Raw genomic sequence first — 121,514 nt, forward strand, 5'->3', positions numbered from 1 at the left:
CAATTTCATGCATTCCTTGTTCAGTGGAGTGGACTTGTACTTGAATAACAAACTAGTCAGTAGCAGCATGGATACTTACCCTTATCGTGCCTACCTGGAAAATCTCTTGACGTACGGAATAGACGCCAAGAACACTCATCTCAATGCCTGTGTGGTATGGGAAGCTGACGAAGTTAACGAGTTTGAAACATTCGAAACTACTACAACTGATAAAAATAAAAAATGCAATGAGGGATTTGTAGAACGAAGAGACAAAATCAAAGACGAACAGATTTAAGAACTGATGGATCGTTTGCATTTGGACATGTGGTTGCAAGAGAAATATTTGCTGAATAAGTGGATGTCCGCCTGAGACTGAATCGTAGCAGTACCGCTTTCCATTTAATGGCTGATGCTGACGATTACAAAACCAAAATCCAAGAAGCCAGACTATACGTACGCCGCGTGGAAGTGTTACCTAAAGTGCTAAACGACATCAGTCAGACGTTGAGCAGAACGACCGCAAAGTATCCGATACGACGCGTGGAAGTGAAAACCTTCACTATTCCCAAGGGGCAAAGATCCATGATCGAAGATCATCTCTTCCAAGGACAGTTACCCAAACGTTTGATCGTTGGTATGGTCGAGAATGTAGCCTTCAACGGAGCTATCACTAAAAATCCTTTCTACTTTCAACACTTTGGCGTGTCCAAGATCGAAGTCAGTCGCGATGGCAAGACCTTGTATACCCGACCTTTTGAACCTGACTTTGAGAAGAAGAATTACTTGAGATCGTACTTGTCCCTGTACGAAGACACCGGACAGTTAGGAACCAACACCAGTCACGGCACAACGTACGATGATTATGCAGAAGGCTATGCTTTGTGGGATTTTGATTTCACTCCAGACCAAGGCAGCGACGAGGGACATTTCCACCCTATAAAGTCCGGCCACATTCGTGTGGAAATTCAGTTTGCAAAACGAGACCCTGATGTAACGTTGAACGTCATCCTGTATGCAGAATTTGATAATACGATAGAAATCAACAGTTTGAGAGAAGTCATTCTAGATTATTAGAAGCCATGGAAGACTGTTATCCCTCTTTACCTAGTGGAGAAACTTTGGAGATGGAATGTGAGGAGACCGTGGAAGGAGAATCCCAAGACAAAGACGATGAAGTTATGATGAAGTCAAGATGGCCAGAACAAGAAGCGCATTTAGTCTCCTGTTTTGCCAAACACTTGGTCGAAAAAATGACGGAATTGATCAAGAAAGATTGCTATGGATGTCAAAACGATCATCCCAGTCAAATTCAACACGATAAATGCCTGATGCTGAGTCAAGAAGAAAAATTTGACGAGTATCTGGACGAAGCTTGGAGTCTCAACACAGACGAAGTCGTGTTGCATCAGTGGTGTAAAGACTTGCGTGAACATTCTTGCCCACCATTAACCATGCAAGAGATCGTTCGTATCGAAGCTCTCCTGAATCAGAGTGGGGAGACGAAACGAAGAAACGGTTATTTGTCAGACATTTTCAAGCAAAAAGTCAGGATCGAATTGATGACATATTATTACTGTGAAAGAAGAAGAAAACAAAACATGGATACCTGGGAACTTTATTATCTTTTGAACGACAGTTCGTACATGGCTTCTTGGAATCCTGTCGTCTGTGCTAAAGATGAACTCCCTCATCGCAAACCTCAAGACCATCTAGCTTATGTGATCAACACGGACGACAGTCATCTCCCAGGAACCCACTGGGTAGCCGTTTACTTTCCTCAAGAAGGATGTGTGGAATATTTCGATTCGTACGGATTGCCCCCTTTGGAAGACGATATCATCGACTTTATGAGAAGAAATGCTCAGGCCACCCGATTAAATAATGTGAAATTAGAAGGCACAGATTCCTTGGTGTGTGGACAATATTGTGTGTATTTTCTGCATCATCGCAGCCTGGGCTATTCCTTAGAACATTTAGTGACTCATTTTGATCCTTGTTCATCTTCTAGAAATGATGTGAAAGTAGATCGATGGTTTTGTGACCATTATGCTTATCTTTTGTCTCAAGCTAGGAAACGTAGTGTCCATCAATGGCCTAATGACTTCCAACAGTGGAAATCACAATTTCATTCACAACGTTGTCAGCCCTGTTTAAAGTAGAGTGTTAATTGAAAAAAAAAATGTTTGAGATTTGAAAAAAATATTTGATGTTATATTGTTGGATTATTGTTAAAAATGTCATAGTTGTTTGTTAGTGTTAAGTGAGTTTGAATTAAAAAATGTTGTGTTTTGAAAAAAATGCCTTTATCTTTTGTTTGGCTATAGGAATCTTGATTCATGCTCTTTGACTTCTCACTATCCCTCTCATTACACTCATTGAACGTTGCGGCTCGAAAACCGTGGAGGGATGTTTTCCTTCACGTCCGCGCTTTGACTTTAAAGCTGGGGGTAGCCTCCAGTCTAACCATCCATTGTCGACTCATCCTCCTACGAAGATGTGCTCCAAACTAGCTAAGCTAAACGAAGCCTACGTGAATTTGCATAGGGTCAAACACAGTCTGATACCAAAGCCAGAAGAGATAGAGAATGTGAGAATGTTAAAAGTCACTGAAGACCTGATAGAAGAGCTCTTCAGAGAAGAAGTGAACAGGGAGAAAGAAGAATGGACAGAGAAGTACAGACTTCAGAAACAGCAGAGAGAGCAGCAACAGCAGCAGCAGCAGCAGCAACCTGAACCTGACAGAGGCTTTGTCGATTGTCGTATCGACACCAAAGAATTCTTCTTCTCTTTCCGAAGAAGCAGACCTATCGCCAGAAAGTCTATCGTCAGAGGACATCGCATTCTTAGAAACTAAATGATTGCCATAGCAAACAAAAAAAAAAAAAAACAACAGCCCTTTTCAGGGCTACCCAATACGCTAGAAAAGAAATAACAATCCATTTGCCAATGTGTGTATGTAGAGTAGTGTGAATATAAACACTGACTCTTTTGTGGTGTGAGTGTATGTGTTTGTGTATATGATTGTAAGCACTCACGTACGTTTCTGTGGATAGTAGATTATGATCATGTTTTTTTTTTGCTGTTTGACGTGAGTGGAGAGTAGATTTGGGATTTGATTTGATTGCTTTGCGTATGTGGATAGTATATTGAAGTGATTAATGAAAATTTTTAAATTAGTAATGGGTAATATAAAAAAGTGAGTGAGTGTTTCTTTTAGGTCCGCGCGTTTGTTTGGCCATGATCTAGGTAAGATCAATTTTGTTTTAGGGGATGTTTTCCTTCACGTCCGCGCTTTTAGTATAAATTGAAACTCGCTCGGCAGTCTAGCTACCCTTGTTGATTGATCAACACTTGAGAATGAGCAGAAGGCTAGCAAAACTGTTGGAACTTCATGTGCACCTGGAATATGCCAGGCACATACTAAATGAACTGGCCGCGGAAGCCATTGTAGAAGAGGGAAGGATGAAAGAGGAGGAGAGAAGAAACAAAGAGGGGGAGAGAAGAAAAAAAGAAGAGGAGGAAAAGGAGAGAGGAATGGCTGTACCAGAAGCACAAAAAATGAGACTGGGGAAGAAGATGTGTGTGTGATGCCAGGCCTGGAAGGTGCCATCATTAACCAGGTGCCATGGAGTTAAAAAAAACAGCCCTTTTCAGGGCTACCCAAATGCCAATGTGTGTAGGTAGAGTAGTGTGAATATAAACACTGACTCTTTTTTTCCTTGTGTGGGTGTGTGTGTGTGTGTGTTTGTTTGTAAGCGCTCACGTACGTTTGTGTGGATAGTAGATTTGAGGTTTATTTATTGCTGCTTCACGTATTTGAATAGTAGATCATACGAAATGAGAAAAGTAGGGGATGTTTTCCTTCACGTCCGCGCGTTTTAAGTGATAATCGAGGTAATATCAATTTTATGTTTTGGGGGATGTTTTCCATCACGTCCGCGCTTTCACTATAAGAACCCACAGTATTCGTCGATCAAACCATTCTACAAAGAATAAAAAGAAGATGGCTTCAAACCAACTTGATAAAATGAAAACATTGCAAGACGTCCTGGACAGTTTGGGTATGATGGAGCAAATGTTAGTTAGGTTAAACGAGGATCACTATTCTTATAGTCCCCATCGAGTGAAGATGGAGATCAACAATTTAAGAAAAGTAAAGGAAATGGTCAGTGATCTGATGAAAGAAATAAAGGAGGAGAAGGAGGATGAAGAGGAAAGGATAAGGATGAGAGTATGGAACGAAAAAATTGAAAAGGAAGAAGAAAATGAGAAGAGGAAGAAAGAAGAGGAGGAGAAGAAGAAAGAAGAGAAAAAGAAGGAAGAAAAAAAAGAAAAGAAGAGAAAGAGTGTAGGACAGAAAATAAGAAGCTGGTGGAGAAATATAAGAAATTAAAAGAAAAAGAAACCCAAAGGCCCTTTTCAGGGCCACCCACATTTCTCGAAAAGAGATAAACTTTCAATTGCCTACCCCATTTTTTTTTTTTTTTTTTGTTTAAAAAAAATAGAGACCCCTCCCTGTTTCAATTTTCGTATGTTCCCTTTCCATAGACCCATCAGGTCGGGACCCTATTAAAATAGGGTCCCGACCCTGTTCCATTTTCAATTCCCCTTGAGGCTAGAGTGACCCAAGACTTTTTCCCCATGTTCAATTCCCTTGAGGCTAGAGTGACCCAAGACTTTTTCCCATGTTAAATTCCCCTTGAGGCGAGATTGTCCCACGATTGTTTCCCATGTTAAATTTCCGTTGAGGCTAGATTGTCCCAGGGGGGTCCTGTAATGCTAATTCCCATTGAGGCTAGGGTATCCCTATTCACTACTTACGCTGATGACACCCAAATATACAAGTCTAGCCACCCAACTGAAGTTGATGCTACCATCCAAGGTGTAGAGAGGTGCATTTCAGATGTAAAATCATGGATGACATGTAACAAGCTGCAGATGAATAATGATAAAACTGAGCCCATTCTGATCACAATGCAGAGACTTTCTCATTCACATCCTTTACCTCAAACAATAAATATCAGCAACGCCAACATTAAATTCATACGATCAGTACGAAACCTAGGTGTTACTCAGGACAGTACTTTCACATTGCACCAACATGTCATGAGCATATGCAAGGCTGCAAATCTTGAGCTGAGACGCATCACCTCAATTCGCAAATATCTTTCAGTTGATGCCACTAAAACACGTGTGTTTTCATTCGTACTTTCAGGACTGGACTATTGTAACTCAGTTATGTCTGGTTTATCTCAATAGCTATTCCAGAAACTTCAAAACGTTCAAAACACAGCTGCTCGGATCATACTTAGAGCATCACGATCACAGCACACCTTCCCGCTGCTCTGTACCCTACACTGGCTACCCATTCGATCCAGAATCAAACAAAAAATTTGTTCTCTGTGCTACGTTTCACTGTCGGACTCTAGTCCAACATACCTATCCGACCTCACTCATGTGTACACACCAGCAAGATACTTACGCTCCTCTTCTGACAATCATATACTCATTATTCCCACTATGAAAACAAAGTCATATGGACAGCGTTCTTTTACATACCAGGGCCCAGCAACTTGGAATGAATTGCCCACTGAACTTAGACACAAAGACACAGTGTTCACATTCAAGAGGGCTCTCAAAACTCACTTATTTGGACTGCAAGAACAAACTTAAAGACCTAATAATGTTTCCTACCTCAAACATTCTCAGCATGTTTTCTATTTTTTAATGTTTTTATAATTTCATGTTGTTTATTTTTGTAATAATATTATTATATGGGTTTTTTTTATCTTATAGGTGTTGTCTAATGTTGTAAAGCGCTTAGAGCTTCTAAAGATTAGGGGCTATACAAAGTCCTCATTATTATTATTATTATTATTATTATTATTATATATATATATATATATATATATATATATATATATATATATATATATATATATATAGAGAGAGAGAGAGAGAGAGAGAGAGAGAGAGAGAGAGAGAGACACGTATGACGACCCAGTAATGAATTCTCTTCTATCTTCACAATCATTCCGGATTCCTATGAAAGAAATCAATGTGTATTTACGCCATGCGCTTCAAACAAGACACAAGCACCGAATACAAACAAATATCCCTACCTCAGTTGACAAAATATGTAAATAATATAATATCCCATGAATTGGTTAAGAATTAGGCAGGGTCCATTTAACGAAACTTATAAATGCTGTCTTTTCCTAGAAATCGGCTAATTACTCGGTTTGAGAATATCTTCCCAACAACACCACCCCCCCCCCCCCGAATTTTTTTTATAAATAGTAATAACAATAATACCTAGGTTTATTGCAATATATGCCGAAATTAAGTTATTTCTGAGTTGGCGACATTATCGAACTAACGGGAGGCGGGGGGAGGGTGCGATTGCCTCGGGCGCCAAAAGTCATGGGGCGCCAAAGACACGGGCGTCAGATGTCTTGGGGCACCACAATCTCTTTGGGTCTTCATAGTCGCCCCGGGTGTAATTTACCCTTAGTAAGTCACTACTTGGCGAAGAAATAGTTTGACTCCTATACAGTGATTACATATTGTGCATCGTACACAAATGTTTTTGGTTTCTGTTTCATTTATTTATATTTTGAAGAACCTATATTGCCTTCTCGTCTTACATTCTTACAGAAAATTTAAACAAAATAAATAAATAAATAAATAAATAAATTGTAGCATGCAACCTGGTCTAGATCTTACAATGGACTCTCTTATACTAACTTAACTTCTAGATTTTCTCAGATTTTTCTATCCTCCCTATAACTGTTCCTGACAGTGACATATTACAATCTTTTGTAAGATCACAAGGTCATTAACCTTACATCTGAAGCCTATAACAGTATCACTGCCAGGAGAACACGCACCAGCCAGCCTCTGTCCTTATCAGATCGTCTCTCCATTTTACGGCACCATTATACAAACACACTGACCTAGTGTGACCTCTATCACTTAACAGGCTAGCTTTGGGAACTATTTACAAAGTCAGCAAAGATGCCTTTCTACAAAATATTAAAAGACCACTGTTCCCATTTGAACTGAGATTAAATACCTTAGGTAAGGAAAATTTAGGTACGTCTTTGTAGGGTTCGATTTGGTAATAGTGTCTTAAACTTTGTTGATGTAAGCACTATTCCAGATAATCAGTCATGTTGATGACGTAGTCTTTGTGTGCAACTCCGAAATTTGTTTCAGTTGACTAGAACGTAATTCAAGTTTGACGGTCAGTTTAATGAGACAATCGCACAATGATGTTTTATTAGTTCTCGTTCATTTATTGACTTACGGCGTGGAGCAAATACGCTGACATGTGACTTTCCGTTACAGATACAAGTGTGACATATCGTAATCATGCACGTACGAGCGTCGTTTTGAAAATGAACATTAATTGTCTCAATTGGATCTGACATTACAAACAACACATGAATACCACACGTGGCCTTTAACCAGGTAGAGCAAGGAAAATCCTATACTTCGCTATTGCTGAATACTAATTCACCATGGATAATGCCAAACGGAAACGTTCTAACAAATATTCAGGCTTATTGTCGACACAAGAGAAAAAGACAAAATGCAGATCGTGTGAGGTGTGTCAAAAGAGAGTCAGTGATTACAAGAACCATAAGACTGTTCACCTTAGAGAGTCGCACGAGTGTGAAATTTGTAGCAAAACATTTCTAAATAGGAGATATTTATTAAAACACAACAGAAGATCGCACTTGGGCCGAACAGTTACTTGTGAAATCTGTGAGAAAACACTCGTTGTGGAGTCGTACACCAATCACATGAGGATTCATTCTGGGGAGAAACCATACAAATGTGACACGTGTGGTAACTCATTCATAACACACAGTCACATGAAGACGCATATAATATCAGTACATATGGATGAACGAGCATATACGTGTGGAACATGTGAAAAGGCATTTCGAAATTCCCGTATTCTGCAAATGCATATAGCTAGTAAGCACAGCACAGAAAAAACATACAAATGTGTCAAGTGTGGCAAAATGTTTGCTAGCCAAGCACTTCTTCGTACACACATATATTTACATAAAAAACATTACCAGTGTGATGTTTGTGGCAAACAGTTTTGCTCCAAGTCTGGTCTTAACAATCATAGACAAACACATATAAAGGCATACAAATGTGACATTTGTGGTAGAGCATTCGCAGACAGTTCCAAGTTGAAAATTCATGTAATGTCACACACTGGTGAAAACCCATTTCAATGTAATGCATGTGGAAAATCTTTTCGCTCAATTACAAATTTACACATTCATGAGAGGGTTCATACAGGGGATAAACCATACAAATGTGAAGTCTGTGGGAAGGCATTCAGCCGTAAAGATAATCTCCGCTACAAACACATGAAACTACATACAGGGGAAAAACCATATGTTTGTCAAGTTTGTTTTAAATGTTTCAATCGAAGTGAAAATTTAAAAACACATATGAAAATCCATGATAACAAAGACAAAAATGTTTAAACACCAATATTGTATTCTCTATAGTTATGTTTAGGAGCATCTTTAGAAATAAAAACATTTTTTGTATTGTCCTGACATAAGTTTTGACTGATCTACGGTCGTTTTGGAAGCTTGTATCATCAACAAATGTTTGATCCAAAATGAGTTTCACTAGTCTGTGTATCTTATATGCACACACACAAACACACACACATTTACATACATACATACATACATATATGTGTGTGTATATATATATATATATATATAGCAGTGCTTCCAAACTCGCCCAATATTTTCTTTGAGAGACTGGTTTTGACAGAATGATGCAGCATATTTGACATACGGATCAAATGATGTTGAGATCTTTAGATCCTTTTTCAAGGTGGTCAAGACAAAAAAATAAGTTATAAACACAGCAACTTAATAAAATCAGGTCTTCACTGTCCTATGTGAAGATCTAACAATGACCACTTAAGGATCATTTACTAGTAACCAATGTTATTACCATAATCGCTAATTTTATCAGCCAATTAGATGATGTCTTATATCTTTAGATCTGGGAAACTGGCTGAAGAACATCAAAGTGTGCCGAAAGATTTGATTCACTCTCAGATTTCTTCAGCCTGCATTTTCATTGACTAATTCAAAGGTCACCAGAATATGCCCCCTAAGCAGATGCTGTCCGATATTCCCTAACGACAGTGGATATTTGATTTTAATCTGACTACAAACACAGAAACATTAACAAAATATATTTTCAAAGATGGGTAAACCAACATGGCACTACAATGGGCACAGAGATGGCCCCCATCTATGAGTATACATTTATTGGCAAGCTGGAAGACGGACATCCCCAGCACTGTACATTTTATTCTGGTGGCTATGTTTCAGTGATGACATTGAAATACATTGGTTCCACAGAGAAGAAAGCCTAATGGTATTATTAATGAAGCAAATTAATTAATGATTTATTTCTGGATCCAAATTTTATGATTTTGCCAACCCTGATTTTAAGAAGATTGACTGATCTTATCTTATTGTTTTATTTCTTTATAAGTAGAAACTGTGCAGTTTTTTTTTTTTTTTTTTTTTTGTTAAGACAAACACTGAGATAGACAGGGAGGGACATAATGATTATCTAGACTTTTATTTTGTGAGGAGGAGTCTGAAGTTTCTGAAGTCATGTTGGAGGTATATTTTTAAATAACTCTTTTTAAATATCTGACCAGTTATATACTATCTATCCAACACCCACACTATACAATCATTACCATTGTTTGAGTTATCAAAGTCCATTATTTTTATTTTTGCCCTCCAACATGCCTTTTTGTTTTACCAAGTTACATACTATTCAATATCCCACATATATTACACAACAGGCCATTTGTAGTAACCATGTTATATGCTATTCAATAACCCATATATGTTACATAACAGGCCATTTGTAGTAACCATGTTATATGCTATTCAATAACCCACATATATTACACAACAGGCCATTTGTAGTAACCATGTTATATGCTATTCAATAACCCACATATATTACACAACAGGCCATTTGTAGTAACCATGTTATATGCTATTCAGTACCCCACATATATTACACAACAGGCCATTTGTAGTAACCGTGTTATATGCTATTCAATACCCCACATATATTACACAGCAGGCCATTTGTAGTACCCAATAACCACCCATACACTGGTTCGTCACACTGGCTTGGATGAAAATGAATGGGCACAAAGTAGAGTAAATGTCTACACCAAATCTACATTTCGTACGTTCCTTTATAAATGAACTGAAATTTATATGACCCTAGCAGAACCGCTCCGGTTGCCTAGTGGTTAGAGCGTCCGCCTCGGATGCGGGAGGCCTTGGGTTAGATCTTTGGTCGAGTCATACCAAAGACCCTCAAAAAAGGTACTAAAAGCTGCCTCGCTCAGCATTAAGATGTTAGTGTTAGCACTGGTTGGCTTGGTGTCAGGATAATATGACTTGGTGGGACATCATGCTATATGTCGGCGACATGATTTCCCAATGCTAGGCATCACTATAAACTGCCACACTGCAGACATCGTAGCGATATGACTGAACAATTGTTAAGCTACATTAAAAATCCAAATCACACACACACACACACACACACACACACACACCATGGTAAGGTTACCATCATTTATTTTAAACCAATATACCGTCCCTGCCACTCTTATACCCCCTATTACACCACCAGCACATACCATATTGAATGACAATCGCCCAGTCATCTGCTGGCCACACATGATATGGTATAATAAAAGGGGTATACCATTAAATTTAAATCGTTTAATGCCAAACCACATTTTCTATGCCCATACGACTGCCCTATAATCCTCATATAAACAAAGATAATCTCCTGTCCCAGTCGAACTTTCTATTTTAAATGAACTAACATTTTTACAATCTTTATATACCTGACAATCCTGAACACTCACGTACATGAAATTTGGCTTGACGTGCCCAATTATTTGCTATCCAGCATCCATGTCATACCATCTACACTCCGTTTAAAATGACCATCCTCTACTCATCTAGAATCCAGTACCCAGTTGTCTCCTATTGAACACTCACACTTTACCATTAACAAAACATTTAGGGTCACCATCACCTAATTATTTTCCATCTGGCACCAATGTATATACTATGCAACACCTGCAATATGCCATCAACACGCCGTTTCGAGTGACCAGCTGCCAGTAATCTCCTATCCAACACCCATTTATCTACTATAAATATACACCAGCGACCTTTATCAATACTATCAATGTATCGTTCTTACTATGAGCGCTGTATACTTTTGCGAAATGTTCACTGATCAAGCCACAAATCCAAAGACCATAAGGATGCTAAGGATTTTGAGATGATCTAATATAGACAAAGTTTGTTTGCAAATGTATTTGGACATAGCAGGTTACAATGGAAATTAATTTACATTGAAAGTCATCACTGAGACTTAATTGCAATACATATTAGGCAAAACAATATATATATATATATATATATATATATATATATATATATTCAGCTCAGATGAACCTCATGTTTTGTTGGCCATGCTAGAAGAAAAAATACTCCGTCAGAACAACATAATTACTCAACGTTACCATATAGATGCTAGATTAGAGATTAATTTATCTAAAAAAATGGCACATGATTTGCCCTTAACATCATTTTGTTTGTTTAGAAGTGTAATCATTTAAAAATCTTTACGATGATTGATTATCCAATGGATGGCGTGAACGTTTTGACGGTATGTAGAGCGTATAACATACGTTTAATCTATATTTTAAGGATTTTCTGATTTTCACCTCTAACTTTGAATTTTAATAAATTTCGCTTCTTTAAATTTTATTTTCTAACTTATAGTAACTCATATTTACGTGGGTATTTTTTGTTGCAAGAATTTATCTTCCTAAAATTTTGTGCAATTCTTTAATTTCAACGATTTGAACGGTACATTTTAATCTTCACCAAATAGTCTTTACTGAGCTGAAGTGTCGTTAGACGCTTATGCTTACGTTCAGAATTATACATAAGAAGTATCACACAATTTTCCTCATGGATGTGCATTCAATGCATACCAATTTATGGTGACACAATGTAATATACCTTTCAGGAGTGTCTCATTTCAGTCCGCTCTGACTATTTACAATGGAACGAGGGCGTTTGCTAATAATGCTATAACAGTATGTGTATTTCGAAGTGGAATCCATTGAAACGCTTGATGATGATTGAATGTCCATGGATGGCGTGGACATTTTGACGGTTTGGTGAGTGCATTACAGTCTTTGAACTTATTTTACATATTGCTTTTATGCTATTGCACCCCACCCCACCCCCCGCGTATCATATGCAGTTCGTGTTTCTTGCGTCCCGCCAATCCGGCTGGCACGTTTAAATTGTATTTACTACAAAGATTTAATGTATATATCTATGTACGTAACAATGTATCATCAAGCGACATCTACACATGCAACGTGAATATTGTGACTTCATGGTTGCAACTGCAGCTGTCCAGTACTGTTTGGAATCTCACCATCCTACACCCTAAGCCAGATTTCAACAATCTTCTTTTAGAGTAATCAGAGCCAGTCAGAGAATGGAAACCATATAAGCAATTACACCAGTTAATACATTATCGTCCTTAGTGCGCTAAATCGTTTACACGAAACTTTCTTGGTACTAACTTGCTTCTGTTTGTACGTTGTCATGGTGAATTTACCTTCTGCTGCATATCTTATGAGAGCAGATGTTTGGCATCGAGAGAGAGAAAGAGAGAGAGTAGATAGAGGAGTTTCAAAGGAAATTTCAGTATATGTCTAAAGTATGTATGATCAAACTTAAAATTTAAACATTGGATTTAGTATATTTATTTTTAGATCACATGTTTTGCATGTTTTAACTTCGCAGCATGTTGTTCCATAAATATTTGTTATCACCCAACATCTGCGCTAATTCCTCCTTGTAGGGCTTAAAATATTCATTTAGCAAAACACGAGTTTCATTTAAAATATTTCCCGATATGCTTTTCTTCCATGTGACATAATAATGACCCTCTTGAGAGATCTGATACAGATCTTTCGTCGGCATCGCGTCTGAAAAATAAAAAGGAAGTATTTTTAACTTCTGAGTCAGGTGTATTGCAAAAATGTTTACAATGGAGGTAATATTGCTGAATACATAATACGGTCATATAAAATGTCATATCTGGCTTTTTGAGATATTTTTTGCATGTCTTTATGTATGTATGTATGTATGTATGTATGTATGTGTGTGTGTGTGTGTATGTATGTATGTATGAATGTGTATGTATGTATGTATGTATGTATGTATGAATGTGTATGTATGTATGTATGTATGTTTGTATGTATGTATGTATTTTCACTTCTACACATATTGCATTTGGATAATCAAACTGATGTTAATCCGAGATCTTGCACAATCACAACAGAGAATGAAATTGAAAAAATAAAAGAGAAATACTGAGTCAATTAAGGCATTATTGAATTGAAACATCTCAGTACATGCATTCATATAAATATGTATATATGCAAGCATGAGTGCGTGCTTGCGTATGTGTATGTATGTATTCATATATATGTATTCATATGTGTGTAATTATTCATGACTGGCTGATTTTATCCCCTCTTAAAATAGAAATGGCATACATTTTCTCATTATCAGGACAATAAGTAATCCTGTATTAGACAACATAAAAACATGGATACAATTGGCATGAATTAATGTTGACCTGACTTTGAGATGATATGGGATTTTATTTTATTGTGTGTGTGACTTTAGTATTTCGTTATTCAGGAGTTAGTTACTTCGTTGATATAAAACTATATTATCAACTTACTAATTTGCTTTTTAATTTTTGAATCTACGGAAGCTGGAAATTATGTAATTGACATTGTAAGCAACCAACTTTGTGTGTATGTATATATGTATGATATATATATATATATATATATATATATATATATATATACACATGTGTATAAATGCAAATAGTTCAATATGCGCCAATCTCAATAGTTAGGTAGGCTGGCAGGTAGTTAGAATTTGTAGCCAACCCTATAAATATATAAGTAATAAGTAAAGCGGATAGATTTTATGAGAAAAAGTGCTTTGTAAGTTTTAGTTAACTTTCGTTGCTGCAAAAATACATTTCGAGTAATTGATGATGTCAGACATTGAAGGTTTGCTATTAATATTAATTCTTGATAATTACGTATTTCAAAGCAAATGATGATTCTGTGTGCCTCCTTTACATTATAGATGCTATGAACATGTGCTTTCACACTGTACTAGCTTAGGATGGAAAAGTATGAACGTACTTAGACACATATGATTAGAAGTAGAAACATAACTAGAAATAGACACATTTAATCAGAAAGAGACAGTTATATCTAGAAATAGGCACATGTAATTATATATATATATATATATATATATATATATATATATATATATATATATATATATATATATATATATTACTACAAGGTTCTTTTTGCGAGTGTATCTCGGCATGTTTTGAATGAAAAAGATAACTGTACCTTTTCAGCGTATGCCTGAGAAGTGCTTCTAACAAGAAACCCGGTTAACATCGGAATGAAAACTCACGGGAACCTAACTTGATATTGTGAATCATAGAAGCGACAAAGCTCCGTTAACGTATTGTTTATGCCTGTATTATTACCACTGGAGATAGTGAGAGTGTCAGACCAAATAAAGGTCGTGATTCTCAACCTTTTCGAGTACGAAGACCCCTTCTAACTTCATGCTAGTAGTTGTTATTTTAGGCTCCGTTAACTGACAAAAATTATTATGAACCCCAAAACCGTTGTAAATGAACTCAGATTGTATTTAGGACAACTAGTATATATATTTCAAAAACAGTACTGTATGCGAGAGACATATTTCTAGTGAGTCTATTCTCGGACCCTTTAGAATAACCTCGTGGCCCCTAAGGTGTGGACTAAAAATATTATTTGTGCTTGCATTATGAGGGTTGCAAATAATAATAAACAGGGGAATTAAATCGTATTGAGAAATACCTTTCATTACCAGCAAGCTAGGATGGCAGGCGATAAAACATTAGGGAACTTTTCTTACCTAGCCTTAAAAATCGAAATATTTGTACCAATGTACCCAAAATATCTCCCTCGAAATCTTCCGTTCTTGTGATAAACATCTGTTTCCTTGGAAACGCTTTCAACCATTCTTTTAAATGCAAGGAATAAAAACTACCCGATATTGGCGTCTGCAAAGAGGGACTAAATGATAAAATATTGTTATACAATATCGTTGATGCAAACATTAAAGAACATGTAAGCAATACAAATATTTGTAAGGTTAAATCGCCCTGTCATTATTAATGATGACTATGATTATTATTATTATTATTATTATTATTGAAACATATTTTAACTCATCTATATGATTCTAAAACTCAATTTGTTATCTAATATAAAATAATTGTATGTTTGAAACCAAAAATTAGTACGACAAGGTGAATATGGTACGAAACGATTTAATAAACTATAATCAATAGTCATTACATGCGATGTGTAAAGTAACAAAAATAACAAATCCCAGATATGATTACCATTCTTTATGCATATGCCAATGTTAAGATATCGGTGTAGTAAAATTTTTATTTTTATATCCCTTTGCAACGCATTTTCTGAAATAGCCCAACACATGTATGTTTAAATGGACAACTGTTAAGGTTGTCAAGTATGTGGATTGCATCGTACTCGGCTGTGTATTTTTCATTGTGTTGTATTGTGTTCCCTTGTCTTTTCTTGTCGTATCTTGTCTTATATTGCATTGGTCTATGCTCTACTATCTAAATCATATCATATCATTTTCTATAATATGTATGTATGTATGTATGTATGTATGCATGCATGTATTGTATGCATGTATGTATGTTTTGAAAACGTATATGGATGTAATATAAACGATGTAAATACCCGAAGAGATCCTAGTACGGACGGTGTATAAAGACATGCTCGCATCGTTCTGTTCCGTGTGCAATTGCTGAGGAGATCCAAAGACAACAAAACGTCCTTATGAAATTCGTCTGCAGTCGACCCAAAGGACGCGTGTAGGTAGTTGCTGAAAAGCCTGTAAATAAATAAAAATAAATAAATAAATAACAAATAAATAAATAAATAAACAAATAAAATATCGCTGTCAAACAGCATGCAATTTAAATGGTGTCACGTTACTCATAGATTTGTTAATTTATTTTTGTTTCTTATGTTTCAGTGTTTAGGACCGGTCTGGTGGCCTAATGATTAGGGCATCCACCTGGAACTTCGGACGTCGTGGCCTTGAAACCTGGTCGAGTCATACCAAATACTTATAAAAATGGTACTAACAAATGCATCGCTTGGCGCTCAACATTAAGAGATGTTAGGACTGGTAGGCATGGCGTAAGGATTATCTGACTGGGTGGCACATCATGTTATATGTCTGCAGCATGATGCTCCGGTGCTAGACGTCAGTTTAAGCTGCCATTTGTTATTTTTTTTTTTATAAAGCCGTATTAACATAAATCGAAATCCAAATCCATCATATTTTATTCATGCATGAGTGGCACGGGTACATCGAATGGCAAAGCTACATTCCACACAATGGCTGATTCTGCATAGGTCAAATATCACTAAGCGAGATACGTAACGTAGAGCACACTTATACATATGGAAATATCGAAAAGCATATCGGTACTTACAAGTGTTTAATTTGCATAGTACAAAATATATTTGTACAAGTCACTATCAAACGGACAATGCGGCAGTCGACATTTCTATAAATGCCATATTCACTTAGTTCTGAAGGATTTTTCTTTTCTAAATTTAGATCATAAATATTATCAGCTGGAGCAACATCAACAATATGCCAAAACAATCGTTAAAGTACCGGAATACAAGAGCAATTGACAAATGCCTGCAAATTTACAGTATATCTACATGAATACTCAAAATCTAATTCAAAGATTATGCGTCAGTGAAAGATGGTATAAAATAACACTGTCTGGAATGCGCATTAGATCTAATACACGACACGTATAGTGTGGAAACACTTTAAAGACATGCATGAACATGTCCAGGGTTACAATTTCATGTGATAACGGCACTAACATGTCTAACATGAATAATGTCAAACACCTTAAAAATATAATAAATGATAATAACAAGAGTATATTAGATCAACCTCTCAACTGGATCACGAAGAAGAAGGATGAGATTTAAATTGGGATTCACGTGTCGAATCACATGCGCGTCAGTGTAGACTGGTTCGTCAGCATTTGGATCATTTTGTGGAATATCGCGCCAGCTGGCTTGATCCCAGAAGTCCATGGGGTCACCATGACCTGAAGAAAAAAAATGTATGCAATAAACGAAAGGCACATTCATCTAACAGAAACGATTATGTTATTTCGAGAAAAATACTAAAAGATTTTATCCTGAACTGGCGGAATAAGCAGTCTAACATAAATAAGAGATACGTTGGGTATGGATGTAAAATCATCGAATTGGTAATATTCTTGGAATTTGATACGGAAACATAGACTCCACAGCCTATTAAAAAAGACTAACGTTATATATATATATATATATATATATATATATATATATATATATATATATATATATATATATATATATACATAGAAAGACAGAAATGTTAGTATAGTATGTACGCTGTATCAATGATATACCACGATATGTATAAATATTTCATTAAAAGCAAACGAGGATTGCCGAGATAACTTTAAACGAAATACTTATACATCTCGTGGTGTATCATTAATACAGCGTACATACTATAAAAATAGTTGATTTATATCACATACAAAATAAACGTTTTCTGCCCATTGAACGGGGTTACGATTGACTACAGACAAATGTGCATTGACAGTGTGAATGAACTCCTCACATCCATGCCGAGTGCGTCCGTTACAAAATGTTGTTCTGTACCTTTTGTATCTGTTCGCAATCACCTTGATATATTGATAAGTTGATTGTTTTCATTTTTGAGTTTCTATTCTTATTCATATGGATTAAGTCAACATAAGAAACACCTGTGATTTAAACATGAAAGATGGTTTAAATGAAGAAGGTAGTTTACCTCAACCTTGTATAATAAAACTACAAATACTGAACTCTCAACTTTTCATGTACGTGAGCATGTAAATAAGTGTGGTTTAGAAATTAAGCGAAATGACAAACCAACAGGAGGTAATTAAAATATTCAATATACTTACAACTGATCTAAGTCAAAATTCTGCCTTAATTGACATTACTATAGACCATAAAATGGCATCTCTCTCTCTCTGGTTGGTTTGATTTAACTGTTACCGTCGTCGTATGACACAAGCAAAAATTTGCTGCTCTCGACGTCTCTGGTTGGTTTGATTTAACTGTTACCGTCGTCGTATGACACAAGCAAAAATTTGCTGCTCTCGACGTTTCATGGAGTTTCGGCGGTATTTTCCTACGGTGGTCAAGAGAGAGAGAGAGAGAGAGGGCTTTAGAACATTTCCATAGTTATGATGGCACATTACACTGACCATAGTTATGATGGTACATTGCGCTAACCATATTTATGATTTCACGTCATGCTGGCCATTGTTATGATGGCACTTTATGCTGACTATAATTATGATGGAACATTGTAATGATCAGAGCTGATACATTGTAAAGTTATGTGCATACTATGTAAGGGCAATGATTGATTGATTGATTGCTATGGCTCATTACCCTGGTATAGATTACACTGCGATTCAATTAACATGATTTGACAAGACACACACAAATGCGGACTATCCGATCTGGGCAAGAGTCTATTGTTAAACCGTTGGTCCGGTCACCAGCAAGCAGACATGGCCCCACTGCAGCAAATAGGCGTAGTCCCCACTCCGGTAGACAGACCTGGTCTTCACTCCACCAAGCAGACATAGCTCCCACTCCAACAAACCGACTTGGCCTCCACTCTAGCAAAAGACCTGGCCTCCATTCCATCAAGCAGGCATGACCCCAACTACAGCAGGCAGATCATTCACGGTTCTCTTTTTACAAAGGTAAATGCGATATGAGACAGAAAGAGTACATGACTCACCAGTAACAAGCGGATGGTAATCTCCGGTATCGTTTTTGTATACTATATTTGTCTGAATCGTCTTAGCATCGAATAGGTCCAAAAATGTGGATAACATCATAGCGTTTCCAGGCTGATCCCTATGAAACTCTGCTATAAATAATAGAAAGAAAAAATAAAACAAACTCGAAAGGACATTAATACTGCTACATAAATATTAATTTACTACGTTGTATACATCTAGGAAACAAGCATATACAATTTAAACAAGTTTTTGCAACGATCCTTATCGACGATACACATTTATGATACACACTATTTCGTAGGAAGATGAAAATAAAACTGTCAAGTTGAATGAGTTTCAAGTATTTTGATTTGCACAGTTGACAGTAATGTCAACCAGATTTATAGCAAGGGATTATACTCATATACAGGAACCATTTTCCCAAATAATTGCCAGTTTGTTTTGGCTGCACATGCATACGCTTCGATAAAGAATATTTTAAATAAACTCCTAAAATCTTGAATGTGCTGATGAACAAATACCTTTCATGTACTACAAGGATGAAATCCAGAATGTATGTGAATGAGTAATCAATAATCCCAAAGTAATGTTTTAGTCCAAAAGGCAACGCGAATCAACAGACTGATATTAAAATAGTAATTAATACATTGGTTTACCTCAACCTTGTATAATAAACTTAAAATAAACAAATTTACCAGAATGTGGGTAAAATATTATCCCTCATAACATTCTAAGTTTATAACTAAGGGTAGACCTTGAATTCAGATATCAGTAACCAGTATATTTATAACTTACAAACATGACAAAAACATGATAATAGCCAGGTAGGCTATGTCTCTATACTCAATTACGGAAAATGGCCAATCACACATTACAAATTCTATCTATCTATCTAGCTATGTATGCATGTATGTGTGTGTGTGTGTGTGTGACATTTACCATTTCCATGGCGCCTCCATGTCCAGAACCATGTTTCTTTATTGAATATTCCATTATTTGGTACAATCTGGGGATGCTTTAGCATTCGTTTGAATAAATCAGATGTACCACTTTTGCACACACCGAAGATTTCAAAGTATGGTAGACATCTCAAGGTAGAATTATTCTCGTAATAACAAGGATTTCGGTAATTCTTCAGAAATGTCTTTCTCTCCTACAAAACATTAATGCCAAAAGTTTCAAGTGGGAATACCTTCCAAGGAATGTGATGTATGTATTATGCGTCGTAGTTTTTATTTGATTCGAACTAAAGGCTAATGGAGATGAACAATTTAGACATACAGCTTATTAGAGACATACACATTTCCATATTAGTGCTGTTAAATAAAAGTAACATTATTGGAACAATTGCATAGTATATGCGACAAATAAGAAAACAGACCAAGGAAGACGTAATGATAAGCAAACTATAAATGGATACTACACAACCCACTGGTGCAGAAGCCATTAATGTTATTCAGTACGAAAAAGTGCTTAGGAAATCGGTTTATTTCTATGTAATAACACCTCATTATACATTGTAAACTTTCATTCGTCAAAAAGATTATATATTTACTTATTTTGAAGCTAGTATCATTGGCTAGTTCGTGTATACTAATATAACAAACTGGAATAGAATAATTCCGACTAAATACTTTGAAAATTGCCACTTAGCATTAAAATGTATGTCCTTGCACACTAATCTTGCAAGTCTCTGAGATACATACCATATTTGTATTATTTTTCCTAAATTTTTTACTTCTTTAATTTTTCAACGTGTAAGCATTTATCAATCTGTTCTAGTGATTGTTTCTTTCATCTATCTATCTACATATCTATCTATCTATCTATCTATCTGTCCGTCCGTCCGTCCATCCATCAATCAACCCGTCCGTCCGTTCGTCTGTCTGCCTGTCTGATTTTTCTTGCCACTATAGGTTCCTTTCCTATTAAACATTTTCATTGATAATATGTTCCTTACTAAACAAAAATTATTTTTCATCCATCTTTGCTATAAATACTTCTTTGTCTGGATAATTTGTTTATAAGTTATTTATAATTGGACGAGAACCTATCAAGATAAATTGTAAATCCTGGTATATATTTAATATAATTGCAGTTTGAACTGATATATATATATATATATATATATATATATATATATATATATATATATATATATATATATATATATATATATATGACCAATCTGTTGTTTTGTTGTTTAGGTAAGTGATGATATCTTACATTGTAGCTAATTGCATTTTATTGCTCGTTTTTCTCCTTTACTCAACACTTTTTAAATACGAAAAATATGTTGATAGGCATGTAGACTTATATTATTTACTATTCCATTACTGTTCACTATTCCACTTCTGTTTACTATTCCATTAGATGTGTTTCTTGGTCCATTCTCGTCATAAAAAGTTCCTGCCATTAAATGCAAATGCTGGAAACTGTCATTTCAGACTTCTGTCCCTCAGTAAACTACTGGCATTAAGTTTTTGTTGTTGTTGTTGTTGTTGTGGGGTTTAACGCAATTTTTCAGCACACGACGGGCTATATATGGCGGCCAGTATAATTGGTGGAGGAAGAACCCGGGAAGAACCACCGACCCATGAAAAGCTAATGGCAAGCTTTCTCAAATATGTCCATATTGGCCGAATCCTATACACGGCCACTCGGCCACTCGGGGCCCCATGAAGTGTTTGTGAATCTGTTGAATGTAGAGCTAAAGTCATAATGGTATATGGTTTTGTGTTGTTATAGTACATGGTGTACTGTTGTTTTGTGTTGTTATCATACATTGTATACTGTTATTTTGTGTTGTTATCGTACATGGTGTACTGTTGTTTTGTGTTGTTATCATGCATGGTGTACTATTGTTTTGTGTTGCTATCGTACATGGTGTACTGTTGTTTTCTGTTGTTATCGTACATGGTGTTGTTTTGTGTTGTTATCATACATTGTGTACTGTTATTTTGTGTTGTTATTGTACATGGTTTACTGTTGTTTCGATATTTTTTCATTTCGGTCATATGTCAAATTACTTTAAAATTTTAAATCTGCACAGTTGGAACTATCTCTACGTAATTTGAAGAACTTTTCTCAATACTTAGTCTGTTTATTTTAATTAGGCTGCTAAAAGCATATATTCAATGCGTGTCTTATTCTATTTATGATAAGATGGCGAAAATACACGGTCGAAGACGGTTGTATCGAAACTAATATAAAAGAACTCATACATACTAATATTCCAATCACATGACATATAATATTTCTCTATGTTTTTGAAAGGCAGGAGAATTGTATTTAAATTTTAATGAACATTTTTCAATTAATTTTCTAGCTAGCATTTGAGTGAACCATATATAAAACCAATTTTGAAAACATAACGAATCTGGAATTCCGTTTATATACAACAAAAATCTATTTTAGGAACCTTATATGTGTATACATGTAACAGTTTCATTACATGTATACAAGATAACAAGTGAACGCCATATAATTAATCTTCAACAAAATACATCGAATTTTCAAATAATATAGTCAAAAGTTTTAAGTTTTTATTAAAATAAATGATAGGAAAAACAGGATTTCAATATTTACATTTCATTTACCTGGGTGGATTTAAAAGACGATGTCAATTATTTGACGCGGAATTAATATTATTTAAGTGTGTTGATCAGCTATTAACGCTTCAAGGTGAAATGTCAGGTAACAGATATTAATTTAAATTATTTTATCCCATTAGAGTAATATAGATGATTTTAGTTTTCCCCGTTTTTATGATTCGTAAATCCTCATTGAGCGTTTTACCTAAAGTAGCGTGATTTGTTCATCGCATGATTCGGGTTGAATAACTAATGATTACTAATGTATATTACTGTATGTTTCCGATAACATTGACCTTATAGTTTCGCGTTTTACCACTGTTCACGTTGATATTTTCTGAAGCAGAATTTCTACGTCTATTCATATGGATCTTTCATGAACAAAAAGCAAGCCTCTAGTTGGATCGGATCATCCTTTCCATCGTATCGAGTTTCAGAATTCAGGACTATAAACTTAGTTATTGGGGTTTAAAATCATCCTGACCGTCAACGAAAAAAATATTATTTGTGAAAAAAATTTTGAAGTTGTCTTAGAGACCAATATGTAGTATCATTTAAAACTCTTTGATTGTATTACTTACACATTGTATGAAATTAATCTAAATAATTACATGATATAAAAATGTAGTATTCACTTAATCGATTTTACACAGGTATGGGTCACTGTAAGGTCGTTCACGTTTGTTATGCCTGTTAGTAAGCGGCTATCCTATGCCGCAACCAAAATATACTGGCAAATTCCAACTTTTCTATAGACATACAGTTCTTACACCACACCCCAACACAAATGTAATACAATAATTTAAAACGGGGTGGGTAGGACAGAAGAAAGTCGCACTAGGAATTAAACTTATGTCGTGTTGTTGATTTGTGACGTCTAGTATGAACGCAGTTCCTGTATAGGCCATATACACTTTCATTTCATTTTCTTTCTCTAAACCATTCTTTTCAGCGGAATTTTTTGCCTCCTTATGAAAATCATAAACCATGCATTGATGATATCGGTTGATTAACATTTATACCTTTACAACGTGGCCTGCGCAACCCTAGCGGTGTCCTTGATAAATGTAGATTAATGTGCAATACCAAGAAACTTAAGCAGTCCTTTCTGCTGCATAAATCAACCAAAATTGTATTGCAACACTGACGAGTAATCATCTACAAAAAAGTAAATTGTCACCTTTGACACATGGCTTACTCAAATTCACACCTTAGAGTGCATTAATGCACGCTTGAGCAAGGTTTGCATTGTAGGTGGTTTATTACAATATATCGTCACATACACTTAATGATTTTGTATAACATCAACAATTAGACAGAAACAAATAACATACTAAACAAGACAACCTTTTTTCATGCATATTGTATGCTTATCCATGATTGTAAATTGTACGTTATGATAATGGTTATTTAGTTTTTTATTTCCTGCAGGTTATTATTGTTTTGATTATAAGTATATAATATTCTAGAAGCAAACATGTTTACAATTGGCTATCAATTTTCTATGGGAATTACCTACATCTATTTCAAGTGAAAATGTGTATATATAGGGACTTTGTAATCAAATCATTCCTGTTTTGGCCAGACTGTGAAAATACATTTTTTAATTGGACTCAGTAGTTGTGTTCAAAATATTTATTATTTATTTAAATTATTCATTTGAATTGGATAGACACACTATTGAATTATTTTAAACTTATGAATTCTGGATTGCTTTATTCTGCTACACTAAGACATTCATGAATATTCATTGGTTTTTCGTTTTTCAGTTAACGCCATTTTTCAACAAAAAATAAGTCTGTATATCTAAAAGAGGAAGGACCTGGGAAAGCGCCGGTAAAATCACCGACTCACGTAAAGCAACTGACAATCTCTCTCTCTCTCTCTCTCTCTCTCTCTCTCTCTCTCTCACACACACACTAAAGGCCATCCATCTTCACAACATAATTATCGGAAATAAGTCGGAACACTCTATCAACTTGGACTTCATATGTGAAATTTAGGATTCTTTCTAATTTAATTCAAATGCATGTCAGTGTGTCTTGAATTTTAACTTTGTGACTTCGAAAAAGATATACTTTCTTAACTTTGCTAAAATTGTTGGTTTCGCTTTCTTCCTTTTCTATTTTGAAACTGATAGTAGTATCCGTGCTTTTTGTGGAGTAGGAAGAAGGGCGGTGATGATTTCGGGTGTGCAACCTGTGTTACATATGTATGTATGTATGTATGTATGTATGTATGTATGTATGTTTGTATTTTTGTATGTATGAAGCGTATACATACATTTACGTAAGTAGGTATGCACATATGTATATATGCAGACAAGCAGGCAATTTGGTGTGTGTGTGTGTGTGTGTGTCCTTCTTACCAGGCACAATAAATCCTCTGCTAATGTTTTACGACGAGGCTTGGTACAATTAATGTTGTTCTCCCATTCCATGACTTCTAGGACATTCTCAGTGGTTGACAAAAGAAAACCAATTTCGATTCCTCCTGAATCAAGATGTGTTTTGTTGTACACCAATGTATTAACTTGTCTACTTATATCCCCAAGGACGGGGCGCGTTCTGTTCGACAAGTTAAAAGGGATTAAAGTCACATCCCCACTTAGGTCGCGTGACCACTTCAATGTTATAAAAATAATTACAACAGTTAACAAAGAAACAGAGACAAAATTGCAGACTGAGTTCTTCAAGACGTTCATCTGAAATTGAAAATTAATAATAATAATAATAATAATAATAATAACAACAATAGAGACTAACACAATCTTTCTATTCCGAAAAATTTAACAATGCAATTAAAATCTTGTACTTTACTGATAACTTTGTTTTAGTTTGAGAATATCGACGAAAATGATATAATTCAAAATTGATCCGTTTAGTATAAAGTAAAAAGTAATAAACGAATTCAACTGTTCTCTATTTTGTTCTGTTTATACTTTATATTACGCTCACGTCACAATACAATAGGCATACCTTTCAAAATGTCAGTTTTATTTAGAGATCGATTCCACGTCACGAAACCTTGTTTCTTTCCCTTCCATTTCGATAAGTTATTGATTTCTACTGAGCAAACATCCGAATATGGTGAGAGAGAAAAAAAAAAACGTTTTGTACAAGTCATATGCTTAGCCTTTCTGATTAGGATGCACTCTGTTTTACACGTATTTGTCCTCACCTAATAAACTTCATTAAACTGAAGAGTCTCGATTCCTCAACATTAATTATCAACGGTCTTTCTTTTAGATGACGACACGTTGTATGCCTTATTCACCCTTGTGCAAAGCCTCGGTTCTGCCAAGATTTCAGACTGAGACCTAACCTTGCATTAGTGACCACTATTTAAAAAATAGTTGCAGTGTCACTGAAAAAGCATAATAATGCCTCATAACCCACTCTGTATTGGCAATAAGTATCATCAAATACAAGACTACACAATGTGCAGACGATTGTGTGCCTGACAACGATACACACGGTAATACTTTTCACTCCTCGAGACATCTTTCACGCAATTAATATGTCAGACACATTGTCGCAATTAACGGAACGAATCTTCGATTGCATTTAAGAATGGTATATCTATTGCGTCACCTGTACTTAAACACCCACCCTTCCCACACATTCCCTGCGTATCTCCGATGCATTCATGTCAATGTTTTTTTTTTTGATTGACTAATTTCACCCCACCCCATCTTTTCATTTTACGCCATGTCTCGAATCCTAAGGACTCTCCCACAATTTTAATGATTGATCGTAGTGTTTTATGTCCTTCAGATATGCAGGTTATTTAACATATTACATCCGTTCCTGCTTCGATTAAATCTTTTGGGGTAATCTATAGTAGATTTCAAATCCTTTTGAGATCGCTCGGGTGGCCTAGTGTTTAGAGCGTCCGCCTCGAATGCAGGACCGGTCTCGTGTTCGAACCCCGGCCGAACCATACCAGAGACATATAAAATGATACCAGCAGCAGACGTGTTCGGCACTCAGCATTTCGAGGTTACTGTTTTAACTGGTCGGTCTGGTGTCAGGATATGACTAGGTGGGACATGATGTTACATGTCTGGGGCATGATGCCTCAGTTCCTGACAATTCTATAAACTGCCACACTGTAGACATCGTAGCGATATGACTGAAAAATCATGCACACACACACACACACACACACACACACACAACTTCTTTTGAGATCTCTAGCTCTAGTCATCATTTCAGCTTCACTATAGAGAGACTTTTCTCTCAAAGTATAAGTTAATTTACAAAGAAGAACAATATCTTCCGTCAGTGAAACGTCACCGTACTGGGCCGCCATGTTTTCACTTGTCTGTCCGAAGCTGAGAGGATATCCTATTTTTAGATTTAAGAGAGCGATCGATGACGCCACACTAACGCCAATGCTACACATATTTATCAGAGGCAGAGCTATATTTTGACTTTTGCACATCACATTAATTGGATTGATGATGACGTAGTGTATACTATATTTAGAGTGCTATGAAGACACGTGTCGGTAATACTTTTGGCTGAGTGAAGGCTTAGATCGTATTATACAATTCTTTCCTAATAGCTGCTCCTCAGTTTAAAAAAAAAAAAAAAACAACAAATTTTGTTTGCTCTGGTTATTGAAGTTACGACGGAATAAGACATATATATATATATATATATATATATATATATATATATATATATATATCTTCCCATTTGTCAATCCATATGCTGTGTTTTGATAAATTAGTAGCACATTCATATTGGAAAACTATGAATTCTTATATAAGCTTTAACTGAATGAGATGTGAGTTCCATAATCAATAACTGTATAGCCGTAAACTCGATATAAACCACCTAACAATAAGACATGGTGATTAGGTACACTTCTAGCATTGAAGACACAACGAAACGATCAATTTTAGCTTACAATATTTGTACTCAGAAGTTACAAACATACGAAGGTAAAAAAAAATATTTTCATTAGTAATCCATTATGAACCTCTCCACGAAGTAAATCAAATACATGTCGCGTGTACTTTAACTTTCGTCTAGAAGATATATTAGTCTCTTTTTCTTGAAGTGAATCATTAGTTACCGCCTCAGTCCATTATTTAACTGAAGAGAGTTACTGTTAATAGCTCCTTTCTTTTACGTGACAAATATTACAAGACAGAAACGTAAAGATTACGTGTCGTCGGGTTGTATGCGTTGTGTACTTTCACAGTTAAATGTCCTAATTATTAATATACTAAGAATGGAGTGTCGTTCTATTTTTAATACACTGTAAAAGATATTGTTTTCATGCGAATACAACACTCGTCCTTCACTATGGCAAACAACCTAAGTCTAAAAATCTTGTGGTACATATCCCATGGTATTTGGGAACTTTAGCCTCATTTCCAAATTTTTAATGTCATGCCAAGTGTTATAAGAATATGCACTCATCATAAGTTTGAATTCATTCTGCGCATGCATGAAAGATTTATGTTTAAAATGTCACAACAAAGGAAAACATTACCCATTACCAATGCTAGACAGATCGCTATTTTTATAGTTTGTCAGTTTTGTACAGTTTAGCAAACAGTGGTCTTTATCCCTCAGAATTAGACTGAAATGACCCATTCTGCACAGCTAACATTTGTACTTGTGTGTGTTATGAGAGAGAGAGAGAGAGAGAGAGAGAGAGAGAGAGAGAGAATAGTCGATCAAAGAAAGCATATCATGGCAATCAGAAAAGCAAACAAAGCTATTTTTTTTATACACATTGAAATTCAAAATTGTTTGGGGGAGGAGCTTAACGCCTCAATGTCGCCGTCACGTGTAAAACGTTGTATATGCAACACCATCTGAATAATATTAAATCTTGAAAGATGTTGGTCCAAAACATGATTGGGTTTCATTAAAACCAATTTAATATCGACTTTTTTTTAATACAATATTAGCCATGTAATTTTTGCCTCGAGCTTAGATATCGTGCCATTGTCCAAATTTGTACGAACTAATACGATGTTAATCGTCAACGTCCGTGGTTCAATCGATTTCAGTAGAAACCTGGTACGCAATATTTGATGATGTCAACTTTGTAAACATAAGAAGGTGACTTCAAGCAATGTCGGATTATCTTCATCTCTCATCCCAAGTTGCACATTTCAGCGCCCCAGCATCCAAAGTTCGCCCTTCATTTTGTATTCCAGCGCACCAGCTGATTACCAATACCGAGTCTTATTTTGATTTACTGTGCGTTTTCGCTTCCCAGATCCACATTAAAAGCGAACCAGTCTATATTTATTCCCCCTCGAATCAATATGTGAATCATATGCGACAGTTATTGTTATTAGATTAGTTACTAAACGAATTTGTTAAATGTGTCACATCAGTACTTTCTGAGTGTTCCCATTAAAGATCGGAATTACGAGCGACTTTGTTCACCGAATTAAGGGGTGACATCTCAATTCTCGACTGGATATTGAAAAGTTGTTTAAAAAGAAATTTTTGATTATTTCAAAGAAAGGTTTATGTCAAATATATTCATTTCCAAACGTTAGTTAGATTGGTCGAATCGTGAAATTTATTATAAACAACATTATTTTGGCTTTTAGATTTCATCAATGATAATAAGTTCTCAAACTTGATACATAAATGGCAGCAACTTCTCCGATTTCTTGCACATACGGTAAAATTGAAGTAGCAAAGCCTATACAACAACTAATTATAGTGAAAAAAATATTAATGACGACGACAATGGTAGTTTGAGTAATTTCATCACTGAGTTCGAATCGAAAATAAAGCTTAGCTGAAATATTTACAAACCACTCAAGAATTTGATAGACAAGTAATTTATATGTTTTAAAGTGATGAAAGCAAGCTGAATGACTTTTTTATTTTCACAACCTTTCGTTTGCATGTTTTGCAGACATGTTTTATTCATTCACACTTGCATGTTCTATTACATAGAATGCATATTTTATATAGCGCTGAGTGATGCAGCATTATTTCATATGACCTTTTTGGAACTGTTTCCATGAACGTTCGAATAATATGTCTAATGCCCACATACAAATACTGAGCGCATTTGTCAGCCAGTAATGTCTGTCTAATGCCCACTTAACAAGACGGATCACATTGAACAGCCAGTACAGCCAGCAAACGCTGAACAGTTATTACGGGGCGTAAGATGGATATCTTAAAGCTGCACTACATGCACACTAAATCTCTTTCTATCTACATACAACGCTCATGGGCGACAAGAGGGAAGGGCAATGCCGGATATATCCTAGTGGCCAGGATAAATTGTATAAAAGAAAATGTTTGTTTAAATAAGAACTAGGACAGGAACGGGTGTTTCGTACCCCAGGGCCCGTGATCACTCTCTACTGCCCTGCAAACGCCCGCCCACACCCAACTCCACGCTCATCTCTCAATATATGTTTGAGTGCCAAGGACTACTTATTTGGAGTGACATTTTTATGTGTGTGATATAATGAATTTGTAAACCTTGTCATTGTGCTTAGAGAAATATCTATTATCGCATATACACGCACAAAACTCATTCACCTTAAGGAAGTTGAAATGTAAATTTGTTCGATGAATTATTTCCAGGCTCATTGTAACAGAGTTTTTCATTTGTAACGTTTAAAACATAAATAAACAGCCTCTCTTAAATTTAAACACCACCTTTAGCTCGATCGTTTTAAATTCTCGAGGTGTAGTTTTGTTTAAAAAAAGAAAAACTAGTTTCATTTGATTGAGTGTGTTATGTGACGTCAATAATAGCGAACATAATTACAAATTATTACAATTTAATTATGGAAACCGAACGAATTAATTATGCATTATCAGCTATCTAATTTGCTTTAAATAGAAAAGGGAATCTCTCAGTACTGGCTGCCTTTTCCGGGTCAACAAAAATGCTGTCAGTGGTTATTTTGCCAACGAGATATGTAGGGGACATAACTCCTGTATGAATGTGCTGTATATCACAATAGCTTCTCAGACTTGGACTGTATATATGCATAAAGAATTACAGACCCTTGGAAAATGTAATTCTTCTAATTTCATTTATTCGTTGCAAAAATGTTAAATGCAGGTACAACCCAGTTACTGCTAAGAGAGAAAATAATTTTCAAAAGTGATAAATTGATCAAGTGCATCTGTGAAGTATGAAATACAATTTCAGATTTCTAAAGAATTGTACGTGAGGTGCCTTCAGCGGTTTCGCGCAGAATCAGTGAGGAGCAACTATCTACCCATGGCTGATATATGTTTAAATAATAACAAATAACAGAGTATGTTTCTTACTCTCATCATTACAAAAGAAGATTAAAAAAGCAAAACACTAGGTAATAAAGAAAATGTGAGATAGGGGAAATATTTTTCTGAATATAGTTATTTCAAAGGAATATAACGTTTTGGTTTTCTAGTTTGATCCTGGAAGACGCGTTTTAAATGCCATTTATATGTGCCACGGTTTCCATTTAATTACGCATGCGCCTTGACTTTGAAAGATTTCCAACATGGGCGGGTTTTCTCTTTGGAAAAAGGCATGAGAGCTAATTAGGAAATATTTACATCGTCTAAGATTATTGACCACGTATTGTGAATGAATATGTCTGACTAAATCCGATTGATTGAATGCTTTACTTTAGGGACCTTTTGAAAAAAGGTGAACAACTATAATCAAGCAGATAATAATGTTAACGTAGATACATTAAATAGCGAAGACAGCTATTCCATCATCAAGTAACCCGAATTAGTTAGAATAGGTAACAATATATTTATCAGTTATGCTGTTTACATTGTTGGTTATGATTTAAATATTTACTGTTTAATCTCAGTTTAATAGATGACTTGGAGCGTTTTATAAATATATAACTAGAATTGCGTTTCTTCATCTTTGGCATTATTTAAACTATTAGTATTTTATAATTTACGTCAAAAGTGCGTACGTAAATGTGTTGGTTTCGGGACCAACTGACAGTAAAGTATCAACACCAATGATGCAGTTTAAAGCGTAAGGATTTTGTCAATTTGGCGTTTCCATGGCAATGTTCATCCTGTTTCAGCAACAGTTTGATATTTTGTTTCCTTTAACCTAAAATAATTGTCAAAAGTCTTTGTAGATAGACATGGGCAGATTTTAAACAACCAGTTCATTACACAGATTTAAACACCTCATTAATAGGACAACATATAAAAAGCAGAGGTAAACATTTTACTATACGTTTTATGCAATTCAGACCTAAATAAATAAATAAATACACGCTACCTATTGATACTGAGCTTGTTGAAGTTATGCTGCAGTGATAAATCTCTATATCGCCTCTCTCTAAGATGTGATATATATCACAGTTTGGCTTTGTATCTATACCGCCTCTCTAGAAGATGTGATATCTATCACAGTTTGGCTTTGTGTCGATATTGATAATGCTACAATTACTAATATATAACATTGCGTCTTTGTTGCAATGGTCATGATCCTTAAAATCAGCTATATCTATCACAACTGAGCTTTGTGTGATCACTTATGATGTTTAAAAACCTGCCATCTCTATCATACTTATTCTTTGTTATATTATTTATGATGTTACAAACTGCTAGATCTATCACAATTTAGCGGTGTGCTATTATTGATGATGTTAAAAATGTATCTATACTGATATTAATATGACATGCCATGGTCTGGAAACTCAAGTGGGTTGGTTGTGATTTAGAAATTTACAAGTGCTTGAGATATGTTTTTGTTTCATCTCAATTTTAAGAGTTTTTGCTTAACAACTTCCTCGTAACAGTGCTATTGGTTGTATTTATACATTTACAAGTGTTTTAGAGATATCCTAGTATTAGGATGCATGGATGGTCTGAAGCAGTTTTAACTGTTTTATATTGTAGAACTGTTCTAACCTATTTTCTTGTCTTGCAAAGTAAAAATCAGTTAGGCAGCTTTTACATAAATTTCAAAACTGAAATTGACAAGCCCCTATATTGACCATTGCATAAAATGAAAGAATTAAAGGATGGAATACTGTTACGAATCCAGCAAGAAGTAAAACCAACCCATTTTGTTAAAGTTAACAATTGATTTAATGATCCAAGTTATCAAAGACAGTGTGAGAGGGACTTACAGTATTATGAAGTGAGTTATATTACAGTCCAAAGGAATTAAATGTAATGTATTAACTTCAGGACCGGAAGTGTACTGGTCCGTCAAGCACAGTCACGTTTTCGAAATGGTGTTGTCCAGAGCACCTTTAAATAATTCACAATTATATTGCAGTCCCAAAAATGAAGACATTATATTTCATTTGAGTAGTCTAAGCATGCTTTCCCTCGCAAACAATATCTAAGTACAGTATAAAGCACGTGTGCAGACTTGATGTTGCAATAGGAACACAGGAAATAATAGTGACTTCAAAATAGAGATGAAATCTGATAACTCAGTTTTCTCCTTGTACATTCGTCCTATTACGTATATATTCCATAACATACCAACACGTGACAGATGATACTACTGATTCTAAATTTTCAAAATACCCGTTAATGTTACCTAACGCATCAAATACAAATTTATTTAATCCTTCAAAGATACCACCTGACCGATCTGCCCAATGGGAAAAAGGCCAAATCTCATAAACATGTTGACTAATAATTATATTATTAGCAACTGTCAAGACGCCCGTTAGAATCTATTGATAGATCGTGAGCAATTTGGCGTCCTTTTGTAGATTTGTGCAGCCCCTATGCATGCATACCACCAACTAAATTAAATCTTTACAAAATATGTATAAATATTTACCAGGTGTTAAAAAGAATATCTATCTATCTATCTATCTATCTATCTATCTATCTATCTATCATAGCTAATCCTGCTGACATGTAGATGTGAAACTTGACCGAATCTAAAGAAATTATTTTAAGTAATTTTATCAATCATTCAATACCTTTTGAACAAAAAAAGTTGTTCAAGGAATTCTTGTCTAGGGCGCATTAGTTTTCAACATAATTTTTGATTGAATCATCTCTAACTTACAGTAGGATTCAACACGTATCCTTTTAAGGAACTTTCTTTAGCAAGCATTAGTCATTAAAGCAACACATATCATGGACTGAAAACAACATCATATACGGAATCTTGTCTAGCATAAAGCAGTTTTCAATACACAAACCCATACTGTATATTGTCAAGCATACATAAGTTTTCGACATATTTTATTTTGTACCGGAAGACTATTAGTTTTCGCACTTAAAGCTTTTCAAACTTGATGCCGAAGAAATAATTTTAATCAGAACATGGTTACAGATTTATAATATAATATAAATCACATGGACCAGCTCCATAAACAGACCCAGAACGTTACTGGAAAGGCACATTACTTAACACTAACCAAAGTACAAGCTACACTAGTATACATAAAACATATTTCGAGTCAACTCGTTTATACATGTATACACACAGTTATAGAGGAATACATACATATAACGAGTATATGTGTGTGTGCGTGCGTACGAGAGAGAGAGAGAGAGAGAGAGAGAGAGAAAGAGAGAGAGAGAGAGATAGAGAGAAAGAGATGTGTGAAATAATATATCCTTTGCAAAAACGAACAAAACCATGAGTTATTCCTCTGTCACTCTTTAACTGTGATGCTGATGTTATGTTGCATAGCTACACAACAATGCCGATACAACTACAATTTTGGACATTTTTAATTACATGTATTTATTATATAAATAAACACTATACCATACAACTCTATTCACTATTCAAATTAAATAGCATAACTTGATCTAAATGAATTTCACGACGTCAGCTGCTGCTTTTCAATAGCATTAAAATGTATTGACGCGTATTTTAAAGTGAACGCAGTTTTCAATTATAAAATAGAGAGTCTTTTTAATACACAGTTTTGTATAATCTATAATTTCGTGCACTCAGATTTACGTTGAAATTTTGTCCGACAGGAAACAACCATTAACCAGGAGCCTTGGTCCGTGAAGTACTTTCCCGTACATAAAAATGCGGCTTTTTCGCGACTGGTTTGTTTTGTGAAAAGGTGTTGTGCAAGGAAGTAGTTTCTCAAAACGTTGCACTCTCACCAGGTTGCATGTCAAACCAAATGGTTCAAGCTAGTTTGTATCGAATATGAAGCAAGTAAGCAGTCTTTTCTGGTAATTACACTTTTTAAATCAGTCACAGTAGGCTGCGGTGACTCGTTATGTGGCTAGTCATGATTTGGGTTGAGTCGTGATGGGGTGGGGATTGGGATAAAATATTCGTTTAAATGTCAGATCTATAAAGAATGTCTTTTTAGCTGTAATTTAAACATGTTTACATATAGTAAATCGTCGACAAATTTATTTTTGACAATTATAGGAAACAAAGAAAAGAACAAAGCTAAACATTAGGTACATTTTCATAACTATTAATGAGTATAGCATGCAATTTGCCCCACTCTGCGGAAACAACGCAGATGAATTGCCAAAGTTGTGCATGCTCCGAAATCTTCGTCTCTTTGAATTGGCTATGGGCGCTAACATCCTTGCATCAAAATTTATATTCCTCTTAAGTCCAGATTTGTGTGTGATCTAAGCAAGGTCTTTATTGCATCATCTAGATATAAAAGCTTTTGCCATGCATTACTGTAAACATGTGTAATTAACATAAGCTTCAACAGTCTGATCTATTGAAAATTAAAACATGTTTTCTACAGCATTTTCCGTTCAAACGTTCTTTATACATATATGTTCACAATCCGTTTCAATGTATCTTAACTTACAGTATTCTCAGAAATTCAACTTTGCATAAAGCTGCCTTGAAACGTTAAAAATTGTTTCAATTGCTAACTTGTAAATTTCTATTCTGTTTAAATCATTAATTCTATATGTTCTCACCCCACTCCGCATCTTCGACTTGTGCAAGTGGTAAAGTCCTTACCTTCTAAAATTCTTATCAAGATGACTTTAAATTCCTGCACGCAGAAGGGGTATTGCCATTAATAACATTTCAATCCTTTCATTCGATGTATGCAGAGCTCGTGCCCCTGATTTGTTACGTTTTTGTTGTTACTGAAGTCACAGTCTGTATACAAGAAAACTAAGGTGTTGGCAACAGGTGTCGAATTGTCTCTTTGCGCTATATTTTAATTATCTTCATCGATTGAAGCATATTTATGTTACAGTAATTTGTGATTTTAATTATAAATAAATATATTCGTTGTTAAAATACAAGGCACATACTATATTCCTAATTAATTTATTTCATTTTACTTAGCTTACGTCACATCCCCGTAATATAAAACATCGTACGAAGACAGCCCGGCTGGAGCGATTCGATTGAAAAGGTGCTAAAATAATGATACTTTCTTTAACATAAATTCACTATTCGCATGGAATTCAATCAAGAAACACACCTTTAAATAATCAGTATTGTTGTAAATACAAAATAGACTTCATTGATTGACGTATATAATTTAAGTTCATATTCTCTAGTCGCAGCATTGAAGCTGAGATATATGTAGCGGGCTTATACAGGAAGTTTGCAACAGAAAAAATGTAGAATGTATTAAGTAAGTAGAATTTAATATATTGCTTTGTGCAACTGTCGAGTTATTGACACATGTTCTCTTCAGTCCGAGTTTTGATTTTCTTTCAAAGTGATAAAAGTATACGTATCAAATTTCTTAATTGCTCTTATCTAAATTGCGAATACAAGGATTTATTCAATTTGATGACCTATTTTATATGAATCATTTGTTCTGTAAATGTATCGTAAAAAAGCGCCATCCGGTGAAATTAATACGGGCGCTTTTCCCGTATTTATTTATGGGAAGGGGTAAATGTGTTCTCAATGACATGGCAAAACAAGGCCAGATATCCAGCACATTCGCTGAGAGAATGTCTCCTTCTGTGAATGTGAAAGTGCAAATGTTCTGGATGACGGGAGTTGTAACAGGAAACGACTCAGCGTATATACTCACCATCTATGTTTATATTACGGATTCATTGTCCTAAAGTTTTTCCTTCGTTTTCTCTTTTCATCCGTTAGTTATCTCTAACTGGAGCGTCCGATAGATGAAATACAAAATATAGAAATGAACATACACTGTTTCATACCTCCAGCAAGCAAGGTGGTTATTCTATATTTACTGACATATTTTATAATCCAACTCAAGCTGCAATATCCCTGATAAGATATTATTGCAAATTTCAACTTTTCCTTTTTATCGTACAATAACTCTAACCCGAGCGTTCGCTCGATGAAATCACAAAAGAAAGACAGGTTTTTGCATGTTAGATACCTCCAGTACAGCAAGATAATCATCGGTCATGTTTCAAGTAACAAAATATTCTATAAACTATAATTGCAAATTTTGAAGGGTGGGTTAAAGAGGTTATATATAACTTGTCAGTAATTGTCAGTAATTGTGATCTTATCCAATATATTACCCACCCGAGTGCTTGAATATAATTTGTTCGGGATGAATCAGCGGGGCGTGGGGTGTATTTACGGGATTGTTTTTTGACATCGCGCATATATCTATTTACCGCATTTGAAAATATAGCAACACATATATTAAAGGAAATAACTTGTCATTACGACATGCTCAAATTAGCGTAAATACATTTTGTTGCATGTAGCGGACAAAATAAATAACATAGGAATGAATGTATGTATGTATGTATGTATGTATCTATGTATGTTAAGTATGTTTGTATGTATGTATGTATGTAGGTATGTATGTATGTGCACACGTGCGTACTTACGTACGTACGTACGTACGTATGTAGGTAGGTAGGTAGGTAGGTAGATATGTATGTATGTATGTATGTATGTATGTATGTATGTATGTATTGTCATGCCGGTACATCTGGTTAACATTTTAAGCATAACAATTTCTTTTAACTTATATTGTCATTCCTCTTAGTTGCATGAAATAGCTCACTTCATGACCAATATATATATATATATATATATATATATATATATATATATATATATATATATATATATATATATATATATATATAACGATGGTGTAGTGAGAAATGCCATGCTGTAAACATGCTTAAGATGACGGTGTTGGCTTTAACATAATGTACATCGCATTAAATTGCCCTCACTTTAGTAAATATTTGGTCTCAAAATATAGATGGTGAGTACTATCTTTAAACTAATGCCTGTTTATATAATTGAGTATTTGCACAACATATTCATGAACATAAATAAGCAAGTACCCACTTAATGGATTATTGAAATTCATCATTACAGGTCACCGGCCACCTATATTGTACAAACGTGTGATATTATTAGTATAACATAAAAATGTTTAATTAGACTTAAAACTCCGCCTTATAAAATTAAAAAAGTATTCGGCAATTTCCGTAAACAATCGGTAGTTTCCGCGTGTCAAAACCGGATATGACGTACATTTATACCTTCTATTCAACCTAGCCATTGAAGTGCTTAATTTCCCCATGTAAATGTCTATGTGATATAGCGTACGCTCGTGATTCTTTTACATCAGATATGCTGCACTGTGTTGCATACGGATGTAACCAAAAGAGTGATGATGGGAGAAAACGTTCTTTCTGTTTCCGAAAAACCATGTTTACCAGAACAAAGTGTATTTAATCTGTGGGATCGAATAGGGGAGGGATGGGAAAGTTGTATCATTTATGCCGGATTATAGTGGATTTGGCCCAAAGACAATTCGGACCAACTCGAAATACAGTTCGGCCAAACTTAACAGTAGTTTTACGCTCTTTTTCTTCAACAAAAAAGTAGATGCTATGTAAGACAGGTTTTAGGAAAGAAAAAAATAAATAAATAAACAAATTATTTTGATATTCTTTGAAAGAAAATACTCATACTTCGTAACGTACATATTTATGAGAGAAGACACAAACTGACATATCTTGCTTATTCTAATTAAAATATTTATATACATTTTTTATGCTAACAAATATATGCATCTGCACAACGACAGTCTCAATTTAAGTCTTCCGGTCAAATTATCAATAATCATTTATAAAACAAAAATATGTAACAGATAATATTCTACATAATACGTATACATTTTGCAAAGGGTAGTGTACATGAGTTATCATAACAAATATTCTTAATTTTAGGCTTCACGTTGTAACACAGCTGCATACAATACATACTAGATTACACATGAGAGAGAGAGAGAGAGAGAGAGAGAGAGAGAATAATGTTGAACATTTTTTCAGTATTTAGTTGCTGCAATATGAAGCTTTTACCAGTTAATTTTATTGTTTGTTTTTATTTTTCAAGTTGTCTTTGTGTTTGCGCGCGTAAATTGAAAGCTTGTCATTAGTTGGTCAATATCGTCAATCATATTTGCTCCATTATTCCGTACAAATTAGAAAGGAAATAATTTTGTATTTAATTTGTGCCCCCCCCCCCACACACACACTCACGGTACAAAATAAATTGATAAACGTACACTTGTTTGAAAATAAAATGAAAGAAATAACCTTTCATTATTATATATTCCTTCTTTTTTCATCATGCGAAAATTATTTTTAAAAAAAATACATATTTACGAACTCCGTATATGTAGCGGATACCGGCTGGCATATGCATCCTTATTGTAGTGTGCATCGCTTATGAGACGAAATTATCACCCAATTGCTTGAAGGCACCTGCCATTTATGCATGATCAGTTACTGATTGGAAACTGACCCAGACTGTATTGTATCCAGGTTAAATATAAGTCGGTATCTCGCAACAGCAAAAAATTATTATTTTAAAAGACATTCAATGTGAGTGCAAATGATAATCTTTTTGCTAGCATGGGTTACAAAAGTTTAATTAAAGAAAGTTATTATTGTGTATAATATTTGAACTGCAAACATCAATTATGATTACATATGGCAAACAAATAGAAGCCCAGGTGATACACACACCGGCATGGAGCAATACACTCATTGTTTAAACTTACCAACAGGATATCAAATACATTGGTTATTTTATTACAATGCAAACCAACCCCGGAAACTTGACTTTGGTATCTTTTTTGTGTGCCGATTTGTTCTTCTGAAGTCGGCCAACAAAAGGAAGTCAAATTTGGTTCCTTTTGGATTCTTTAATTGTGCCAATGTTTTTCATCTTTCTTTTAATATAAAGTCTGCCAACACAGGGAAGCCAGAATTGATTCTTTTTACCTGTATTAGCGGGAATTTTCAAAATAAATTGAAACAATGGAATAGTTTTGAAAGCTAGTGCGTCGTGCACGCATACCGATATAAGGCTGAACAGTAAATTATTTTGCATTAGTTCATATAAAATATTCCCTATCCATAATTTATAGTGTTTTATTTTTCGACAAAAAGAAGCATGTACTTCGTCTTGTAGGGATAAATGTACGTCATTTCCGATTGCGTCCTCTATAGGTGGGAAATCGTAACCAAAGGGAAGTAACAGCGTTGTATACTTCTATTTCGAGTAATTAAATTATTATTTCTTCTTTACACTTGATATTTTTTTGTTCTTTTGGTGCGAGTATAACTATTTTTAATCATGTGATGCAAATCTTATATAAATAGGAAAATGTTGGAGTATGGTCCGTGACCTTTAAGGCAAATACTGTTCATCTGTATGTAATACATAGCTATTATACTGATACAATTTTGTAATAAATATATGCAAAAACACTACAGTTTAAACGAGACACAATAATTAAGCATATTAGATCTCATTTTTAAAGGAAGAATCTTACTAACATGTACAAAATATACATTGAATTCACTTAATTGTTAAAAGCATGAGCCCTGTTTTAATAGATCTTATAATATTTCATGCACATGATGAGTCATATAAAACTGATATAAATGTTTATATCATAAGACATTCATCCATATCATTTATACTTAATATACCAATTACAATGCATTTTTTTTTTTTTTAAAAGAACATTTTCAATGAAAGTACCATTTTCATCAACATAATGATGATAGAAAGGTACAAGCCTGATCAGAAAAATCTGAATGAACACTACTTCATGATCATTAATAGTAGGCAAGTATTATGTTAAAAAAATATTATGCTTGAATCCACCTTTCCCATCTCTAGCATTTCCATTATAACTTTCCATATTTCTATGACACTGAATAGGCATTTACAAAGTAAAGTTTCAACAGTAGTCATGAGTTTGAATACACACATCAAGTTCTGTTATTGTTGTACAGGTAAAAAAAGAACTATGCCACCTAATCAATATGTGATAGCTGAATATAAACAGGAAGCAGCACTCAGTATCTTTTCCTATCTATTTTTAATTAGAAACAAAACAAACTATTACATTTTATTAAATAATACATGTGCATACGCTATTCCTGAAACAGAACAGAACCATCGCGTGTTCAATTACTTTAATGTAGCACAATTATTTTTCAGTTCCGCATACATCTGAATATATACGAACATGGAATATGCAAATTGTGAACATTTACTGATTGATATTTTTGCATATGATATGATATCAAAATTGTTTGACTATACTGTTGCACCCCAGTTACAGATTATACTGTTGCAACCCAGTTACAGGTTATACTGTTGCACCCCAGTTACAGGTTATACTGTTGCACCCCATTTACAGGTTATACTGCTGCACCCCATTTGCAGGCTTGTGAAATTAAACTATACATGACAAAAAGTATGAATCAAAGCTTACAGATAGGCATCCTAAAGACAATTTGTTTCTTTTTTCTTCTTTTTTAACAGGTCATCATCTCTTCTCTTTGCTATACATTTTTCAATGATATTGACTAGTCCAGTCATCCAGTAAAAGGCGGCTCCGGCCTTGAGTTCGTAAGGAACCTCAGCTCACGGGGTAGGGTGGGCAATTCACATAATGCTCCGTTACGGAGATAATTTAGGATATGCCTAAAATAGGCTGGGTCTCTGTCAAAGAAGAATAAACAACAACCTTGTCTTCGTATGGCTTAAAGGTAGAATTTTGATAAGTAATGGCTGCCAATAAGGAGGCTGGATTTGCATTTGTGTTGATCTGCATATCAAGAAACGAGTTCATCCTATATGCAGTATCATCCGCCCATCCTGTGCTTCTTGTAGGTTCTGCAACCTGGTTTGTACCAAGTCACCTTCCTCTAGGAGTTCGCTGACGACACCCCTTAGATAGGCTCCCTCTGGCACCGGGCTACAATCCCAGCACAATAGGAGCACAAGCCAATACAACTTCTGCTTGCTTTACATTCTTTGGTACAGGCCAGCTCATCACAGCCTCTACTTTTGATTGATCGGTTCCAACACTTTCACTGCTCACAACATGAACCAATTAGGTGACTTGTCTTCTAAACAGGTGACATTTCTCAGGACTCAGTTTCAAATGAGCCTGTTGAAGGCGGTTAAGAACTTGACTTAAATTCCAATATGTTCACTAAAGGTCTTTGAAAAGACTATTATATCATCCAGATACACGAAGCATACTTTTCAGGATAAGCCCCTAAAGACCCATTCCATAAGTCTCTCAAATATGGCTGGTGCGTTGCATAAACCAAAACCCATCACTGTAAATTGCCAGAGGTCACTACTAGGAACTGAATATACTGTTTTAGGCTTATCCCTATCTGCAACATTCACCTGCTACTATCCACTTTTGACGCCAAGAGTTTAAGATAGCTTAGCGCCAGAAAAAGCATCCAAAATGTCATCTATTCTGGGATGGCGATATGAATCGTTAATGGTCACATCATTCAGCTTGCGATAGTCCACGCCATTTTGTCTGTAATGGGAATTTTATTAAAACTTCATCGTAGTTGGAATAAGTTTCTTCCCTCTACTTCCAAACCTCTTCTATGACCACCTAACAATGATTCTCATTGTACCAATAAGTATTGTCAGGTAACAACAAACTAGAAAAATGATTTCACATAACTCTCAAATAGAGACGTAGTTGCTTCCAATTATTCCTTGTGAATCGATTTCGTAAGTATAAACCGGCTTATATTTGTTTGTCCATAAAAAATTATATAATGCAGAAATATTAAGCTCAGCAACATTTTTATGATCACTGAATTGTTCTCCTTGGCTTTCAACAATTCTTTTGCAAACGTTGCCTTCGCTTTCTTATATTTCGTGTATGACAACTATTAACGGTCTCTTGGGCGACCATTATATATTCATTTTCAACATATTTTGTTCGTCTCCGTGCGAAACGTTGAAACATTTAATAGTTTCCAATACGGATTAGAGTACGGACAGGACATGTGTTTGAGCAGTAACTTAGAAGCCGCGTCAAATTATGTATATTTTGTCTTGAATAATACCTCCAATATGGACTTTCGTCTCTAATGATGCAATACACAGTTAAGTTTAAAAAGATTGCTGCGAAGTGCTTCCTTATGCAAACTTTTCAGTTCTGATATGATTATATGATCGGTGGCCATCGTTGTACTATGTACAAATGGTCTAACTAGACCTATGTTGTACCGGATAATGGCATTTTCAAAGATGACGTTCTATTGTATTGGCTCTTAGCGCTAAGTCGAACTTACTTTGTTTCAATTGTATATTGCATATCAGAGATTCAAATAAATCATCGGCTGAGAAAAGGTAAATTCAGGTCTAATACACATAGATTGACTATTAAAAGATATCAAATGCCTATCGCACAAAAACATTTCCAGAGCAGCACCTCTATTGTTTGGTGTTAAACTGTTGGATTTGGAGCCGAACAATGAAATTAACTGGATGTTGAAATCCACTGCTAATGTGGCAATGCTCTCGTTATCAAACCTATGAAACTGGTCGTAAAATTCTTATATTGTTTCAGAGTAACATGCAACGTAAGAATTAGCTAAAGGTACATTGAAAAGCGGCTCAGAAAAACAACTGATATTTAAAATTATATTTTACCTCTACCTGAAAAAACTCTCTCTATACTAGCGCTATACACATTATTAACATTTAGCGACATTTTATAGATGATTGCTATCTCCACGAACCCTGTGTGTCTTAGACTTTCTTAAAATTTTACTGTCTGCGCACGAAAACGGTTTAAACTTGTTCTTTATAAAAACCTGAACTTCATTTTCAGCTTACTGCAGACGATAAAAAAACACATTTGACAATACAGTCATATTAGTTCGATATGTTACATGGCCAACAAGAATCAAAAGCAACACCCTTCCCAATTCCTGGTGACATATTTACATAAAACGTATTTATGCTGCCACATGTGTCCCTGGCATTGTTTACAATTTCTCTACTTTCAAAAATAATGAGATCTTATCGTGACAACGAAAACACTTTTTAGAAAAACAAAATAGGCTTGAATGGTTGATCTGAAGTTCAACCCTTCGTGCACACTGGTTTTTGTTCACTCATTCTGTTAAGTATATCCATATATGTCCATTATTGTAGATTCTACATTAATATAATGGTCATTGGTAAGCGATATATTTACATAGCTAACTTTTGTCATGCTTAGAAGTTGTAAATAAGATTTGAAATAGACGTTTGATCTCAGAATGTAATGGAATAATTTGATGGAATTTTCCAATCAGGCATTACTCACATCTAGAGATTTCCAGATCATTATATGGTGTCTTAGGTCAAGTTAAATTAACTTTTTCCTGACAAAAACAATTAGGACGTAAACGGTGGATTGCAATCTGAGTGTCTTCGTTAACTAATCTTCGGAATTCAGAAATCTCAAGCGATCATGACCTGAAACTTTCACATCTACAATCAGAGAAAAAGAGTGAATTATATAAGTCTTTACGTGAAAATGAGCACATGTTTCATGATGTTTCAACAAAACTAAATAAACGCTATCATGACTTGGTATTGCAGATTGTACACCCGTGAAAGAGTAAACTTAGAAGACAAGTTGTCTCAATCAGTAAAATGTATATACTGGAGAGAGCTTTTGTTGATTAAAGTAAAATGATTTGGAATTCTCCGTCAAAGTTTCAGCGTTTAATGAGCATAGTAACATCTGATCTAGATAATAGTAACACGTGCAGTAATCGCATCATAATCTTGATCGATGGGTGGAAAGGTTACTTGGTAACCGTTCGACTCCGTGATGCTTATTTGACAATCAGCTTAGCTAATAGCGAATTTAGCCGTGTTTGTGTGGCATTTGTTAAGATAGATTGTGCGACAAGGTCAAGTTAAACATGTAGAATCTTTTGACAAATTAAAACCCATTATTAAAAGTGCTTTCAGATCCAAGGTATTTTAAAATGTTGATGCAAGGGTTGTAGACCAAGAAAATACAAAATGGTGTGGACCATCAATTATGGAGTTTGTCGAAACAAAGAAACTGAACCATATAATATATTTCACAGACTAGAAGGAAAGCGTGGCTTTAAAACTGGCTTTGCAACATTTTGAAGTGTATCTTATTTCAGCTGCTTCTCAGGTTATTGTGATCAAAACCCCCTTACTGTCATTAAGGAATACAAAATAGGAATTAGAGATTGTTTAGTTGGAGTTCGATGATCAGCCTTTTCGCAACAAGGTGGAATCAAAAATTGCTCACCTTTGTCTCTCCAATTCCGGACCTATAAATATGGACAGTGGACACAATGCCAGTCATCTGGAAGGGTTGTGGTCATTTCTTACTCACCGACGATCTTGGTACCCACACTCGTTCAGAAATTGAGAGGCCAGACATTCAAGCTGTTAGTCTCTTCAATGGAACGAGTCCCAGCTAAACCATTTACCCGATCTAGCAATATATTTGCCCAGAACGATTTCAACCACTCTGAATCGTCTTAAGCTACCAAGAACTCAGGTGTTCTACCTCTGCAATGATTCTAGACAGGATAGCCTTTCGAGAGAAAGAACCGATACCTTCGATTGTGAAGAGTATCTCACCAGGAAGAAGGCCATCCGCTCTGAAAATTTATGGGGAAATATATGGCTGTTTTCAGAACCTGATGCCATAGAAAAAAGAACATCTATTTGACTGTTCCGATCTCTCATCACACCGAAATTTCTTTACTGGCTTTACGAGGTACAACAGTTTGCTCCAATATGCACCATTTAGTACCGTGATAGCTGACATTGAATCACCGTGACAGAAGAGACGCAGATCATGATAATGATTTACCAGACCTACTATCCAACTGTAATTTGGATTTGCTAAAACAGGAGACCCTGTTTCAAAAATGTAATCTGTCCTGGGATTTGATCATCGCTCAAGTGAGAAACATTTGAACGTTTAGAAAGGACCTAGTTGAAATCTTAAATTTAAAATCATGCGACATTGCACTGTAATGATTTAGGTCGTTATCATAATGATTTAACCAAGACTTTAAATAAAAGGTAATGGTAGATAGAGTGAAATTCGTCAACGTTGAAGTAGTCTCTATAAATACAACACTAACAAAGTCTGTAGAAATCAACAAGTCGGTACCTTGTTTAAATGAAGGTCCCGGATAATAAACGAAATAATTAGCTACTCTGGTAGAGCTGGCTCTGCTAACAGACACGGATTCCATTGTTATCATCATCAGCAAGCAGACTTAGGAGACATATGATCGACGATAACCAAGCTCAACTTCATTAACAACCAGTTAATCATTGTTTCCAATCACAACATTATAACTCATGGACACACTGAATTACTGAATACATGTATAGAGGCGGAAAGGTGAGACGTTTATGTACTAGCTGACATTAGGCCCAGTGAAGAAACTTTGGCTGAGAGTTTCTTTGTCAGCATTAGTTCTGTGTCGGTAGTATTCAACGCTAACTGTGGACGATGGGACTGAAGTAACAGCAATAATATGATTATTCTATCGGTTGGAATTGACTGAGTAAATCACGGTCCTGAGAGAGAGAGAGAGAGAGAGAGAGAGAGAGAGAGGGAGAGAGAGCGAGATGCCACGTTGTTCGGTGCCGATTATTAGGTATGGAAGATTCATTTCAGGATCATTATAGGAGCCTGCTCTTTACAAAGTGGCATACTACGAAACTATTTGTTTCATGAACAGACGTTAAAGCGACAGAATAAACTATGCCTTTAATGAATACGAGTGAAGATGAAGCAAATTGGAAAGATAGCGCATAATGTAGTAAATCCAACGCACATTATATAGTGCTGAGGAAACGCTTGCGATCGGCCTTGTCTTACCCTTTTGTGCATTCTCTTAATTTTCTAAGCTCACCGTTTACCCCCGGCATCTGAATAACATGCGTTCCCTCATTTCCCTATTGCGTCTTCTTACATCTTTATTTAGCACTACAACACTGCTAATGTGGCATTACTTCGCACAAAATATCGAGTGTTCCAAAAAGTACTCGCATGGCAAGCAAATATTAGAAAATACGGCTTATAAAGTTTTGATACAAGACAATTTGATATATCAGTAATATTGGTGTATGAAATGTTGTTCCACCCATGGCGCATTAATACGCATATATACATTTTGTTTCAACCTTAGGTTATATTTCCACAGTAGGCTGTCCCTTCTAACATATTAAAATCTGTCGCTTCTATAAAACGCTAAATCTGTGTTGAACTGTCACTGCATCTTTTAAATGCATTAAACATGATTCTGAATAAATACTAAATCCTCTCTGCTTCTCTCCACATTCACAAGAGAGAGAATACGGAGAAGAATGTGGTGTGAGAGAAAAACACTATCTTGCAACAAGTAACCTACAAGAATTTTGGACTTTTTAGTCGCTAGATTCCTTGGGAATTTATAGAGCCTTCTGAGGTGGGATGACGTGAGATCCTAACTCCTTAACGTGGTTTGCTTACTGTCACCAAGGGAATAATCGACCACGGCGTTATAAACCCGGATCGAGTAGGCAATAAAGTAAAATATGAAATTAATGAATAGAGATCGGAGCAGGTCTATTAGAGATCGGAGCAGGTCTATATAATAGAACAACAAGAGGCCCGGCATTTAAAATATAATAATTTAATTAAGTACATAAAAAAAATGAAGTTGAACATGACATTTGAATCTTTCACTTTCTCTTAGAAACAGAGTTACACAATTGATGATAAATTTATTTAACCGTTGTGTTACACCAATAAAACAAATTTCAACATATAATCAGGTGACTGCTCGAACTGAAATTGACGGCATACCAGCATCATTTGGCTGCTTCCGGTCTTTTCCAAATCACTGGTGGTAATAGCTTGGCGTTGCATTATTTCATTTCCATCTCTCTTTCTTTCTTTAGACTCGACTTAGCATCAACCGCCTTGATTTTATACTGCCTTCTGTTTCACTGTCCAGTTCAGGCACGGATATATTTTTCCTTCACAAAAAATCGTACCCAACCTGATTCGCATTCCTAACTGGAACTATGACATAATCAGACCTCTTATATAAACCATTGTACCATTGTATGACTGTCAATTACTAGCTTATTATACTCCTAATGCTAATACCATCGATTCCCGGTTGAAAAGAATTCACAATTTAATTGCATTAACGAATAAATGTACGTCCGACCCTGTCCTAACTGCTTTGCCTGCTAATTAGCGATTCATTTACATACACTTCCAGATATTGTAAACTCAATTCTAAGCATACATGATTCATGTGATTTAAGGCTGTAAATTTATGTTTCTTACAGTTCAGAAGAAATGCATGCAATATTTAGGATACATGATTCCTGTAATATTCAAAACAAATAAATTAATTTCGCAATGCGAGATAGCATGAACGTCCTACACTACATGATTTCTATTACATTCAGGAAATATGAATGTTCAATTGTTTTCTGAACACAAGGACAATTGAAATATGAATTTAAAGCAAGTATATTGAACAAATTATTACAAACTTGCAGTTGAGGCAATACCTTTGTGCCTTTGCCGAGACTAGCTCCCCTTTCTCTGAAGAGCAACTTCAATTTCTTCGACGAATTTGTTAACGACAGAAATTACGTATTAATCTTCTTCGTAGTCCCTCGGACTTTTGGCCTCAACAGAAAAATTTGGTTTGACTAAAACTTCGTTGTATCATTCTTTAACCACACCCTTTGGGCTGAACACCCCCGTTTGTTTAACTTAGCCAAGAAGAATTAACTTTCTCTAACCAACAGTAATGCTTAACACTCCCATGTAAGTCAAAATAATTCTCTCTAGAACACCTTTATTAACAGAGATTCAGGAAAATATCATTTCACGACACCTGTTACAAATGATCCAATATTGCCCAAACGTTTTGGACTGGTTTATCTTTGCTTAGTTATTTTCCGGCTACATGGTCTCACGCTAACATTCTGTCTCATGATTAACAAGCGGACTCTAATTAAGATTCACTTATGCCTCCAAACAAGGGAGATTAACTATTGCAGGCTGCCAAGTTATTGCGAGCCTAGACATTACGTCAATCTTAATTGTTACATGTCACGATGGCCACTACAGAATGTACTGCGAAATTATCTTCAACATTTTGCACTATTACCTTGACCAATATAGAAACACAGGGATGGGCAATTGATAAATGCCTTTAAGGTACGTCCTAACAACCCTTCCTCCAGATCTTTCTCTTTTGCATTGTCTGTCATCATGTTTTACCATAGTCTCTCTTTCCCTCTCTGTCTCTTTGTCGCTGTCTGTCTGTTTGTCTCTCTCTATTTCTCTCTGTGTGTTGACCTTTGTCGAAGGATAAAAGCAAAAATCCGGAGAGTAGCGGATTTTCGCCTTTCATGTGGCAATGCCTCTGTAGGCATGTATGATGGCAAACTATATTCATGCGAAGCAACGGAAGGGAGATCGATGGAAATGGAGTATATAAACAATTATACGGTTATATGATAATGACATAGATGAACGTAAATACATTTAAATGTTTGACATACCACTTGCTTATTTATCTTTGCGTTTAGTGTATATGTCCAACTCTCTTCAATATGCTAGCCAGTATGTGAAAGCAAGCGCGCTTCATCTTCAAGCAGTTAACCATGCTGAAATTCAAATATGTGCATTTGTATGCGATATTCATATATATATATATATATATATATATATATATATATATATATATATATATAGTATGCACGCCTTTTTATATAATATTAATTGCAAACCTTATTTCCTTTCAATGAAAATTTATGCATTTCGTGGTATATCAATGATACAACGTACATGCCATACATATATTTTTGAGCGAAGTCAATCGGGACTGAAATATAAAGATCACTCTTGCTGATCATTATCCGGCTTTAATTAAATGTTCATATCGCTCTACAGAGGGAACCATTTATAAAATATAACATAACAAAACTTTACTCTACCTCATCAAATCCACTGACTTCTTTGCCGCAAGATGAATAAATGATTTAGGCATTCATATTTCAAAAGACGAGAGAAAACAATTCCAAAAGCTCTAGTTATATGCAGCACAGATAATTTGTGCTTAAGTGTGGTAATGCTGTTAAAATGTAGAATATAACAAATCACACGATTAATACACACAAAAAAATCATTATGTGATTTAAAAAAATGAAAATGTTTACAATTGAATGCTGCAATCTCCTTTGGGTCATTTTTGGTATTATTACTTTGTATACATCCACTTTTCTCTAAAAATGCTATTAATCCGGAACTTAATTTCCATGATAGTTAAACACAATGTTCGCATGCAACAGCTTAAATAGCGAAGCTGTTACTGTAGCATGAATTCAACAAGGACCCACGGTCATCAGCGGTCTCTCAAATGAGGCGGGTAGCCATTGATTACATTAAATTGGTCAGATCCTATTGTTTAATTGGATATTGATTTGCACTTAATTTTAGATCTTGACCATTGGATATTCGTTGTTATATAAGTTCGAATCAATGCAATGCATTTTAATATTTATTAACTATTATAAATACAATTTCTTGGAGGATCCAGCTATGTACATCTTTCTCTCTTATGGTATAACGGTACCAATTGCGCAAGTCCAGGTGGGCGGAGCTTAAGGTGTATGGAACATTGTATTCAGAATTAAAGAACAACACTAGCTGTGATTGGTGCATTATGTAAGAGTTGTACTTTCTGTTTGGCTTAAAAAAATGTTGAGCCTCTTGGCAACATGTGAGTTTGTGTTAATTTCTATCTAGATCATATTTTGTATTTTTTATGATTTTTTTAAAATATGGTACACATGGCTGAAAATGTGCTTGTTGTGACTAGATAACTCTTACCCCTGTCTAGTTCCAGTAGAGTTATCTCTCTTAAATGCAATGGAGTACCTGGTTATGTCATTGTCAAATTGACAATCTAGCATTGTTCTATATGACAGTGTGTGACATGCATGCCCAAGTAGGACAGAAAGTATATTTATTTCACAAAACATTAGCATTGAGGTATATGGAAAAACAATTGGTACCGTGATACCTAAAGGAAAGAATAGCCTCACAGTGTATCCATAGAAACGCATACATGTGGGCGGCATTTATGAACTATACTAGTTTGATGTAGGAAAACAAATGTGTACTGAACAGTTTTGGCCAAATATTGAAAGTTCTTTAAGAATAAAATGTATGAAATCTTCAGAAAATAGCACAAGTTGGCTTTGGATGGGGACTTTTGATAACTATAGCTATGATAGATATAGGCTTGTGTTACCTGATGCCTTTATGTATGTGCTGTTACCTCCTAGATTGGAATGCATGCAACAAAATAAGTTATGTAAACATAATATAATTGATTTTGGCCAAATATTGGCTATTTTACCTGCAAAAGATGAAAAATCATGTGTACAAAAACAGCTATCTTGTTCTTGTAAGGCATGCCATAAACCAGGATAGAGAACACTCTAAGTACACTTGTAGATAGATCACTTGTACCATGTGGGATGTTCTGGCATGAGTAATTTTTAGGTAATTTATTAAGGATATGGTATTTCTTCCCACTTTGATTTGAATTGTCCTGCTGTAATTGTCCTTTTTTTTTTACACTTTCCTGCTTTGAAATTGTTCATGTAGTTAGTTCAGTTCTCTTGCATTCCCTTTTGTTGAAGTAGCAGTGAATACCAACAAACAAGAACAGTTTCCTTAAGTCAGCATTTGCCATTGGCACTTGTATAAGCCCAATTATAATCTACTATTGACTTTCAATTAATCCTATTTCTTTGTGTCAAGCTGCTCTTGTGGAATTTCCATGTTTGGTCCAACATTACAGAATGATAACCATTTTAGTCACACAGTGCGTATTCATTCCATTCAAATCCACTGTTCTTGAAACTTTGCATCTCATCGCAAGAATCCAAATTGGCATAAGATGATATCTGCATGGTTATGGAAGGCTGCACTCTACATGCTGGCATTGTAGAAAATATGAACTATGTGATATGAAAGAGCTGCGTCATCTTAGAAATTAAAATTACATGACTCTTGAGGTCTCCACTAAATATAGGAGTCTAAATGTTAGGTTCTCACTTTATCAGTAATGTGTTTTGAGATAATTTAATTGCAATGAAGTTAATATAGGTTGTTGATGAACTCATCTATATTACATGGATACTGTATTAGAGGTTACCACACCTTATGTATATCATTCAGTTATCTCCCTTACACCAGTCATAACATTTTAAGGAAATAAAATCTCACATTTTCAGTAACTGGTTATGAAAATAAAGAGAAGATTTGTGAAGTATTATATTAGCCCTCTATCTTGATGCAAATGTAAGTAGAAGCAATTTAATAATTTCTCACAGTAAAGTTTACAAGTTTGAAAACTGATAAGGTATCTTCTGTTTGGATCTGAGATAAGTTTCTCTCTATCTTATGCCAATTATTATTAAATTCTTATGTAGAAGAAATATACTTTATATGTATCTATATTATCTAAATTATTCACCCTTTCATATTAGATGGAAATGAACACAACTTCACTTGAAATTTGGGTACCTGTAAGGGATGTTATAGCACAGTTGCCATTGGGCTGTCCTTGGACCTGTTGGGCCCTGCCCCATATATTTGTCCAAGGTAAGGTCATCAAACTTTCACTTCTCATTTTCAGCATTGCTGATTTTGCCTCCTTTAATTCCTTTATCATAAGCTACCTCTCCCTTTTAGATAAACACTTTCCTCCTGTTTTTAACTCCATTTGATGTGCTATACTTAGTGTTTATATTTGGCATTTTTCTGTATTTTATTCCCCTAAGTTCACCCCCCAATCCAACATAACCACTTAGAGGCTGTGATTTACTATATTTGGTGACTGATTGGCTTATTGAAACAATTTTGTTCACATTACAAAGGAGGAAAGCTTACTATTTGTGTTACAAAGAGGATGGGTAGGTGGACCTTTTGTGTGAGGACTGGTGGTTAGTGACTTCTTGTATCTGCAGATAGTGTAATGTGGTCAAAGCTTATACTTTATAATAAGATTGGGTCATGTCCACCTGTCTCTGATGTTAAGTTCTGCACCTACCAAACAAATATAAATTCCTTTCTTTTAGGTGAATTGTACATTTTGAAATAGGACAGGTACATACTATTTGGTACATTGACCTTTGACCTAGTTATTACATAATATGACATAATGTGATTTATCCCATATCACCTATGTGAAGTTCAATAAGTGCTGATAGGAATAAGATACAAGTCATAGTTGAAAGAATTCATTTTATTTCAAAAGATGATTTTGATGGTGAAGCAAAAGTATGAAAACAATAGTTCAAACAGCTCAATGACATTTCTATACACATTCATATAAGACATAGGTTAGTACCTCATCAAATTGTTTTTCACAAGTGAGACTAAGTATATTTGTTACTTATACAGTCCCGAACTATTTCACAGATTATTGGAAAAATTAAGGTTTGCTATAGGTATAACGGTACCAATTGCGCAAGTCCAGGTGGGCGGAGCTTAAGGTGTATGGAACATTGTATTCAGAATTAAAGAACAACACTAGCTGTGATTGGTGCATTATGTAAGAGTTGTACTTTCTGTTTGGCTTAAAAAAATGTTGAGCCTCTTGGCAACATGTGAGTTTGTGTTAATTTCTATCTAGATCATATTTTGTATTTTTTATGATTTTTTTAAAATATGGTACACATGGCTGAAAATGTGCTTGTTGTGACTAGATAACTCTTACCCCTGTCTAGTTCCAGTAGAGTTATCTCTCTTAAATGCAATGGAGTACCTGGTTATGTCATTGTCAAATTGACAATCTAGCATTGTTCTATATGACAGTGTGTGACATGCATGCCCAAGTAGGACAGAAAGTATATTTATTTCACAAAACATTAGCATTGAGGTATATGGAAAAACAATTGGTACCGTGATACCTAAAAAGGCGTTGTGGTATACATATCGTTATAAAGAGGAAGCAGTGCATTTGTAATAAATTTAATATAGACATGTTTTTGTGACTGTTATCCCCCGTGCCAGCTATTGTGCTCTTACTTGACATATTTATTCTTGCATTATTTTATTGCTGACGAGTATAAAATAAACTAAACTCGAGACGACGCATCTCTCAAGATAAGACTATTGCGTAATATCTAAGATAAAAAAATATCTCGGTTATATTGTTTTGACGAACAGAGGTCATAGCTCGTGCACATGCTGAGATTTTCGAGTTGCATGAGAATGCCTTTAGTTATGAGCAAGTTAAGTGAATATCTAATACGGATTCAATGGTTGATGATCTTAATTGTTCACGATTTGTTCTTCTGTTTTCTTTACTATCATAAACTAGCCCTAACCGGAGAATACGATTGATGACATTATATAAGAATTACAGAGTCTTGCATGCTTGATTCTTCCAGTACAGCTCGTTAATTCTTTTATATATACAAGCAGGCTTTATAATCCCATTCAAATGTTTGATTAAATATAATCGCAAACTTGAAGATCGGCTCGACGAGATCATTATGCATACCACTTGTCAGTACCTGTGATCTTGCACATAAATTACCAACCGGACTGCTTCAAGATAATTCCTGTGAGATAAAGCTCCCAGAGTAGATTTACAACATTGTCCTTTGACATGAGATATATATCTACCGCATAAGTAAACAAAAGCCAGAAATATATTTTAAATAATACACGTTAAGTTTCTTCTTTTGAAAAATAAGTTTCATTATTTCAAACTGATGGCTGTCAGGTTTTCCTACTACTTAAATATATACGTCACGAGCAATATATAGCTATATAACTTCGAACTGAAACAAGTGCATGTAGGTCGTTTATGAACAGCAATTTGTGATCTCTATCTATATCTGAGATTATATGCAAGGCTTTAGCTCTACTCGGCAACGACAATGACTCTAAACCTTCTTTGGGCTGTGTTTTACTTCTTTACCACACGAGATTCACGGAGACGAAACTTTGGCATCGCTTATAATCCATTATAACAGTCTTAATGTCACGTGAAGTCGTTGGTGATGTTCCGGCCAACTAGCCAAAGAAACGAGTCACAATTAGTTCGATCGCGTCGAGAATGCAAGCCTCTTATCCACCTTCCAGCTCAGATTTCAGTACGATTATGTACCTGATGTACAAAGCATTTGTTTTTCCTTTTAACAACGATCATTTCGACTGACCCAAAATTCACAAGCATTATTCTTTTTTAACCATACCAGTCCATCTGTTTCATTGCCCGTCTCAGTGAGGAAAATGTCATCCAATTTCAACTCATTTATTTTTCTTTTAGACGAAGATGTATATTTTTTACAGCGGTGTTCAGGACATATCAATCTCTGCTGGTTTGTGGACTCTTATTTTCGATATGTACTGAAATGCAGTTCTCATGGAGCTGATAACACAAAAAGCGTTGAATCTGTGTAACACTTAAAGATTAATTTTAATTAGAGTGAATTGTTCTGGCCAGTCTGAATAGACACATTGTCTTTGTAAACATCGACTACATGTTTGTGTTAAAACATTAGCACACAAAAGGAATTACTATTTACCTTTGTTTTATTATTTAGCAGACGGTCAAAGTGATTATTCAAACAATGTGTGCCTAGTAGTTGCATGCCTTTAAAGTAAACAGTCTTGCTCTCAACGAAGATGCCATACACTTGGAATACACTAGGTCCATCACGTAGGTTTTATAAACGTCTGATTGAACTTAGAACGCATATTCCACTATGAATATGCAACTGGCTTACAAGATATTATTTCTATTTTTAACAAAAGCCATTATGACTGGCTCAACTACCTGTAAATATTGAATTTTTAATAAGACCTGTCCATCTCTTTCATTGGCAGTCTCAATGCGGAAAATATCAACCAATTACAAGGCATTTATTATCTTGCTACACGAAGAGCTAATTTCGTCAAAGTGGATTTCAGTGTACAAATCTCTCCTGCTCATGCGGCTGATACCAAAACCAGACTCGAATTTAAGACATTAAAAATAACCATCATAGACTAATTATATTTGAATCATACTGGCCAATCAGCATATGCACCTTATTACCACACATATTCCACGAAGCTGAGGTCCCTTTGGACAACTCAGCAATTAGTATGCGTAGCCATTTGAAAAGCCTCAAGTTGTGTTATTTCAGTATCTGAATAAGGCATGCAAAAGCACGCTCGAGCTAAAATAAATACCAAAGTGAACGTGAATGCATAAAACAGCAAGTAAAGTTACATAACTCGTGGAGTTTCTGTCACAAAGCATTACAAATACATTTGACTTGTCTTTATGATCCTAATGTTGCAAAATTATTAAGAAAATAATACTTGATTAATGTAAAATGCATTCCCAGACATCAAACAGAAAATTACATATTAAATATATTCATTTATACCCACATATTCACACAGACACACAAACACGGATATATATATATATATATATATATATATATATATATATATATATATATATATATATAGCATTCACGTGAATAAAGGAACTAATTTCTTTTGTAAACAAACATTGACGCAGACGCACTTTTGATTTGGAAACAAATCATATTCACTCACGCAGGAGGCTCTTTACGTTGTGGTTGTTTAAATTTGTTTCTGAATGAACTATAACATGTTTCGTGGACTGCAATAAAACCAAGCTGTTCTGGCACATTCTGCGTTGATACAATGTTACGGATTTATGCTAGCTACATTATATAAAAGACCGAAGATTAGGTCATTACAAATATTATACAAGTGACAAGGCATATTCTGTCTTCTTTATCTGGTGATAAGAATGGCAAAATAAAATATACTTACAGTTTTACATCCTGAATTTTCAATAAATGTTTTTTCTTGATTCTGAAACCGAATTACATGAACCATGTCATAGGTTTTCAATCTGGATTACACATTTCGAAATTGTGCTGTTATTTCGACGATAAGTGCAATTGCATCCTCCTACTGCACTCAAAATGAAATAAGCATTAAATTCCATAGCGTCATTTTGATAATTGCAATTGAAAGACCTAATATTTTTCCCACGTTACGATTTCAAACATTCAATGACAGAAACAGAAATACATTTGCAGACGTGAACACGGTTCTCCCGCACCACTTCAATCCGATGTTTTTCATGTATAATTTGCACAGATGAATCAATTCCAAAATCACAAACTTTCGTCGAATCGAAACAAAATACCAAAATATATTCATTCCAGATCAAATGGAAAAGTCATTGCAATGCGCATTCATTTACAATATGACTGCAAATTTCAATTTTAACTAGACACGCCATTTTCTTTCGAAAGTTATGTCAAGCTCGCGACTAAGTTCAGTTTAATCCGGGCGGAGTTATCTGCGCATTAATAATGATGTTATTGTGTAATGACAAATCTGCGCTTGTGTATTTAGTTTGAAATAAGGCATTCATTCATTTACATTGTTTCTTGTAGTGCATTTTGTTTATTATGAAGTGTGTAGAATAATCCTGATAACATTTTGAGAAAGTCTAAAAGGAATGAATAATTCTGAATAATTTTCAAAACCGAAATGTACTTTTGTCACAACATTTACAAACAATACCATTGTCCATATATATATATATATATATATATATGAAATTCATCATTGCAAAAAACTGTAAAATAAATTTATGTATGGCGAATAAAATGGCTGTTTGAGTACGTTCATCGTTGTCTTCAAACGAAAATTAAAATTTTGCTGAAAACTTGACAGGCCACACGTGAATTTAATAAGTAATTAATTTACACTTGCATGTTCAGTTTATGCATAATGCATATTGTGTACAGTGCTGAGTGATCCTAAGATATTGTTGAGGACGTCTTTTCAATTGTTTCCACGAAAGCTGGAATAATATTTCAAATGCTTACAAAGACTGAGCGCATTGTTCAGCCAGTGGAATATGTCTAACGCCCGCATACAAAGAAGGAGCGCATTATTAATTTAGTACATTGAGTATAATGCACACTTACAATTATGGATAGCATTGTTCATTTAGTACGGTATGTCTAATGCACATTTACAAAGACAGATAGCATTGTTCATTTAGTACGGTATGTCTAATGCACATTTACAAAGACAGATAGCATTGTTCATTTAGTACGGTATGTCTAATGCACATTTACAAAGACAGATAGCATTGTTCATTTAGTACGGTATGTCTAATGCACATTTACATAGACAGATCGCATTGTTTATTTAGTACAATATGTCGAATTTCTACTTAAAAATATTGAGTTGATTTGTCAGCAAATACAGTAGGTCTAATGACCGCAAACAAAGAACGAGAAAACTGTTTAGTTATTATGGAGCACATGATGGATATCTAAAATTTGTAGTACATGCACACTTACTCTCTTTCTATCTAACTCCAACCCCCAACTCCCCGACTATTAGTGCAGACTGCTTATTTGGAGCACAGTTCTTGTTTGATAGCCTGAATTTGTACGCATTGTCATCGTGTTTAGATATCATCATAGATATACGCACAAAACACTTTCACCATGATATGCGAATTAGTTTAATTATTTCCATGCTGATTGTAAAAGTGTGGTTCATATGTAGAATTTGTTAAAAATAAACATTCTCTCTCAAATTTAGGACTTTGCAGAATCCCTAACCCCCATCTTAAGGTCATTTTAAGTACATCTGTATTTAAATGAAAACAATAGTTGTTTGGTTTTACCATCAATAAGAACTCTTTTTTCGTATAGAAATTGAAAGGAATAAGATGCATCATCAGCTATACATTTTCTTATAACTATAAAACGGAATCTCCCAGTATTGGTTACGTTGGTCAAGTCAACAAAATGCTATCAGTGGTTCTTTAGCCAAAAATATACGTCGGGGACATCAATCATTTTTATACGTGCTGTATAACCATTAACCTACTAGGCTTGAACAATATACATACAAAAAGAAACACAGAATCTTGGAAAACGTATCATTCTACCAACATTAATTCGTTGTAAAATTGCTAGATGCTGGTACAACCGTCCTACTGCTAAGAGGAGAAGTAGTTTTTAAAAGTTATAAATTGGTATATTGTATCTATGAAGTATGAGATATAATTTAATATCTTTAAAGTATTATGTGAGATGTATTTTCGGCGGTTTGACGTAAATTGAATGAGGAGCAAATATCTACCCATGGTTGATGAAATATATATATGACGGGATATAATAGGGTATGTGTTTTAACTCTCATGATTACAAAAAAAATTTATATAAAAAAAACAGAATAGTAAAAAACGTTTAAGGTAGAGAAAATGATCTGTAATATATTTCTGAATATACTCTTATTTTTAGGGAATTTAATATTTCGGTTTTCTAATTTGATATCATAAAAAGTGTTTAAAATTTCTTTGATCCGTGCAGCTGTTTTCCATCTAATTACGCAAACGCCTTGACGTTAAAAGTCTCCAAACAGGGGTCTACATCCTTTTTGGGAAAAGCTATATGAGCTAAGTAGAAAATATTTACCTCAACCTAAGATTATTGACGACGTTTTGAGGATGAATATTTCGGAACAAATATGATTGATGGAATGTTTTACTCTCGGAATTATTCGTAAAGAATGGACAGTTATAATAAAGCAAGTATAATAAACCCGCCATATTAACCAGTGCAAACGGCCATTTCATGGTCAAATAACCCGACATCATTAAAGTACGAAACAGTTATGCTGTTTAGATTTTTTGTTATGATTGAAATCGTCAACATTTAATCTCAGTTTAACTGATTCCTTGGATTGCTTGTAATCAAGAAGTTATAGACAGCTTTTAATTCACCAACCATTACAGTATATTGTTGAGCATAGGGTAGTTTTCAACTCATAGCTTTCTGTGCCAGTATACTATTACTATTCGCATTTGTAACGTTTAAAAGTTGACTCTATATATGGAATAGTTTAAATCAGAACATGCTTACGAATTTGAAGTAGAATCATATGGACAAGCTTCATAAACAGACCCACAACCTTCATGGCTAGGCCATTACTTAACACTGATTAAAATACATGCTATAAACAGCATACCTAAAATATGATTTCGTGTCAACTCAATATATATATATATATATATATATATATATATAATCTGGCAGTTAAGGAGGAATACATACGAGCATAATATAACTAATATACGTGTGTGTGCGTGTGTACGAGTATGAGAGAGGAATATGTAATATAATATTATATCCTTTGCTATAAAGAACAATGCCAAGTATGATTCATCTTTAACTGTGAGTGTATGCTGCAGTTATTTAGCATGCTTACAAAGTACTGCCAAAATAAATAAACTTTGCAATGTTTCTCATTGCACGTATTTATTATTGAACTAAACGCAATACCATGCAACTATATTCCCTATTTACATTTAATTGTATCGCTTGATTTAAATGAATTTCACCACGTCAGCTGCTGCTTTTTCAATGCCATTAAAATTGATTGACGCGTATTTCAAAGCGCTTTTCAAAGTGAATACATAGGTTTCACTAGCCGCTCTAGATTACACGAATTATTGTTTTCAATTACAAGATACAGTGTCTTTTTAAATATCTAGTTTGTTATAATCTATAATGCCGTGCACTCCGATGTAAGTTGAAATTTTGTCCAAAAGCAAGGAACCATTAACATGGAGCCTTGATCCTTGACGTACTTTCCCGTACATAAAAATGTTACTTTTTCGCGACTTGTTTCTTTTGTTCTAGGGTTTAACGCCATATTTGAGCCAAAAATAGGCTATACATGGCGGCCAGTATAACTGGTGGAGGAATAACCCTGGAAAACCCAGGGAAGAACCACCGACCCACGAGAAGCTATGGGCAGGCTTTCCCACAAACCCACGGTAGCCGAGCCTTGGACTCGAACCCACGCAGACAGAGGTGATATGGCAGTCATCCGGAACGGTGAGCGCTTTATACCACTTGGCCACTCGGGGCCCCCTTGCTTGTTTTGTGAAAAGCTGTTGTGCAAGGAAGTACTTTCGCAAAATGTTACACTCGCTCCTGGCTGCATGTGAAGTCAAAGGGTGCAATGTAGTACGCAGTCTTTTCTTGAAATGGACCTTTTTCTGAGACGATTTGTTTTCTTTATTTTGTAATTACATATATGCATTTGTGAATCAGTGAATTCAAAATAAAATAAAAATAGTTGTTTAATTTGTCACGAATTCTGCGCTTATAACATTAATATTGAGCTGAAAACTCCACCCCAGAGAAAAATCACAAAAAGCAACAAAAAATAAATAAAATAATAATAATAAAAAAGCCTAAACGAAACAAACAAGCAAAGACAAATCAAAACGAAAATAACCGAAACAAATATAATAACAAAATTTTATTTTTAGCACAGCGAAAACATATTTTACATGATGTTAAATCAGTCAAAGAGGCTGGCTTGAGCCATGCTGGGGTGAGTTGTGCTGGGATGAGTCGTGCTGGGGAGTGTCGTGTTATGGTTGGGTTGGAATAAGATATTCATTTATATGTCAGATCGATAAAAAGCTTTACTTTGTAACTGAAACATGTGCACATATTGTATTTTGTCGACAATACAAATATGGACAATCATGGGAAACAAAGAAAAGACAATATATACATTATTATAACCATTAATCAGTACAGCATGCAATTTGCCCCAACTCAGTGACAAAAGCGAAAATGAATTGCTCCAAAATGTTAGTCTCTTAAAATTGGCTATGGTCGCTAACATCCGTGTATCAAAATGTATACTCCTCTTAAGTCCAGAATGTTTCGATCTGAATAAGGGGTTTCTTTCAAAATCTAGATTAAAATGTTGTTGCTATGAATCACTGTAAACATGTATAATTACAATAAACTCCACCACTCTCATCTATAAAAAGTTCAAGCATGTTTTCTATAGTATTTTTCGTGCAAACAGTCTCTTCAAAATGTGTACACAATCCGTTTAAATTTTTCTTAATTTACACTTTTCTCAGAAATTCGATTTTTCCTAAAGCCACTTTGAAAGGTCGTACATTGTATCAATTGCAAGATTGCAAATTTCGATCCTGTTTAAATCAATAATTCTATCTCTTTACCTTATCCTCTTTATCTCCGACGAATGCAAGTGGTAAGGCCCTTACCTTCTAATATTCGTATCAAGATGGCTATAAATTCCTTCAAACGGAGAATAGTGTCATTAGGAACATTTGAATCCTTTTATTCGATGTCTGCATAGCTTGTTCCTCTGATTTGGAAAGTTATTGTTGCTACTGAAGTCACAGTCTGTATAAAATAAATATAACGTGTTGGTAACAGGTTTCAGTTACCTTATTACACTATATTGTAATTATCTTCGTCGATTGGAGCATATTTGTTACAATAAATTATGATTTTATTTATGAGGAAATAAATTCGTTTGGAAAATACAAAGCAAGTACTAGATTCCTATTTAATTTATTTCATTTTACTTAGCTTACTTCACATCCCATTAATATAAAACATCACAAAAGACATCATGGCTAGTGAGAGTCGATTGGAAAAGTCAGAATATAATGTTTTCTTAAACGACTCCCAGGGTATTCAATAAAGAAACACACCTGTAACATTACGGACAAGTTTTCGTCAACGTTTTAATTAGTGTCATGAAACATCTATTAAATCATCCCTTAACTACCCCTCAACACCCCTACGCACACACACTCACACACAGTGATATACGATTATGAAATATATTATATAAATAATAATAATCAATATTGTTGTAAATGCAAAAGATAATTCACGGATAGACTGACATGTATACAGCTTAGGATCATATTCACCAGTCGAAGGATTGCCTATCAGAGAAGTATATAGGTTTTATATACATGACGTTTGCATAACACAAATGAGGTAAAATGTATTCAGTAAGTTGTTCGTAACATATTGCTTTGTTATCAACCGTTAAGGTATTAGTACATGCTGTCGTCACTTCGATTTGTGATTTTCTTTCAACGTGATAAACGTTTAATTTGCATGTTTCTTAACTACTCTTACTTAAATCACATATATAAAGATTTATTCAATTTGATGACTTAGTCTAAATTTTTCATTTCTTCTGCAAATGAAACGTAGCAAAGGTGATTCGAATGAAACTAACAGCCAGTTAGTTTTTTTTTAAAAAGTCCTTTTGTAGATCTACTGCATATAGTAGATGATAGATCGATTTATAAAACGTTCCCTTATCATTTCCCTATATTGATAATGCAGAATAGCTATTGAAATGTCCGTCCGTCAATATATATTTATGCTGAGGTAAAATACTCGCTGCGCAGCGCTTTGTTTTACCGACTTTTTATAGAAGTTTAATATCTCAACGTTCCATGTGTGTCTTTGTCTTCAAATTTCACTGTTAGCTTACTGTCCGAGCGTATACACGATTTAAACTCGGAAATAGATTAAACAACCATGGAATGACCCAACTCGACGGGACGGGAGGAGGGAAATCGCATAGTGAGTCTACAATATAGCTTTCGTCACGGCCGCATAAAACGCGCAACGAATTTTGAGTCATTATTTGAAGTTATTTTATAAGGAATAGAAAAAAGAACGACATGTTTTTCGTGTTAAAGAAATATTTGAATAACAATATAATTGATATGAATAGAGAATTAGAATATGTTGTGGTGGCCTTGACACACATTTTGCACGGAAAATCAGAGGTAGGTAGAACCAGGTATTTTACAGAACTGAAAACCTGGCCATAACACACCTAAGTGTAACCCTTTGAACGGTAGCTCGGGCACAGCTTTCTCCTAATTACACCAAGAAAATGATGCACACATGTGCAAAATCCTGATAATAAATGAATATGGTAACTTCCGAGTCTAATTATTCCAAATGAGACCGAAATAACTGTTTCAAATGGGTATTAACGTTGGATTGATTTCAGCAAAACTGAGGACTTTGACAATGGATTGAGTATGTATATTTATGTCTACAATGTGGTAGAAGACACATACATTTAAAGGTCAAATATTCAACATTCTTGTAACTCATAGCATTGAAAATACTTTAATGACGTCTGTATCAAGAATTTATTAAAACTGATATTTAGAACGTTGCAATGTCCATGCCAAATAACAAGGAAACCTGTATTACATTTAGTAAACATTTCTCGATATATCGATAAACGAAAGAAAGGACATTTTAAAGGAAAATAAAGTTAAGTTGGCACCTACTGGTTTATTGTGCACTCTGTTGTACAATTAGAATTATACTTTAATGATGTGATATGTATTGAAAGAACAATATAATGGGTAACATAACAATAACATTACCAGCTAAAGGTTGTTCAGATTTAACTTGTATAATAGGAACTATTATAATGTCAATGATGCCTTGACGTATGTTAACAATCCAATGTTAGATGATTCATATAATCATTACGCCATGCCGGACAAGCTACTTTTATTATATATTATTGAAGAGTTTCATACTGTTTGTTAAAATCCAGATATTGATGAATTTAGTTATTAAAGCGCACTGGTTTACCTCTGGATGCATCTCTGTGTTGAATTTCGATAGACATTGATATGCTTCAGATGCCACAATATCAGCTGATATTAATAATGGATGTATGTACTTAATCCATTTACAAAGATCTTGAGAGGAAAAGGTCGATAATATGTTGGGTACGTTTGAACAAATGCTAAATCCTTTTTTATGTCCTTACAATTACCTTAGTTGATGGATAATATGTTAGCGCATTCCATTCAATAAAGAAAATATGGTACAATAATGAAGAAACCGAATATTTAGAGACAAAAAATGACAATTATTGTAATGATGATTAAAACTATATTAATAGGCGTATACTATATAGGCGGCTGTCCTAGATACTTAGCGATAATTCCAAATACAACCATCTAAACTTTGTGCCAAATTATGACGAAAGTTTTAGTTTAAAATAGGAAAGCATCCAAACCAGCAGCATCTAAGTTACTCGCCTAATTATGAAACACAACTCGCATTACACTATAGCCGTAAAATTGTATGCATAATTTGGTCTACCATTGACAACAATTTCAAAGTGGCTTAGGTTTGTACGGCGTTCAATGCAGACGTGGTACAATAAGTATTTAGCGATTTAGAGAATAATTTCTTCTAAACTGCCGATAACTGTGAAATCTCAATAAAGCGAATACGGTATAAATAGGTTTTAGAATGTGCAGATGCGTTGAATGGTTTTGATATTAAAAAAACAATTGTCATTTAATACCATATTTATTACATATATTGCTTTTGTTTTAGATATCAAAAATATACCAAATGGTAGAACTTGATATTTGCGTCGGTTTTTCTGTATGGGAATTATCAAAATGGTGACTCCACCAATTTTGGTATAATAAACTGATGAAATGAATACGGAACAGAACGCTACATCGTATGACTGATTTGGCAACAAGACATCAGCATTTATGAGACAAAGGATTGCAAGAAGGATAATATAATTTGTATGCAACAAATGAATATGTAACGTCCAGCCTTATAATAATAATCTGCACATCATACACATTGGACTGTGTAGGTCAAGATCAACGGTATATTGTTTGAACCCTAATTAATGTATACAGAGACCGTGCAAAGGGATTGCGTTCCATGTGCTGAATGGACTCTAAAGTTTGATATGTATTGTGAATATGACTCATTTATGATGACAATTATCACAAAATCAATATGTTCCATCATGATATTGACGCCATCTAAGTAAATAACTCAAGTAATGACGATTAAAACATGACTTCAGCTAATCACTGATGAACTTATCGACAGAAGTAAATACCTTATTTAAAACTATAAAGCTCACTGATTGACTGAAATTATTTACCAGAACAAATATTTTTAATAATACTGCATATGTATAAATTGAAGGCAGGAATATATTGATCTTACAACCATATTTATTTACTCACTCTCTCATGATACGTGTTACTAGATGTAAATCAGGAGATCACAGGCAGAATGTATACAGCTGCCACTAATCAAAGGGCTTTCCGCAAATCGAGCATAACATTTCGATCGTGTTATAAGCGTTGTTTTGAATATATCATGCATGTGATGTAAGCATGTTTTGCCAGTCTGTCAAGAAACCTGGCCACATATTTACATTACAGTTAATGGATTTTGCTTTCGTTGCATACGCCTATATATAGTTACCAAAATAAGCAGCGGAACTCAATGCGTGTTATCAATGCATATTTATGCTCAAGGATATTCTTACACAATGAAATTATAATGACCCATGAAACAAATATTTTCTTAGTAAAAGGAATTATTGGAACGAAGTATGTATAACTTAAAATTGTCAAGGATATAACAAAAATACTTTAACCTTTCGGTTATCCTAAACGTTTTCCCTGGACGCTATACAGGCCCGAAATATATTCCCATGTTCAATTTCCCTTGACGCTTTATAGGCCCGTTATATATTCCCATGTTCAATTCGCCTTGACGCCAGAATGGATATCTTTTTACACTCATGTTCAATTCCTCTTGACGCTATATTCGACATACCCTATTTTAACATTAAAGTCCCCTTGTTGCTAGAGTGGCCCAATCCCTTATCGCTATGTTCCATTCCCCATTCACTCCCTGTAAAATGTCCTCATGTTAAATTCCCCTTGTCGCTATATTCCATATACCCTATTTTAACATTAAAGTCCCCTTGTCGCTATAGTGGCCCAATTCCTTGTCGTTATGTTCCATTCTCCATTCACTCCATGTTAAATTTCCCTATGTTAAATTCGCCTTGTCGCTATATTCCATATACCCTATTTTAACATTAAAGTCCCTTTGACGCTAGAGTGGCCCAATCCATTGTCGCTATGTTATATTCCCCATTCACTCCATGTTAAATTTCCCCATGTTAAATTCCCCTTGTCGCTATATTCCATATACCCTATTTTAACATTAAAATCCCCTTGACGCTAGAGTGGCCCAATCCATTGTCGCTATGTTCCATTCCCCATTCACTCCCTGTTAAACTTCCCCATGTTAAATTCCCCTTGTCGCTATATTCCATATACCCTATTTTAATATCATTAAAGTCCCCTTGTCGCTATAGTGGCCCAATACCTTGTCGCTATGTTCCATTCCCCATTCACTCCATGTTAAATTCCCCTTGTCGCCATATTCCATATACCCTATTTTAACATTAAAGTCCCATTGTCGCTAGAGTGGCTCAATCCCATGTCGCTATGTTCCATTCCCCATTCACTCCATGTTAAATTTCCCCATGTTAAATTCCCCTTCACGCTATATTGGATGTACCCTATTTTAACATTAAAGCCCCTTTGTCGCTATATCGTCCCATTCACTACTTAAGTGGATATGGGTATTTGTTTGCCAGAGGTAGAAGGAGCTGTATTTTAAAGACGCAGGGTATATCCTATAGACCACAGTCTGATGTCTGTTTACGCTTGGATCATTGTTCATATAATCTGTTTATTAGATATATGAGATAAATAATTCTTGAGCTATTCGAAATGCATTTAAAATTACTATCTACATTCCCAGGCCCACACGTTTATTTCGAATAATATAGTAAAACCTACATAGCTATTTTTAACTGTGTACTAGGGGTATAAGAACATTGCTCATGCCTGTAGATTATACACAAATTAAGCACGTAAATCGTTGGAAGACCAATAAACTCCTAATTTAGGGTCGTTGGTAAAACACCAGCCAAGACCAGTCACCTTGGGTGCTTCAGTTTTGTAAATGATCTTAGCTTCCATATAATGTGCATGTGCGCTTGTAGCCAATACTATGTCAAAAGTGGTGAGTATACCAACAGAACACACCTACTCAAGTTTTCACAATATTCATGTGCTTTTTTAATAATAATAAATGCTCTTAATTATATTGCTACTAAAATACCATATCAGTTTGTATCTGATATAATACTGTCCAGTAATTCGTAGAAATATTGATTCCTTATCGAGGGCCTTTACACGATATGAAGATTAGAAATTAGAAAATTAACTAAAAGTTTCAAAGTCAAGTTGTTTTATATGTCTTTTTGGGTTGACTGTCCTTTTAGCAGATGAGATAATAGCTGGAGGGAGAACCCGCGAAAACCCAATTAAGGGCCATCGACCCACGTAAAACTACTGACAAGCGTTTTAAAATATCCACATTGGCTGAGCCCGAGTCTCAAATCCACGTGGGAAGATGTGAGATGACAGCGATCTACAAAAAGGCGACCGACTGAGACACTTGGCCAACCAGGGAACCTTGAATGCCAAGTAAGAGATTTTAAAATGGTGCTAGCAACGTTTTGAACCCACAAATCATACTCATATACACTGCAGATGCCATGACAAAAACTTTTAATTCTACGGAGAAGTTGTGGCAGAAAAATTTGCATCTTAATCATGTTTGTAAGTCGTATATTACTATAAGAAAAACTATTTTTGCAGTCAAATTTGTTTAAAGCCATACAAGCAGGTACGTCAAGATTGAAACAAAATACACTACTGAACCTTTCACTATCCGCACTTTCAAACATGTATCGGTATTCATGGCACTGTTTGTGCACATGTAGGGATATGCATGCGTACGTGAAACATGTCATTAAAGGCCCCTTCACAGTTAATACATTGCACACACAACGTAGGGGTTGTTAGTGCAGTGTAAGTAGATTGTGTCAACAAGCTGTAATTTGAACTTGGGTTGGGGCTATGGCTTTGAGACGATATTTTCTAAATTAATTATATAGATCCTTCAGTGTTTGTCTATTATCTCGTACAACTATATTGCGTGTGATTAGTGCTCATGTTATAATTAAAGTATGTGCCGTGTCTGCTGGTCTTTATTTACTTGCCCCTTTTCTTGCCGGACCTCATTCCCCTTCAACACAGTGGACTCTGAATATTTGTCTTTGGCCATACCTTGTAGACTATTGAGCCACGATAAAATAGTAATATAGGGCATGGTGAGGATTGGCTATAGGGCACAGCAAGCCAGGTTTATGTACGCAACTGAATTTGCCTCCAGTGTCATAACTTGGAAAAAGTTACGTATCGAGCCATATAACCTTGCAAGTATATAGTGGTTATTAAAAGACTAAACAAGTATTGGGAGCTGCGATACCCACCCCGATATTTCATTATCATCAGTTCCATACCTAATAATTATATACTTTGTGGTGTAGGTACAATATGCCAGGGCTAAGTAAATACACATGCCTGCCCAGTTAAGACAAATATGCTTTCGAATGACACTATGGTTTGTACTTTTCTATTGGACACATCGACAACTTCCTGGTGTGTAGTTACCTATACAGGCATTCCTGGTGCGTAAATTGGACTATAATATACGAGATATATTAGAGAAGCACGTATACGTAATGAAGCGGGTGATCAGTACAGCGACTTATGCGCACTATTTTGGAAACTGCTTTTGAGTACCGAAACAGGCTGGCTCTGTTTAGAATGAGCTAGTGCTGCCAATGTTGTTCTTAAACAGCTAAGCACATTTTAGTTTTGAGAAAAGTTATATAAAGGGTAAAATATTCATATTGATGCACAACGCAAAAGAGGAATATTAAAATGTCATCACGGAAAGTGAGTGCAAAATATGCTGTCGATTGTGATTCTGACATTGCAGACAACGACTGTCCTGGAGAAATAGCACCAGCACCGGTCAAGAACGTCTCTGATATTCGCAAAGTTAAAGAATTTATGTTGAAGGATTTAGAAGTCATTGATATTCCCGGTTATGTTGGTGTAGCCTGCTTGCTCAATGGTAGAATTGTAATTGCGGATTATAAAAACGCCAGATGCTGTCTTTGTAGTTCATCCTACCAGCATCTTTCGGACTTCAAATTGTCTTCGAAGCCATGGTCAGTTTGTGCTATGGATGAAAATGCGGTTGCAATTGTACTTCCTGACGAAAATAAAATACAGTTCCTGACAGTTGAGGATTCAATCCAGCCATCAGGGTTCATGAAAACGAAACGGGTATGTGTTGCGGTAGTTGCTCTCAGCAGGAATGAATTTGTTTTCTGCGAAACTGGAACTGAATCAGTCGGAAATATTTACTGGGGAGTCATCGCAAAGGACGGACAAGAGAAATCATGTTTCCATTTCTCTAGTGGTAGTATACATTCACGTACCGTATATCTTGCATTGAATGCGTCTAAAACGCAAGTCTATATTTCGTGTTCTGCAACACAATCTGTGCTCTGTTTTGGATTGAATGGGAAGATAAAGTTTGAATACAAGCTTGAACAGAGTAGCCCGAAAGGGATTCATTTAGACAGTCAGGATAATGTGTATGTAGTGGTACATGAGTCTCACAGCATTCGACTTCTTTCCACAGATGGACACCTCCAGCGAACGTTCAGTTCAAATATTCCATCATTTCCTATTGCACTATCTTTTAAACATTCCAGCAACGAATTCATCCTCACAAACGGTTCAGAGTCAGATCGGAGGATTTGTTATGTATATCAACTGGCTTAACTATTGAATTAAATCAGTAAGTGTCTATTGTGCACTGAATTTATCCTAAAATGCTGTGATTTTTTATGTACATTTCTGAAACTTCACTTCTGCTTGATTTTTGGCACATTCTATATTTGTGTGTTATGTGTATCGATTGCAGATATATTTGCCAATTATTCTTTTCATATAATATCAATTAACACAGGTTTTCTTGTATCATTATGTTGACAGTTTCCAACGATTTGTCTTTTGTATCCTTTTACTTTGCATTTTTGTTTGGCTATGAAACTGGTATATCATAGGTAATATATTTTTGTAATTGCATTCGTTCATTTCATCAAATGGTTCACATATTGAGGCTTTATACGCGGCTCTCCCTTCGTAACCCACACATATTCATCCATTCCACAGGAAGAGTTCTACCCTGACTGGCATAAATGCAGTTCATGTACGTTATTTTGGTTTCTGTGCTTTCATAATTAACATTGATCTAGAGAGAATGAAAAAAGGGTGACATTCTTTTGCCGTTTCTGATGTAAACTATTGAGTTGTGACGTCCACCTGAATAAGTGACCCTTCACCATTATGGACATTGATTACAGTGTTTTGTTTAGGTTATGCATATATATAAATTTTATTCACCTGCATTAAACTGTGGTTGTTGATGAATATCTATGTGTGTGTGTGTGTGTGTGTGTGTTCGTGTGATTTTGGATTTTTAACGTAGCTTTAACAATTGTTTCAGTCATATTGCTACGACGTCTGCAGTGTGGCAGTTTATAATGAGGCCTAACACTGGGGCATCATGTCGCAAACATATAGCATGTTGTCCCACCTAGTCAAAACAACTAATTTTGTAACATTTTTGTTCATTGAGATTTATGCAGTTAGCAAATTAGTTGAAATACAATATTATATTTTTTTGAAAATTTACTACTCGCTTCTGACAGTGCGAAACTAGTATCTAACAAGCCTGAGCGTTTTCGACTATTTAATGAGTCTTTTTCAAAGGCAAATACAAAACAGACAAGACAAAGAGATAAAAGAGAAAAACGTTTATGTTTGCAAACAATTGCACGGCTGTTTCTCTAGGAATTAAATCTTTAACTTTATTATGTATGAGCAAGTTTATTTTAAATTGTTACCGATACTGGAAAATACCTGCATTGACCTAGAACTTGATGAGCTATAGAAAACATGTTATTTTATGTCAATGCATGTAGGCGCAAATTATATCCCGGATATTTCATTGTTATAGCAGTCATTAGAGGCTATTAATCAAACATAGAGAATTATTTAAACAAAAATGTGTCGGCTGCAATAGATAATTTTATTTGTGCATAGTTATCTTTATTTCTAGTCTTCTATGTTTAATCCGCTTGGATTCAATGTTCTAAGGTGGCGTATCCAGTAAGATTCCTTTTCTTTCCTGATTTGGGAACACCAGTTCGGGTTGAGAGCAAAATTTTAATGTTCCTTGTTTTGAAGCTTTGGCAAGCTGCAGTCTATTTCGATAGCAGACGCTGAATTTAATTTTAGATTGTCACTTAATTTCGGTTTAAGATTAGCACTAATATGCACCCAGTTGTGCTCATTGTTCTGAAACGTTATTATGATGCGAAATAAATGTTGTACTTTAAAAAGTCTGTAACTATGTTTAATCCCATTTTTTCTTGTACTGTTTTTCATAGGGTAGTACAGGTATACAGATTAGACAAAAGGCGATCATGTCTCTACTTGGCTGCCTATTAACAAGGGCATAATTAACTATAAGAATAAGGGCGATATATGCTGCGACAAATACCAACAGGTCATGTAATTCATTCACTCCCAGTTTCCATTATTTATGTAGAAAATAGTTAAGAAAAAGGCAATGCTTCTCTTTGCTGGTCGGAATTCGTTTCTACGCATCTCTAGATATTACATTATTGGTTCCACAAATAAACAATAGATGGTCTGCAGTAGACATATTACATTCATCTATTCATCTTGTTGTGGAAGGTTGGAGAGAGAGAGGTAGAAAGAGAAGGAGCAGAATCAGAAAAGACTCGAAAAGGCCTAGATATGGAAGTGCAGGTTTAAATAACAAACACGATGGAAGAGGTAATTCCTACAAGGGGAAAGTAATTTTAAAAGATATATCACTATCATGGCAATAAACTTTGAATCGCCACTATGTTGGGATAATGTTTCTCCCACCGGTGTATTTCAATATCTCACTAAGAAATATGTAATAAAATATAATATTAGCAGTGTCCCTCCTGTGTTTCTTGCACACCCTTTTCCAGACTATGTATTCTGTATTTTGTACCTTCTCACTGTCCGTTCTTGTTCTTTGACATGTATTACGAAAGTTGCATTGGCCTCGCTTGACCAAGAAGATTTATGATCCAAATATTCTAGATGCAATGACATTAACAGCTTCAATATTCATAATATGTATACTTAAGATAAGATTATGTATTGTTCAAAGTCGGTAATGTAAGATAAGACGACACAAAGCAAGATTTATGTATAGTTACATGACTAAAGAATCAATTAAACGTAAGATACAATGAGTTCTTCATCGTTATGACATAAAACGTCAATAAGGACATAACAACACACAATATTTGAATGACAAGCAATCAAATCATGATGTATAAACACAAGTCGACAAAATATCTAGCGCATGACATAAAAAGGCATGTAAACATTTTGAAATGGCAGTAATTAAAGAGAATTTAGAATTTAGCTACAATCAGGTTAGAATGATGTAACTTAATCGAGCTCGCTCACAATAATGATGAAGTAACATGACATTAAAATAAATACAAAGGTACTTAATATGGATCCAATGGAAACCATGATGAAGAACAGATATAATTATTATTTGAAATGTTCAATAATTATAAAGTTGTCTCAGAATTAAACACTACCATGCTTTTCGTCTCTATGATCAACCAATGTGCTGACCTTTCCATATATAGTCAAACACTAATGACATTCTTATAGTCAAACACTATAATGAAATTCTCTTAGTCAAACACTATGGCCATCTTATAGTCAAATACTATAATGAAATTCTTATATGTATGTCCAATGTTTACTTGACATTTCATATGCCCCTTGACCCGCTTCCCGGCTCGGTCACTTCAACCATCCAAACTTTTCATGCACATATACGTTGGCACTTTCCTCTGGCTACAACTAATCGATCCGCACAGTTATCCACACCTAGACACACATACCTAGATAACCACAACTTGTAATCCACGCCTAGTTATCCACACCTAGTTAGCTGAATATGAAAAGAAACAACTTTCCAAATAGTCTGCTTTCTGTGTATATAGATTAAAATATCCGAGCATTTCAAATGGATTAATACTAACACACCTGAAATATTTATTATGTACGACTGTGACGTACAAATGGCATACCAAAAAATACTATAATGAAATTTTTATATGTATGTCCAATGTTTACTTGACATTTCATATGCCTTTTGACTCGCTTCCCGGATCGGTCATTTCAACCATCCAGACCTTTCATGCACATATACGTTGGCACTTTCCTTTCGGTCTTTAATCACTATTGCTTCGGCCTCTGGCTACACCTAGTCAGTCCGCACACAGTTATCCACACCTAGACACTAATACCTAGTTATCCACAACTAGTAGTCCACGCCGAGTTATCCACACCTAGCTATCCGCACCTAGTTAGCTGAATAAGAAAAGAAACAACTTTCCAAATAGTCTGTTTTCTGTGTATCTAGATTAAAATATCTGAGCATTTCAAATGGATTAATACTAACACACCGGAAATATTCCTTATGTACGACTGAGACGTACGAATGGCATACCAAAAAATAGAAATATGATATACTAAAACTCTAATACATACATAATACGTCTTCAATATTAATTATAGTAGCGACACGATAACCTACCAATAGAAGTATTGCATATGTGTTCATATCCCTGTTAATAATCCGAATCGTACCATCTCTCGCTACCAAATTATATAAGCCATACACTCTTGATGAATTAAACTACAAGTACGATAAAACAAGGTAAACGTATAATACAACATTGAACGTGTTTTGCGAAACTGAACATTAATTAAAAAGAACTGATTAAAAAGAATATAATTCACCCAACTCGTTGGCTCAAACTATGTAAGACATAATGGTGATCCCGCCCCGACAGCTCAACACATAAAGAACTTCCCTCTAATGGTTGTGTCAGTCAAGATCCCTAAGTAACATATATAGTCGTGCGCGTTAATATGTATTACGCACGTGCCGCGCAAGCAATGAAGGCGTCACGCGATGCAAAGAAAAAGTATATTTACAAAATACTATGGAACGCAAAATACATCAAATACTGGAATGTATGGTGGTCTAAGCAAGCCATATCAGGTGTTTCGTAGCAAATGATCATAAGGATGAAAAATAAAAGGGCAAGACCTAACGTATGGCGATATGAAGATTTTGCGCTAATTAGACATAGAGGAAGGCTAATAGCGGCGAGCTTGATGGTGCATAATACAAGTCGAGTGAAACAATAAACTTGATGCCTGCGGTGATGGGGTTGATATTATTTGCAGATATTACCTTTAGTCTTAACCATTCCAGACAAACCTAATAATTTAACTGAATTAAGGTTTGATTTGTCCAAAACGTTTTAAGGCATTCCATGGAATGGCAGCTGCATGTGAGATTTTGCCTTATGTTGTTGTTTCAGTTCTTGGGATTAATATATTTGAATGTCTTACACTATACTCAATGTCTTCAAAACATGACATGATCGAAATGTTTATAAGCGTTTTCATTCAAAAATAGTAAAAGTTCCTTATGACACATCCCACAATATGTGTAATTTCAGAGCTGGCATTTTCGCATTAAGTAAGGGTTTCCCATAATTGCTTTTGTAATAATAATGCTCAGACTCAATTCATGTGTTTGCATGTTTTCCATTTAATTACTGTTTATGCTACTTTTCATGTGAATGTATATTGTATGATTGAAATTTGTCCGTGGTAGAAGCAAGAGGTTTTACTAATTCGACTTTTGTCATGTTGTATGATGTTTACAAGAACTTTGAGTTTAAAGTCTGACTTTGTTACGAACTTAGAAAGTTCTAGAAGCGATTTTGTTTAGGAATTGGATGGAACGTTCCATTCAAAACGACTCATATTCAGGGCATTATGTTGTAGCATTGGTAGGTGGCAGTTTGTAAAAAGAAGAAATTACAGGCATAGTCTTCTTTCCAGATATAATACCTGCCTGAAAATCATTTTTAGTTATATTCAGTGATACGTTGAGAAGAATCATTTATTTAAATTATCCATTGAATTTTACAAGGTGTACATTGCTTTTTTGAAGAAAAAAACCCCCACTACTTTGGAATGATAGAGGAGTCGTTCAAAGTCATTTTGGATTATATCGTTTGATACATCATCACATTCAAGAGTGGTGTTATAATTCCTTAGGAATATTCTATATTGCTGGGACTTGTGATAGAACATTAAGAATTATTTGGGATTTATTTCAAAATACTGTGAGTCCCTCTTGAAGTTACTTTTCGTATTCAATGGAAATAAGATGTTTGTTGAATTTTCTTAAACGTACTGGTTTTGCTACTTTGTATTACAAAGAAGTCGTACAACACTAAAGACATGCCTGGTTAAAGGACAGAAGTAAAAATCGAATGGCATATGATTATGCCAAGATTGTTAGTTTGTTGAGTTGGCAATTTGATTCAAGACAGATAGCTGCATTGAATCTTCCATGCAAATATTGTTCACGTACGCATCGAAACGCAATCTGTAGTCAGCGTCAATTCATAGCAGTTTAAATATTTCTTCCTGGATTTGTTACGTACACACCTCATAATACGTATTTTCGTTCTCACGGCCATACCTGGAAACAGTTTGTTGACATTGAAAGAGTCAAGCAGTATCTTATATTCAGTTTCGGGTATGTCCATCAGAATGATAAATTCGGTAGAGGAAAATGAAAACATGGTATAGTCAGCAGAGGTTTAGATAATGTAGTTAACATATTAAAGCGTAAAGGTCCGAGGATTGATCCTTGATTGACCAGATTTAGAATTCACTCCGGCTACGGAAGAGAAGTTGCAACTTAATGTATTGCTTTCGATTTGACATAACTCTTTAGAATACCAGCCGTCTAGTATACCATAAGTCCTTACTTTTACAAATGAGAATATCACGAAAGCGAGTACAATCCCCAGCTAAATTATCAGAATTGCAACTACAGTACATGTTTTCATCAATTGTTTAAGCTACTGTTTAAATGTTCTCTGCTTTCAACACGAATCCGATCTTATCTTGACAATCAGAAGGTTTAATAAAAAAATAGGCCTTAATTGTTGACCTGAAGTTCAAATGTCCACTCACATTGCCTTTGTCAGTTAACTCTTATAGATATATCTATATTTGTAAATGACTGTAGATTGTACTTTAAGATAATGGTTATTGGAAAACATCTTTATATGGCTAACCTTTGTCCGTGCTTAGAAGTTGTGAATAAGACTTTGAAAGAGACTTTTGAGCGCAGGATGTACCAGAATAATTTGATGGATTCTTCCAATCAGGCATAACTACATTATGGGAATTCTAGATCATTATACTGTGTCTTAGATCAAATTAATTTTTTCCTGTCTCCAACACTTAGGACGTAATTGGTGGATTGTAATCTGAGCATAGTGACTCTTCTTTAATTATTCTTCTGTATTCAGAAGTATTAATCGATCATGACCAGAAACATCAACAATCATAGGAAAATAATTAAAACAAGCTTTATGTGAAAATGTTGACCTTTTCCTGATTTTTCAATAAGAATAAATATAATATCTATCATGACGTTAATATTGCAGATTGTACACACGGGAAAGGTCACCATTAGAATACATATTGTCTTAATCAGGAAAATTTGAAAAATTAAATTCATTATATAATGTTGAGAGATTGTATTGAAACGAGTAAAAGGAACTGGGATGTTCCGTTGACGTTCCAGGGCTTAATGAACATGATAACATCTGATCTAGATACTTGTAACGGGTTCATCAACTACGTCATAATCTTGATCGATACGTATACAGATAGCTTGGTAACTGTTCGACTCAGTGATGCTAATTTGAAAATCAATTTAGGAAATAGTGAGTTTTGCGGTGTTTGTGTGGAATTTTGTAAGATACATTTTGTGACAAGTTAAACGTGTAGAATCTTTTGACAAAATAAAGGCCATAAATAAAAGTGCACCAGTTCTTTCAGCTCTAAGTATCAGTCAGTTATTTAAAATGTGTGTTGATACAAGCATTGTAGACCAAGGACGTACAACTGATGTGCTCCATCCATTTTGCGGTTTGTCTGAACAAAGAAACCAGCACCAGATAATTTATTTCAAAGCCTAGAAGGAAATTTTGGCTTTGAAACTGGCTTTGCAACATACTGAAGGTTTTACCTCCTTCTCCGATTTTTGTATTCTGTGGTCAACACCCTCTTACTGTCATTATTTAAATAAAAAATAGGAATCAGAGATTGTTCAGTCGGAGTGTGATGATCGTTCTTTTCTTACGAACGTGGAATAACAAATTTCACACCTTTGTCTCGCCAACAAAGGACCTAGAAAACTGAGCCGTGGACACAATATCAATCAGTGGAGATGGATTGTGGGCCCTGAAGAGTCAGACATGCAAGCTGATCCTCTCCAAATGAAAGAAGTCCTGGCTGAACCATTTACCCGATCTAGCACTAGAAGATTTCACCATGCTGAATCTTCTCAAACAACCAATATGTAAGGTGTTCTGCCTCTGCCAAGATTATCTATCGGTTTAGTTGGTCTAATTTGGGTGAGGAAGTCAAGGTCACAGCTTGGAGAGAGAGAGAGAGAGAGAGAGAGAGAGCAAATCGGCGCCGAACATTAGATGTCATACAATTCATCCGCTAATCATGATGGGAGCCTCCGCTTTACAATTTGGCATAATATAAAAATACTTGCTGCTTGAATAGGTGTTAAAACAACAAAAGAAACTATGCCTATGCAGTTACGAATACTAATTGAAGACGAAGCAAATGTGCATAATGTAGTCAATCAAAAGCACAGTGTGCAGTGCTGTGGGAACGGTTGAGAACGGCGTTCCATGACATTTTGTGTTTTCGTACTTAGTTGCGCTCCCCATTGTCCCTGGGCATCTCCGTAACATGCATTCCCTCACCTCTTTATTGAGTTCTGTCACTTATTTATTCAGCAATATAACACTGCGAATGCGTCATTATTTTGCACAAAAAACAGTGTTCCACGAACCACTGGCATAGCAAGCTGCTATCACATTTATTCTAGTTTATACAACCGCACACACACACACACAAACACACATATATATACAGATATATATATATATATATATATATATATATATATATATATATATATATATATATATATATATATATATATATATATATATATGTATTCTTATGTTACGTGTTTATATATTGTTTCAACAATAGGTTGCATTTCTAAAATAACTAAATCCATTGTTTCTAAAAAATCTCTAAATCTGTGCTGATCTTAATCTGTACAGATACATATCTTAATAATCCCTGTATTCTAAATGCATTACACATGGTGCAGAATATCTCTGCTTCCTGGGGGCTGAGAAGAAAAAAATAACTTACATGGAGCAACCTACACAAAACTGTGACTTTTTAATCGCCAGACGTACACGTTCCTTGAGATTGTATTTAGTATATACAATTTCAATTATACAAAATTGCAATAGCATGTCAAAACTGGCGTGGTACAGTTATTTTTAAGTAGGAATACACATACTATAATCTATTTCATGCTTTGTTTGTTTCTGTTTCTTTCTTCATGTTTTATAAAACCTAGTAAAACTGCTCTTAATATTTATTGATTGGTTTGAAAAGCCACCCCCTCGCAATCTTTCTTTATCACTTTTAGGGTTAGTAAGGCAAGCAGACTAATCGACTGTCAGAGGTGAGATGACGTGAGATCCCCGCCCCTTATGGTGTTTTCGTTATAGTTATCTAGAAATGACCGACCACGTAGTTACTGAATGTATCGAGTTAGCAATACAATAAGAAATTATTGGATGTAACAATAGAGATATGAGCAGAGATATAGAATAGAAGAAATGAACTGGAATATGACATTTGAATCATGCACTTTCTGCTACAAATATAATCATTTGAATCATTCACTCTCTGTTTCAAAATTTCGTTAAATTCAATTTGTTGTTCTGTTACGCAAATACAAACAAATTTTATCATATAATTGAGGGACTAATTGCACTGACATTACTTTCATGTCAGCATCACCTGGTTGCTCCCGGTCTTTTCCAAATCACTGTTGGTGAATGTTCGGCGTATTTCTTTTCTTTCTCTCTATATTTATCTAGTCGTTTCGGTTCATCAATAGTCTTGATTGTAGACAGCCCTATTTTCAACTTTGCCTGACACTTATGGAGCTACATGTCCTTCAATAAATATAATACACAGCGTAAACACGTGTCACGTTTTTCTCTTGTAGGATCGAACAATATTCCCACATCTTTTACGTAGGATATTATATTTGCGTACTTCAACAGCACTAAATTATGGTCAGCTGACTAACTGTAACTATGACATAATTATACCTCTTAGATAAACCATTACACGACGTTATGGCTGTAAATTACTAGCTTAATATGCTAGTAATGCTACAACCATCGATTGTCAGTTGAAAATAATTCACAATCTTATTACATAAACGAATTAATTGATGTCAGTCTTTGTCCTAATTCCTTTCCTATCGTTTAATTGCTACCTAATCACCCCTTAATGTTATTGCCTGACCATAGGGGATTCATTGTAATATAAGGTTTAAACAATAAAAATGATTTTAATTTATTTGATATGCTATTATACAATTTCCCCGAGGATCCCTTTATGTTCAACAACCTCTTTGATAATTCGAAGTTGCATACACATCGTTATAAAGAAGAAGCAGTGCATGTGTACTAATCCTAATATAGCTCAGTTCTTTTTGACCGTTATCCCCCATGCCAGCTAGTGTGCTCTTACTTAGATTGCTAATTTTTGATTTTTTTTTTCATGCTGACGAGCATCATTAGACGACGCATCTCTCAAGATGAGACTATTGCGTAATATCAAAGATAAAGTACAATGTCTGGGTTTACTGTATTGACGAACAGTGTTGATTGTTCTTGAACCAGCTGCAATTAAGGCGACTTGTTTTAAATTTAGGGACTCAATTCCCTTAATTATAAGATTTTTAAGTAAAGATAAATTCATCGTTGTTCACATTTCTTCTCTTTTCTTTATTATCTTCAAGTAGCTCTAACCATAGTATGCCATCAAATAAATCACAAAAGAAGGACAGGGTATTGCATGCTTGATACATCAAGTATAGCAAGGTAATCATTTTATATTTGCGGACAGATTTTATAACAACGCTCAAGTAGTAAAATCTTTGATAAAATATAATCGCAGCTTTAAAGATCGGCTTGAAGAGATTATATTGCATAGCTCTCGTTAGTCCTTGAAAAACTGTTAAAGCTACGTTAAAAATCACCCCACAGAGTACTTGTCATCTTACACATACACTACTAACCGGAGCGTTTGAATATAACGCATGTGAGATAAAGCTCCCTGGGGTAGATTTACTGGATTGTCTACCGCATAGGGTAAACATAATACATAGACTATAAATATTGCAAGTTTAATTTCTTCTTGATTGTGATGTCAGGTGGGTTAACATTTTATATCCTCTTTAGTATATGTTTGTGATACGAATTTTACTTCCTTCTTAAATAGATACTTCATGAGCAATAGTAGTGAATGGGGATACTATACGTACAATGGGAATTAGCATTACAGACCCCCCTGGGTCAATATACGTACAAGGGGAATTTAACATGGCGAAAAATCGTGGGTCAATATACGTACAAGGGGAATTTAACATGGGAATAAATCGTGGGTCAATATACGTACAAGGGGAATTTAACATGGGAATAAATCGTGGGTCAATATACGTACAAGGGGAATTTAACATGGGGAATAGAGTTTGGGCTTGTTTAGGGACAAGGGGAATTGAATATGGGATTATTTTATTCTTTTTTAAATTTTTTTTTAAAAAAAAGGGGTAGGCAATTGAAAAGTCATTCTCTTTTCGAGAAATATGGCTGGCCCTGAAAAGGGCCTTTGGCTTTCCTCTATTTCCTCCATTTACTCATCCAGCCCCTAATTTTTCCCCAAATTCCTTTTTTCTTCTTCTTTTCATTGTCCGGTATCCAGTCCGGGTGACCCATGGCTCGGAACTTCTGTTGGATTTTTATCCAGTTATTGTTCAGTCTCTCATATTCTTCTTTTTTCTTTCTATTCTCTTGTTCTTTTCTATATTTTGCCCACCTGTCCTTAATTTTCTGCACTTCTTCCTCTATTATCTTTTTCATCTTTTCTTCCGCTTTCTTTAGTTGTTCAATGCCCCTTTTCACGAACTTCCACTCTGACCATTTCTCTAGCTCTTCTAAATAGCATCTCACTGCGTTTACCTTGTCCATAGACTCTTTTATAGACCCCACTCTTACATACTCTGGTTGAATCAATCCTCTCAATCTCTTAACTTCTTCCTCTATCATCTCCTCTATCATCTTCCTCGCTAATTGTAGTTCATTGACATAGTCAAGACTTTTTCTCAACCTCCATTCTCTTTCTATCCTTTCAATAGTGTACTCTCCATCCATCATCCAAAAGTAAACATTTCTTAAGTCATTAAAAAACGCCGACACTTCCATCTTGTATCTGTTATTCCGTAGAATGGTTTGAACGACGGATACTGTGGGTTATTATACGAAAAGCGCGGACGTGAAGGAAAACATCCCCCAAAACATAAAAGTGATCTTACCTAGATCATGACCGAACAACGCGCGGACGTGAAGGAAAACATCCCCTACTTTCTCATTTCATATAATAAAACCCTAACTATACTCTTCACATATGCTAATAAATAATAAAGAAACCCATAATCTACCATTCACACAAACTTACATGAGCAGTTACAAACACAAACACAAATACATGCACTCCCACTCTGAAAAAAGAGTTAGTGTTTATATTCACACTACTCTACCTACACACATTGGCAAATTGATCGTTATATCTTTTCTAGAGTATTCGGGTAGCCCTGAAAAGGGCTGTTTTTTTTTGGGGGGGAACTTCATGGACACCTGGTTAATGGTGGCACCTTCCAGGCCTGGCGCCGCATACACATCTTGTCCCCCAGTTACTTTTTACCTTTTGGGGGGAGAGAGCAGAGGCAGGATATGTGGCTTCAGAATCCCAATTTTCGCTCTCTGGGATTCTGAAATTTCTTCTTCTTCTCTCCTTTTCCTCCTCCTCTTCTTTGTTTCTTCTCTCCTCCTCCTCTTCTTTGTATTTTCTCTCCTCCTCTTCTTTATTTCTTCTTTCCTCCTCCTCTCTCATCCTTCCTTCTTCCACAATGGCTTCCGCGGCCAGTTCGTTCAACAGGCGCCTGGCATATTCCAGATGCACATGAAGTTCCAACAGTTTCGCCAGTCTCGTGTTCATTTTTGGTGTTGATCAATCAACAAGGGTAGCTAGACTGCCGAGCGAGTTTCAATTTATACTGAAAGCGCGGACGTGAAGGAAAACATCCCCCTTAAAAACATAAAATTGATCTTACCTAGATCATGACCAAAAACAAAAACGCGCGGACCTAAAAGAAACACTCACTCACTTTTTTATGCTACTCATTACTATTGTAAAAAATTTTTGTTATTAACCACTTCAATAGACTATCCACATACGCAAAAGTAGTCCAATCTAACCTCAAATCTACACCTCAAACACCAAAAAACAAACATCATTTTAATCTACTATCCATACCAACTTATGTGAGCACTTACAAACACAAACACATACCCTCACATTTTTTGAAAAAGAGTTAGTGTTTATATTCACACTACTCTACTTACACACATTGGCAAATCGATCGTTATTTCTTTTCTAGAGTATTGGGGTAGCCCTGAAAAGGGCTGTTTTTTATTTTTTCTTTGCTATGGCAATCTTGTTTTTAGTTTCTAAGAATGCGATGTCCTCTGAGGATAGACTTTCTGGCGATAGGTCTGCTTCTTCGGAAAGAGAAGAAGAACTCTTTGGTGTCAATACGACAATCGACAAAGCCTCTGTCAGGTTCAGGTTGCTGCTGCTGCTGTTGTTGTTGCTGCTGCTGTTGCTGCTGTTGCTGCTGTCTCTGAAGTCTGTACTTCTCTGTCCATTCTTCTTTCTCCCTGTTCACTTCTTCTCTGAAGAGTTCTTCTATCAGGTCTTCAGTGATTTTTAACATTCTCACATTCTCTATTTCTTCTGGCTTCGGTATCAGACTGTGTCTAACCCTATACAAATTCACGTAGGCTTCGTTGAGCTTAGCTAGTTTGGAGCACATCTTCGTAGGAGGATGAGTCGACAATGGATGGTTAGACTGGAAACTGCCCCGGTTCTTAAAGTCAAAGCGCGGACGTGAAGGAAAACATCCCCCACGGTTTTCGAGACGCAACGTTCAATGAGTGTCATGAGAGGGATAGTAAGAAATTAAAGAGCATCAATCCAACATTCTTATAGCTAAACAAAAGACAAAGGCATTTTTTCAAAACACAACATTTTTTATTCAAAAATCACTTAACACTAAAGAACAACTCTAACATTTTTTAACAATAATCCAACACTATAACATCAAACAATTCTTTCAAATTACAAACATTTTTTCCTCAATTGACAATCTACTTTAAACAGGGCTGACAACGTTGTGAATGAAATTGTGATTTCCACTGTTGGAAGTCATTAGGCCATTGATTGACACTACGTTTCCTAGCTTGAGACAAAAGATAAGCATAATGGTCACAAAACCATCGATATACTTTCACATCGTTTCTAGAAGAAGAACGAGGATCAAAATGAGTCACTAAATGTTCTAAGGAATAGCCCAGGCTGCGATGATGCAGAAAATACACGCAGTACTGTCCACACACCAAGGAATCTGTGCCTTCTAATTTCACATTATTGAATCGGGTGGTCTGAGCATTTCTTCTCATAAAGTCAATGATATCGTCTTCCAAAGGGGGCAATCCATACGAATCGAAATATTCCACACATCCTTCTTGAGGAAAGTAAACGGCTACCCAGTGGGTTCCTGGGAGATGACTGTCGTCCGTGTTGATCACATAAGCTTGATGGTCTTGAGGTTTGCGATGAGGGAGTTCATCTTTAGCACAGACGACAGGATTCCAAGAAGCCGTATACGAACTGTGGTTCAAAAGGTAATAAAGTTCCCAGGTATCCATTTGTGTGTTGTTTTTTTCTCTTCTTCACAGGTAATAATACGTTGTCAATTCGATCCTGACTTTTTGCTTGAAAATGTCTGACAAATAACGGTTTCTTCGTTTCGTCTCCTCACTCTGATTCAGGAGAGCTTCGATACGATGGATCTCTTGAGTGGTTAATGGTGGACAAGAATGTTCACGCAAGTCTTTATACCACTGGTGCAACACGTCTTCGTCCGAGATGAGATTCCAAGCTTCGTCCAGATACTCGTCCAATTTTTCTTCTTGACTCAGCATCAGGCATTTATCGTGTTGAATTTGACTGGGATGAGCGTTTTGACATCCATAGCAATTTTTCTTGATCAATTCCGTCATTTTTTCGACCAAGTGTTTGGCAAAACAGGAGACTAAATGCGCTTCTTGTTCTGGCCATCTTGACTTCATCATGATCACTTCTTCTTCTTTTTCCACGGTCTTCTCACATTCCATGTCCAAAGCTTCTCCACTAGGTAAAGAGGGATAACAGTCTTCTATGGCTTCTAGTAATCTAGAATGACTTCTCTCAAACTGTTGATTTCTATCGTATTATCGAATTCTGCATACAGGATGACCTTCACCGTTTCATCAGGGACTCGGTTTGCAAACTGAATTTCCACACGAATCTGGCCGGATTTTATAGGGTGGAAATGTTCCTCGTCGCTGCCTTGGTCTGGAGTGAAATCGAAAGCCCACAAGGCGTAGCCTCCTGCGTAATCTTCGTACGTAATGCCGTGACTGGTGTTGGTTCCTAACTGTCCCGTGGCTTCGTACAGGGACAAGTACGATCTCAAATAATTCTTCTCGTCACCAAAGTTAGGTTCGAAAGGTCGGGTACACAAGGTTTTGCCATCGCGACTGACTTCGATCTTGGACACGCCAAAGTGTTGAAAGTTGAAAGGATTTTTATCGACAGCTCCGTTGAAGGCTTCATTGAAGACCATACCAAGGATCAAACGTTTGGGTAGCTGTCCTTGGAACAGATGATCTTCGATCATAGATCGCTGTCCCCTAGGAATGGTGAAGGTTTTCACTTCCACTCGTCGGATCGGATACTTGGCGGTCGTTCTGCTCAACGTCTGACTGATGTCGTTACCTACTTTAGGTAACACTTCCACACGTCGCACGTAGAGTCTGGCTTCTTGGATGACAGTTTTGTAATCGTTAGCATTAGACAACAGATGGAAAGCGGCACTGCTGCGATTCAGTCTCAGGCGGATATCCACTCCGTTCAGCAAATACTTTTCTTGCAACCACATATCCAAATGTAAACGATCCATCAGTTCTAAACTCCGACTTAGTGCAATTTTCTTTCTTCGTTCTACAAATCCCGATAAATTTTGAGTATCCCCATCAATTGTAGTGCTGTCGAACTTTGCACCTAATGCGTCAGGCTTCCATACCACGCAAGCATCCAGATGAATGTTCTTGGCTTCTTTTCCGTACGTCAAGAGATTTTCCAGGTACGCTCGGTAAGGGTAAGTATCCATGCTGCTGCCGACCAGTTTGTTATTCAAATACAAGTCCACTCCACTGAACAAGGAATGCATGAAATTGTTGACGGGAGCTACTCTGGACGTATTAATGAGAGGGTCATTGTCCGCTTCGGTTACTTTGACTTTCAAGTACAAGTAACTGCTATTCAGATCGATGTAATCTTCGGGCTGTCCTTTGATTTCAAACTCGATGGGAGCTGAATCTGTCAATGAGGAAATGGGATGAAATTCCACCCACTGGGATTCTTGCATGGTCATCATGGTGGGGGGCATGGCAAACATATCCAGTTCCGTCTTGGAACAAGCACATGACTCTCGGTGCATCATTTTTTCTCTTTCTCAATAATCGAAAACGTCTAAGTCTCGAACGGTTCTTCTTTTCTTGGCCTTTCTAGCTTGAAGTCTGGTGAAAGGGTGTTTTCTGCGTCGTCTCTTTCTGCCTTGCCCTTGCTGAATGCCTGACTCGGTAGCGTGCAGGGCATTTATAGGTGTGTCTTGGCGGCCCAAAAAGTCTTTACCCGCTTGCAGCAAGGCATTTTTGCCTGCCCTCATGAAAGCTTCTTTAGGGTTTTGTTTGTCGATGATGACATTTTGGAGAAATTCTTTGCCTTGCGTCAGTGCCGCATCTTTCAAGGCGTGCAATCCGCGTGTCACCATCGGTTTCAACACCGGGGCCACCGAACGAAAGGCCGATTTTAACATATCTCCTAAACCGTGTCCTCGCTGTCGTGCAACCCCTCGATACACTGGATACATGACTTACGAGTCGCTAGAGAACCGTTTTCGAAAATGGAGTTTCACCGTGACTTTTCCTTTGGTGAATGGAATATTTTGTCCCAAATCTCCTTTTATAGCAATGTTGACCGTGTCCAAATACGACTTGCTGACAGGCAAATAATGAGGATGTACAAATTCCCGGTGGACGTGATAAGTGTTTCCACCTTCCTGGTCACTGGTCGTGGTACTATCCACTTTGAAAGGAATGACACGCAGTAACGGTACGGAGGTGTGTCCCACCACGTTGTACTCCACCACATCGGAGTACACAAACATCAAATTCAGTCCTTGGTTCAGTTCTACCGGTTTTCCAAAAGCTCTGTAAAAATCCATATTACTGTTGATCTTGGGGCTCCAATTGTTTGCGACCATTGTTGGATGTCCACCCAAGATTTCAAACAAACTACCATTGAACCTGAAGGACAACGTTTGGGTATCCGGAAATTTCATCAGTAAGCGACGAGCCACTTTATGGTAGTCCAGGGTGATACTTTTACTTTGTTTGTTCAGGGCTTTGCCAAAGGCTAACTCGAACCTGTCCGCAATAGTGTCCACCAAATGTTGACCACTAAAATAAAACCCTGCCGGAATTTTCAAGGTGTGGATACTGAAGGCTGGATTGCTGGCTGGTCTTGTGTCCCCTGAAAACCCGATTTTGTTGATTTATTCCTCCAACTGGGCATTCAGGATTTCCACCTCAAAAAAGTTTTGCTTTTCAGTGACGTTTTTGATTTCTGTAGGGTAAATTATTTCTACTAAAGCCACTTCCCAATGGGCTTCGTGATCTAAGGGCATGGCTTGAGGTAATTTGGCCGTGTAACAGCACAACGTGTTGTGGGGAAACACCTCCATGGAACTGTCACTGGGTAAGGTTAAGTAAAATTGGTTTTGGTAACTCATAATTCCAGAGTTCTGTGGCTCTCCGAGGGGTTACTGGACGTCAGAGGCGTGTCTCCGTCTAAAATGGGGTTCTGATTGTGGTTGGAGTGGTGACTGACACTGGCACTGGACACAAGGTTCCCGTGGTTCCCGATTGAGGAGAATTTCAGGGAGGGATTGGGAAGCAGGTAACCGATGCAACTGCTCAATAAAATGGTCCACAATTGTTTGTCTCCTTGTTGCAAACTCAAATTGGCGATGGCTGCCCCGATGACACAATACACCACGAAGATTTGGCAGAAAAAGACGATTTGCGTTTTATGCACAAGTTCTCCACACCACACCCACAAGGGTTGCTTTGTAAATCTTGCACAGAAGAACTAGGTGAAGGAGGAGTGGTCGACGTAGCTGCGTCTGTGTGAAAAGGCATGATGGTCACTTCTTTTTATAGTCGATGACTTGCGAAGCGTCGATCCAAGAATCAAAACTGGGTGGATATCCTTTCCAACGTACTTTCACTTCTTTGACACGTCGTTTGCCCACTTTATGGGTTCTGCGTTCGAGAATGCTTTCGATGTCGTACACGTCGTCTGCTTTTTTGGTGACACGTTGTAACTCGGGCAAATAAAACGTTCCTTTGAGCACTTCTCCATTCATGTCTTCCAATTTATAGACGGCAGGATGACGGCCATGCACTCGTCCAGTGACGCGAAACAATTCGGTCGTCCAGTTAGGTAAGTAACCTTTGTCAAAAGTGCGTTTGGTTTTGCCAATGCGCACCCAATCTCCTACGGCCAACATTCCACTTTTCTTGGGGACAGCCCTCGTCGGGGACGTACCAAACAGACGCTCAAACACCAGCACTTCGTTGTCGGGAGTCACGTCTTGCGGGGCGCGTCCGATGCTTCCATGGTAAGATTGGTTGTACGCTTGTACCAGGTGCGGTAAGATGTCGATGTACTTCAGAGTGTGGTGATGCGTAAAATATTTCCAGATGCGTTCTTTCAAAGTGCGTTGAAGTGGCAATGGAATGGCTTTGGTTTTCTTTTCTTTTTTCACTTCTGGTTTCTCTTCTTTCTTTTTCACTTCTGTCGAAGGAGGAGTGGACATCATCTTTTTAACCCAAGCTTTCATTTCTTCTCGTTGGGGTGTGGGGGACGGGGTCAACAAGGATGCTGTAATCTTACTCGAAATGGGAGCTGCTGCCGGTGTTTGAAACACTTCTCGCATCTCTTCTTCCTCAGGTCTTCGTGGGGTAGCATCTCTGGTGACCCCTGGTGATGGTAGTAGTGATGGTGGTTGTAGTGATGATGGAGCTGGACTTTTCATCAAGGTCGTAAAATCTTTCAGAGTGGGTAGAGCTGTTTCGTCTAAAGCTTTCTGGTGAAAGAGTTGCAGTCGTTGCAAGAGTTGACCGTACTTTTGCGATTTTTCTGTTTCGGACAAATCTTGGCGATCCATCAAGGACTGCAATTCGTGTTGTAACTGGGACATCTCGCTCAAATTGGGATTGGGAGGTAAATGCGGGGTGCGTTGTTCTTGCCACCGATGGTATTCCATCCATCGTTTGTAAGGTACTAAAGCTAGTTTTCGTCCTTCCATGGGGTTGTCAAGGGTCGATTCTGAGATCTTGGGACTTCCGAGGGCCTTTTTATCTTGCTCCCACCAGTCCTCCCAACATGGTTCCCAAGACTCCTTTCAGTATGGGGCCTAACAAGAGAGGCAAAATGTCTCCACGTTGGACCAACATCTTCTTCTTTTGACGAATGGGAATTTTCTTTTGAACCATTTGGCGAAGAACGTGACGATGTTTGCTTAAGCATTGTTTCTGGTGTTTGGACAAAGGGATCGTGCCTTTCAAGACGTTCAAACAACATTCACACACGGTATTGATGACCTCTTTGGAGGCCGATCGAATGAGTTTTTTTCGCAGAGGTGGAGAAGATTTGGACAGGATAGATAACATGTCCCCATGTTTGACTAAACGTGGTGGTAGTCCTTTCCTTTTCTTTCCTTGGGGTTTTCTGGAGGGTGACATCTTTGAGTCTTCAGGAGTACCAAACAACACTGATACCCCGACTTGGTCACAGGCCTTTTTTTATACTGGAACGCGTCGCCACTGATTGTCTTTACGTCGTATCAGTTTGAGGACAGGCATGACACGTCGTGCAGGGGTACGTAACGGACTAAATCGAGTCAGTTCTTGCTTGGACAAATCCAGTAAACTTTGTAACATGCCCGATCTTTCTTGGACTTTGATTTTGGGAGAAGGTACTTTGTGAGCAGCAGCCACTGCCACTAAATTGGAGGGTCCTGCCACTGGGGAAGTTCTTTTGGGGGTCATCACCGGAGAAGTTCTTGGTGTAATCAACGTCTCCAAGTACTCTTCAGTTCTTGGTGTCATCAACGGAGAAGTGGATGAACGTGAGGATGCCGGAGACGCAGTCACCGCCGTGGCAGATCGTGGTTTGCGAGTGTAAGGTTGCGTCCTGGCCGAAGAAGAAGTGCCTCTCTTGTGACTAGTTTTCTTCTGTGGGCTTTTCTTTTTCTGGGGACTTTTTCTCTGTTTCTTTTTCTGGGGGCTTCTTTTCTTTTTCCGGGGTGGTGGTGTCTGATCAGAGGAGGGTCCCGCCACTGGAGAAGTTTTTCTTCTTCTTGGGGACCTGGTCTTTTTCTTTTTCTTCTTGGGGCTTCGTTGGACTTTTTTCTTGGGGATAACTTTGGGGGCATTAGGATCCCATCTTAAGAGTGAGCGAATGATGACCCCCTCCTAGAGTACCGCTTCCTCCAGGTTTCAAAATGATTTGTTTTTTGCTTTGAGTGTCGATGCGGAGATCGGCCAGTTGGACCAAAGCGACTTTGTTTCTATCGAAAAAGCGTTTGGTTTGATGAGGAATCTGAATGATTCCTTGGAGTATTTGACGTGCCGTCACCGTGAACCATCGTAAGACTTCTTTGAGACTAGCTTCTAAAACACGAGCTCGTATTTGTGGATTTTTTTCTCGACTGATGCCATACAAGGCACGAATCAATTTGACGGGAAGATGCGACTGAAGGGACGTCATGTTGACGTTGTGTGAGACAGACGAAAAAGGGTCTGAGGCTTTTATAGATTTTTTTTATGTGGAGTGAAATGAAGTCGAGGACGGAGACGTGTACAGGACAGGCCCTCCGTCTTGGCACCAGTGGTGAAACAAGTGGGTACGAAATCGCAAATCCTCGGGGGTGGTAGGTTTCAAATCGACGAGTAAATAGGCGTGTGGTGTTTGAGTGGCATCGTCGTACGCCTGAGTCAGCCAAGGCGTTCCTAACTGTTTGGCTAAGACTTGCACTTGCGATTTATCTCGAGGGCTTTTAAACAAGACCACGTAATGCGCATTGAGACTGATGGTGCGATGGGCTTTACTTTGTTGAAACAAATTTTGGGTGATGTAAATGACACTGGCATTACGGTGATGCCCTTTGCGCGTGAACCACAGTTTAATTTCTTCTTCGTCTTCTCCTAACATGTTGTCGAAAATGACCAAATGGGTTTGATGAGAGTCAGAGACGATGCTGTCGTCTTCTTTAGGAATGCCTTCCACAAACACGATGGAATCGCCTTGACTTTCTCGCAAGAGGCTGTACGCCGATTGCCACTCTTTGTAACACCACACGATCCGCTGAGGTGGCCGATCAATCAAATGATGTTTATGTTCGATCAAACGTTTGACGAATTCGGTTTTGCCAGAACAGCTAGGTCCAGCAATGAGCATGTTAAAGGGATGGCGAAGATACAAAGCCTCCCAACTGGCACGATCTAAGTGTTCGTCGATGACTTTGACAGTAGAGGAAGAGGGAGCAGAGACAGCAGAGGTAGCCATAGTGTGAGAAATGTCACTTGTGACACGAAAACAAACAAGACAAGAGTTTATATACTTTTTCAGAACATGTTTATTGAATGTTTTTTTCAAACATGAATACGAAAGACAAAAATACATAAAAGCCAAAGGCATAAGTACAAGGATAAAAGGCACATGATAACCATTAACGTGGAATAAAAACAAGTGTCTGTACAACATGTTTTGGGTAATGTTCTAACCAGTTCTATAGTAGTGGGTAAGGTCACACAAGTGTCCTCCCGAAAGGGTCTTTCAGGCCTGTCCACGACAGTCCTGTCCTGGGTGACGGGTTCTTCTGGCACCGTCACTAACACGGGTTGAAAAGTAACTTTTTTCCTTGAACAACTCTCGTGCATACTGGGCCACTTCTTGGGTCCAAGCCTCAAAACCCCATTCTTTCCAGGCACGGACATCTGTCCAATGGGGATGTAAGTCACAAGCTACACACACATCGTCATACACGTCTTGGGTAGCTAAAAGTTGACGAATCTTTTTTTCCTGTTGAGGTCGAGAAGTATCCAGATGAAAACGCAAGGCTTTGATCAAAAGGAGTTTTTCGTGACCATTTAAGGCCATTGAGGTGGTAAGTACTGATCGTAAAGAGTCCACAAGGAATCGGCTGGTAAACGAAATCCCAGAAAACAAGTCACTAAGACACACACCACTTGTCGTCCCAAATTGAATGGATACAGTTCTTGTAATAATCGATGGTAATGATCCACGGTTTGAATATAGTCAGTGAGTTCCTTCCACGGAATCTGTTCAATGACATGTGACATAAGCCGTGGCATGGCAGCCTGATTGTATAGTCTCTTTGTTTCGGAAGCAATACAGCTCTCGGTAAATCCTTTCTCTCAACTCCTCAGGCAAGCCCAAAATGTTCTCTTGTAAAGTATCCATAAGTATATACACTGTTTTTGGAATCGTTGGGTGGTGGCCAATAGCCTCGTTTAACTTTGTGCCTAATGTAATATCCACTCATAATCAGTCTTCTTGTACTTTGGAACAGAGCATAATTTAAAAACGGTTGAATAACTTTGCGTTTGCGTTTCACTTGTATTTTGATCAGTTCTCGGTAAATGCGTTCTCTCAACTCCACAGGCAAAGCGCGAATGTTCTCTAGCAAAGTATCCATGAATAGGTCATACTAAATCCTCTTTGGTCTGACACAAGAAATGTGCTCTTTGCACAAACATGGTTTTACTTCAGTGTCGAATTTAAATCGTTTAGTCACTAATCTACACATTACAATTCGTTCAGAAGTTTCCTCTTTCACTAAGTTGACATTGTGTTCAAGATGTTGGTAATTCGTTAACTCTTCCTCTGGAATTCGATGCAGTAAGTTTACAATGATGTAGTAGATAGAATCGTCCATAACAAACCAATCCTTTTTAAAACCAGGGGATCGTTGATCAATGTCTGTCCAATGGAACACGTTCAATTGAATCAGACCTTGTATAGCCTTCAGGTACCAGTGGTTCAAACACCGGTGACGTAACGGATGTAATTGTTCTTTACGTTTCACTTGTATTTTCACCAGCTCTCGGTAAATGCGTTCTCTCAACTCCACAGGCAAAGCACGAATGTTCTCTTGTAAAGTATCCATGAACAGATTATGGTAAGAAGTTACTTCAATGTCTTGGTCCCACTAAGGGTAAGTAATGACAATTCGGTGACCATCGAGCATGTTCTACGTAGGCCGAATCTTGCGGTTCCCAGTGGTGAAGTGACACACCGCAACTAAAGCACTTGACTTTATCTCCTTCGCCCAAGTAGAAAAATCCGGCTCTGGCTAATTCTTCCGGGGTCGGTCCTCCCAGATACTTAGGCCATTTTCCTTTGAACGATTGAAGACGATTTTCAAAGTCGCAGTATTCCGACAAACGCACAGGAAACGAATATTCGTCTTTCACAGGTTCGTTTCGATGAGGGTTGAGTGACATGGGCAGGAGTTTGCTCAGGGCTGGATGACATCCGTAGGGAGGTAGACGTGAAGCTGAACATTCCCCTTTGAAACGAAACCCAGTAAAATGTCCAAGAGGACGAGCGGTATCACTTTCGCATCCCTCAGGTTTGACACGCACAGCATCCCTTTCCATGATAGGGGTAGTGACACTAAAGTTCCCATGATGCTTTACGGCATCGCTAAAGTCACAACGTACAGCATCGTACCCATCGCAAGGCTCACAATCGCATTCCACTTCAGAAGCCTCACACTTGAATTGTGCCTTTGTAAACAACATGTTTTGTGTTTCTCTGAAAGTATTCATCTTGTTCGCTCAGTCTTGGTAGTCACAATGAACTATCGATCTTGACCATAGCCCCCTTTTTATACTAGTCGCAATGCAGTCTCCAGCTTGTACATCTTTCCTTTTTTACGTTTTCTATGTCCTGTTTTGGAAGGTACCGTCTCTAAGGTACCGTCAACATTGTACCGTAGTGTGATGGGTGGAGAGGCCATAGAAAGGTAAGGGCAGTGCGGAGACCATCGAGTATGTTCCAGAATAGCTGAATCTTTATAGATACATAGATCCATTCGTAACTTCAGTCCGCAAGCGAAACACTCTACCTCGTATCCCAATCCTGACTCAGGTCCCAAGTAGACAAATCCTGTTCTAGCTAAAACATGCGAAGAAGGTAATCCTTCCCTATCCGTAGGCCATTTCTGAAACGTGTCCAATCGACGGGCACAATCACAATAGTCAGGTAAGAAGACTGGAAAATGGTAGGGTTTGAACTTGGAGTTCTCATCGGGTTTCTCACTCGATTCTTGCTGTGGCGAAGTCATCCTTCTAGCAGGTGACTATATTCTTACAACCAATGTTTTATACCAACGTGTCCATACGGTAAGGTGAAATGATTGGGAAGTCGCACTCGCTTCTGGTACACGATTTGATAGACTTTATCCAAGGGCCGACTGACGATGTGGTGAGTGGGTAAACGTACAATCTTGTTCGGTTGATAGGTGGTCACTTTAAAGTTTCCATCCTCTCCGGATTGCAAGGTTTCTTTCAATACCCCAAAGTTGACCACTCGACTGGTACGATAATTCAGAGTCAGTCCTTTCACTTTGCACGTCGTGTGCACTTCTCCTTGTTTGTCCCGGTATTCGTAGCCGTAATTTTTGGGACCGCCACTGACGAAACTTAGAATCTTGTCGTCGGGATGCTCGTCTGTCCAGGCTCCTAAACGGTCTCCTTCGATGTTAGGGTGCTGTTGACTCGGGTGATGGATGTAAATGCAACTGTCCGTGTCAAAGTACAGGACGCGTTCTCCTAACAGTTCTAAAGCTTCGTACAATTTTAAGCGAGCATGAGCTGTCACTTAAGCTGCAATGATGACATTTCCAAAAGGGTCGTCTTGTACAAAGTCTAGATCTTCTTCGTAATTGACCAAGATCAAATTCTCTCGAACGACGTCCACGTGTTTCATGTATTTGGTTTTGTCGTGAATCATCTGGAAGTAGCGGGATGGTTCTGTCAAATATTCCGTCTTGGGAAACACGGTCGTTGTGCCATTTTACCCCACAAGCAATTTAACATCACTTTGGCAAACGATCGCCTGCCTTCGTTTTTCTCGATGTGGTCTAAAGAAATGCCTTCTTGTTCATAGTATTTCTCTTTGAATTGTATTTGGTCTTCGGGAGTGTGACACCAGGAAGGATAGCCGCTGCCTTCTTGTTTCAGTTTCAAAAAGGCATCCACGTAGTCTGCGAAAATGCCTTTCTGCGTGGGGTCACCCTTGTGGTATTGTTGTGTCTTGGGAAAGTGGCAAATTTCGTACACTTCTAACAGTTGGTATCCCATGTCCAGAGCTTTGAACAATTCTACGCTGACCCAGGTTCCCGTCAAGGCACGTTCTTCCTGGGTGTGCTGACAAGGTTGGTCTTGGTTGCACGTTTCGGCACAAGTACGGCACAATGGAAACATCAGTTTGCCTTGACAATGGTGAGGTAAGACGGGATGGTATAGGTTCGTGGGAGGCAAACCTTTACACTTGATCAAGCCTTCGTATTGTCGAATGTTTTTCAGGTCGATGTGTTCCGTCAGCAATTGCGGCTGCCCTACAGGAAAGCGACAATATTTGCACACGTAGGGATACAGCGAACACACGTCCAAGTATTTGATTTCTTCTCCTTTCTCTTCGTCGACTTGGTACAGCAAACAGGTGGCATTGGTCCTTCCTCCGTACAAACTATCCCTCGGGTTCAGGGGGTCCATGAACTGGTAACTTTCCACGAGGCGTTTAAACTCGGGATCGGTTTTCATACGGTGATCGTACTCGTGTTCCCACATTTCCACCACTTGGTATCCTTGCTGTTCTAACTTTAGGCGTCGCTGACATGTGTCCTGGTACAAGTGTTCCATGGTTCGTTGTAAAAACTGATTTTTAGTGCCACTGTCAGGGTAACAGACGGGGCATCCGTGAAATAAGCAACCGTTAAACTCGTACACGATCTTGGGGTTTTCTAAGGTGGCGCTCACCAGATAATAAGTACTTTTGAGAGAGTGACGTATGTAAGGTGAAGTAGTTCGCATTTAAAACATGCACAGTGGAGAGAATGTTTGCATACCTCTATGCTACATTAATGTAATGTGGATGATATTTCTTTTGGATATTGTACTTTTGGAAATTTTACATGATTTAAGCACACTGCTAACTAAAATGACTGCTTCCTTGTGTTAAAAAATCAGTCTGAATTAGTCTAAAGTACACTATACATAGCAGCTATTAAAATAGGGAAAATGAATTTTGCCAGACTAGACAATACCAGCTTCTGAAAGTGCAATGAATGAATTACCAAATATATAACATGTAAAAAAAGTTATCGGCTCTTTTTTGTACAAATGACCTCTGAAGTTCAGGAAGTGAAAATGACCAAGTAGAGCTAGCACTTTTTTGAAAGGTGCACATTTGAAGTAAGGCCAAGCTGTATACTCTATAACCCATAGTACACCCATCAATCATACACCAAAATAAAGGGAATTAAAGGTTCTTTGCATTATACCTAAGATATACAAGGTCTTTTTTAAATAGCCAGTATAACCAGTGAGGAAAGCCGGGGACATTCTTTTTCTTTAAATTCCTAACCCTATGCAAAATGCGAAACTGTATAGCGCCACCTAAGTCACAGCGATCGACCGAATACATTCCGATGGTCTTTTCGCCCCCTCCGTTGCGGGCATGCTGAATCCACTTGTCTTCCTTGTCGCACAAGTAATGTAACCAACGTAGGGCTTTGACCGAGTATTGACGTTTGACAAAGTGGGTCGTTTGAGGGCTGATGACAGCCACGGTGTTTTCAGGCATGAATCGTTGTCGATACACTAAGGAACACGCTTTGGCAATGGTGCAAGCTTCTTTCAAAGGATCGACCCCTCCGTGTTCCATGAACAGTTCTCGAAATTTTCCACAGCAACGCCGTAAAATGTCCACGTCGGAACGACAATGCTTTAGCATTTCTTCTTGAAAGTCGAAAGGGTCCGAGGCGTGAGCCTGGTACCAAGCGTACAAAGCTTCTCGTTGTTCGGTACGGATGTTGTCGGGGTCGTAATAGTGAGCCTCGGGTAAATGGGGTAGAACGGCGTGTTGATTGGCTTCTGTATTGAAAAAGTGAGGAAAGTACCCTTTAGCCATTTCTGTCATTCCAAACGTTTTAGGCATTCGACTCAAAGGCATTTCCAAGTAACTCATCGAATCTTTAAACTGCACTTGTCCCACTTGCATGAAAATGATTTTGGCTCCGTTCAAAGTCACTTTAGGACGCTCGGTGCCTTGTTCCGTATAGTACCTCAAAAGAAACTGTCCATCGTATCCGGAGAAATTGTGAGCCATCACCGTGGCATAACGATGACAATCTCCGTAACGTTCGATGTCCTCTTGGCTCCACGTCTTGTCGATGGGGTCTAAGACCCATTGGGCAAAATCGGCTAACGTGTTCGGTCCCCGAAAGATTTTTTCACGCCCTCCAGGAATCTTGCTGCAGTGAGGGCAATGACTGAAGATAGGTTCTTGAATGCACTTCTCGCACGCTCGATGAGCCACGCAGAAATTAGGAATGTGAATACCGGTCTCTTGCATGCATTCGAAATCGAAAAAGATGAAATTGCCTTTCTTCTTGTGACCGTCCTCTTTCTCTGGTGGGGGTTGGTATTTTTGCACGTAGCATTGGTGTTCCAAGTCCACGATGTGGTGACAAATGTGACATTTTTTCTTTCCTGAACATACGTGTGCCTTGGTACTATTGGTACGTAGGCCTTGTCCACAGGTAGGGCACAATCTCAGCAGTTGACAAGCACATTTCTGCTGTGAACCTTGTGTTTTCAAATGTTGTTGGTAACAGGTAGGGCTGACAAACGTGCGCAGACAAGTTGAACAAGGCACTGGTTCTTCGCTCAGACAGGGTGGAGAGGCCAAACATCCTGGACATGTCATTCCACAATGCTTGTGTTGCTCTCGATTGTTATAACCATAATCACATTTCTCACAATAATAACCGTATCCCAGGAATCCGGTGATGGTGGTAATGGTATCGAAATGGTCATCGTGATAATAAACATGAATGTATTTTCCGTCCTTAAAATCTTGGCCTCGAAACAACAGAGGCCCACGCACTTCTTGAGGGTGCACTTTCAAGGTGTAGCGTGGAGCTAGGACATCTTGCAATTTTTGCATTTCAGGAATGCCACAGGGTGTGTCTTTGGACAGGCCAGCTTGTTGCAACAGGAGTTCTGCTTCGTTTCGTTGTTTGGCTCGATAGGAACGTTGAATAGTGTTCCAGGTTCTTTTCCATTCTACCGTGTCGTTCTTGTTGGCATAGGTTCGTCCCGCCACGATGGCACGGGCTAAACACATCTTTTTACGTCCGGTCCCTTGAGGAGGAGAGACGTGGGTCATGTCCAATGTGGTTTTTCCATCGGTGATGTCAAACTGGTTATTAGATTGTTGCACGTGTTGAATCTTGTCCATGACTTTGGAAGATGTCAATTCTGCAGGGCTGCTAAACTCGATCCAAACAGGGGATTTCAAACCGTCGTGTTGTATGGAAAGTCTCAAGCGATCGTCTTCTTTGGGTTGACATTGTCGCTTGAGTGCAGTGAGCAGAGAATCCCACACCCCAGTGATAAACACTTCTGCTTTCTCTAACGGCACTTCAGCCTTGAAATCTTTAAACTTCACCGTGTATTTGTAAGCCGTGGTTCTAAATTTTCTAGAGAAGCTCTTTTCCGTCTCTCGAATGGAATAGCATTTTTCAGGGTTGACTAAGGGTGGTGAACTTGGTTTAGAGGTTTCAAATTCTGGTTCACTCATGTCCTCTTCAAAATCACTGGCATGAATTTGTGCCAAGATTTCAGCCCTGGTACGAGGCGATAGATCACGTTTCTGCCTCTTACTTTCTTCTTCTTCTTCTTTCTTCTCGAATGAATAGGATCGTTTCATCTTGAGTGCAAAACGTCAAATGACTCAAGTTTAAACACCATAGACTAATTTATAGTCATGGCAGACCAGCGTATATAAAAGGGTGTGTGTCTTGTCGTTTCACTATTCATTTCACTCTCAAGCCGAGCACAACGATGGAAGAGACTAACCAAATCGAACGTTGCGTCAGAGCTTTGCGAGGGGTCATTAGAAAATTCTCTTCAGACCAGCCTACGGACTACTCTCCTTCCTTGCGAGATAAAAGTCAAGATACTTGCTATATCTGTCAGAAGAAAGGGCATTGGTCTTCAGAGTGTCCAGACCGTCAAAAAAGAACAAAAACAGGGACTAAAAAAGACAAAAGTCAAGATACCTGTTATTATTGTAAAGAAAAAGGACATTGGTCTCCAGATTGCCCAAAAAAGAAACAAGAGGAGTCAGAAGAAAAGAGGAATTCTTCAGAAGAAGAGAGGGATTCTTCGGAAGAAGAGAGGGATTTTTCAGAGGAAGAAAGCAGACAGGTGAAGAAAAAGAAACAGGAGAAGAAAAGAAGAAGGGAAGAAAGTGAGGAGGAAGAAGAGGAAAAGAGTGTGACGGTGAAGAAATTTAAAAAACAGAGAGACTAAACAAGGAGAAAGAAGAAGTCAATGAACTTTTTTTAAAGTGTTGTGAATTGGATTGTAACAATGCATAAAATAATAAATTAATGATACAAGGTAAGTGTCTTTGAGTTATGATTTTAAAATAAGAAGCTACACTCACGCACTCATACACAGACACGTACTATAAGGGTAAAATGGGTGGGTTTCTTTTTTTGAGTTATTGGCAAATTGAAAGGCTATCTCTTTTCGAGAAATGTGGCTGGCCCTGAAAAGGGCCTTTTTTCTTTATGGTGTAGGGGTGAGTTTAAGCAATCAACTTTAACTGCCTTAAGCCTTTGCCACGGCCAAGGCCTACTTCTGGACTGCGTAATGTTGATGATGATGATGATTGGGTTGAAATCACTAAGGGTGGTACGGTAGGCTTAGTCACAGGGTTAACGTGTTTAGCTCGGGAAGGTCGTATTCTCTTCGGTCGTGATAAAGAAGTCTGATACATTTGTTTCAGACTTCTTAACTCCGCTAAAATGTCCAACAGTACCGTGACCGTTTGATTTTCACCCTCTTGTTTCTTTGCTGCTGCTTCTTCTTGCTGTTGTTTTTTTCTTACCTCTTCTTCTTGTTGCTGTTGTTGTAGGAGAAAAGCTTGTTCCGCTTCCTTTTGTCGTTGTATAAATTTCTCCAATTCTTCTTTCTGTCTCTGTCTAAAATTCTCCACTTACGGTAATGAAGAAGGTAACGAAGGTTCCGGAACAAATTCTTGCGAGGAGAGAAAATCCACAAAATGCCAATTCACCTCTTCTGAAAGTAAGTCCGGGTTCCCTTGGGCGGTCTCCCCTGCTGGTGCACCCCAATGGATCGTTTTCTGAGTTTCCGTCATGTTGAATCACTGTCGCATAGATTGACTGCACACAAGCGCTAGCGAATCTATATAGACCACGTGACGTCACAGATTGCTGTCTTCGGATTGGATGCGGGCTGACTGAATTTTGTAACGCGTGTTCGGATTGGTGAATGAACTCAATCCGTTTCAATCCTTCCTCTACCTATAAATAAGCGCAGTTCACTGCATTGATTCACCTGTTCTCGTCGCTTCAAGATGTGGACCGATGTACAATCTTCTACGCTTGTGTCTTCCATGATGTTCCGGACGGACATACCCATGTATGTCCGATCCAAGTGGACCGTTGTCCACAGGACGGACACCAGCCTGTGGATACGTAGGATTTACGTGGAGAGGCAAGGATGCCTCAAAAGAGTCCCGATTTACGGGCCAACAGTGAAACGCAGCCTAAGGACAAGAAGAAGACCAATGCGGTGCCCTTTATGTTAATGGATACATTAACATAAACCCAAAGGCCCTTTTCAGGGCCAGCCATATTTCTCGAAAAGGGAATGACTTTTCAATTGCCTACCCCTTTTTTTAAAAAAAATTTAAAAAATAAAAAAATAATCCCATATTCAATTCCCCTTGTCCCTAAACAAGCCCAAACTCTATTCCCCATGTTAAATTCCCCTTGTACGTATATTGACCCACGATTTATTCCCATGTTAAATTCCCCTTGTACGTATATTGACCCACGATTTATTCCCAAGTTAAATTCCCCTTGTACGTATATTGACCCACGATTTTTCGCCATGTTAAATTCCCCTTGTACGTATATTGACCCAGGGGGGTCTGTAATGCTAATTCCCATTGTACGTATAGTATCCCCATTCACTACTAGCAATGTATAACTGCGAATTGAAAAACCTGTATTTATGTCGTTTATGAAAATCAATTTGTGATATTGATCTCTGTCTCAATATATATATATATATATATATATATATATATATATATATATATATATATATATATATATATATATATATATATATATATATATATCCAATGCCAGTTTGTATCCTGGAGGGAATTTTTAACTTAAGTAAACTTTGAATCTAGGTGATCTTAACTTTGTTTGGCGGCAATGTTGCCAGATTTTTTTCCGTTATCACCTGTTTGCCCTAGAGACCGATATCTTGGCTAATGATAACACTGCCAGCACGCACACAAGTGCCCAATTAAATTTCGCGTACTTAATATCAGTTTATGAGGTTAGGGCATAACATACCTCTGGGTTTTGAAATACTGGGATTCAATGCAAAATATTAGCTTTACTCGCCAACGACAGTGACTCTATAACTTTCTGTACGCTGAGTTTTATTTCTTTTGCTTCCACGGCAGTCACCGTGACCAACCTTGGGTACCGCTTATTATCCGTTATAACAGTCTAAATGTCACGTGTTGTAGGAAGTACCGTTCGGGCGAACCAGTCACAATAACGTTCCATAGTTAAGTCTATCGCGTCGAGGATGTAAACCTCTTATCCACCTTCCAATTCAAATTTCACCACGATTATGTTACTCATAAAGTGTTGTTTTTGTTTTTAACAACGGCCATCTTGACTGACCCAAAACTCACCTGCATAATTTCTCATTAATAATATCAGTCTGTCCGTTCATTATTCGTCTCAGTGCGGAAAATGTCAACCAATCTCAACTCATTTATTTTACTTTCTACAAGACGATGCAGTTTCTTTGAATTGCAGTTCAGTACATGTATAAGTCTCTGCTGGTTTGTTCACTTTTATTTCCGACATGTGATGAAATGCACGTCTCATGCAGCTGATAACAAAAATCGAGTTCAAACTATTAGGACCCAATAACACGTAAATATTAATTATAATTAGCGTGTATTGTTCCGGCCCGTATGAACATACAGTGTGTTGTTGTAAACATCGACTGCATATTTGTGCTTAAACTTTTAGCACACAGAAGGCCCATTATATTTACCAAGGTTTAATTATTTAGCACACGGTCTAAAAGGTAGATTGTTTAAGCCGTGTGCGCCTAGTAATTGTAAGCCTTTATGGTAAACACGATAGCCCTTATCGATCGAACGATAATTTTGAAATACACTAGAGTGAATGATTTGAAAATAACACCTGATTTATTTGTAATCAATATGATTGTATTAAATTGCGCGGCAAGTTATGGGCCTGGCTGGAATACGTCAACAATTATTGTACTCTATCTTGGCACATAATGAAGTCAATATTATCGGAAGGCTTGCCATAGCTGGGATTCACTGCTAAACAAATCGAAAAATGTAAAATTTTCGTCGACCAATTGTAATTTTCATACATTTATGTTGGGTCCGCAGACATAACGCATCTTGCAACAGGCTGAAAAGTTATGGGGTAGACTGAACACAGGCTGCACGGATTAACAACTAGGAATTGTACTTCGTCTTGATCAGCATATATATAAGTGAATGTGTGCGTGCGTGCATCTCAATTTAAGTTCTTTAGAATTAAGACGAGCATCCCTATCATTGCTACTACATTCAAATAAAATAGTTGAACAATATATATATATATATATATATATATATATATATATATATATATATATATAGATAGATAGATAGATAGATAGATAGATATAAGGAAGGTGCGATGCACGTAATTATCATTTACACATTTAACGAAAGGTAGTCACCAATTCCATCCCCGGCCTACTTCACCCGATTCTCTCCCATGCACAGTGTTCTTCAGTCCGACAGAGATTATCATTGTTTACTTTTTGAATAAAACTTAGTTATCTATCTATCTATCTTCTATTAATCAATCAATCAATCAATCAATCAATCTATCTATCTATCTATCTATGTGTCGGTCTGTCTATCTATCTATCTATCTATCTAGGTTAATGGTGTTAAACCCAAAACAATAACAGCACCATGGTTTACATGTATGTATTTGTGTACGTACGCGTACTTGAATGCTGTTAGGAAGGTGGATAGTTAAGCAGGTAGGTGGGTAGATAAATAGGTGTGCATTGGTTCTCCGATAAAATCTGGTGTATTCCTTTGGTTTATTTTGACATTCCTATATTATTGTACTTGCTGCTTTTTAATCAAGACAATTTAGCTTGTATATTATATTTGCTTCGTAGATGAACGTTGCTTTGGCAACTGAGAAATTACATTTTGATATTTTTACATCGCTCAATTGCAATATGATGTCTCTGTTTGAAAAAGAAAACAGATCCATATCTTTGTTTCTCTCTTTAATTACTAATTTTAATTTCTTCCAATAGCGATATATTCCACAGCGCATTGTTGATATTGCACACTTGAAATAAATAACGCTGATTATCCAGTCCCGATTTGTTGTTTGTGATTTTTCTTTTGTTCACTTGGCTTGCCTTATTTTTATGTTGACCTAGTTTAGTACCTTTTGAATGTAGTATTGCTAGCACTAACCGAACGAATATATCTATATATGACATATTTGTTACGATATACTTTCATTTTAGTCATTGGGGTTAATGAGACTATTCCTGATTGGTATTTTAACACTATTAAAGTCACGTTAAAGGTGAGGTCATGTCACTTGTTAAGGGTACATGTATATAGTATCTCCATTCATGGGTCTATGGAAATGGAGCATATAAAAATTGAAACAGGGAGGGGTCTCTATTTTTTTAAAAATAAAATTTAAAAAAAATATAAAAAGGGGTAGGCAATTGAAAGTCTATCTCTTTTCGAGAAATGTGGGTGGCCTGAAAAGGCCTTTGGTTTCATCATCATCTTCTTCTTTTATTTCCTCCACTTCTGTAGCCATCTTGTAACTTTTGCCATTATTCCTGTCTTTTTCTTTATTTCTGATTCAGGCATCCAGTCAGGATGACCTATCGCTCGGAATTTCTCCTGTACTCGTATCCAGTTATTGTTGAGTTTCTCAAAGCTTTCTTGTCTCTTTCTATTTTCTTCTTCTCTTCTTTCCTTAGTCCACTTTTCTTCGATGTTCTTTACCTCTTCCGTCATCACTTTCCTCATTACTTCTTCCGTTTTTGTCAGCTGGTCCAACCCCCATTTTACGTATCGCCACTCCGTCCAATTCAATATCTTTTCTAAGAAGCACCTGACTTCGGTGACATTTTCAAGTGCTTCCTTTAAACTTCCCACTCTTACATAAGGCGGGTCAATCAATCCTCTCAATCTCTTTTCCTCTTCTTCCATCATTCCTTTTACTATCTCCTTTGCTTCCTTCAGAGTATTAAAACAGCCAAGACACTTTTCTAACTTGAATTCTTTCTCTATCTTTTCCATGACAAACGTAACATCTACTATCCAATAATAAATACCTATCAAATGATTCAGTAACGCTGTTGCGCGGACGTGAAGGAAAACATCCCTTAAAACAAAATTGATATTACCTAGATCATGACCAAACAACGCGCGGACCTAAAAGAAACACTCACTCACTTTTTTTATACTGCCCATCACTATTCTAAAAAAATTTATTAAACAAATAATATACTATCCACATACGCAAAGCAATCAAATCAAACCCCAAATCTCCTCTCCCCACACGTCAAATAGCAAAAAAAAACATGATCATAATCTACTATCCACACAAACGTACATGAGCACTTACAAACACACGATCATATACACAAACACATTCACTCACACTATAAAAAAGAGTCAGTGTTTATGTTCACACTACTCTACATACACACATTGGCAAATGGATTACTATTTCTTTTCTAGAGTATTGGGTAGTCCTGAAAAGGGCTGTTGTTTTTTTGTTTGCTATGGCAATCTTTTAGTTTCTAAGAATGTGACGTCCTCTGACGATAGACTTTCTGACGATAGGTCTGCTTCTTCGGAAAGAGAAGAAGAACTCTTTGGTGTCGATACGACAATCGACAAAGCCTCTGTCAGGTTCAGGTTGCTGCTGCTGCTGTTGTTACTACTGTTGCTGCTCTCTCTGCTGTTTCTGAAGTCTGTACTTCTCTGTCCATTCTTCTTTCTCCCTGTTCACTTCTTCTCTGAAGAGCTTTTCTATCAGGTCTTCAGTGACTTTTAAGATTCTCACATTCTCTATCTCTTCTGGCTTCGGTATCAGACTGTGTCTGACCCTATGCAAATTCACGTAGGCTTCGTTTAGCTTAGCTAGTTTGGAGCACATCTTCGTAGGAGGGTGAGTCGACAATGGATGGTTAGACTGGAGGCTACCCCGGCTTTAAAGTCAAAGCGCGGCCGTGAAGGAAAACATCCCTCCACGGTTTTCGAGCCGGAACGTTCAATGAGTGTCATGAGAGGGATAGTAAGAAGTCAAAGAGCATGAATCAAGATTCCTATAGCCAAACAAACTACAAAGGCATTTTTTTTTTTCAAAACACAAAATTTTTTATTCAAAATCACTTAACACTAACAAACAACTCTAACATTTTTTAACAATAACCCAACAATATAACATCAAACATTTTTTCTTCAAATCACAAATATTTTTTTCAATTAACACTCTACTTTAAACAGGGCTGACAACGTTGTGAATGAAATTGTGATTTCCACTGTTGGAAGTCATTAGGCCATTGATGGACACTACGTTTCCTAGCTTGAGACAAAGGATAAGCATAATGGTCACAAAACCATCGATCTACTTTCACATCGTTTCTAGAAGAAGAACGAGGATTAAAATGAGTCTAACGAATAGCCCAGGCTGCGATGATGCAGAAAATACACACAATATTGTCCACACACCAAAGAATCTGTGCCTTGTAATTTCACATTATTGAATCGGGTGGTCTGAGCATTTCTTCTCATAAAGTCAATGATATCGTCTTCCAAAGGGGGCAGTCCGTACGAATCGAAATATTCCACACATCCTTCTTGAGGAAAGTAGACGGCTACCCTGTGGGTTCCTGGGAGATGACTGTCGTCCGTGTTGATCACATAAGCTTGATGGTCTTGAGGTTTGCGATGAGGGAGTTCATCTTTAGCACAGACGACAGGATTCCAAGAAGCCGTGTACGAACTGTGGTTGTAAAGGTAATAGAGTTCCCAGGTAACCATTGATTTGTGTGGGTTTTTCGTCTTCACAGGTAATAATAACAGATCAATTCGATCCTGACTTTTTGCTTGAAAATGTCTGACAAGTAAAAGGCGTTTAGCTTCGTCTCCCCACTCTGATTCAGGAGAACTTTGATACGATGAATCTCTTGAGTGGTTAGTGGTGGACAAGAATGTTCACGCAAGTCTTTATACCACTGATGCAACACGACTTCGTCCGAAATGAGACTCCAAGCTTCGTCCAGATACTCGTCCAATTTTTCTTCTTGACTCAGCATCAGGCATTTATCGTGTTGAATTTGACTGGGATGATCGTTTTGACATCCATAGGAATCTTTCTTGATCAATTCCGTAATTTTTTCGACCAGGTGTTTGGCAAAACAGGAGACTAAATGGGCGTCTTGTTCTGGCTATCTCGACTTCATCATGATAACTTCTTCGTCTTTCTCTTGGGATTCTCCTTCCACGGTCTCCTCACAGTCCATCTCCAAAGTTTCTCCAATAGGTAAAGAGGGATAACAGTCTTCCATAGGTTCTAATAATCTAGAATGACTTCTCTCAAACTGTTGATTTCTATCGTATTGTCAAATTCTGCATACAGGATGACGTTCACCGTCTCTTCCAGCTCTTTTGTAAACTGAAGTTCCACACGAAACTGGCCAGATTTTATAGGGTGGAAATGTCCCTCGTCGCTGCCTTGGTCTGGAGTGAAATCGAAAGCCCACAAAGCATAGCCTCCAGCATAATCGTCGTACGTAATACCGTGACTGGTGTTGGTTCCTAACTGGCCGGTGGCTTCCTACAGGGACAAGTACGATCTCAAGTAATTCATCTTCTCAAAGTCAGGTTCGAAATGTCTGGTACACAAGGTCTTGCCATCGCGACTGACTTCGATTTTCTTCACCTTGAAGTGTTAAAAGCGGAAAGGATTTTTATCGAAGGCTCCGTTGAAGGCTTCATTCTCGACCACACCAAGGATTAAACGTTTGGGTACCTGTCCTTGAAACAGATGATCTTCGATCATGGAATGATGGTTGCGGGGAATGGTGAACGTTTTCACTTCCACGCGTCGTATCGGATACTTGGCGATCGTTCTGCTCAACGTGTTACTGATATCGTTTCCCACTTTAGGTAACACTTCCACGCGTCGTACGTAGAGTTTGGCCTCCTCGATTTTGCTTTTGGGATTGCCACCAGTAGTAGCATCAGTATCAGCCAACAAATGGAAAGCGGTACTGCTACGATTCAGTCTCAAGTGAACATTTACACCGTTCAGCAAATATTTCTCTTGCAACCACATGTCCAAATGCAAACGATCCATCAATTCTAAACTCTTTCCATCTTTGATTTTGTCTCTTCGTTCTACAAATCCCTCATTGGTGTCTGCTTTTGTTTTGGGGTTATCACTAAGACCTGTTTTATCATAATCGCCCGTTTCGTCAGGTTCCCATAGCACGCAAGCATTGAGATTGGTGTTCTTGGCATCTATTCCGTACGTCAAGAGATTTTCCAGGTAGGCACGGTAAGGGTAAGTATCCATGCTGCTACTGACCAGTTTGTTATTCAAGTACAAGTCCACTGAGCTGAACAAGGAATGCATGAAATTGTTGACGGGAGCTACTTTCTCTTCGCCGCTTATAGAATCTCCTCCCTTATCTAGAACTTTGACTTTCAAGTACAAGTAACTGCTATTCAGATCGATGTAATCTTCGGGCTGTCCTTTGATTTCAAACTCGATGTGAGCGGAATCTGTCAATGAAATTCCACCCACTGGGATTCTTGCATGGTCATCATGGTGGGGGGCATGGCAAACAGATCCAGTTCCAACTTGGAACAGGCGCAAGATTCTCGGTGCATAATTTTTTTTTCTGTTTCTCAATAATCAAAAACGTCTAAGTCTCGAACGGTTCTTCTTTTCTTTGTCTTTCTAGCTTTAGACGTGTGAAGTCTGGTGAAAGGGTGTTTTCTTCGTCGTCTCTTTCTGTCTTGTCCTTGCTGAATGCTTGTCTCGGTAGCGTGCAGGGCATTTATAGGTTTTTCTCGTCGGCCCAAAATGTCTTTGCCCGTTTTCAGCAAGACATTTTTGCCTGCCCTCAAGAAGGCTTTTTTCGGGTTTTGTTTGTCGATGATGACATTTTGGAGAAATTCTTTGCCTTGCGTTATTGCGGCATCTTTCAAGGCATGCAATCCGCGTGTCACCATCGGTTTCAACACCGGAGCCACCGAACGAAAGGCTGATTTCAACATATCTCCTAAACCGTGTCCTCGCTGTCGAGCAACCCCTCGGTACACTTAATACATGACTTACGAGTCGCTAGAGAACCGTTTTCGAAAATGGAGTTTCACCGTGACTTTTCCTTTGGTGAATGGAATATTTTGTCCCAAATCTCCTTTTATAGCAATGTTGACCGTGTCCAAATACGACTTGCTGACAGGCAAATAATGATGATGTACAAATTCGCGGTGAACGTGATAAGTGTTTCCACCTTCCTCGTCAGTGTTCGTGGCAGAATTCACTTTGAAAGGAATGACACGTAACGGCACGGAGGTGTGTCCCACCACGTTGTACTCCACCACATCGGAGTACACGAAGATCAAATTTAGTCCCTGGTTCAGTTCTACCGGGAAAGGAAAATACCTCGCAAAATGCCCGTTGTTGTCAATGTCTGCCATGTGAATTTTTTTGGAGTGCTTATCCGTAACCATATTGAGGTCTCCACCCAAAATGTCATACAATTCAGCGCAAAATTTAATACGTATACTTTTTTCCTCACTTTCAAATTTGATGAGTAGACGATGAGACAGCTTATGGTACTCAATGGTGACACATTTTTTTAGTCCGGTCAGAACTTTGTCAAATGCTGCATAGAATTTGGCAGCGATTGCCTCCACCAGATGCTGACCACTAAAATAATGGCCTGAGTTAATTTTAAAGTCATAAATGTAAAAAGGAGGAGAAGTGTCACTGCTGCTGAGGGGTATTGGGGTCTTCGGAAGTGATTTATGTTGATTAGTGGTCATCATGGTTTGCTGCACTGTTTGGTCCAGAATTTCGACGTAAAAAAAGTTTTGAGTTTCAGTGATGTTTTTGATTTGTTTTGGGTAAATCATTTCTACCAAAGCCACTTCCCAATGGGGTTCGTGATCTAATGGGATGGCCTGAGGTAATTTGGCTGTGTAACAGCACAACGTGTTGTGGGGAAACACCTCCATGGAACTGTCAATGGGTAAGGTTAAGTAAAATTGGTTTTGGTGACTCATAATTCCAGAGTTCTGTGGCTGTCTGAGGGGTTACTGGACGTCAGAGGCGTGTCTCCGCTCAAAATGGGGTTGTTGTTGTTGTTGTTGGAGTGGTTACTGGCACTGGCACTGGACACAAGGTTTCCGTAGTTCCCATTGGAAGAGAATTTCAGGGAGGGATTGGGAACCAGGTAACCGATGCAACTACTCATTAAAATGGTCCATAATTGTTTGTCTCCTTGTTGCAAACTCAAATTGGCGATGGCTGCCCCGATGACACAATACACCACGAAGATTTGGCAGAAAAAGACGATTTGCGTTTTAGGCACACGTTCTCCACACCACACCCACAAGGGTTGTTTTTGTAAATCTTGCAGAGTAGAAGTGGGTGAAGGAGTGGTCGACGTAGCTGCGTCTGTGTGAAAGGGCATGATGGTCACTTCTTTTTATAGTCGATGACTTGCGAAGCGTCGATCCAAGAATCAAAACTGGGTGGATATCCTTTCCAACGTACTTTGACTTCTTTGACACGTCGTTTGCCCACTTTACGGGTTCTGCGTTCGAGAATGCTTTCGATGTCGTACACGTCGTCTTCTTTTTTAGTGACACGTTGTAACTCGGGCAAATAAAACGTTCCTTTGAGCACTTCTCCGTTCACGTCTTCCAATTTATAGACGACAGGATGACGGCCATGCACTCGTCCAGTGACACGAAACATTTCGGTCGTCCATATAGGTAAGTAACCTTTGTCGAAAGTGCGTTTGGTTTTGCCAATGAGCACCCAATCTCCTACGGCCAACACTCCACTTTTCTTGGGGACAGCCCTCGTCGGGGACGTACCAAACAGGCGCTCAAACACCAGCACTTCGTTCTCGGGAGTCACTTCTTGCGGGGCACGTCCAATGCTTCGATGGTAAGATTGGTTGTACGCTTGCACCAGGTGCGGTAAGATGTCGATGTACTTCAGAGTGTGGTGATGCGTAAAATGTTTCCACATGCGTTCTTTCAAAGTGCGTTGAAAACGTTCCACGATGCTGGCTTTGGTTTCGGGATTCTCGGTGGTAAAAAAATGAATGTCACGTTTCTTTAATTCTTTTTGGAAAGCTTGGTTCAGAAATTCGGTACCTTTGTCCGTTTGCCATCGAAGAGGGTGACGACCGCTTTGTTTCAACATTCGTTGCAGGGCTCGCACTAACTCGCTGCTCGATTTGGAAGTCAAGGGCACGACCCAGGCAAATTTGGAAAAGACATCGATGACACAAAACAAATATTTGTAGCCGCGATTGTAGCTGGCCAAATGAGAGACATCGGCTAAATCGGCTTGGCATTGATGATCGATGCCTTCCACTCGGGTACGACTTCTGGAAAACTTACGTCGAATGGGTTTGTGTAAAGTGTAGGTAGCTTGTTCTTGTAACCATCGTTGCACTTGAGGTAAACGGAGACTTTTCAGTCGCGTTTTGGCAGCACGATACAATTTTTGAACTCCTGCGTAACCTGCAGGATGGGAGGGATCGTAGTAAATGCTGGCTAACACCTTCTCCATTTTTGTTGGTGTGTTAATAAGTCACCCACTCTTCCCTGATGCTACTTTGGGTTGGACAAAAGGGTGGTTTAGAAACGGATTTATGTGTCCGATGGGCTACGGGAGTAGAAGTCGAAGGTAGTGGTGGTGGAGGTGGCAATGGAATGGCTTTGGTCTTCTTTTCTTTTTTCACTTCTGGTTTCCCTTCTTTCTTTTTCACTTCTGTCGAAGGAGGAGTGGATATCATCTTTTTAACCCAAGCTTTCATTTCTTCTCGTTGGGGTGTGGGGGACGGGGTCAACAAGGATGCTGAAATCTTACTTGAAATGGGAGCTGTTGACGGTGTTTGAAACACTTCTCACATCTCTTCTTCCTCAGGTCTTCGTGGGGTAGCATCTCTGGTGACCACTGGGGATGGTAGTAGTGGTGGTGGTGGTAGTAATGATGGTGCTGGACATTTCATCAAGGTCTTAAAATCTTTCAGAGTGGGTAGAGCTGTTTCGTCTAAAGCTTTGTGGTGAAAGAGTTGCAGTCGTTGCAAGAGTTGACCGTACTTTTGCGATTTTTCTGATTCGGACAAATCTTGGCGATCCATCAAGGACTGCAATTCGTGTTGTAACTGGGACATCTCGCTCAAATTGGGATTGGGAGGTAAATGCGGGGTGCGTTGTTCTTGCCAACGATGGTATTCCATCCATCGTTTGTAAGGCACTAAAGCTAGTTTTCGTCCTTCCATGGGGTTGTCAAGGGTAAATTCTGAGATCTTGGGACTTCAGAGGGCCTTTTTATCTTGCTCCCACCAGTCCTCCCAACATGGTTCCCAAGACCCCTTTCAGCAAAGGACCTACGAAGAGGGGTAAAATGCCTCCACGTTGGACCAACATCTTCTTCTTTTGACGAATGGGAATTTTCTTCTGAACCATTTGGCGAAGAACGTGACGATGTTTGCCTAAGCATTGTTTCTGGTGTTTGGACAAAGGGATCGTGCCTTTCAAGACGTTCAAACAACATTCGCACACGGTATCGATGACGTCTTTGAAGGCTGATTGAATGAGTTTTTTCGTAGGGGTGGAGAAGCTTTGGACAGGACAGATAACATGTCCCCATGTTTGACTAAACGAGGAGGCAGTCCTTTCCTTTTCTTTCCTTGGGGTTGTTTTGAAGAGGGATGTTTTCTGGAGGGTGACATCTATGAGTCTTCAGCACCAAAAACACTGATACCCCTACTTAGTCACAGGCCTTTTTTATACTGGAACGCGTCGCCACTGGTTGTCTTTACGGCGTATCAACTTCAGGACAGGCATGACACGTGCAAGGGTATGTAACGGACTAAATCGAGCCAGTTCTTGCTTGGACAAATCCAGTAAACTTTGTAACATGCCCGATCTCTCTTGAAATTTGATTTTGGGAGAAGGTACATTGTGAGCAGAGGCCACTGCCGCTAAATTGAAGGGACCTGCCACTGGGGAAGTTCTTGGGGTTATCAAAGGAGATGTTCTTGGTGTGATCAACGTCTCCAAGTACTTTTCAGTTCTTGGTGACATCAACGGGGAAGTGAATGAACCTGAGGCTACTGGAGACGAGGTCACCGCCTTTGCAGGTCGTGGTTTGCGAGTGTAAGGTTGCGTCCTAGCCGAAGTGCCTCTCTTGCAATTAGTTTTCTTCTGTGGACTTTTCTTTTTCTGGGGACATTTTTCTGTTTCTTTTTCTGGGGGCTTCTTTTGTTTTTCCGGGGTGGTGTCTGGTAAGAGGATGGTACCGCCACTGGAGAAGTTCTTGGAGACACGGGTCTCCGTGGGAACTTGGTCTTGACATCGTGGCTCTTTTTCTTCTTCTTGGAGCTTCGTTTGACTTTTTTCTTGGGCAGAAGTTTGGGAACATTAGGGTCCCATCTTAAGAGAGAGCGAATGATGACCCTTTCTAGAGTACCGCTCCCTCCAGGTTTCAAAATGATTTGTTTTTTGGTTTGAGTGTCGATGCGAGGATCGGCCAGTTGGGTTAAAGCGACTTTGTTTCTATCAAAAAAGCGTTTGGTTTGATGAGGAATCTGAATGATCCCTTGGAGTAATTGACGTGCCGTCACCGTGAACCATCGTAAGACTTCTTTGAGACTAGCTTCTAAGACACGAGCCCGTATTTGTGGATTTTTTTCTCGACTGATGCCATACAAGGCACGAATCAATTTGACGGGAAGATGCGACTGAAGGGACGTCATGTTGACGCTGTGTGAGACAGACGAAAAGGGTCTGAGGTTTTTATTGATTTTTTTGTGGAGTGAAGTTAAGTGGAGGACGGAGACGTGTACAGGACAGGCCCTCCGTCTTGGCACCAGTGGTGAAACAAGTGGGTACGAAATCATCGGGGGTCGTAGGTTTCAAATCGACGAATAAATAGGCGTGTGGAGTTTGAGTGGCATCGTCGTACGCCTGAGTCAGCCAAGGCGTTCCTAACTGTTTGGCTAAGACTTGCACTTGTGATTTATCTCGAGGGCTTTTAAACAAGACCACGTAATGCGCATTGAGACTGATGGTGCGATGGGCTTTAGTTTGTTGAAACAAATTTTGGTTGATGTAAACGACACTGGCATTACGGTTATGCCCTTTGCGCGTGAACCACAGTTTAATTTCTTCTTCGTCTTCTCCTAACATGTCGTCGAAAATGACCAAATGGGTTTGACGGGAGTCAGAGACGATGCCGTCGTCTTCTTTAGGAATGCCTTCCACAAACACGATGGAATCGCCTTGACTTTCTCGCAAGAGGCTGTACGCCGATTACCACTCTTTGTAACACCACACGACGCGTTGAGGTGGTCGATCGATCAAATGATGTTTATGTTCGATCAAACGTTTGACGAATTCGGTTTTGCCTGAACCGCTAGGTCCAGCAATGAACATGTTAAAGGGATGGCGAAGATGCAAAGCCTCCCAACTGGCACGATCTAAGTATTCGTCGTTGACTTTGACAGTAGAAGAAGAGGGAGCAGAGACAGCAGAGGTAGCCATAGTGTTAGAAATGTCACTTGTGACACGAAAACAAATAAGACGAGAGTTTATATACTTTTTTCAGGACACGTTTATTGAATGTTTCAAATATGAACAACACGAAAGACAAAAATACATAAAAGCCAAATAGTTATGTACAGGAATAAAAACACATCAAAACGGTCAAAGTGGAATATAAACAAGTCTCTGTACAACATATTTTGGGTAACCAAGATGTCCTAGGGACAGTGTGTAAGATTCTTACAGTCTCTACATGAGGTATTGTCACACGAGTGTCCTCCCGGAATGACCTTTCAGGAATGTCCATGACAGTCCTGTCCTGAAGCGAGGGGTTGTTCTCGGTGACGGGTTCTTCTGGCACTGTCACTAACACCGGTTGAAAAGTAACTTTTTTCCTTGAACAACTTTTGTGCATACTGGGCCACTTCTTGGGTCCAAGCCTCAAAACCCCTCTTTGTCCAGTCACGAACATCTGTCCAGTGGGTGTGTAAGTCACAAGCTACACACACATCGTCATACACGTCTTCGGTAGCTAAAAGTTGACGAATCATTTTTTCCCGTTGAGGTCGAGAAGTATCCAGATGAAAACGCAAGGCTTTAAGCAAAAGCAGTCTTTCGTGACCATTTAAGCCATTGGGGTGGTAAGTACTGATCGTAAAGAGTCCACAAGGAATCGGCTGGTAAACGAAATCCCAGAAAACAAGTCACTAAGACATACACTATGCGTCGTCCCAAATTGAATGGATACAGTTCTTGTAATAATTGATGGTAATGATCCACGGTTTGGATATGGTCATTGAGTTCCTTCCACGGAATCTGTTCAATCACTTGTGACATAAGCCGTGGCATGGATTCCTGATTTTATAGTCTCTTTATTTCGGAAGCAATAAAGGTACTTTCTAACTAGACATCTTCGTTTTCCAGTAGGGAATCTAAATCTTGCATACTGTAACCTACACTTCAGAGTTTGTCTAGATGTTTCGTCTTCCGCTAAGCAGATTCCACGTAAAATATGTTGGTAATCCTTTAACTCGTCTTCCTCAATACGTTGCTCTAGGTGAATCTCGAAGTAACCAAAATTACGAACATTTAGTTCATTCACTAACTGAAAGTGATGAACAAGGTCTGACCACTGAAACAATTTCTGACGAATCAGTCCTCTTATACCATTCAGGTACCACTGGTTCAAACACCGGTGACTTAACGGACGCAATTGTTCTTTACGTTTGCCTTGTATTTTGACCATCTCTCGGTAAATGCGTTCTCTCAACTCAACAGACAAAGCACGAATGTTCTCTTGTAAAGTATCCATGAATAGGCCATACTAAATCCTCTTTCTGACACAATAAATGTACCATTTGCACAGACATGGTTTTACTTCAATGTCAAATTTAAATCGTTTAGTCACTAATTTACACATTACAATTCGTTCAGAAGTTTCCTCTTTCACTAAGCTGACATGGTGTAAAAGATGTTGGCAATTCGTTAACTCTTCCTCTGGAATTCGATGCAGTAAGTTTGCAATGTTGTAGATCGAATCATCAATAGCAAACCAATCCTTTTTAAAACTAGGGGATCGTTGATCAATGTCTGTCCAATGGAACACTTTCAACTGAATCAGTCCTTGTATAGCATACAGGTACCAGTGGTTCAAACACCGGTGACGTAACGGATGCAATTGTTCTTTACGTTTGACTTGTATTTTGATCAGCTCTCGGTAAATGCGTTCTCTCAACTCCACAGGCAAAGCACGAATGTTCTCTTGTAAAGTATCCATGAATAGGTCAGTCCGTACAATTCACAATCTTCTCCTATAGTAAAAGTAATCCACATAGTGAGTAATTTCTGACCACTGCCATTCAGGGTAACGTCCAAGAATCTCATTAAACTCTTTTGATGTAAACGGTCTAGAGTGATATAATAGGACGAATGCACACTTGACCCAGAGAAATCTAACACACTGGTTGATTTTTTTCACTTTCCTCTTGTGAATTTCTCGGCACAAAAGTTCTACAGTCACCCATTGAGATTTCACTCTGGCAAACCCCTGCCAAACTTCCTTGTAAATCTTCTCTTGCAGTTCTTTAGGTAATGATTCAATATCGTTTTTGAAATGAACTTTAAATACTGGTCTAGGTGATGTCCAACATTTGACTCCTAACCAATCTGGTTTCTTCTTCTTCGTCAACGACATGGTAAGTTACTTCAATGTCTCGGTCCCACTAAGGGTAAGTAATGACAATTCGGTGACCATCGAGCATGTTCTAGGTAGGCCGAATCTTGTGGTTCCCAGTGGTGAGGTGACACACCGCAACTGAAGCACTTGACTTTATCCCCTTCGCCCAAGTAGAACATTCCGGCTCTGGCTAATTCTTCAGGGGTCGGTCCTCCCAGATACTTAGGCCATTTTCCTTTGAACGATTGAAGACGAATATTCGTCTTTCACAGGTTCGTTTCGATGAGGGTTGGGTGACATGGACAGGAGTTTGATCAGGGCTGGATGACATCCGTAGGGGGGTAGATTGATGGTGGACATCCACATTTAAAACGAGACCCAGTAAAGTGTCCAAGAGGACTAGCGGCATCGCTTTCACATCCCTCAGGTTTGACACGCACAGCATCACTTTCCATGACAGGGGCAGTGAGTACAAAGTTCCCGTGATGCTTTACGGCATCGCTAAGGTCACAGCGTACAGCATCGTTCCCATCGCAAGGCTCACAATCGCATTCCACTTCAGAGGCCCCAAGCTTGAATTGTGCCTGTCTGCACTTGTTTTGTGTTTCTCTCAAAGTATTCATCTTGATCGCTTGGTCTTGGTAGTCACATTGAACTATCGATCTTGCCTAGGGTTCATTTTTATATACAGACCAATACCGACGTGTCCATACGGTAAGGTGAAATGATTGGGAAGTCGCACTCGCTTCTGGTACACAATTTGATAGACGTTTTCCAAGGGTCGACTGACGATGTGGTGAGTGGGTAAGCGTACAATCTTGATGGGTTGATAGGTGGTCACTTTAAAGTGTTCATCTTCTCTAGACTGCAAGGCTTCTTTCAATACGCCAAAGTTCACCACTCGACTGGTACGATAATTCAGAGTCAGTCCTTTCACTTTACACGTCGTGTGCACTTCTCCTTGTTTGTCCCGGTATTCGTAGCCGTAATTTTTTGGACCACCACTGGCGAAACTTAAAATCTTGTCGTCGGGATGCTCGTCTGTCCAGGCTCCTAAACGGTCTCCTTCGATGTCAGGGTGATGTTGACTCGGGTGATGGATGTAAATGCAACTGTCCGTGTCAAAGTACAGGACGCGTTCTCCTAACAGTTCTAAAGCTTCGTACAATTTTAAGCGAGCATGGGCTGTCACGTAAGCCGAAATGATGACATTTCCAAAAGGGTCGTCTTGTACAAAGTCCAGATCTTCTTCGTAATTCACTAAGATCAAATTTTCGCGAACGATGTCCACGTGTTTCATGAATTTGGTTTTGTCGTGAATCATCTGGAAGTAGCGGGAAGGTTCTGTCACATATTCCGTCTTGGGTAAACACGGGCGTTGTGCCATTTTACCCCACAAGCAATTTAACATCACTTTGGCAAACGATCGCCTGCCTTCGTTTTTCTCGATGTGGTCTAAAGTGATGCCTTCTTGTGCCCAGTATTTCTCTTTGAATTGTATTTGGTCTTCGGGAGTGTGAAACCAGGACGGATAGTCATTGGCTTCTTGCTTCAGTTTCAAAAAGGCATCCACGTAGTCTGCCAAAATGCCTTTCTGCGTGGGGTCACCCTTGTGGTATTGTTGTGTCTTGGGAAAGTGGCAAATTTCGTACACTTCTAACAGTTGGTATCCCATGTCCAGAGCTTTGAACAATTCTACCCTGACCCACGTCCCCGTCAAGGCACGTACTTCCTGGGTGTCGTGACAAGGCTGATCTTGGTTGCACGTTTCGGCACAAGTACGGCACAATGGAAACATCAGTTTGCCTTGACAATGGTGAGGTAACACGGGATGGTACAAGTCCGTGGGAGGTAAGACTTTGCACTTGATCAGACCTTCGTATTGTCGAATGTTTTTCAGGTCGATGTGTTCGGTGAACAATTGCGGGTGCCCTGCAGGAAAGCGACAATATTTGCACACGTAAGGATACAGCGAACACACATCCAGGTATTTGATTTCTTCTCTTTTCTCTTCGTTGGCTTGGTACAGCAAACAGGTGGCATTGGTCCTTCCTCCGTACAAACTATCCCTCGGGTTCAGGGGGTCCATGAACTGGTAACTTTCCACGAGGCGTTTAAACTCGGGATCGGTTTTCAAACGGTGATCGTATTCGTGTTCCCACATTTCCACCACTTGGTATCCTTCCTGTTCTAACTTTAGGCGTCGCTGACAAATGTCCTGGTACAGGTCTTCCATGGTTCGTTGTAAAAACTGATTTTTAGTGCCTCGATCAGGGTAGCAGACGGGACATCCGTGAAATAAGCAACCGTTAAACTCGTACACGATCTTGGGGTTTTCTACGTCCCAGCCATCGACCGAATGCGTTCCGATGGTCTTTTCGCCTCCTCCGTTGCGGGCATGCTGAATCCATTTGTCTTCCTTGTCGCACAAGTAATGTAACCAACGTAGGGCTTTGACCGAGTATTGACGTTTGACATAGTTGATCGTTTGAGGACTGATGACAGCCATGGTGTTTTCAGGCATGAATCGTTGGCGGTACACTAAGGAACACGCTTTGGTAATGGTGCAAGCTTCCTTCAAAGGATCGACCCCTCCGTGTTCCATGAACAGTTTTCGAAATTTTCCACAGCAACGCCGTAAAATGTCCACGTCGGAAAGACAATACTTTAACATTTCTTCCTGAAAGTCGAAAGGGTCGGAGGCGTGAGCCTGGTACCAAGCGTAGAAAGCTTCTCGTTGTTCGGTACGCATGTTGTCGGGGTCGTAATAGTGAGCCTCAGGCAAATGGGGTAGAACGGCATGTTGATTGGCTTCCGTATTGAAAAAGTGTGGAAAGTACCCTTTAGCCATTTCTGTCATTCCAAACGTTTTAGGCATTCGACTCAAAGGCATGGCCAAGTAACTTATCGAATCTTTAAACTGCACTTGTCCCACTTGCATGAAAATGATTTTGGCTCCGTTCAAGGTCACTTTAGGACGCTCGGTGCCATGTTCCATTTAGTACCTCAAAAGAAACTGTCCATCGTATCCGGAGAAATTGTGAGCCATCACCGTGGCATGACGATGACAATCTCCGTAACGTTCGATGTCCTCTTGGCTCCACGTTTCGTCGATGGAGTCTAAGACCCATTGGCGAAATCGGCTAGCGTTTTCGGTCCTCGAAAGATTTGTTCACGCCCTCCAGGAATCTTACTGCAGTGAGGGCAATGACTGAAGATAGGTTCTTGAATGCACTTTTCACACGCTCGATGAGCCACGCAGAAATTAGGAATGTGAATACCGGTCTCTTGCATGCATTCGAAATCGAAAAAGATGAAATTGCCTTTCTTCTTGTGACCGTCTTCTTTCTCTGGTGGGGATTGGTATTTTTGCACGTAGCATTGGTGTTCCAAGTCCACGATGTGGTGACAAATGTGACATTTTTTCTTTCCTGAACATACGTGTGCCTTGGTACTGTTCGTATGTATGCCTTGTCCACACATGGGGCACAATCTCAGGAGTTGACAAGGACATTTCTGCTGTGAACCTTGCGTCTTCAAATGTTGTTGGTAACAGGCAGGGCTGACTAACGTGCGCAGACAAGTTGAACAATGCACTGGTTCTTGTCCTTCGCTCAGACAGGGTGGAGAGGCCAAACATCCTGAGCATTTCAATCCACAGTGCTTGTGTTGTTCTCGATTGTTATAACCATAGTCACATTTCTCACAATAATAAACATATCCCAGGAATCCAGTGATACTGGTAATGGTATCGAAATGTTCATCGTGATGATAAAGGTGAATGTATTTTCCATCCTTAAAATCTTGGCCTCGAAACAACAGAGGTCCGCACACTTCTTGAGGGTGCACTTTCAAGGTGTAGCGTGTAGCTAGGATATCTTGTAATTTTTGCATCTCAGGAATGCCGCAACGTGTGTCTTTGGGCAAATCGGCTTGTTGCAACGGCAGTTCTGATTCATTTCGTTGTTTGGCTCGGTCGGATCGTTGAATCGTTTTCCAGGCTCTTTTCCATTCTACCGTGTCGTTTTTGTTGGCTTAGATTCGTCCCACCACGACAACCCTGGCTAAACACATCTGGTCTTGAGGGTTGTTAATTCGGACGAGACTTGTTTTGGTGCTGCGAAGCTCGTCCACCAATAACATCTTTTTGCGTCCAGTCCCTTGAGGAGCAGAGACGTGGGTCATGTCCAGTGTGGCTTTACCATCGGTGATGTCAAACTGGTCATTGGATTGTTGTACGTGTTGAATTTTGTCCATGACTTTGGAAGCAGTCAATTCTGCAGGGGTGCTAAACTCGATCCAAACAGGGGATTTCAAACCGTCGTGTTGTATGGAAAGTCTCAAGCGATGGTCTTCTTTGGGTTGACATTGTCTATTGAGTGTGGTAAGTAAAGAATCGCACATCTCGGTGATGAATCCTTCTGCTTTCTCTAACGGTAAGTGGGACTTGAAATTTTTAAACTACACCCTGTACGTGTAAGCCGTGGTTCTAAATTTTCTAGAGGAGCGCTTTTCTGTCTCTCGAATGTCATAGTATTTTTCAGGGTTAACTAAGGGTAGTGAACTTTGTTTAGAGGAAGACTCTCTGGGCTTGAATTCTGGTTCACTCATGTCCTCTTCAAAATCACTGGCATGAATTTGTGCCAAGACTTCAGCCCTGGT

General features: G+C 37.6%; 2 protein-coding genes across 5 annotated transcripts; one reads left to right on the forward strand and one right to left on the reverse strand.

The window, feature by feature from the left end:
- Positions 1–12,870: 12,870 nt before the first annotated feature.
- On the reverse strand, positions 12,871–62,275 carry LOC149788717 (carbohydrate sulfotransferase 15-like). Of its 4 annotated transcripts, none has more exons than XM_089975751.1 (8): positions 62,195–62,275; positions 25,120–25,455; positions 20,098–20,311; positions 19,155–19,283; positions 17,247–17,406; positions 16,001–16,154; positions 15,138–15,285; positions 12,871–13,111 (listed from the first exon to the last, which is right to left on the reverse strand). In XM_089975751.1, the coding sequence occupies exons 2-8, from the start codon at positions 25,453–25,455 to the stop codon at positions 12,915–12,917; spliced, it is 1,338 nt and encodes a 445-aa protein (XP_089831877.1). In that variant the 5' UTR covers positions 62,195–62,275; the 3' UTR covers positions 12,871–12,914. The 4 variants fall into 4 exon arrangements, with proteins under 4 accessions (XP_089831877.1, XP_089831879.1, XP_089831875.1 ...); XM_089975753.1 differs by having other exon boundaries at positions 15,174–15,285; positions 19,155–19,286; XM_089975749.1 differs by having other exon boundaries at positions 19,155–19,286.
- A 7,371-nt stretch (positions 62,276–69,646) lies between these two features.
- LOC149788718 (uncharacterized) lies at positions 69,647–70,561 on the forward strand. The gene has a single exon (XM_089973544.1). The coding sequence runs from the start codon at positions 69,647–69,649 to the stop codon at positions 70,559–70,561; it is 915 nt and encodes a 304-aa protein (XP_089829670.1).
- The last annotated feature ends 50,953 nt before the right edge of the window (positions 70,562–121,514 follow it).

The sequence above is a fragment of the Sinohyriopsis cumingii genome, chromosome 11 (genome assembly GCF_028554795.1).
Source record: "Sinohyriopsis cumingii isolate HCF-2022 chromosome 11, ASM2855479v2, whole genome shotgun sequence".
Classification (NCBI taxonomy): Eukaryota; Metazoa; Mollusca; class Bivalvia; order Unionida; family Unionidae; genus Sinohyriopsis; species Sinohyriopsis cumingii.

What these genes read in the sequence shown, in the direction of transcription:
- LOC149788717 (XM_089975749.1), bottom strand. Translation starts at nt 25,455, where the DNA reads ATGAACGTCTTGAAGAACTCAGTCTGCAATTTTGTCTCTGTTTCTTTG. An exon ending in CAGAGGATTTATTGTGCCTG is followed by an intron (nt 20,312 to 25,119) that starts GTAAGAAGGACA and finishes AATGTTTTGTAG; the next exon opens with GAGAGAAAGACATTTCTGAA. An exon ending in TTACCATCCGCTTGTTACTG is followed by an intron (nt 17,407 to 19,154) that starts GTGAGTCATGTA and finishes TTTTTTCTTCAG; the next exon opens with GTCATGGTGACCCCATGGAC.
- LOC149788718 (XM_089973544.1), top strand. Translation starts at nt 69,647, where the DNA reads ATGTCATCACGGAAAGTGAGTGCAAAATATGCTGTCGATTGTGATTCT.